Source organism: Zalophus californianus, chromosome 8 (assembly GCF_009762305.2).
Source record: "Zalophus californianus isolate mZalCal1 chromosome 8, mZalCal1.pri.v2, whole genome shotgun sequence".
In the NCBI taxonomy this organism is placed as follows: domain Eukaryota; kingdom Metazoa; phylum Chordata; class Mammalia; order Carnivora; family Otariidae; genus Zalophus; species Zalophus californianus.
This window is the reverse complement of record NC_045602.1, coordinates 13,908,153-14,030,048: the sequence shown is the minus strand read 5'-3', so window position 1 is coordinate 14,030,048 and position 121,896 is coordinate 13,908,153. Positions and strand designations below refer to the sequence as shown.

At 42.8% G+C, this 121,896-nt stretch overlaps 1 protein-coding gene and 1 non-coding gene across 3 annotated transcripts; one reads left to right on the top strand and one right to left on the bottom strand.

Annotated features, from left to right (window-relative positions):
• Positions 1-998: 998 nt before the first annotated feature.
• Positions 999-99,845, bottom strand: VSNL1 (visinin like 1). Of its 2 annotated transcripts, none has more exons than XM_027622127.2 (4): positions 99,505-99,845; positions 58,652-58,818; positions 3,921-4,136; positions 999-2,240 (listed from the first exon to the last, which is right to left on the bottom strand). In XM_027622127.2, the coding sequence occupies exons 2-4, from the start codon at positions 58,811-58,813 to the stop codon at positions 2,043-2,045; spliced, it is 576 nt and encodes a 191-aa protein (XP_027477928.1). In that variant the 5' UTR covers positions 58,814-58,818; positions 99,505-99,845; the 3' UTR covers positions 999-2,042. The 2 variants fall into 2 exon arrangements, with proteins under 2 accessions (XP_027477928.1, XP_027477929.1); XM_027622128.2 differs by lacking the exon at positions 99,505-99,845 and adding an exon at positions 66,873-67,009.
• Positions 96,263-96,335, top strand: TRNAE-CUC. Its single transcript has one exon. It is a non-coding gene; the product is annotated as a tRNA-Glu (tRNA).
• Positions 99,846-121,896: the final 22,051 nt, after the last annotated feature.

Sequence of the window (121,896 nt, the reverse complement as noted above, 5' to 3'; positions counted from 1 at the left end):
TCATTAGGCCCTGGTCTCTGGTCTTAGTTAATGATCCTAAGACAGACAAAGGGAGAGTATTTAGGAAACAAAAAAAAAGGCACTCAATAAAAAGTGAATAATATAGCACTGTCTTGTCTGATACTATAATTATTCACTACATGTGGCAAATTAAATTTAAATTAATTATCATTATTTTTGGGGGGTGGGGGGAGGGCAGAGGGGGAGGGAGAGAGAGCATCTTAAGCAGACTCCCTGGTAAGTGCAGAGCCCAACGCAGGGCTCGTTCTCATGACCCTGAGATCATGACCTGAGCCGAAATCTAGAGTCGGACGCTTAATTGACTGAGCCACCCAGGAACCCTAAATTTAAATTAGTTAAAATGAAAAATTTGGTTCCTCAGTCACACTAGCCATATTGAAGTGCTCAATAGTTACATGTAGCTAGTGCAGACATGTACCTTTCCATAGTCATAGAAAGTTCTGTTGCACAGTGCTGTAGGAGAAAACTGAACTTCTCTAGATACGTTCTGAAAATACCAACCTGTCTTGAGAGCTCTTGAGGGAATTCTGCCTGCCTTCCTCAGGCTTCAAAGGGTCAGAATTTTGTCCCATCATTAAAAATAACAACTAGCAGGATGCCTGGGTGGCTCAGTCAGTTAGGCGTCCAACTCTTTGATTTCGGCTCAGGTCATGATCTCAGGGTTATGAGATTGGGCCCCACATTGGGCTCTGCATTCAGCATGGAGTCTGCTTAAGATTCTCTCTCTCTCTCTCCCTCTGCCCCTCCCCCACTCTCTCTCTAAAAAAAAAAAAAAAAAGAAAGAAAAAAAATAATAACTAGTATACTTTTGACCTGGAAAGACAGAAGTGTTCTTTCCTACAGGCTGCTTTTGGAGGACACGTCTTGGCTGGTTGCCTGTGTCCTCCACAGCAGGTGAAGAAGGTCATGTGTTGCTAGCACCCAGTCACATTGAGAGGAAACTTAATTTTATACAATGAGCATTTTTGGAGAACAAACAAGTTTTATGTTTTATTTAAACTTTATATACCATGTTAATTGCCCCTCTTTTGAGGGCCAGGATAAAGAGTTGGAAAGTTGTGTTTTTTTTTTCCCCTTTCATTGTCATTAATTCTCTGAATTCCAAAGATGTGTGTTTCAGGGTAGGTAAGTTGTGGCTAGCTGACCCTTGATAATTATGAACATCCATTTCAGATTTTAAATTATGAAATAAGAATTGAAGAAAAAAGTCAAATGTTATAAATTTATTTGGGACATCTATTACCACCTCTTTGGAAGCCTTTGAAAATTCAAGCAAAAATCAATACACTTCCAGCTTTTTCTTTTTTTACTTTCAATAAATAATATCTTTGTGTATATGTATATAGAGATAGATATACTTAATTAATGAGTCATTTAGCAGGATTTTTAAGTTTTATACTGCATTAATTCCAACATAGCTCTTTCCAGATTGATAGAATGTAAATGAGGTAAGAATTAAGGCAAACCTAAAAGGCATGCAAATGTAGCACATTTATCTTCACTGATAATACAAGCTCTTGGGTGTGGACCACCCAGAGGAGCCAAGGCCCCTCCGGGCCCTGTCCAGTACTATTTTACAGGAGAATGGTGACACAGTTTATATTAAGTTACATTACCGTGGGGGGCTCAGTGCTACTAACATGTAATCAAGGAGACACGAGCATTAGCAAAACATGAACAAGAAACCATAGAACTCTTTGCAGCACATTTCTGCCCAGGCTTGAGGGGAGAAGGGATTTTATGAAATGATGTTACACATATCACATTGTGGAAGGTTGTTTTATAATATATGCTTTTAAAATTCATTAGCAAATGACATTCTCATGCACACAAGTGTTTCAAACACAAGAAGCAAGTTCATTGATAGGTAGTCCAAGCAATATTTGTGTGCGTGTGTGTGTGCGTGTGTGTGCGTGTGTGTGTGTGTGTGTGTGTGTGTGTGTGTGTGTGTGTGTGAAAGAATAGCTGCAGACTGAATGGAACATTGAGACTTTTGTGCAGTCCATAGCGTTGACCTCAGCTCATTTCTGAATGTCGCACTGCAGAAGTAATACAATGGAAGGGTCGCTCTTTGCAGCTTCTTTGAATTCATCCAGTGTAATCTGGTCATCTTTGTTCTTATCCATCTTGCTGAAAATCTTGTCTACTCGCTGCTCAGGCGTAAGGCCGTCCTCATTCATTTTCATCATGATCACGGTGCCTACCATCTTATAGATAGCCTTGGGAAAACCAGAAACAGACCATAAAGTTCTCCCACGATCTGATAAAGAATTTAAATTTACTTCAAAGGACTCCAAAGTCGTTTTAAGTAAGACAGTGATATAATCAAATATGTGTGAGTCTTATGACTAATTGGGCATAAAAGAATTTCATCCGACTCCCAGGTTTCTGGCTGGAGGAAGTGGGGAAAAGAGTACTTCAGTGGTAGGTGCAAGAATAACAGATGAGAAGATTCAGGAGGAAAATGATGAGCTCAGTTTTAAACATTCGGGGTTTGAAGTACAGATGAAAGTCACCAAGCACTAGTCTTTGTAGATTTAGGAAAACAAAAAAGGTGGTCCGAACTGATAAGGAACTTACAATCAGTTAAGACAAGCAAGGTGGGCCAGTAACGTCTGGCTCAGAAAGAAGAGAGTGTAGGGAGATCTGTGGATCAGGCACTCTGTAAGTTAAAGAATTCTGACTATCCAGTTCAATTAGCTGTACACAAGTAATTCTCAACGTGAGAATTTTCTAAATAGAAACAAGTTTCTATTGCCCATCTATACCAAGACCTGCTGGTGCATGTTCGTAGCAGCATTATTAAGGGCCAAGGAGTGGAAGCAACACCAGCACTCAACAACTGGTAAACAGATAAACAATATGACAGATCTGTGCAATTGAATACTATTTTAGAAATAAAAAGGAACGAAATGCTGATGAATCCTACAACACAGATTAAAAAAAAAAAAAGCCAGACAAGCCATATATTTATATTGTACGATTCTGTTTATACGAAATGTCCAGAGACATAAATCCATAGAGACAAAGAAGAGTGGAGTCTTCTGAGTCTGTAATAAGAACAGGCAGGTGGCAGGAGGGGTCTTACAGGGGGAATGAAAATGTTCTAAAATTGGATTATGGTGATGGCTGCATACTGTGGTCTATAAATTATAACTCAATAAAGTTTTTAAGATTCCAGTTAGAGGACCCAAGATGCCCACCAGGGGAAAGCTGGTTTGAGGAAGGGGGGAACATCCAGCAGAGCAGAGCTAAACCAAGGGCAGAAGAACAATCTGATACTATCCTTGGAGCCCGGCGGCTTGGATCTGTGACTTTTCCCAGCGCTGCGCCGAGGCCCGGGATGGGGGTCGGGAGAATTCACGGCCTGGCATGCAACTACCCGGGCTCCAGGCCGGGAAGAAAAGAAGTCGCCACAGTCTAGGCTCCAGGAAGCTTCCTCCTGGGGGGTCTGCCTCCTGTGCCCTGCGGCCGTGGTCCTAGCCCGCCCCGCCCCAGTCCCGAAGTCCACCCGCATGGCAAGGTCCACCGAGGCCCCGCCGGCCCGGCCCCGCCCCGCCCCGAGGGCCCTCCACCCCCAAAGGCCACCCCCACCCCTGCCATCTAGGTTCCCCCCCACCCCTCCCCGAGGCCCCCCCACCCCGCCCCGGCCTCGCCCGGAGGTTCCCCCTACACCCCACCCCTCTCCCACCCACCCTCTGCCCCGAGGGCCCCCGCCCCGCCCTGAACGCCCCCCAACCCCACCACGAGGTCCCCAGCCCCTGCCCGGGCCCGGCCACCCAGGTTCCCCCACGGCCCCGCCCCGAGGGGTTCCCCCGCCCCACCCAGCCCGGGCCTCGCCCGGAGGGCACCCCCCCACCCCCCTGGCCCCGCCGCGCCCTGAGGGCCCACCACCTCACCTCTATGATCTCCAGCATCTCCACCCTCGTGATCTTGCCGTCGCCGTCCAGGTCGTACATGTTAAAGGCCCAGTTCAGCTTCTGCTCGAAGCTGCCCCTCGAGGTGATGGACAGGGCACAGATGAACTCTCGGAAGTCGATGGTGCCGTCCCCGTTCTTGTCAAAGGTTCGGAAGGCGTGCTGGGCGAACTTGGAGGCGTCCCCGTAAGGGAAGAACTGCAAGCAGAAGACACAAGTTCAGGTGGCGGGAGGCCCAAAACCTCAGGCCCGGCTGCAGTCCGGGAAAGCCAGGGAGGCCACCGCGCCATCCCGGGGACAGCCCCGCGGGCGCTCCCGGGCCGCCGAGGGAGGAGGGGTGGCAGGCAGGCCTCCCGCCTGCACAGCGGTTTGGCGCGGTGCTCAAGGCCTAGGGCAGGCGTCCCTCAGGCCATTTCCTGTGCATGAGGCTGGAACATGCGGCCTTGGTGGTGGCGGGGCCCTCGAGCCCGCAGCTAGGGTCCCTCATCCGTGGCTCCCCTGCCCTCTCTCCCACAAGGACAAGGACTGAGGCAGGGAGCCGACTTCTCGCCCCACGCAGAGCGGTGCTCCATGAACTTCGCCTTCCTCTCTGGACCTCCAGGTTCGCCACCCGGTGGGGCCAGCGCAAGGTTGCCCAGCCCAGCTGCTCTGCCCCCGGCTCCCCAGCCCCCGCCCACACTCCTCTCCCCGGGTGAGGTTCCATCGGCTCTCTTCTTTTTTACAGGGACTTTTCTTTTGTAGAACAGACATTTAAAACCCATTAAAAATAGAACATGACTGGGCTTATTTTTAAGAACTATAAAGAGGTTTCTTTCCAGAGCCAACAGTTGGCCAGTGTGCCGTTGGAGACAAAGAACGGACCCAGGAGGAAAAGGAAGAGCCGACCCTGGAGGAGGTAAGACTCTGGAGAAGGAGGCGCTGGGCTCGGGCTGCAGACGGGCGCCTCGGCCAGTCACAAACAGCAGGTGGTTCTGATGCCTGCCGCTCTGGCTGCCCCAGCAAAGCTAAAGGACATTCTCTAGGTGGAGGGTAGAAAACAAGCCCCAAACCCCAAACCAAAAGCAAAAACAAACCACCTGCGTGCTGTTTTAAGGCAGAGAGGGGATATGCGCATTTCTGGATGAATCAGCCCCGCAAATACAAAGACCAAAGCAGGTGTCTGAGGATGTCGCGGGCTGGTATCCCTGCTCCTTGGTAAGTTATGTCACTGGTTACTGGGGCAGGCTGGCCAGCCTCCGTGCAGCGGGCCTGCTTCGGGCCCACCTGGGGCTGTCTCCCTCCCCGGGGGGGCCCTCAGCTCATGTTTCTCACTGTGCTTCCTGCCCTGGGGCCTGCTGCCCACACCTCCCATACTTAGAAGCACCTTGGAAGGTGGAACATTTCTGGGCAGAAATGAAATGTGTATTTCCCCATGAGATCCCATAACTGTGGCCAGGCCCCGTTTTTGGTACTGGGAAAGCAGAGATGCACAGCTCCCTATTCCCCAGGCTCTGGGATTTCACAGTTAATGGGGACACCCAAGGCAGGACTGATGAGAGCTAGGACAGAGGAGGGGGCAAGACTACAGGATTGGTTTCAAGGTGGAGAATTAAGAGGGAAAGGCTCCTGTCCTCTCCTACACGCTCAGCCCGTTTCCCCTTCACCCCATAATGCCATTAGGGGCTTGGGTCCCTGAGGACGGGCTACCAGGTGCTGACTTTTGAATTACACAGTTTTGACCTTGACAGTTTCTAAATGGGTAAGTTTGATTCACATGTGCTCTGAATGTTTTTTTTAAACTTATGATGCTCCTGACACCAAATGTGTGGGGTTTGTTTTGGTTGGGTTTGGTTTTTGGTTTTTCCTTCCTAACAACTCTGATTTTCTGGACATTATTAACCTGGTCCAGGTGAATTCAGTTCCATTCTGACACTAACCCCCTGGGGGAGTCCATGCAGACCCCACCGGGAAGGGCTCAGTCCCACCAGACCGCCCCCATGTCAGATGCCAGTGGTCAGTCCCTGGTACTTCTGATAGACTTGATAGAAAGTCGGGTGGGGGGCCCACAAGGCCCTCCTTCAATAATTCGCTAGAACTACTTGAAGAATTAAGGAAGGCACTTTATTTACTATTACCGGTTTATTTTATTTTTTATTTTTTAATTTTTTAATTTTTTAATTTTTTTTTTTACCGGTTTATTTTAAAGGACACAACTCAGGAACGGCCCAGTGGGCAAGGTGTAGGGGAAGGTGCATGGAGGGTGCACAGACCCCTCTGTGGGCACGCCACCAGAAGAGCACCTCAGTGTGTCCCCCAACTGGGAGGCTCCTCCAACTTGTAGTTGAAGGGTTTTATTGGAAGCCTCATTACTTACACACGGTGATTACATCACTGGCTACTGACAACTGAATTCCATCTCCAGCCCTTCTCCCCTCCCCAGAGTTCCCATCCTCTAGTCATGCCTGCTATCTTTCTCCTCCTGACCAGCTGCCATCAGGAAGCTATCAAAGGGCCCCCAGCCACCAGTCACCTCATTAGCATACAAAACACACTGTTACCCTTCCAGAGAGTCTGAGGGTCTTAGAAGCTCTGGTGTCAGGAACTGGGAACTGAGACCAAGTATGTATTTCTTATTAGATCACCATGTCACAAGTGCCTTGTGCACGAATGTTCTTCACCCCTTTCTGCTCTTTGCAGATGTGTCTTATCTGCCTTGTGGTCAGGAGTCTTGGGGAGAGCTGGGCCCTGTGAAATGGCCTCAGAGCAGAGCAGAGTGAGCCCTTGGCAGATTCTCGTCTCTTCTTAGTGCTGTGTATCCACCAGGCTTGCTATGCGGTGACTTGAGACCCCTGGGTAATTGGCTCCATCTGTGTGGGTTTCTGGCAGTGAAATACTTTAACCTTTATTTCACATAGCATACTTTAAAGGGAAGGGATATCTGATAGTTTTATCAAAAAATAGCAGTGGGGGGGTGCGCCTGGGTGGCTCAGTTGGTTGAGCGACTGCCTTCAGCTCAGGCCATGATCCTGGAGTCCCGGGATCAAGTCCCGCATCGGGCTCCCTGCTCAGCGAGGAGCCTGCTTCTCCCTCTAACCCTCCCCCCTCTCGTGTACTCTCTCTCTCTCATTCTCGCTCTCTCAAATAAATAAATAAAGCTTTTAAAAAAATAAATAAAAAAATAGCAGGGAACTTCAAGTCAGTATATTAAAAATTTAGATCTGAAAATTCTTGAGGAAAAAATCGATTGAGCTGTAAAAGTTACATGTGCCTTGTAAAAGGTCTATTTACTGACTTTTATAGCCAACATGTTTACCTCAGAAGAACCGAGCGTGTGCTAACATATCTGGAGGGCTTGTTCCCTTTAGAAAACTCCTCTTATCATGTTCTGAGTGCTTTGAGGAATTTTTCTAATCAGGGGCATGCTCCTTTTGATGAAATGATTCAGCTCTGGAGGGATCATCACAGAAAAATGAAGCCACACTCTTCAATGTCTTTAGGAAGAAATTGGGGTCTTGAACTGATATTCACTTCTGGACTACGACAGTGCCTGAGAAGTAGAAGTATTTTTTGTGTATTGTTGCTTAAAATTTCTTTTATTTTTTAAATTCAATGTATTTTTCTTGTTGATGTGGAAATAATTTTCAGTGGCATTAATCTACAAGTCTATATAATAAATAAAAAACTTTGAGGTTGGAAAATCATATGTATATTTGTGTGTGTGTGTGTGTGTGTGTATAATATATATTCTATAATATATAATTCCACTGTGTCTTAGTCCGTCCAGGCTGCTGTAACAAAATGTCCCAGACTGGATGGTTTATAAACACAGTTCTGGAGGATGAAGTCCAGGGTATCAGCAGGGGCAGTTTCTGGTGAAGGACCTTTTCTGAGTTGCACAGTGCTAAATTCTTGCTTTGTCCTCATGGGAGATGAAGGAAACTATGGGGTCTCTTTTTCCTTCTTTTTTTTGGGGGGGTCAGAGGGAAAGGGGGAGAGAGAATCCTAAGATCTTAAGCAGACTCCATGCCCAGCACGGAACCTGATGTGAGGCTGGATCTCACAAACCTCAGATGATGACCTGAGCTGAAATCAAGAGTCGGACACTTAACCGACTGAGCCGCCCAGACACCCCTGTGGAGTCTCTTATATAAAGGCACTAATCCCATTCATGAGGGCTCCACCTTCATGACCTAAACTTCTTGAACAGGCCTACCTCCTAATACCATCACCTTGGGCCTTAGGTTTCAACATGTGAATTTGGGGAGGTACACAAATATTCAGTCCATAGCGATTTGTTTGAAAGAAGATGAATCTAGTTGTGAGAAATTTTAGAAACTGTATTAGATGATTGACTATAGCTAGTCTTTGATAAATTTCTAGTTTCTATTTTATGTCTGTGTGCATACACACTTAGTTTTTCTACTTTTGGTCAAACATTTTATCTCAAGTATATCTTGCATTTCCAGTAACAGAAAAAAGCCACCTGGAGGCAGTTGCAGATGGTCAGCTGACTGAATCCAGATACTGCAGTCCTTCCAGTGATGGTGGGACCTGGGTCGTGGGGCTCTTGGAGGCCACAACTGTCTGGTTTGGCACCTTGGGACAGCCTGCCCTCCTGAGGGTACCTGAGAGAAGGCTCCTCTTCGGAGAGCAGGGTTTGGGGGGTGGAGCAGGCTCTGCTCCAGGGGCTGGCCAGCAGAACCCTAGACTCAAGTCTCAGGGTGAGAATGGCACCATCAGCTGCAGTTTGGACTGCATCTCTGGGGGCAGAGATGCCCAGGCTGGTCCCCGAGGTTCCCAGGAGGAGAATGATGGCTGGCCAGAATGGTTCACCAGAGGCAGTTTCTCAGGGCCCTCTGGAGGCCCCTTCCCCGGGTGTAGGACTCCCCCTGTGTGGGCCCACAGCCCTTTTGCTCTGACACTTGGGACTCCAAGCTTAGTAGTGGGAACCTGACAGAAGGTGGGGGCAGGAAGGGCCCTCCATCCCTGGCTACTTCTGGCCCTGCTGGTGAGCCTCTGACCTCAAGACTACACATTGATCTGTCCCTGTCATACCGCAGGGACAATCCTGTGCCCCAGTTGTGCCCTGAGAACTCGGGCTTTCCATGTTGCTGGCCTGCGGTGGGGCCAGGACCCAGCCCACCAAGTGTAGCATGATACCCACAGGAAAATGTCACCATTCCTGCAGAACGACAAGCAGGAGAAGCATGCATCTGTCCCATGGCATTCCCCTGCACTGATTTCTGGAAGTTCCTGAGATAGGTTTTCTGGGCCGCACATCTTCCTTTCCTATTGACTTCCCCTCCCAGGAAGCCTAGGAATGAGGGCTGCCATCAGATTGTGGGGAGCTGCTGCAAAGAAGGGCTGCATCCTCTTTCTGGGGGGCGTGTGGAGGGGAGACCAGGACCCCTGCCCTCGGACTCTCAGCAGCGCCCAGTCAGGTGGGCACAGCCCGATAGCATGGGCAGTCCGTCTTCAGAGCTGCGTCCCGGGGAAGCTCCCAGGGCCCCCTCCAGCACCACTAGAGAGCAGGCCCGGACAACATCTCCTTCTCCTCACTCAGTGACTGCCCTTCAGTGAAGTCCTGGTGGCTCAAGACCTCTTCTGCTTCTCTCCCCCTGTGACCTCTCTGGTGGATTTTCCACTGGGAGGATTAAACATAGCTTACCCCCTTCTCTCCCTTCTGCCTCAGCCGGAGCCCCATCACCTCCCATGGGATTCTGGCTACAGTCTCCTACTTCCCTCCTGCCTCGAGTCTCCTCTCGGTCCAACACCCAGAACAGCTCTGATCTTCCTCTAATATGGCTCGGGCTGTGTCATTTCTCTTCACAGAAACACCCAGTGGAATCCAGTCCGGACCCCTGCGCTTGCTATTTGCTGACCCACTACGTGCCTTCAGTAGTGCGTGTCCTGCTTTGGCCTCTGCTCCCCAGAGGCTCGCGTGTGCAGCGCTCAGGTGCGAACTTCTCACCCTGCTGCTCGCGGCCCTTCGTGATTGCCCCAACCTGCACACCCGGCTCTCTCATTCCTCTGCTTTCTGCCTCTGTGCCCGACTATGTTCTCAGGTGTCACCTGACACGCCCCCCTCTCGCCCCACTTTCGTATTTCTGTGCCTTCCCTTTGCACCCCATCTCCTCCTGGCCAATGGAGAAATCCCGCCTTTTCTTTATGTCCAGCTCAAATGCTCCACCTCCATGGAACCTTCACGACTGGACCGAATTTCTTCCTCTGCTTGCTTGTGCTTCACTTATTTCTAGACAAATCTTCCCAAACCCTCTGCCTTAGAGCACAGCCAGTCTGTTCCTGCGGTGTCCCCCCTGGCGTGAGGGTTCTGGGAGGGCAGGGACGGTTCGCTCCCACTGCACCCCACAGTTGTGCCTAGCGCCTGGCAAGGAGGAGCTGCAGGGCTCCAGCGAGCGGGGGGTCTGTGGTCCCCCGCATGTGTGTATTTGTCCTTATGTCCTTCCATCTGTGAGAAGGAGCTGCTGCATTAACCAAATGCCTTCATGCCCCCGGGAGGGAAGAGGGGTTTCTGCCACAACTCAACAGTGATGAAAACCATGATACTGACAAATTAAAATGTCAGCTCTCCCATTCCCAGAATTTCCTAGCCCCCTTCTCTGCTTCGTTTTTCTCCAAAAAGCTGACTACTGTACAACATATTTCAATTATTTATTCATCCTCCTTCTTCCTCCATGAGAAATGTAAACTCAGTGAGGGCAGAGAGCCTCGGCTGCTACACTGTTTAGTTCCTTACCGACTCTCTCCATAGCAAGCGCTCCGTAATGACTTAGTGAATGAACGAGTGAACCGATTTCTTCTTGACGCTGTCCTTCCTAATCCTGCATTAGTTGCAACTGGTTACGCATTCACAGTCTCCTAGAATCCTCAAGACAAGTCAAAGGGATGGTTTGGGTTTTTTTCACTTTGACTTGGTAATATTTATTATTATTAATAATATTTGTGAATATTATTATTCATTTCTATTTATTCGGGGATTGTTATTGAACTGTAAATTCCCAGAGTGCAAAGCCTTGTTTGCTCACCGTTGCATCCATAATACATAGCACAGATCTGCAGACGGCAGGTGCTAAATACGATCTTGTTGAGTGACCAAATGAGAGAGACACTTGCGGTGCCAACTTCAGGGTAACCAGGTGATCGAACACTGCTGCTGAAAACAGCCCCCACTCACTGGATATGTGTTATAATCTAGCCAGCTCTGTCCACTAGAACTTCTTGTGATTATAAAAATGTTCAGTAACTGCGCTGTCCAAAATGATACCTACTAGCAGTATTGGGTCAACCACTGTCTTAGGTGCTGGGAATAAAATTTTAAAAAGACAGAGAATTGAGAACAGTGGGGAAAGTAACCCTTGAAATGTTACTGGTATAGACAAAGAACGGAATGTTTTAATATTTAACTTACCTGTCAATTTAGATAACCACATGCGGCTACCGACGTCTGTATGGAGTCCTATGGTCTACACTACGTTATTAGTTTTCACAATACATTTGTCAAGCAGTAACCCTCAGCTCCATTTCACAGACAAGGAAAAGTGGACTCAGAAAGGTCCAGCAAACCCTTAATTCTCTTCCCCCTGTGTCAGTGTGCTGCAAGGTTATACAGAGGAGCAGTAAGAAATGTATACTCCTTTCCAGAATATGAACATACAAAACAGAAGGTGGAAAGTTAGGGGCAGATTTTCATCTGTCTCAGCATTTGTTGGAACGCTTTAATGGTTACCACACAGCATTGGAATGGCCTCGGTTCTAATACTTCTCGTGTGTGTTACTTTATTCAGTCTTACAGCCAAACCTGCCGTCCTAAACTCCGCATTGTGGTTAAGGAAGCGAGCTTGGAAGGTCCAGGCATTTGCCCCAGGTTCCTGGCAGCATGTGACAGAGGCAGGATTTGCATGCGGATCTGTCTGGTCATTTCTGCCTCATCCTGCTGTTTCTCTATGTCAAACTGAGGCAATAAACCTAAATCCACATTTGATTAAGCAAACGTATTTGTTACATTTATGTAATTCCTTGCTTCCTTCCCTCTAAGGTTCGAAATCTTCGGGGGTGGGCATTTATCGCCACCTTCTGGCAGCATGTATGTACTACATGAAGATTACTAAAAGGCGACGGAGGGATATTTTTTGTGACTCATTCATTCTTTAACAGAACATTTATTGAGCAGTTACTATGCGTCAAGTACTGTGTTAGATACTGAATGAAATATGAAAGAGACATAGAGCATTAAGGATAGTAGGGGAAATAGATACTAAGAAAGCAACTGCATAAATAAGTATAAAATTACTCTATGATACAAGTGTGTAGAGCCACAAACAAGTAATGGGGATGATCTTATGAGTTTGAAACTTAAACAAAAATTTCCTGTGTGTTCCTCCCCCTGCGTCCTAATACGTAAGCTTCCGTTAATCCATTCTTCTTCATCATAGTTCAGCAATGGTCTCAGAGTCTGAAACTTCCTGGGATTTCAACTAGATTGTATCCAACTGCACTACACACCCCTACTCTGAACCATCCAAGTGCAACAGAAAACCCCAGGAAATGCTTGAAGACTTGGTCTCTCCTCAGGAAGACAATAGGAGACTTTGTACCAATTCACCAGCTTGCTCCAAAGCCACCAGAGGCTTTTAGCTACAGATAGAAGGCGAAGCCCTGCATTTCCATCTTTTCAATAACCTGTTCAGTTGTGACTATTAATTTTTTTTTTAAATATGTGGTAAATGAGCCCCAGGCACCTCATGCTGACTATGCATGGTGTCATTTGCCTCTGCAAGCCCAGGGCCCCACCCGGCACAGAAGGCTGTTTGGTGGCTGTGTTAAGAAATAGCTTGAAAACATGGGGCTTCCATCCCCTCATGTAATCTGCCCTCCGCACCTCCCTCTCCGGCCCTTTGCACTATCTTGCTGCCTGTACGTGTCATCCTTCCAGAAGTGGTACTGAGTGCAGAGAAGACCTTACAACATTTCCCAGGAGAACCTCGTCCTGCCCCAGCGTCCACTGGGGCCTGCCTCAAGTTAATGGAGGAGGCAGGGCTCCTAGAGGTTGCCCTGACCGACCTTCAGGTTCAGGGAGGTTTGCACAGCATGGCCTTGGCCCACTGTGACAGTTGATGGGCTGGGTCAAGAGTGGGTGACAGCAAGGCCATTGAAGAGGACAGACTCTCTCCAACGCTCTGCCCAAGGCCCAGCTCCCAGCTGACGCTGAGCAGCCCTCCGAACTCAGAATAGATTTGTGCCCATTAGTCGGCCTGAAATAGAGCTCATGATGGGATCAAAGAACAGAAGAACATTCTTGGACGCTCCACTGCTCACAGGCTTGGAGAAGTCTGCCATCCAATCTCTCGTAGGACGCTGTCCCTTTAAGAACGTCCTGACTCAGGTCAATTCTGTTTCCCTTTGTTCTCAAATGTCAGAAGCCTATGCTCTCGGGCTAATGAACCCACAAACAGGATCCCCTCCTCAAGGGTGGAGTCTTCTTCGTCTGTCCCTTACCCCGGCCTCCGAGGTCCTCTGCCCTCACCTCTGCTGGAAACGGCCAGAGGCTTCTAGCCTGCTGTGGATCCCTGGCTCAGTACGCACCTCTTCGGGCCTTGCCACTAATGCCACAGCCACCATGTCATGAGTGTCTATCAGGGAGCAGAGCCCGAAGAAATTCTTTTGGATATGCCACCTCAGCTGGTTCTTCAAGTTGAGGACTTGGGGGGTCATTATTCTGGGTTAACTAACTGGCATAAGGTCAGACCACTAAGGGGGGGTGGGACGGGCTAGGCAAACAGGCTCTGTCTGAGGGATCCTCACCTGCCCAGTGCGCCCAGCCTTCCACTCCCAGTGACAATCCACCTCTTCCCCAGGATCCCGAAGGGCTCTGCCTCTCTCGGCCCATCCCTCTGCTTCTTCCTCCCCACACAGTGCTCCTCCCGCCTGGTGCTGTGCCCACAGGAGCCCTGCCTTCCTGTCTCCGTGCTCCTCAGCCGGGCTGGGCCAGGCCGCAGCAGGCCCCACTGGGGACTTCACACAGGTCCACACTCACCCCCACCCCCCAGGCAGCAGGAGGGATCTGGCGGGATTGCTCAGGCCCAGACAGAGCCACGCCCAGGGCAGGCAGATGGGGGCTGTGGCCCCTGGCTCTGTGGCGGGTGCTGCAGTGGAGGGAGGGAGATGTGCCTACCAAGCCCAAGGATTTCAATTAAGCCTCCTGGACCTTGGCTTGATCCCTGAAAGAAAGCAGGACCCCCCAAGGCTAATGAGAGGCAGAGGCAGGATGCAAACCCAGTCTGTCTGACCTTGTGATGATGGCTAAATCTGTTAACCCATCTGAGCCTTAGTCTCCCGGTCTGCCAAACGGGGCGAAAGGAATTAATTCCTACTATGAACGACGGTTGTGAGATTTCCTGGAGATGACAGATGTGGAAGGTCCCTGAGGCCGCATGGAGTTGGGACGCTGGGTATTGGAGGGTCCCTCCTCCCTCTCCCCCAAAGGCTGCTCTGATGCACCCCATACCCTGGTCTTACAGGCAGCTCCCGGGTGAGCAGGTGGTTTGTGGTGGGCTCTCAGCACACACACCCCGGGTTGCTGGCCAAGCTGGGGCCCCTGAGGATTAACTTGGTATTCGGTTTTAGCCTGAGGCTCTTCACACTCATGCACCCTCACCCAGGAATAGGATCCTTGTTTCCTTACTGACCCACATTCTCTGCCTCCTAACTGGCCCCATGCCCGCTCTCAGGACTCTGCGGTCCCTCCTCCCCGCAGCTCCGGAGGGAACCTGTCACGCCCCCTTCATCGTGCCCACTTCCCGTACCCACCAGTCACATCTAATTCTTCCCAGAAGAAGGAACGAGATTGTCCCCAGGCCTCCGAGCCTCCCCGGGTCCAGTCCAGTCCTCTGCTGCCTGAGCCCTCCCACTGCCGGGGCTTGCTGTGCTGTCCAGCAGCCGTCCTATTATTCCTTCCGTCTGGAATGCTCCTTTCCTGCCCCAGCCCAGTCAACACCTGTTGCTTCTCAGACCTTGATTCAGTCTTCACTTTCTCAGGAAAGCCTTCTCTGAGTCCAGGTCAGAACCTTCCATTACATGTGTGCATGGCACCAAGTCCCACCCTTGGTAACCATCATCTTGTGTTCATGGGACTGTCTGATTAATGCCTTTCTCCCTTCGTGGACTAAGCTAAACAGGGCAGGGAATGGCCTGGTTTTCCCCACCGCTAAAATCCCTGGTGCCTCCTATGGGGCCAGGCACACAGAAGGTGCCCAATAAACATCTGTTGAATGACCAAGCGACTCAGCACAGCGGGTCTCTTTCAAGCCTGAGGAGACAGCAGCAAATGCACACGATGACCAGTCAAAGGGCCGAAATGTGTTCTGAAGATTGTCTGAAGTCAGCTGTGCTACAGGAGGCTCACCACTTGGCCTTAAAACCTGTCACTGCCATTACTACTTTAGCTGATGATTCATGGTGCTGTGAATCATCCCCCGAGTCCTGCACGTACCTGGTCACGTGGATGGGAAGAAGAGAGAGACATTTCCCCTTAATTAGAAATGGTGAGTCCAAGAGCTGTTTTCTGCCAACGTCTTCATTCAACAGATACTCACAAAAGCCTAATTGGTGCCAGGCTCTATGCTGAGCTCTGTGTGGGCAGGAGGGAGGGTGAGGAATGGCAACAAAGAATCAGAGCAAAAGAGAAGAGTGGGTCTGTGTCCCGGAGCCCGTGCTGCCCAGAGCCGGAGGTGCCTTCCACACGTGGGCTCTCTGGGAGGGGATTCAAACACCCCCCGCCAGAGCTGCCTCTTCACTTGTCCCCCAGGGGACAACATCCATTTTCTGCACTCATGGCTCCAGGCTTTCGTACAAGGCAACCACTATTAACCCCTGGTTCCTGTAGAACTACATCTATTTGAAAAGAAAATTAGTCCTGAATTAAATTTCTAGAGAAGGGGACTTTTGTCTCTTGGGGCAGGGGAAGCAATGTTCGCCTATGTCCTAGACCAGGTCTCTCTGTATGCATTTTGACCTTTATACACTGCCCCAAGAAGGCCATGAACTCCCAGGGAAGTTCTGTTACGTTTTTATAGAAAAAGAGACTCAGGCAGCAGAAATCCAGACTCCTTATTCGTCTTCGGGTCTCTTTTGCTTTAGAATTATCACCAAGAGAATAGCCCATATCACCTCTACTTTAAGGGGAATATGCTCTGCTCTTTATTATATCAAATTAGGATCTGGTATACTCTAGGTGCTCTATAAATGCTTTGGATGGATAAAAGAAGCAACGTGTTGTAGAGGGAAGGATGCTGGGTTGAGTGACAGGGTGTCTGGGTGTGACTTAAGTCAAGCCATTTTGCCTCTTACGATATAAAATAAAGACACAAATCAAGATACGCCTCAAAATTCCTTTTAGCTATACTATTTTATTTGTTTTTCTGATGCTGGAAGTGAAATCTCAAAAAAAGAAGAAAAATTAACTAATAATGAATTTGACAAATGGATGGTACTTGCATTATTTTGCATTTGTTATTAACCAAAGCACCTATTGTATTGCCACCTTGTGTTGGCATGTCTTAATTACAGGATCAAACTTGGAAGGGTGAATATTATCTACCTCTCTATGTGCGTCCGTATCCATATCTATGTACCTGAACCTCCCTCAGTGGCCTCTATACCTGTAGATATCTATGTCTCCATAACTTCTCTCCCTATCTCTCTCTAGCTCTATCTCCCCCCCCCTCTATTTCCATCCCTTTATCATATCTCTATCTCTATCCCTATTGGAAGTTTCACAGAGCCTGACAGATACTCATGGGTTACTCAGACTTTAAAAAATAAAATGAACTCCTTCTTTATTTCTGTCCAATACACAAGTCACATTATGAGTTGGGTCGATGACATCTTGATTTGGGGCAGAGTGTTTCCTCTAGTACCTCACTTGCTGATTAATCTTGAGCCACCAACATAAATCAGGCCACCGTTAGTATGTGTTACAAAATAGGAGCTCACCAATAGTAAATTATACTCTGGAAATTGTCATGATTTTCCATTTAAAGGGAATCTGATTAGAGAGAAGACTGTTTTACCAATTTAAAAAGGAGCTCATTTTTGAAATCAGACAAGGGGTGAGGATCTTCAAAGGTGTTTGGTGGAAGGCTGGTTGCTATGGGGAAAGTTGGAAAGACACCTCTCGCCTAGTATCCTTCAATTACTCCAACTGAAGTGGGTAGAGCAGGTTTTCCAACTGGCTCTGAAACTGTTTCATCTTCCCCACTCTTCCTAGAATAGGGTGATCTGTTCAAGATGGATTCCCATTTCACTCTCCACCCAACTCGCTTCACAATGTCATGGTGACAATGATGAGAATGCTTAGCCGGGCTGCATCTCGGTCAGAACCCTACCAGCATGCCAGAGGCCACCAGGGTCTATGCCGTGGAGAGGGAACTGTCCGCAACACAGGGAGAGGGCAGCAACGGTAGCCTGAGCAAGGGGAGCTCTATCTGCAGAAGCTGAAGTTTGTAAGAAATGAACATATTCCGGGCCATTGCCTCTGAAGATGTGTCTTCCGTTTTCCTGGGAAGGAGGAATCTTCCAACCTACACTAAGATGGGTCCCCAAATTTATTACTCTCCCCCAGTACTGATGTATCTGTAACTTCTACTCAAATTATGCCAGTTCCCCATACTCCCATCTTTGCCACTGGAGGTATAGGAAAAGGTGTGGGTGTGGCGGCCCAAGACACAAAGGAAGTACATCCTGAAGGGAAGTGCGGGCGCCATGTTGGGGGTGTGAGATTGTGCTCAGGGGGGTCTGGTATTGACGACCATTTCTGCAGTTTACTAGATGTGGGACCTTGGACAAAGGGTTTGTAATCTTTTTCAAAGCCTTAGTTTATTCATATGAAAAAGGAGCTGGAGGTGAGAACTGGTTGCTGGGCTGGAATGAGTCAGGATGCCCAGGACTGGGTACCAGTTCCGCCAAAGAGGAGACAAGCCCTTGGGGGCAGCGGGCTCTCTTTCATTCCTTATCATCCCTGCAGAGCCTCAGAATAAGGAGTGAGCCAGCCTTCCATGGGAGGAACCTTCCTCTGTTGCCTCACCTCCCAAAATCAGGCTGCCGATTTTCCTCTCCCTGGGGTGTGCCCCCAGCAAATGCGATCTGATTCCTGATTCTGTGGTCTAGAAAGACCGATTTAGAGATTAGATTTCAGGGCACAGGGGAAGTGTCTGGAGGGATTGCCAGTAGAGGCCACTGCTAGAATCCTCCCCCTAACAAGGACAGAGGGCAGGAGCCACAGGGGTGGGCTGCCAGGCTCTGAGCTGTTCTTCTTTCTGATCAGGTCCTGCAGGGCATGACCCCCCCCCCCCCCAAGCAGAGGAGAGTCAGAGTCCAAGTTCCCGCTGTGCTGCTTATTGGCTGTCTGAACGTTGGGAGAGGGATGTGACAATCTGGGCCTGGATCCTCTTGTGTAGAATGAGGGAGTTGGTTCTCTGTGAGCCCTAGGGGTGCTATCAGCTCCTATGATTCTAACTCTGCACACCGTCACCATTATCCTTGACAAAAGATGCTGATTTAATTAAACTTTTATAGCACGTACTATGTGCCAGGCATGGTTTAAGCACATTGTCAATATTTAACAATGTAATCCTCTAACACCCTCTTGACGTAGGTATCACTGCTGGTCCCATTACACAGATGAGCAAACAGAAGCCCGGGGCTATGATGTTACTGTGTCCCACCTAGAGCACATACCTAGCTAGCGGCAGAATTTGAACTCATCTGGTTCTGGAGGCTCTACATAGGCAGTGAGCTACAAGCTTCTGATCTAACTACTACAGGAACACAGACACCAAAAAAAGGCAAAGCCCCAGTCCTGCCTCTGACCCTCACCACAGAGCCACAGCAGACCATCTGCATCCAGCAAGCCAGACAGATGCAGCCAAGACATCGGGCGGGAGGGGCGCCTGGGTGGCTCAGTTGTTAAGCGCCTGCCTTCCTAGGGTCCTGGGATCGAGCCCCGAGTCAGGCTCCCTGCTCTGCGGGAAACCTGCTTCTTCCTCTGCCACTCCCCCCTGCTTGTGTTCCCTCTCTCACTGTGTCTCTCTCTGTCAAATAAATAAAAAATAAAATCTTTAAAAAAAAGACCCGGGGCAGGTGAGGTCAGCAGTTCTTCGGCAGCTCTCAATGGGCCAAGTTGCTCAGAGATTGCTTAGGGGCTGTGGGCTTTGCCCAGAGCCAAGGGTTCTTGACTTAACTGCTCAGCACCATCCAGGGCAGTGGGTGATTATGTGGATAGTACCTGAGAAAATGCCACATGGACTCTGGGGACCCAACAAAGGGCATTCTTTCTGTGCGCAGAGTTTCCCCCATAAGCTCGGCGCTCTGCTGGCTTTGGGGCTAACCTGGTGGGGGCCACAGCTCAGCCCCCATGCTAGTGGGTTTCCTGGCAGTCTTGTGAAAATGCAGATTCTGATTCAGCAGGTTTGGGATGGGGCCCGCAGTGTCTGCATAACTAACTCCCTCCCTCGGGATGCAGAAGCTGCTGATCCACAGACCACACGAAGCAAGAATGTAGACACCCAGTGTCTGGGATTTGAAGAAGGAAGCCCAAGCGGGCCTGGGGAGGTCAGGGGAGGCATGCTGGGGGGCTTCATTGGCGTTCGGAGGGTGGCAGGAGGTAAGTAGGCAGAAGTGCATTTGTGGGGTATTGGGAGGTAGCCTACGGGGGCTGCTGTGGGGAACAGAAACCAAGAGTCAGCGGGGGGAGATGCCCGGTGGGTCTGCCAAGCCTGCCTGGGGTGGTTCTGCCCAGTGAGGGGCAGGAGGCTGGAGGGGGCACTAAGCTGGGCAGAGGAGACTTGGCTGGCTTCAGCCCCGAGGAGCGTCCTCTTCCAGTCCTAGTTAGTTGTCAGCATCAGATGAGGCAGCAGTCCTGGCTCCTGACAGGGGGGAAGCTTTCCTCCCACATTTCCATATTTATCTCTGCAGGGAAAGCAGAGAGCAGCCTTCCACAGGCTCCCGGGGCTGCCCTCTGCCAGGCTCATGAATAAAGATGCAGAGACTCCCCCAGGAGAGTCCTCCCAGCCTTCCCTAGAGGAGAGCATAGGAGAGCAGGGGGCATGGAGGCCAGGGCAGGGCAGGAGGTGCTGAAGCCAGCCAGTCCTAGCTGGGGGTCTGGGAATGGGGGCGGGGGAAGGGCCAGGGTTCTCCCCAGAGCACCACAGTCCCTTCTCCTCTGAGTGCCTCAGTTTCTGTGCCTGTATACCAGGAGACCAAACAAAATGGCTCAGGGCTCCTGGTTCCAGATCTGGCTTTCTGTGATTCTACCATAAAGAAGAGCTGATGCTTTATGACCGCTAAAGCACTTGCCAAGGGCAAGGCCTGTTATGAATCCCCTGGAGAGGAGCCTTGTCCAACAGAAAGAGGCTGTGAACCACATCCATAATCTGCAATTTTCTAACAACTACTTAAAAAGTTAAGAAAAAAGACAAGTAAAATTAATTCTAACATATTTTATTTACCCCACTATATTCAATATTCAAACATATCAAATGATATCATTTAAACATGTAATCAATACTAAAGTTATTAATGAAGTATTTCACATTTTGGGGAGACCAAGTCTTTGAATTCAGGGTGTGTGTGGCATACATAAGGCACATCTCCATTCCCAATGGCCACATTCTGAGTGCTCGAGGCTGAGGGCTACATTATGGAACCGTACAGCCCCTGACACACGGACAAGGCGTGTGTTCACAAATGTGTTCAGGCTCTTGCTGTAAATGAACTTCAGGAATATGTATGCGTCCCAGAGCAAGCGTCCACTCGGTCAGGGGAGCAGGGGTTTGTGTGTTCGTCAGGAAAGCCGTGAGCCTGTAACCTCTCAGGCCTAGACAGTTTCGCTTCCTGCTCTTGGACACACCAGGCTTGAAGGCCAGTCTGGGCCTCCTGCTTATGTGTGGGGCTTGGAATGGTTATGCAAACCCACATTCCACATCCATGTGTCTAGTGCCTTCATCTCTTGGGAACATTTTCCATGCTTCTAGAACCCTGGCTAGTATTTCCCCATCCTGGGTACCATGCACCAGGGACTGCCGCGGCCATCACACTGATGTCATACAATACTTCTGGAATGTTATTCTGGGGAGGAGCTGTCTCTAGCAAGTCCTGACCCTCCAAGAGAAATCAGTACTTTTTTCCTTCTCTGAGAAGCAATAGGGGAAACCACTTGGCTTAAAGGAAAGAGTGAGGGCTCTGGAGCTATAATGACCGTGTCGAACCCCAGCTCTACTTCTGGAGTGGGGTGGAGCCCTGAGCAGGACTCTTTGTTTCTGAGTCTCCATTCCCATGGGTTTGAAAAGACCAAGCCCAGGTACGATTGATGCAATAATAGCTGATGTAAAGCATTTTGTACAGTGCTAGGTGCCTAGAAGACACTAAAAAAAAAAAAAAAAGAAAGAAAGAAAAAAGGTAGCTTACATCTCTTCCTGCCTCTGGGATCGTGGATTTCTACGTTTTGGAATCCATGCCATCTCTGACAACAAACCACTCTTATCCTGGAGAAATGTAAATGACCACTCGTTGGCTCATACCCATACACTAGACACTGTTTCAAGTCCTTTTACCTGTTCTAACTTAACTCTCAAGACAGTCCTAGCAGGTAGGGCTCATAGATGAGGAAACGGAGGCACAGAGAGGTTAAGTGATTTTCTCAAGGTCACACAGTAAATGGCAGAGCTGAGATGCGAACCTAGCAAAGCCACCTGCAGAGCCCTGGTGCAGATCCCTTTTGCCCTGCTGCTCTACCAGGGTCAGGACTCCATTGGGAAGGGATTTTGACCTCAAGCTCCAAAGGCAGGAACCACAAACCAGTGCAGATGATGACCTGAACCCAGATCCCACCAAGGCAAATCCCATCAGCAGATACTTCTGGATTTTTACGTTTCATCTGCCACCTGTTACCAGCCATCCCTGCAGCTTCCCTGCACTTTGCGTTGGGATTCTATTTTCTGGAGCATTGTTCCCAGCAGGCCTCTGAGATTCCTGGCACGGCACCAGAGCCCTGACTGTAGTGTTTCTGGAGTGTCCTTCTGGTGGCCCTGCTCTTCAGCTCAAGTCGCTCCCGTGGACCCTTCCCCTCCCAAGGGGCACCCGTGGTTGTAACAGCCAGAGGGACATGTAATTCCCAGCTCTGCCCATCGGCTTGTTGCTAAGCAGCGGGTGCACGCGGAGACGTGTGGAAGGAAACCCTCTTGTGACAGAAACAAACCCTCATGTGCCCAGAGCTGCCTGCACGTGTGTATGGGGGCAGGGCGCAGAAACAAACCCTAGCAGCAACTCCCTACAGCAGGAGCCCAAGATGATGTGGGAGCAGTCTAGGGCACGTGGCGGGGGACTGGGGCTAAATGAGCTCAAGCAGGGAGGTCCCATCCCTTGTGCTCCAAGCGAAGCAAAGCCAAATACACGAAACACCTGTCCCGCTCCTCTCCCAGCTGCTACCGTACAACCTTGCTCTTTTGCTTGGCTAATTTCAGTTTCCAAGCAGAAGCAAAAGGAGGGTGTAGGGGGAGGTACCGGAGGCCCTGGGAAGTCTTTGCCTGGGACTCATTTTTCCCACTCACACATGGCGGGGCATCTTCCCTGGCCTGGCCACTGCCGCACGTTGCCATTTTATTTGTTGCTCCTTCCCTAGACAACGTGTTGAGAAGACCCCTAAACACAAAGGTTGGCAGAGGGAGAGGAAGAGAGCTGTCCTTTCTCCTGGTCACCTGCGGTATGGAGCCGGCCTCTTGTCTTGCCAGGACTCCTTCCATACTTTGGGGGGCCCCGTGCCAAATGAAAATGCAGGCCCCTTGTTTAAAAAATTATGAAGAATTTCCCGACGGCAACAGCCGAGCCCTGAACCAAGCGGTGCAGGGCTAACCAGTAACAGGAGGCCCTTCTGGACCACCTGGGGCCCGCAAATCTCTCCAGCTTCACTTCCCAACCCACACCTCCGGCACTTTGGGCCCGTACTGGGCCACTGGGAATCCTTCCAAAGTTCTCTTGCACACTTTGCCCACACTTTTCTCTGGGCCAGGAATATCGTTTTTCTCTCTCACTCCTTGCTCGTTCCCACTAGGCCTTTGTCACTCAGCTCACGGGTCATCTCCTCCGAGCTGTCCTCCTGGATTGTCCTTTCCTTTTAAGCCCACACTCTCCCACACTTAAGCCCTGCCTGTATCGATGTGTTCAGGACACTTCCTACTCATCACTGTAATGATCTGTTTATACACCCGTCCCCCACTCTGCTATGAGGTCCTCAAGAGAAGGGTCATGCCTGACTCCTTTCTGAATCCTTAATGCCTGGAATACAGGAGGTACTCAATAAATAGCTCTTGACCAACAAGGGGTGAGGGTTAGCCCCTCCACGAGATCTCTCATATACAGTTCTTTCCTTACTTTAATATTAAATTAACCAAGAGATATATTTTACATGCTTATTTCTACATTTCTCTTGTAATTCTTCTCCAAACAGTATTCTTTTCAGTGTATAATGGAGATTCACTGTTGATATTTTTTAAAGTACTTTTATTTTCATTTAATGAAAATTGTCACTTTTTTTCTGACTTTAAAGATAAAACACATTTCTAAAAAAAATTAAAACATGATAAGGAATTACTATCCAAAAACCTACCACTCAGAGAGAGCCATTCTTAACAGTGAACATTGTTCTAGACGTTCATTCATGGAATCAACAAGTGTTTCTTGAACAATGACTATGTTTCATGCATTCAGGACACAGCAGTGAATCATACCCACAAAAAGCCTTTCCTTCCCTCGGGTCATTGCTTATGTAAGTGCCTATGTAGAGTTGTGTGTGTGCACGCACACACACACACACACACTCACAAGCACGTATATTTGTTGTTTTTAACTAGATTTACTCACTTAGTGCTACTTTGTGAAAATCTTTTTATGCCACTGACTTTACATAAATGACTCTTTTTTATGGCTGATACAGTTCATAGTTTATTTAACCAGATCTTAATTCTTAGGCAATTGTTAAAAACTTCATTGTTATCGATACTTTGGTGACACTTTTGTATTCATAAAATTGTTCTGGTTGTCTCCCGAAGTAGATTGTTGGTGAAAGAGTACACAAATTTTAATTCTGAGGCAGAGTGCCCAGTGCTACTCCAATAGCTAGTCAGAGTGCCGGTCTGTCTTTCATCCGTGCTGGCGCTGGGTGCTAGCACTTTCCCCAATCTCTCCTCTGATTGATAAAACACAATACCGCATTATTATCCAGGCATTTTTGTATTTCCCTAATTTCCAGTGAGATTGGATCTATCTTTTGTATACCCTTTAATATCTTTCCTATTTCCCTTGGGAAAATCCTAAGTAAGCTTGATTATAATTGTTTTGTTTCATTTTTCTGCTAAGGAGGTTTACGTTTTTAAGTGAAGTCCATTGGTAGTTTCCTAAACGGCTTCCGGGTTTGGGGTCCCCAAAAGGCCTTCCCCACACTGAGATTCAAAATATTCCCTATGTTGCCTTCTTATTCAGTCTCTCTCTCTAGCTCTCTCATTTATCTCCAAACATCCACGTTTATTCTGTGACATTGATGGCTAGGGACAACTGTTACAGGATTGCATGAAGAGTCCATTTTCTCATTGCTGGTGGGAAATGCCGCACTCACGCCAGATGCTGGGGTCTGTGTGTGAGCTGGTTGTTCTCTTTCTTTGGCTACCGGTCAGTCTATTCTCCATCAATAGCACAGTTCCTTGATTATTGCAAGCTTATAATACACTTTAATAGGTGGCAAGCATCCCCTTTACCCTTCTTTTGATTATTATTGAACATATATTCTCCCAGAGGAACTTCAAAATAATTAGGTCAAGTTACAAAACAACCAAATGAAGCAAAACCCAGAGAGGTCTTGATCACGATTGCTTTGAGCTGCGGCATTCACTTAGGGAGAGCTAGCATCTCTGCAATTCTGAGTCTTTTCCTCTCCAAGAACTTGGAGCGTCCATTTGCTTATTTATGTCTGCCCAACTGATCAGGCTTCTGGGGTGTGAACAGCCATCTGTCTTTCTCACAGAGCTGTGAACCTTGAAGCTCTGGATAAATATATCTTCCTCTGGAGAACCTGTCCCAAACCTAGGTCTTGGTAGGGGTGACCCAAAAGGCCTTTCGGGAGTGAAGCAAAAGGGTGCTCATTCGTGTGCACCTCCTTGGGTAGATGCTTTATGTGAGCGTCTCGCAGCAACTTCTCTCCGACTCCGGAGGTGGGTGGTGTTGCCCCATGTCATGGGAGTTGCTGAGGGCTCGCTGACCTGCCCAAGGCGGGGTAGCTAACGCTCTGGGATTGGGTCCTAGATCTGTCCACCTCCAAGCCTTTCACTAAACCATCCTGAGCCTTAAGGAACTTAATAACAGCCTGAAAACTCAGCCTGGGGGTGGGTGAAGACTCAAGGCAGGGAGGCAGGCCAGGTGCCCGGGAGAGGGGCCAGGTGGGGCGGAGACCCAAAGGAAGTGTAGAGACAGGAGATCACCGGGGTCAACAAAGCTTCACCTGGCTCTGAGCCCCATGCTGAAGGCAAGTATTATTTGTATCCAGAGGGAACCAGGAGTTTTGAAATATAGATAAGAAAGAGCCGAGGCTCTGTGGCCATGGGGGCAGCAGGGATGAAAGCTCAGGTGGGCAGGGGAAAGAATGAGGACAACAGAAAAGGCCTGAAAGCAGGCAGCGGGGCAAGTCGGCTCCTGAGCCCTGGATCCTCAAAGAGGCTGGCGGGGCTGAGCACCAGGCAGGAGGCCCAGCTTCCTGTCAGGTCAGGGCCACCTGCAGTGAAGCTCTGTTTTAAAATGTCTGAATGCTGTACATGATACAGAAACAATCTTCAGCCTTCATGCAGCCAACACATTTTCTTAGAGATGTATTTGCCTGCCTACTGGTCTGCTGCCTTGCTGGGCCTTGGTCTGGTCACTTTCTGTCACTGGCAGTTTTTTTTTTTTTTTTTTTTTTTAAGATTTTATTTATTCGTTTGAGAGAGAGAGAGAGAGCAGGGGGAGTGGAAGAGAGAGGGAATAAGAGAAGCAGACTCCCTGATGAGCGAGGAGCCTGATGCAGGGCTTGATCCCAGGACCTGGAGATCATGACCTGAGCCAACAGCAGATGCTTAATCAGCTGAGCCACCCAGGTGCCCCTATCATCGAAGTTTTTGATGAATTCCACTGCTACTGTGAGCTGGGACCCTCTCTGGACAGATAGCTAGCATAAAAACTACTTTTAAAACAAATATTGGGCACCTGGGTGGCTCAGTTAAGTGTCTGCCTTCGGCTCAGGTCACGGTCCCGGGGTCCTGGGATCGAGCCCCGCATCGGGCTCCCTGCTCCGCGGGAAGCCTGCTTCTCCCTCTCCCACTCCCCCTGCTTGTGTTCCCGCTCTTGCTGTGTCTCTCTCTGTCAAATAAATAAATAAAATCTTAAAAACTAAAACAAATATTGTATAAATGTCTTATTTACACTCCTCTCCATGTCTCACTGAAGTGCCTTCCCTGGCTGACCCTTGTAAACTCAAGGACCTTGGGTGGAGGGGTAAGAGCTCACTCGCACCCCAGAGCCTATGGGATGGGCTATGGGACTTTGAATTTCTCTTTTAACGCCCCTTCAAAGGAAGTATCATCACAAACTGAAACCACATCTGAACACCCAGAGGACCATAGTCTTCACAAATCTCTTCTCCCCGCGAAACAAAACGACTTCCCCACACCTGCCTTTCATCACCTTCCAGGGCACTGATAGTGATTTCTCTAAAACACAAATTTCACGTCACTTTTCTCTTTAACCCGTCTCCTGCTCCTTCTTGTCTGAAGGAAATAGTGTAGACGCCTAAGCCAGGCATTCTGGAGCCTTCAAAATGGGGGCCGATCTCTCATCACAACCCCCACCTTCCTGTGCTGTACGCATCGTACTGAATGTTTTTGTTTGTATTCCTATCTTCCTGGCTCCAGTGCTAAGTGGATAAACAAGGGTTATACATCTGATGTGTGTCAGATGTGGGGCCAGACCCAGATGGATACAGAGATGAAGACTCGGCTGGATCTGTGCTTTCTTAACCTTCGACTTGCACTTCTCTTAGGGCATTGATCCTATTGTGTCTTACTGGAGAGCTCTGTGTCTATGTGTGCCCTGTGAGGTTGGGCTACACCACCAAGGAGAAAGGCCATCTCTTGTCTACCTTCGTATCCCTCAAAGCACGGAGCAGGACACGCGATAGGTGCCTTCTTGAAAGAATGAAAGCAAAGCCAGGTGTGTCCACATGTAAATATGTGTAAGTGTTTGGGGTTTGCTCATCTAACCTCCTCTGGCAGCTCCAAGGTAGCCACACGGCCGTGGGGCGGTGAAGGGGCCAAGTGTGGAGTCACGTGGGCCTGGGTTTGCCTGCTGCCCCTCAAGTTGTTAGGATCCAGCGTTGTTGAAATGAGGATGGAGCTGCTGAGGTTGGCCAAGAACAGTAGGCCTTGGACAACATAGTCCTTTATTACTTTAATTGCTGCTAGAAACACTTCTCGGGCCTTCCCCCATCCTGGGTCCATGCAGTAGGCGTGCTGGACCCAGTGGGCCCTGGCAAGGGTCAGACTCACTTGGAAGTGAGGCTGGCTTATGAGTGCTGTAATTCTTCATCATGCGAATCAATTCATGACTCTTTCCAATGCCTCTTCGAAGAATCCTCGTGAAGCTTCTGGCCCATGACAGATTTTTGCTGGTGTCCTTGAACTGTGGCAAATGCCCCAAACTGGGAATCACAGGTGTTAAGTACCCCGTCCTAATTAGTTCTAACCTCACAGTTGGGGTCAGCTATAGGCTGATGGGATTGATAACAAGGTGCTAATTCAAGAACCAGTCCTGTGTCCAACCAGGGTCTCAGGTCAACTGGGAGGATCTGTTCTCCCTCCCAGGCAGGAAGGGAACACTGTGTGCTTCCCCTGCCCACAGCCAAAGGGCTGGCTCCAAGGGAATTAGTACCAAGAAATGGTGGCTTCTGTCTGAGGGAAAGACTGGGCTTTTGTTCCATAGATGGCTGCTGCGTGGGCCCCTGTGTGTTAAGACTGGGGAAGATAACTGGAGAGAGACGAGATGTGGGGAATGATGCTCCCATTCCAGTGACCCTTCCACTTCCAAGTTCCTAAGGGGGGTAGAGGATGGGTCCTGCATGTGCCCTCTTGACTGAGAGTTGGGTAGGCGGTCCGTGCCTGAGGGGGAGTACACCCTGAGTCCTCCCAGGAATGCAGCATAAAACCCACAGCTCCCAGGGGGCAGCTGATGCTTAGGCCGCACAGCTCGAAGCCTCCTTCCTGTTGGCGGAGCACACTGGAATCCAGCCCATGAGAGCCCGAGACAGTGAGCTAATTAGATGATCAGCCAACGAGAGGACTGTAGCTTTCCTAGTTCAATAAGGAGATGGCTCCCTTTTCTTACTTTCTCCCTGGCCCAACACACTGGGGGGGGAGGGGCAGGAGTAGCTGGCCGGGAGAGGATGAAGTGGGGGGTGTATGCCAAGAGCTGGTCATTGACGCTTCTGCCCCCATCCCTAGAAGTTGCATCCACAGATAAGTCAGCCTGTGTTGCAGGAGACAAGGGGAGCCCTGACTTGAGGTGGAGATGGAGTTTTGCTAAATGAACAGGACTGAATCCTAAATACCTGAAATGAGCTTGTTGTAGTAACTGAAAGTGACTGCAGACTTAGGGACTCTTGCCAAGATGCCGTCAAAGCAAGCATGACACACATCAGAGTAGTTCACCGCAGCTTGGTTACCATGTGGAGTTATAAGAAAAAAATCACTTTGTGTTTATAAGTCAAGGAGTGGAGACTTTTCAGGAAATCTGCTTCCCCATATTGAGCGCCATTAGAGCTGCTACTGTTCTGGTCACCAGGGTATTTTGAACTGAGCACTTGGGTGCCAACCATCATAGTAGACATTTCACATAGTTGTTCTCATTTAATAATCTTAACTATACATTTGAATATTATTTGTTGTATGAGTTTCTTATTGCTGTTCCACAAATGACCTCAGATTTGTTGGCTAAAAGTAATACAAGGGTGCCTGGGTGGCTCAGTTGGTTAAGCGACTGCCTTCGGCTCAGGTCATGATCCTGGAGTCCCGGGATCGAGTCCCACATCGGGCTCCCTGCTCAGCAGGGAGTCTGCTTCTCCCTCTGACCCTCTCCCCTCTCATGCTCTCTCCTTATCTCATTCTCTCTCTCAAATAAATAAATAAAAAATCTTAAAAAAAAACAAAACAAACAAAACAAACAAACAAACAAAAAAGTAATACAAATGTACTGTCTTACACTTGGGGAGGTCTGAATTCAGACATGGGTCTCCGACTTCATACCATCAAGGTGTTGGCAGGACAGCGTTCCTTGGCTGTGGTCTCTTCCACCATCTTCAAAGCTGCAATGACCGGTGGACCCCCTCTTGCATTGCATCTCTGGGACCTCTTCTTCCACTTCTGATTACACTGGGCCTATCTGGATAATCCAGGGTTGCCCCCCATGTCGAAGTCAGCTCATTAGTAACCTTAGTCCCATCTGCGACTTTAATTCCCCTTTGCCGCATCCACATAACATAGCATTTTCACAGGCTCTAGGCATTAGGATGCGGACGTCTTTGGGGGAAGGCATTATTCTGCCTTCTGCATTGGTTGTTTTCCACACAAGGCAAAAGGCACAGAAAGGCGAAGTGACCAATCCAAGTTTACCTAGTTTGTAAGCAGCAGACCAGTGGCTAGTCATGCACTGGACGCATCTGTTGACACATAGCCTGGGCTCCCCGAAATCACCGGGTCTGACACTTATCAGCCAAAATCAACCCTGGCCTTAACCCAGAAACAAGTCAGGAAGACATGAACTCTTCCTTTCCCAGGAGGTGCCTTGCAGAAATCAGTGTTTCTAACCAGCTCCTTTTGTCCTGGTGCTAATTCACCACAAGGTCCATCTTCAGCATGATTCCAGTCGGCTCTTGGCCTTCAGTTGGGCCTGTGGTGTTTTGGACCGACACTACCTTTAATTTGTGTATGGTCAGACTACAGATCTAAGAGATACTTCTACCACTTTCAGGCTTAGAAATCACCCACATGCAGACACTGAATTAACAGCCACTCCTCTTTCCTTTCTTTATAACTTATTTTGATTTAAGTTAAATTTAATTTATTAAATTAATTTAATTTAAGTTAAATTAATTAACTTAATTTAAACAAGCATCTCCTTAACATATCTGGAATTTGTGTTGTGTCTGGTAGAAGGGGAGGTTCCGAATTTATTTTCCACTCTCTCCCCACAAAAAAACAACCGGCTGTCCCCACAGTCATCAGTCGATGAGGGCATCTGATCACATACTACATTCTTATAAATGCTGGGGTGGGGGTAGGTTCTGACCTAATTGTTCATGCCATTTCCCTATGGTGGCCCCAGTACCAGGGCCGTCCTGTTCTAATTACTGAAGCTATAAAACATGTTTTCATATATGAACAGAGCAAATATGACATTTACTTAATAGTCAGCTGTTCTCAAGTATTTATTCTTCCAAGGGGACCTCAGAATAATTTAAAATTGATATTTAATGACACCTAAAACTAATTACAGAATACTTGATACCGTTATATATGTAATTTTGTTATCCAGGAACATTGTATTTCCATTTACTTACATCTTCTTTTACATTCCTCAATAAATACTTTTTTTTCAATACTTTTTTTTTCTAAAGACTACTTCTAGGTATTTTATTTTATTGCTATTATAAGTGTTATCTTTGCCTCATGTTTTCTGATTGATTATTGATAGCATATAGGAAATGTAATGACTTGTATCTTTCACTTATATCTAGCCATTTAAAATCAATCATTATTGGGGCACCTGGGTGACTCAATTGGTTAAGCGTTTGACTCTTGATTTTGGCTCAGGTCATGATCTCGGGGTCCTGAGATGGAGCCCTGTGTCAGGCTCCATGACGAGCATGGAGTCTGCTTGAGATTCTTTCTCCCTTTCCCTTTGCCCACCTGTGTGTGCATGCTCACTCTTTCAAAAAAATAAAAATAAAATCAATCATATTAATCCATTTTTTTCTGTTGGTTCTCATAGATTTGGGGTCATACGTGGTCCCTCAATAATGATAAGTAAATCTCAGTTTCTGATACTAAGTGCTTATTTCCTACCTTAGTGGATGGAGAATTTCTATAACAAAATTAAGTAATAGTGGTCAAAGATCAAGAGTGCCATTTTCTCAGTCTTGGTTTTAATGGATGTTTATTTTAAGGATGGTGATGCTAGTGTAGGTTTAACATAGCAATCCTTCCTCAAATTAAAGAATTTCCTTCCATTGTTAGATATTAAAGGTTTTTTTTCTTTTAGAGAATGCTGACACTTTTAAATGCATTTATCCAAATGATCGCATGTTTAAAAAATATTGGTGTAATTATATTATGAAGTATTTATAGTTTTTCTAATGCTAAACTATCCTTAAACTCTTGGGGAGGGGGTCTTACTTGATTGTGGTGAATGATTGTTTTAATATGCTTTAAATATGGACTACTAATAAGACTGGTGCTAGATTAAGAGATGAGGAGGGAACAACCTGACTGCTTTGGGATGCCTCTGGGTCTGGCTTCTGACATGAGTGGGGCCCTCTACCAGGGAGCAGGAAGGGACCCAGAAGGACATGATGCAAACCTCACCTATTCAAATTACCCTCTCCTGTTATGACTTTTCAGGGTCTTCCCAGCTCTCCAGAAGAATCCAATCTAAAAATCAGTAGCCTCCCCAGAAACTGCTGGTTTTTATAGGACAGCCTGTTCGGTGAGATTCTCTGTTAAGTGAGGTGCTGGATATTGTTTTAAGAAAGCTATCCTTCATCAGCTTCATTCTCAGGTACCAAATGACCAGACTGCTCATGACTCACCATTATGTAATACAAGTCTATTATGATTTTATTTTTGTCTTATTCTACTCATTAACATTTGATTACACAAATATTCTCTTACGGTTTTATTATGCTTAAATGTGAGATTATAATTGCATTCCTTAGAAATGATGTAAAATTCAAATAAGTCTTCCCCAGTGAGTTTAAACTGAGAGGTTTCATTCTACTCTTTTTCTGAATTTATTAGGGGTTATTCTCTGCTTTTTTTATACAAGCGAGTGAAGAGTATGTGAACTTTGCTATTTTTTACTATACACCTTCTTTGATTTCTGAGGCTTGGAACCTATTTGTAATGTCACTAGATAAAAGACAATAGTGGGTGTGAAATTTTTTTTTTCTCAAAAGATAATATCATGAGTAGCATATTGCTCACCTACCCACCTACTTTCCCAGGGGAGCAGAGATGACTGCATTCTTCAGTGGCCCCTTGGTTTTAATTAGAGGCTTGATCCGTGGATGAGCGATCCTACACCAGAGCCAGTGACAGTCCCATGCCCAGAAAACCTTCCGCAAAAGGCAAAGCTTCCCACCTTCCCGAGGGAAGAGGCGCAACTGCTCTCATCTCCCACCTGGATCACTTAGCAGGTGCCTACTAGCCAGCCTTCCCACCTCTAGCCTGCTCCTCTCATTTTGCCAATCCATTGTCCACACTGTTGCCAGAACAAGCTATTTAAAAATAAAAATATCATGGAGGCGTCCTACTTCATTAGTTTTTCATCACTTTCTGAATTGTAGAACCTCCAGGAGAGGGGCTCTGGTCACCTCTCCAGGGTGTATCCCATTCATACAGTGGTGCCCTCTCTGCTTGATCTCAACACTTCACACTCCAGCAAAATGAACTTTTGTGCTTCCCAGTGTACCTCCTGCCTGGTGTATGGCAGGTAGTTTCTTACCTCTTACCTCTTTTCCCCATTACACAGAAAGCTTGCACTCTAATACTTTCTAAAGTGGCATTTTCCAGGGGTGCCTGGGTGGCTCAGTCGGTTAAGCATCCGATTCTTGATTTCAGCTCAGGTCATGATCTCAGGGTCCTGGGATCGAGCCTCATGTTGGGCTTTGTGCTGGGCATGAAACCTGCTTGGGATTTTCTCTCTCCCTCTCCCTCTGCAACCCACCCCCCCGGCACTTGCATGCCCTCTCTCTCTCTAAAATAAAATAAAATAAAATAAAATAAAATAAAATAAAATGGCATTTTCCTACATATTCTCTGGGATTCAGCTCAAGAAAGAAACTTGAACTCAGAGCTAAGTCGAGTGCCCTTCCTCCATGCTGTTAACATCCTGAACATGACTCCAACATGGCACTAAGCTGTGCTATTGTAATCACTTAAGATGGACCTGTAACATCCCTGGGGTCCTTGAGGTTAGGGACTGCATCTAATTTTTAATTGTTTTTAAGACTGAAACTAATCCATCTTTGAGTCTCTGATGTCTAGTACAGTTCTTGGTCATGGCAAAGTTGGTGCCTAATAAGTCTTTATTCTGTGAATGAATGAATAAGTTCCCTCATTTTCTGAGTGGAGAAATGCACACCCAGAGAGGCAGCCAATCCAGTAAAAAGACCAGCAGGTGAGAATTGGGTCAAGGGTGATGCAGTATTGATCCTGACCTGGTTACTCAACATCCTTGCCCAGAAGGGACCTTTTCTAAAAAAGCCCATGTGAGAAAGTCGGCCTGATTGAACACATTGAGGTCCATACCCAAATGCTTCCAGCAGTAGCCTGAAGAGTGGAGAATACCTGGGGCCTCAGCAGGCTTAGAACCGCTGAGCTGTAAGTTTCCCATTTTATTTAACTTTAACTTGAAATTTGCATTATGCTCCCAAAAATGTCTTTTTTTTTTTTTTTACAAATTGAAACATGCAAACCCAGTGTCCATCGACAGATGAATGGATAAAGAAAATGTGGTATATACATCCAGTGGAATGTTGTTCATCCCATCCCCCTCCAAAGACGGAAATTCTACCCTATACAACAACATGGAGAGACCTAGAGGACACGATGCTAAGTAGAATAAGTCAGTCACAAAAGGACAAACACTGCATGATTCCACTTATATGAGGTATTTAAAATAGTCAAACTTATAGAAGAAGAAAATAGAATAGTGGTTGCTAGGGAATGGGAGAAGGAATAATGGGCGTTGCTCTTCAATGAGTATAAAGTTACCGCTATTCAAGATGAGTAAGTTCTAGAAATGTGCTCACAACAAAGCACTTATAGTTAACAATATGGTATTGTGTGCTTAAATACTTGTTAAGGTGGGTAGATGTCCTGTTACACACACACACACACACACACACACACACACACACACACACACACACAAAAGCAAAGGGACACAAGGAAATTTCAGAGGTGGTTGACTTTTTACTACCTTGACTGGTGATGAGTATATGTATGTGGCCAAACTCATCAAATTATAGACATTATATACATTAAATGACTGTGTTTTTTAATGTCAATTAGCCTTAATGAAGCTGGAAAAATTTAAAACGTTAACAATTAATTTACAGTGAACTTACTCGACCACCCTTCAGTCTTCAAGTAAACTTCACATTCTGAGAGGATAGACCCTAGTTACCCTCTGCCTATGCCCAGCTCACTACCCTATGGGTAGTCATAGTCAGATACAATGAAAAAAGAGGAACAGATATGGATCCTGGACTCAGAGAAGCCCAGATCCAATGCCAGTTCTGTGACTTATTAATTGTGTTACTTTGATTAGTTACTTAACCCCTCTGGGTACCGTGGTTGACTCTGTAACATTGGGGTGATGGCACTGTTCCATCAGCGGAACAGCCTGGGTGGGCACCAGCAGAGTGCACTAACATGGCGGATGTCCAGTGTTCTCTTCCTTCAGCCAGACCATCAGGTGCTCTTCATAGCCTCTCCCAGCCACTCCCACCTCCAACTTGTTTAGAAATGAGACAACGCTTACCAGCAATAGTTGGTCTAAAGTGCTGGGAGAATTTTGGGGTGACATAATGGAAAGCATTCACATACACTTGAGAGGCCATTCCTTCCTCTGACTCCTTAACCTAAACTCAATGAGCCAATTCATTGAGCTTCTCATGTCCAATTTCCTCATGTGTAAAATAGGATAATTATACCATCCCTGTAGAGCTTTAGTGAGGATTAAAAGAGCTAACATGTGTAAGAATTTAGCAGAGTGCGGATCACCTATTAGGTCCTGAGTATGTGGGAAATTTATGACTTTTACAAACACATTATTGAGGACCCACATTCACAGAACCCAGATGGAGTAGGCAGGATGATGCTATTCCCAAAGGTGGCTACATTAGGGTTCCTCAATGCTATGAATAGGTCCCTTTACGTGGCAAAAGGGACTTTGCAGATGTGATTAAGTTTAGGACTTTAAGATGGGGAAACTTGTTTCTGGATTATCCAGATGAACCCAATGTAATCACAGGGGTCCTAAAAGAGTCAGAGAAGGGGATGTGAGAGCATAACCAAAGCAGAGATTTGAAGAAGCTATACTGCTGGATTCGAAGATGGAGGAGGCGCCATAAGCCAGAGCCTGGATGGTGGAAAAGGCAAGAGAACGGATGCTCCCCACAGCCAGAAGGAATACAATCCTGCCAACACCCTGATTTTAGCCCAGTGAAACCCATTTTAGACTTCTGACCTCTAGAACTGTAAGATTATACATTTGTATTGTTTTGAGCCACTCGGTTTGTCATAATTAGTTAGGGTAGCAGTAAGAAACTGGCACCAGGGGACTATATCCTTGAACACTGATAAGACCACTGGACTCCTCTGATCACTAGGTATGATGACAATAGCTGCCTCCCCTCCACACTCCCTTCATTCTCCCCCATCCGATATTCCTCTCCCAGGTTACTGACACTGTCAGGGGCTGAGAAGGTGCTACCATGCCTGAAAGTTGCCACTGGGAACCACACCCTCTTCTTTCCTGGGCGAAGGTAGAGGGAAAAAATGCAGGCTTGTGTGTGCATGCATGTATGTATGTAGAGGAAGGCATCTCAAAACTAAAAAGATTACCATACAATGGGGGCAATAGTTCATCCCTGCTCAACTCAGGATGCCCAACCTGGCAAGCCAGGATGAATGGCAGTTGCCATGGAAACAGCATCCCTTGGCTTCTTGCCCTCCTTAGCACAGCTCTGCTGATGTGCAATCCAGTCAGCATCCAGTGCTCAGCCACTCCGCACCCTGCCAGGGCCTGGCAGACCTAAGCCCGGAGCACTTGTGCTCTTTTCCCTCTTCCTACGGTAACTTCATGGACTTGGAAAGCCAGGATGTATGTATGAATGTAAGAACCGGGATGGGAGGCTGCAGGATACAGTGGGCAGAGCACTGGATTCAAGATCTCCTTGTTCGAGTTCTTTCCCTCCTCTGAGCCCATTTCCTCTTTTATACAAAGAACAGGGGATAGCCAGGGTGACCCCTGGGAGCCCCTCTAACAGCTGTGAGGTTAAGTTCACGGGGAGAAGTAAACTTAGACCGAGGAAGAGCTCGGAACTAAGGAATGGTCAGGTTGATGGCTATTTCTCCGAATTCCTGAAACCCGGGCTTCCCCACCAGAGGGCAAAGCCCCAGGAGCAGCTGGGTGGAAGGAAGCTGCTCGGTGGAAGGAAGCAGCTCTCTGTTACTCACAGTCAGAGGCGTATCCCAGTGCACAGTGAATGAAGTGAGAGAATGGGCCATGGGTCCATCTGCCCTGCTGCTGAACTCTGAGGGTGTCACTTCCTTTACTATTCCTCAGGGACCATATCATAGCTCTTAAGCCCTGCCACCGGCCAGGATGGACTCTGGGGTCCGGATCACACAAAGCAGGAGGCACTCCTCAAATCAATCTGATTAACCAGTCTGCTTGTCTAAGGACGCTCAACTAGCTCCTGACCTCCAGGAGCTGCCGTCCAGCCGGGAAGTTGAGACAGACTCTCAGGTAACTGCAATCCAGGGTCTACATGGAGCTTGCCTTGGTCAAGCCTACGTGTTTAGAAAGCAAATCCACTTTGCTCCATCAGCTCACGCCACCGACCCCGGTGCCACCAGTCAGCAATGGGGTGTTTAGGGAAGGTCTGTCCTTTCCCCATCTTTGCAGGACTTGTCACAATGCTGCAGAAGGAGTCCAGGGAGGAGCTAGTCGCAGTGATGGGACAAGGCTACACTATGCCATTTCACAGCACTTCGTGATAAATAAACTGGAGTTCATCAATTAAACATGAGAGCACGACAGGAGCTGGGGCTGCCTGCGGGGCCACCTGGAGTCAAGGAACAGTGTGAGGCTTGCTGGGCTTCGCTCTGGGATGAGGTTCGCAGTATGCGCACGCCTTGTTCTCTTTACCACGACCTCCCAAGGGAGCATGTCACGGGCCAAAGGAACAGCGTGAGTACAGGGCTGGAGGTGCCGTGCTGACGAATGTTCGGTGGCTGCAGGCTGCCCACGTTAGCTAGTGTGTGGACTGGTGCAGTGAGGTTATTGGGCCTTTGGCAGGTCATCTGTCACATACCTACTGTCCCTTCCCCAAGTTTTCACTAACTTGGCTTTTGTTCAAGGCATCAGTGTCCCAGCCTGAGGCCATAGGTAATGATTGGACTAAAACTAATAATAGCAATCCTGTTCTTTGCCCCTCCCCCCCCTTTTTTGGCAAGTCATATAGTTTAGGCCAAAGCGACAGAAAAGTTAAGTCTGCTGAAGGTGGCTGGGGGTGGAAGCACTTCTTGGAGATGTTTTTATTTCTTGATAGAAAGGGACTGATGCAGCTGGCCCCCTGCCCCTTTCTCTGGCAGATTCCAGGGGTGGTGTGGTGTCTGGGATGGCAGCAACCAGCTTGAATCCATGAAGGTAAGGCCAAGAGAGTCCCAGAGATGTTCAGAAGTCATGATCTACTACCAAATAAATGTCAATCTCCAAACTTTTTTTTTTAAGGTTTTTAAGTATGTTCCACACCCGGCATGGAGCCCAGTGTGGGGCTCAAACTCAGGACCCTCGGATCAAGAGTCGGACACTCAACTGACTAAACCACCGAGGTGGCCCTCCAGACTTTTTTTTTTTTATGTGAGAAAAAGAAACTCTTGTTGTTTAAGCCAGTGTTTATTGGATTTCTGGTTATTTGTAGCCGAGTAACTAAGACAGGTCCAGTGCAAGGAAATGGAATTCACCCTTTCTCCAGTAGGCAAAGAGACCCGTAGGAGAGCTTTTGTTGTTGTTTCTAAGGTTAGTTTAAAATGAAAGTCAAACATATGTGTAAAGAAAATTTCAAGCAATAAAGAAGTATATAAAATAAAGAGTGAAGGGCCCCCTCTCACCAAAACTTCTAGAAGTTAAACACTATGAAAAAGGAGGGGTGTGGGGAGATGTGTGTGTATATTTTGCAAAAATAGGATCATGCTATACATCTCTCTATAAAGTGTTTTGCAACTGGCCTTTTTCATTTAATGAGGTAGCATGGATCCAGGAGGGTTTTGAGGAGGTAGGATATCATGGGAGCTGTACTTAAGGAAGGTGAAGTGGATATGTAATCATTAATCTATAAATATGGCATAAATAAATCAGACAAAACCTCCCCTATGAAAAGGAAAAGGGGAAACTGAGATCTATTGGTCATTTCCTAAATGTGGGCACTATGTCAGGCATTTTCATCCTATCCAGCTCCTCTGGGAGATTATTCCCATTTTAGAGAGGCTCACTCAGAATCAGAATCCAATTCTTTCTGATCCCAAAGGCCCTGGTTCCTCTGTTTCCCCAACAAGCAGGTTTGCATTTTTCCATAGGTGGCCTATTGTAACTGCCTCCCAAGTTTGGGTGCCCAGAAAGCATCTTCCTGGAGAGTCCTGCTAAGAAGGTAAAATGTCATGGACCTGATCCTGAAGGATGGATGCCCCCTTTGGTGTGGCCAAAGCTAGGTGAATGAGGCAGCGACACACTGGCATGGGTTTGGAGGCAAAGGGAGAAAGGACGAGAAAACCAAAGGAAGTGCTGTGTGGAGCTCGTCAGGCTGTCTTCCTTGCCTACTGTTAAGTGAAGCTCTTGGGAAAATGACAACTGGCAAAACTTATAGTGAGGGGTAATTATGCTGTCAGAGGCATCTCTGGTGCTCAGGGCTGCGAAGATCTGCCAACGGGATTCATTGTGAATATGCAATTTGCTGAACATTGTTAAGCCAATGTTTCCCCCAACTGGAAGTCTGAAAACAGGAAGCTGCAGCTTCAATGCCCCCTCCTGTGCTGCCGCAATAGCAGAGGTGGAGAGAGAGACCACTGAGTCTTCTCCTGTCCTCCTGCCTAAGGAGCTTTACCCATAGGAAAGGCTCCCCAGGTGTCATGCCCTCCCCACACTGCCCTGGGGAATCCCGCCCCAGTTCAGGGACCAGTTATAATTTGACCTCTTCCAGAAGTCTCTTCTGACAGCCCCTCGCCATGCATGTTTCCCACCTCCCACCCCATTTCCCTAACCTTTTGTGACTTCCCTTTTGAAGGGAGCTAAGCATATTTTACCTTATGGCATTAAATATTTATCTCTTGCCCCTTAGACTGGGAGCTCTTTGGGGGCAGGATCTTATTTGATTTCTAGTTCTTGATCACCCTAAACAGTTTCTTTTTCTTTCTTTTTTTAAAGATTATTTATTTATTCATTTGACAGAGAGAGAGAGAGAGACAGAGACAGAGAGAGAGGGAACACAAGCAGGGGGAGTGGGAGAGGGAGAAGCAGGCTTCCTGCAATGCGGAGCTCGATCCCAGGGCTCTGGAATCATGACCTGAGCCGAAGGCAGATGCTTAATGACTGAACCACCCAGGTGCCCCTAGTTCTTGATCACCCTAAAAGTCACTTAAATGTCAGGAGGTACTTATATTTTTATGGAATGAATGAATGAATGAATGAATAACTTGTCAGGGAGGCATGCATCCTTTGCTTTTGGGCAACAGGATGGAAAGTGAGAAGGTTAGTAAATGAGCTCTGGACAAGTAGCTGTGTCCAAGTCAGGGGAAAAGCAAGCACCCTCCCACATAGGGTCCTACTTCTGGATGGGAAAGAAACCTCGGGATTACCATAAATGAAGAGTGTTTACCATGAGGGAAATATTGGGATGACTACTCCAGGAAGAATAGTCCTTAAAGGTAGCTTAGTCCTGATGCCTTTCGTGGTGAGAGAACAGAAGTGTCTCAGGTCTCAGGTCTCAGGGGGTCATGGTAGGGCTGGAACTAGAACCCTCATCTGCTAACGTCCAGCCTACAGCTCACTTGGCTGTCCAGGCTGCTTTTTTACCATCCTGTCTGTGGTCATCATCTGAATTTGGCCATTATGATATCAGGAATGTAGACATGTGTATAATTCATCAAATGTCTTCCAAGAATTTTACTTTACTTGTCAACCCATTTCTTTAATTCTTTCTATGATCCCTAATTTCTACCTCAGTTAATGTTTTCTGTACACTCACCAGTAACCTCCTGTTGAAGATTCGAGAGGTCACTCCTGCAGCTGATACCTTCACACAGCCATGTTCTTTCTTGTTCCACTAAGTTGGCCTTCCTGGCCACTGGGAGAGCACATGGATCATGGGGAAAGGATGCTGCACTATGCAGTATGAGCTTCCAAAAGCAAAAGAAGAGAGGGGAAGATGGAACAGTGAGGGTGGTGGACTTGGGGGTGGCCTAGAGAGGGAAGAGAAGGAAGTGGGAAGGCAAGGTATGGGGGGTGTGGGGGGAAGAAATGGCATCACTGGACTGTGGTCACTCGAGGCAAGGTTATGTGTCTTATTAGTCTGTGTTCCCCAGCACTGAGGACTGAGTCTGGGACTAGCTTCAAGATGGGAACTCTTTGTTGAGTGAATGAATGAATGTAGAATAGGCAAATCCACTCTCTGGAAAATGAAATGACTGCTGTCATCCAGAATCATCTGTCCCCATTTCCATCATACTAAAGCCCAATGGTACCTTGGGATGCGTTTCAGAGTCATCCCGGAGATTTTTCAAAGTATAGATGTTGATCTCACCTGCTTTATATGGAACCAGAAAAGAGAGGGGTGGGCCAGATCAGGCATGTGGAAATCAAGAATGCATACCCCTGAGGTTAGAATCTTTTAGATTCTTCCAGTTCCCTGGCCTCTTCTGGAGATGGCCCTGCAGTGGCTGTAGGCAGCCATCTGACAGTGGCTCTGTCATATCTGGGGTCATCTATTCAGTAAGGTTTGGTAGGACTGAATGTCTACTTGGATTTTCCACATTCACCCCACCCCCCACCCCAGGGGTCTCTGATGAAGGACTGATGGAATGTTCATGGACAGGAGAGGGGGCTTTTATACTGGAGAATCATTTTGGAATGGGAGTTCTTTGTGGGTCAGTCCACCCTAATAAGCCACAGGGATCACACGGGTGTCAAGCACCCTCTGGGGCCACCCTCTGCTTCCCTCCTAAAGGTTGAGAGCTTCAGTCCAGCAAAGGACTACATTGCAAAGAGATTCTTTTGCTGAAGGAGCCAAAGTCAAGGAAGGCAAAAACTTTCAAACACACCCATTCCTCCCCCACCCTTGACACATGTTCACACTCATCTGCCTGGAGTGAAGAACATGGCTTGTCCAATTCTCACCCCTCATGATTGGCAAAGTCTTGCCCTGCATTGCCTATCTGTAGGTAGTGATGTGAATTTTAGCATCCAGGAAAGGTTCCCTCTACAGGCCTTGAAATCGCACTATTATTACTTTCGTTTTCCTGAGAAACTGTGAATCCCTTAGCATGGTGTATATATTAAGTCTAATCAGTCATTGGTATGTTAGTATAAATAAATTAATTATAAACATTTGGGTGAGGGGAGGCCAAGGGCAGCGGAGGAAAGCACAGGGTAGGGAACTATGGCGCAGAGAACAAGGCACAGGAAAACAGAGTTGGCTCATTTCACACTTGGAGCCACCACTGTCCTCTTCAGAATAATCCTCCAAATCTCATCCTAGCCAGGAAGAAGTCTACCTTTTGGCTCAGCTCAAGCCCCACTTCCTAGATGAAGCCCACTTCCTAGATGAAGCCTACCGAAGCAGCCATACATGAATGTAACAGCGTATCTTTTATATGGCATGATCACCTTTCATTTACCTCTGTGCATGTGTGGTCTCTCAACATGATTGGAATCCTTACAATAGAGCTGTGTGTGAGACATTGCTATCTCAATCGTGTAGATTAAGAAACTGAAGCTTATGTAATTTGTTCAAGGTCACACAGTAAAGGTCAGAGCTGGGAGACCCAGAGTTAAAGCCGATACATAGCTCAGCCATTCATTGGTTGTGTGACCTTAGACATGTTATTGTTCTTCGTGTTCAGCTCTCTCATCTGTAAAATGGAGACAGTAATGGTAGCCAGCGCAAAAGGCTATTGTGTGAATTAAAAGAATCATTACACAGAACATACAGTGTGGAATAGTGCCTGATGCTTAGTGAATGCTCCAGAAGTGTTTGCTATTATTGATCTTGTTGTTGTTACTACTCAATATCGCTTCCAGAGGATCCTATCACCTCTGTTTCTCTCCTAGCATCTACTGGACACACAGCAGGAATGCAGTCGATATTAACTCTCTTTCCTTTGTCTTTCTGGAAATTGTGATCAGGATCAGAAAAGTGTCACAACTACTTGTTTTATGGAACAAAGATTTTCATATTCCCTGGGAAAAGCAGCCAAACCTGGCACTGCTGGATCAAAGCAAGCAGGGTTCAGGGACTTGAGCTGTGGCCCTCGCCTGGCGAGAGTTCAGAGGAAGATTCCTTGGAAACACAGCGTAGAGACGGACAGAGAGCCAAGGCTCTGTCATTGGATGCTTCCAGTCCCATATCACTGACACATTGCAATCCAATGTCGTGTTCTTGGTCCTCGGCAGGCCTGTTCTGATAAAGGGCTGACTAATGGGCAGGAAGGGGAATGTTTTGCCAATGTGCTTGTTTCCATTAGATTATGGATGTATTTTTAGTGTGGCTGAGAAATAGCTAGGATCTTGACCTGCAAGATGATTTTGTAGACTAGGACCAGGAAAAGAAAAGAAAAAAAAACAAACAACAAAAGATTGCAAATGCTTGCTGCTGTTAGGAACTCCATCTTTTCATTGCACCGGGTCATTATGTTAAGATGGGGCTCAAATATGATTTCTTCTGGGAAGTTTCTCTAGATCCTCTTCCCAGCACTACCCATTTTTCATGGCACCTGGCCCAACATTCACCTCACTGTATCACCATTGCCAGTTTCCTTGACAGGCTCCCCTCCTCCCCATCAACTGAGAAGCTTGAGTACAGTAGCCATGGCTGTTGGTTCATTTCAGTGACCCCAGCTCTTAATTTGGGAGTGTTATAGAGGAAATGCTCCATAAGTTTAATGAATAAATGGATGGGTGGTTGGATGGATGGATGAATAGATGGATGGATGGATGGATGGATGGATGGATGGATGGATGGATGGATGGATAGCTAGATGGAAGGATAGATGGATGGATGGACGGATGGATGGATGGATGGATGGATGGATGGATGGATGGATGGATGGACAGATGGATGGATGGAAGGATGGTTGGATGGATGGAAGGATGGTTGGATGGATGGAAGGATGGAAGGAAGGATGGATGGAAGGAAGGATGGTTGGATGGATGGGTGAAATACACTGACCAAGCAGATATTCTGCACTGGTAAATCTTACTACAAGTGTGACTATAGGTCCTATGTCTTAGCATCTCTCACCCATTGTTTGATGTTTGTCCCTCATGTGACATTACATTTGCCTAATGCCACCATAGACCTGCTTTTCATGTGATGTTCAAGTCATGTGGGCAAATAAATGCCTCTCCTGCCAAACTGACACCAGAAGAGAAATGCAAGCATTCATCATGATCCACCAGTCCATACGCACCCTGCAGAAACACCCCAGTAGGGATAAAGATTCGGGGAGCAGGCCCAAGAAGAGGGCAGAGGTATAGGGTGTTCTTATATTAGCAAATTACAGACAACAGTTTCTCATGTTTAAAAAACAGACTCCAGTCGTAACCAATTGTTGGGACCTTTATGGCCATGATGTAACTCTCTATTTGGATGAAGTTTCCATCACGTCCCAGTGTATCAAACGGAGTGAAGCCCTGGGGAGGTTGTCAGGCCCAGCTCAGGCAGCAGAACAGAGTATCTTGGTACAATCTACTCTTGGTAGAGAAGAAGCACACACAGAGTGAGCCCGTTTCTGCTTGTCATAGCCTCAAAGCTCATCCACCAAGAAGCTCAGATGGCAACCCAGCTGCACATCTTGCACCTGACCTTTAGAAGAGAGGCTACTGATGGACAGAAGCCCTCTAAGAATGTACCTTCTGTGCAGAGACTGCTAGCTCTCCCCCATCTAGTGTTCTCTCCTTCCAGGGTAATTGACTTCTTAGCTAGGCATATAGCCATCCAAAATTGAGGCTACTTTCCCAGTGTCGCTTGCAGCTGGGTGTTGCCATGAAACTAAGTTCTGGGTATGGCTGAGGTGATGTGTGCAATTTCTGGGTCTTGCTCTTAGAGGGAGGGGCATATTCTCCCATCCCTTCTATCTTGTCTTTCCCACTAGCTGGCAGGTGACCCTGCAATGAGACACTTGGGGTCATGTGAATCAGAGCAACAGCCTAGGAAGGGCCACCAGGAGGAAAGGGGACTGAGTTCTGGATGGCTTGCGGAGCAGTGCTGCTAGGCTAGCTTGGACTTTCTGCGAGGGAAAAACAATCTTCAGTTATGTTGAAACCACATGAGTCTGTAAATGAATTGAATATATATGTGTGTTTTTGTGTATATGTATTAAAAACTCTCTCACACACACCACTCAGCAGGATCTTCATTTTCTCCCATTGACAGTTATTAATTCAATTGAGTTTTGGTCCTTCAAGGAAGTCATCCATCCATTTGAACAATAAATACATATTAACATGTCTCTAACACAAAAATAAGGGCATCTTCAATATCTTTGAAATCTTACAAGGAAATGGTGAGACTGCTTCTTATGAAAACAGTCATCTTGCTTGATATATATTATTTCTCTATCAACTAGAATCCTCAGTTACCCAAGGCATTCTTCATCAGTCTGGACACTAAGATTTTTCCATTCAGGTGGCTGATTCAGGTGGCTAATGCAACTTCCAAAGTCCCCACCTTGTCCTCATCCTGAAAGCTGAATGGACAATGGCCCCAACTCCTGTCATCCCTTAACTCCAGGACATCCCCTGGTTTTGTCTTATGTAAACTCTCCCAAAACTGGCTAGATCCTCATCCAGTGAGTTACCCCGGCAACCGAGCTGCGTCGTCTTGAAAGATATCTCCAGGCACCAGCTTCTGAGTCTGCAAGAGATTTGACTGAGGCCAAGTCATAAAGCCACAACATATTAGCTCTAACAAGATGTCATCATTTATGGTGCTCCTTGTAGGCATGTCACGTTTCTTTAAAAAGAATATGGATAAAAATAAGTCCTACCTTCACTACGCAGTGAGATTTACTTAGAAAGCAGACACAGCTCTCTATTTTCAGAGACCATCTATGTCTTTTATCATCTTCCTTGCATTTCTTCTAAAATTCTTTCAGTTTTCACACTTTTCTCTGACAATCTCATTACAAATTCAAACGTAAGCTGCCTAATTTCCAAGTCATCAGCTAGCTTTTTCATATTAGACATCTCTAGTTTTACATTTTAGACTTTCATTTTCTCTTTGGGAAAATGATATTTAAGGAAGTCCATTGGCTACTCTGTTTCGCTGGCAAGTGCCTCACATCTTCATAAGAAAATTAGCTAACCACTTGAGTCTGAGAATGGATGCTTTGTGGTCCTGTTATGTTGCATCCTGCTTATTTAAACATTCTATATCAAAATGGTTCATTGTGAATCTCTGTGGTTTATTATTCTGGATAACACACTATAAAATGTTTCACTCTTTTCATTTATTCTTCAAATTGCATTTCAGTTAATCTATAAGAGAAATTCCTTTATTTACTTATCAATTTGTTCTACCAACCAATTAATTTTTATTGTTGAGTGCTGGGGATACAGAGATGGGTGAGATACAGTCTCTGTCCCTGTGGGTATTGGATAGGAAAACTGCTATGATGCCAAGTGACCTACGGTACAGGGACATTCATGTTTAGCAGAGATCTAACAGAGACTGCTCCACTTGACTTCTAGAATCCTGGCATTAGAAGTGAACTTAAGAGGTCATGTGATTCTCTACCTCATTTTACAGAGGAAGAAAACTGAGGCCATGCCTACCTTTCACCTTCTACCCCTCATCCCCTCAATCTCCTCTGCTCAGTCCTACTGAACTTCTGTCTGTCAAACATGGAGTTCACTCCCATATCTGCCTTTGTACCATATTTTATTCATTTCTAGATCTCCAGAACAAAGCAGCTGGTGGGGCTCAAAAAAATGTTTCATGTGGTCCCACACATGTTCTGAGGGAGCTAAGGCAGGAATTACCAGGCTTTTCAATAAATTGAGACTCTATGACTGAGAGAGGTTATTAACTGGACCAGAATCACACAGCTTGTTGGCAGCATCATCCTGCCTAGGACTGGGACTTCTGCCTCTCATTCCCATTCTACTTTGTATTGAGTAGGATACTTTTTCCTAGAGGAATAGAAGACCAACTAAAGGTGGCCTAAACCATAAAAGGTTAAGTATCCCACACAACATATGGTCCACATACTGTTTCAGGACTGATCCAACAGATCTGGGATATCACTAAGGGTCCAGGTTCTTTCTGTCTTTCTACTCTACATGTTCAGCTTGGAAGCAATAGCTCTCTTCGCCACTATAGCTGTTCCAGTGTCATATGCACACACCACAAATACCAGCATGCCAGTCTTTCTATGAGCAAGAAGAAAATCTTTTCCACAACCCTCCCCAGCTCCCCAGCAGATCTTTTCTTAGATCCCTTTTGACTAGGATCAGGTAACATGCTCACATCCCAGATGCAAAGCAGACCAGGAAAATGTCTACCTGGATTGTTAGCTTCTGCAGTGGGAGGTTGGCCACAACCAGAGAGGAAAGTGTGGGGAGAGGGAGATGGCCACTGGGTAGGTAACCAACAGTGTCTGACACCTCATTTAATCAAGCTACCCCTTCCTGTCTCCTTGGGTCAGTGCCAGCCATTATGGGCATGATCCCATAATGTGTGGTCATTAAATGTGCTTGAGAAGGAAGTTGCAATTCCTCGTGGTAGGTGGGCTTCTCCAACCTCATAGAGATAGTCAACCCACAGGGTTTTCCACTGACCCAGCTCCAGCACAGCCAACAAGGAGTTCTCGCACTGTCAGACTCTGCCTCTTTGGCCCATATGAGTACCCTGGGAGTCAGGAAAGGCTGGTCTTCTGTTGTCTGATGGGGGAATGTGGACTTGGAGAGGGAAGGATTGCCCACTGCCCAGCATGGTAGCAGAGCCAGGATGCAGAATTGGCTCTGATGCCACACATCTCGCTCCTTCCCCCCACCACACTCCACCAGTAAGTCAACCAGAACCACATTGGTCATTTATTTGAATGTTTTTAATTGAAGACTATGGTTAGATAATTCATCCTTATGAGTAGGGATTGGGCTCCCTGAGATTCCCATCAAGAACCCACCTACCTAGGAAAGAGCACCGGCAGTCGAGTCCAACTGCCTGCATTTGAATGTTGCGTGACCTTGGGAAAGTTATTAATCACTTTGTGTCTCAGTTACCTCATTTGTAAAATGGAGGAAATAATGATACCTTCCTCATAGACCCTTGTGAGGAACAAATGAATAATATATGCAGAGTACTGTGCTTGGAAAAGTGCCTGACACTCAATAAGCATTCAATTAATGTTGGCTATTATCACCTATTTATTATTCATCTGTGCATCTTGCCATCCTTTGATTTATTCTAGAAAGGACCTAAGGTGTGCCTAGTTTCTACGGCATTTTGTGTTGTGAAGTCAACCAGCGCCGCACCCTGACCTGCCAGGTAACTGTGAAAACATTGTGACCCATACTCATAAAACAAACCATTCGTCTTTATTTTCAAACCAGAACTTGTGTGTGTGTATGTGTGTGTGTGTGTCTGTGTGTGTATGTGACAGCCCCCTGGAGCAGACAGTAAACTTGATTGAACAGAATAACAGAAACCGTCCCCACCACCTGCCTCACTATCTAGTGTTGAGATGTTTTGCCTCAAATGCGATCCTGTCCCTCGGTGGGGGCTGTGCACATTCCCCAGGGACCATGCCTGAGCTCCTTGTTCAGACGAAGTCATGCTCTCCCGTAGCCTTTCTCTGGAGTTAACGTAACACCTCTGAGCTGTTAGTGTCTGCTGCAGAGACGTCCAAGGAGAAGGGAGGGGGAGACTCTCCCCTCTGCTGGCTCACCTCCTCAACGGCTGGGAGCATTCCCTCCGGCACCTGCGCCTGGGACAGACTCTTCTCTTCCTCCCTTCCCCTCTTCCCACACAGGAGCCATGGCGGCTGGGCCAGCGTGGAGGGGTTGCAGGGGAAATGTGGGGAACACTGGTTCTTCTGACTGAAAGCCAAGGCAGGCCCCTCTAAAGGGAGGGACAGTCCCCCAGAGCAGATGGCCACCTGAGGCCGTACAGAGCCGAACAGACTATGAAAGATTCCTGCTGCACAAGCACACGGTGAGGCCAGAGTCCTCACCGCTCACCTCACCACACCTCACCGCTGTGCTCCTCTCACCAGTCACCAAGGCCCAGTACTAATAACAGTGACCTTGAGCATTCATTGAGCACCTTCAGTGTCAAGCCCTTGCGAGGTACATACAAAGAATCGTCTCGATAGCCCCGGAAGCTAAAGACAAGGGAAGTGGAGGGAAGTGGATGGCCCCCTGCAAGAATTTGCAGCTCTGACACCTCCTCAGAGGTGTCGAGCCTCCCCCAACCCCAGAATGCTTTGTCTGGCTCCAGGTCTGCTCTTCCCACAAAAGAAGCTCCCATTTCAGTAATACCTCACACATATTCTAAGCTACTCTCTGGGTCTCTGATAGAGGGATCCAAGCCCAAAATGATAATATGCACCATCTTACCTTACATCCTTTGGCCATTTAGTGTCAACTATATACACAAAAATACAGGACAATAACTATCTTGCATTTCCCCCTGAAAACAATGTAAATCACACTGATAAGACAACCCATTTGTCTTTAATGTCAAACCCAAACATGTTGAGTTCACTTTTAAGTTGAGAGAGAAGGACTTTCATCTACAGAGGAGAGGGGCGTGGGGGCCTGATGGGATGGATGCTGCTTGTCACAGCCAGGCCTGGGGGCTTCACAGAACACCCAGTTGTCATTGTTTTTACCCCAAGAGATTTAATGAATTCACCTTCTTCTCAGCAAGTCAACACCAGCTCTTCTCCGTGACAGAAACAAAGGCCCAAGGAAGACCCACTCCCCAAGGGAGTGGAGGGCTCCCAGCCAGCCGCTCTGCTGGGAACTAGACCAGGATGAGAATTGGACTAGCCCTGTGCGCTGGGGTCAGCCTCTGCCACTGAAGGGAAGAGGTGGAGAGGTAGCTTGGGCAGACAGGCTATGTGAAGGACGATTCCAAAATGCCCCCGAACAGGGTCCCAATCATTCCAAGATCAGGGTCTTGTCCAACTCCTGCTTACCACCTGCTCTGTGGAGGGAGTGTTTTCACCTTGTCTTTCTGTCTAAGTTCTTCCCAGGACCTCAGCCCCCAGCTTGTGCACCGCCCCCTTCTCCTCTGCCCAGGAAGCCTTGCTGGACCCTCCATGACCCTCTGTCTCCCTCCCCCTCCCATGAGTTCCCAAAGCTCTGACTGACCCATATCCTCACTTAGCTCTCTGCATTTGTCTGCTCGCAAGGCATCTATCTCCCAAGAGGGCAGGGGACTTGCGTAGGTGTCCCACCTGCTGGTTCTCTCTGTCGTTAGTCTTGTGCTGTACATGCAAGGTACAAACAATTAATATTCAATGAATAACTCAGTCAACCTCTCCTCAGCCATTCACTGGAGGGCAGACGGCAAGCTCCTGCAGCTTCACTCACTGAGTCACCGAGAACACTTAAAAGGGAAATGAAAGTTAACTGTTCAGGCCTGGTACTGTCATTACACTGTCTTAAGAACCATACAACACCAGGTCACCAGAATGTCCATGGTCGTCTGACACATCTTGGTAGGAAACCATCTGTTCACCTGGTCCACAAGATTCAGGACTTTAGGGCTTTTCTGGCACTTGATGACCTCTGTGATTGGGCCCCACTCACATCTCCAACCTCACTTTTCCCCTGATACCTGTGTGGTCACTCAACACAGCTGCTGGCTATTCCCTTTACCACCCTCCAGTCTCCCTGGCCCTGTGCTCTTGCTTAGGTTGTCCCTCCTCTTAAGGAAATCCTTAAAGCTACAGATCCTGCTTATATTTCAAGGTATCTTGAAATCTTCGGTGAAGATATTTATATAGAAATTTGCTACGCTGGAATACCTGCACCAGCTTTGGGACAAATGTCATTTTCTCTGTTGTCTTTTAGCTATCTACATAGACTGTTCTAGTAGGCTGCAAGCCCTTTAAACGAGGGAGACAGTCTGACTTGAATTCTACAACTCCCATAGCTCTTGGCTACAGATTTGTTATAGATACCACTCAGCAGTGTTTGTGGAAGGTGGTTGACTGCTAATAGCTTCTCTGGATTACCATCTACAGATGGATTCTCCTCCACTAGAGCGATTGAGGCCCTTGGACACTTTGTAGTTGGGTTTAGCTCTATTTTGCCACTGACCACTCCCCCCCCCACTCCCCCATTTAGGATTGCATTTCAACTGAGAGGGGAAAAGTGACTTAGAGCTCAGGACAGGAGACGACTCAAAACAACATCAGGTGGTCAAAAGGATGGAACCCCAAGCTCTGAAAAGGAAATGTCAATGGTTCAAGACTCATTCCAAGTAGAGCCATGAGGGCACATAATCAATGACAGAGAGCATTCTTCCAGCAGGTGCTCGATGGGCCACAGGAAGGGAGGGAGGAAATGATTCCCACCAAGATTAGTCAATGATACCAGATCCAAAGCTGTGTCGCTCTCTCAAAGGTTAGAAAAATCCAGTAATGTAAAGCAGCTTTTATAATGAGAGGTCCAGACATGATTTTGTATCTTCAAGTCCAATTCTGTAATAGAAATGAGCTATTTCTGCCTCTTTGGCTCTATTTCTAATGAGAAATGGATTGTCCTTTAACAATTAGCTGCAGAGAATAGCTCAAGGGAGAGTAGGTCCTTCTGGCTTGAAACCTCCATAATCAGGCTGGAGTTGAAACACATCTCTTTGAGTGTGTGAAGCAATGAAGAAACAGCTCAATCTTGGACTGCCCCCTGACTCCCAAGGGCTTCGGTTTCCTCCTGTGTAAAATGGGGGGAGATAGGGGGTGGGCGGACTGAGAGACTTCTAAAGGGCTCTTTCCAACCTTATCCTGAGGACAGAGAAGTTGAGATATCATCTAAGAGCATTCCTTTGGACATCATGGCTGCAGTGGCCATTGTTATCTCTCTAACTGACACCTGCCCTATCACCGGAAAGCAAAATCCCAAGGTGTGGAAGCCATCCAAAATAATTTCACACCCTGTGAGACAGGAGAAGGTTATCATTTCCACCCTTCTGGGATAAATGTTCTCTCTAATGCAAGATGCACTGGTAGCTAGCTATTCCCTGAGACAATCTCACCACAATAAATGCCTTTGGAACCTCACATGGGACTTTGTTTTCCCAGAACTATAACTTTATTGTCATCTCTTCCTTGAGATTTCAGCCCCTAGCTCTTGTTTTCCACATTAATTCAAGTTGAAGTGCAGCCTTGATCATGTTGGCAAACATTCCAAATGGAAATGAATTCCCAGGTTCTCACTAAAAATTGCAACGTCCTCACTAGCCCAATCTGGATGACATTTTGTGTCTTATATAATGTCTGTTTCCTGAAGGAATTAAAATATTTCTGTATATAGTTCTGCCCAACAAATTTTTAATAAGGCCTACTCCTAATTACCTCTTAGGAACAAGTGGAGTCTGAATCCCTGAAAACTGATCATCCAAAAATCTGGTTTGAGCCAAGAGTTTTATTTTCAAAATGATTTGAATCAGATGTTGAGAAGCCAGAATAGCCATCTCTGTCATGTTTTCTTTTGATAAAATATCTCAGCGGGGAACCAGCTCTTGATGCCACAACCCGAGAGACTAGGTAAGCAGGCTGGCATCTGGAAGCACGCCTGGGCCCAGGTGCCTAAGGTCAAGCTACTGATGAGCCTTTCTTGGGCAAGACGACTCACTGTTTACAAAGCACTGTGGTTGGCTCTCACATTAAGCAAGCAGGGCTCAGAATAATCTCCCCATCTGATAGATTAGGAAACTGAGAGCCAGAGTGATTTGTTGATTTATTTAACAAACCTTTAAGCATAGGGCTTTCCCAAGGTCACGTGACTAGTGTACGGTAGAGGCAGGTACACATCCAGCCTTCAGGTTAAACCACACGGCGTTTATGTGTATTCAGGCAAAACACCAACAACAGTGTAGGCTCTGGGGAATGGAGAAGGGCTCTAACTAGTGAGAAGGTGAGAAAAGCTTGCATAATTGTGATGTAAAGACATAATATCCTTGTAAAAGGAAGTGGGGGGCATCAAAGTCACTGGAAAGCAGAGGAGGAAGAGACTCTTTCTGCTTTAAGAATGGAGAGATCAGGGAAGGCTCTCCTGGGAGAAGATTTTGAGCTGGTCCTGGAAGGATGGCTGGGAGGGAGTGACAAGGGAGCATTTGAGGCATCCTGCTTTGCAACACAGTAGACCAGAGAAGCTTCTAGATGCTTGCTCCTGAATGTAGCCAAGAGGACACAGGACACACAGCAAGATGGAGAGAATGCTGCTTGCAAGGTGGTGCAGGCCCTCCTCTGTGCCGGTCTCTCTGCAACCTTGGGGGAGTCTCCTGACTTTCCAACCACTAAGCCCGGAAGGGAGGGAACTCTACTCCAAAGTCTCCTTCCACGCTAGGTCAAGGTGAGAGCCAAGTGAACGAACCATCAGAGTGAAGCCTTGAGAGTGTCAACAAATGAAGGGCACATAGACAAGGGAGAGAAGAGAGGGATAGAGGGAGGGAGAAACAGAAGAGGAGGAGTGTGGTAGGAGTCCCTGCTGTGTACAAGCTTTTTCTTCAACAGGTGGTTTCCACATTCTCTCAGCAGGACTGCCAAGCGGTTCTCGTTTGTTTCATTTTGTTATGTTTTTGTTTCAGCCTCATACACTCAGTCTGGGGGCCTCCTGCCAATGCCATAGGAAGGGGCTCTCAAATACAATAGTCATTTTTTATTCCAGCTTTTGGGATTCTAGTCAGTGAGATTGCTGAGTGTCCAGATGGACCCACAGCTCCTTATGTCCAAACCACCCTTCCTTTGAGAATCAGCTTCAATATCACCTTTCCCTCCAGTCCCCCGTGGGCCAGGAGGCCCTTCCTTGTCTTTCATGGTCCTCATCACAATTACACACCTATGTACATATTACGCCTACACTCGACGGCTCCTAGATGGCAGACCAGACCACAGTGGCCCAAGGAAGGGAACCCTGACATTCTCGGTAGATTCAGGGCCTACAAAGCACCTGGCCCAGAGGTGTGCTCAGGAGCGTGAATGGCGAGCAGTGATTGCATTTTATCTCACTTGGGCCTTCTCATTTTCATTTTCATGGGGCTCTGGAAAAAAACACAATTTAGTTAACAGGCCCCAAATCAGGAAAACATCGCCTGCAAACCAGAAACAAATTTAACAAAGGGCATATAAGAAACTTTCATTCTTATTTCCTGCCAGTGAAGTTTATTTGAAAGTATAGTATAAAAGGGGATGTTTCTCCATTTGTCCTGGTGTCAGTTAAGACCCACTGACTCTGCTGTCTTGGGAATTAGAACGTTAGGCCTGCCAATGGTTAGAGCACCTTTAGTGGTTCTTAACCTTTCTTCACCTTATGGAACACTTTATAAATCTGATGAAAGCTGTCCCAAGAGAGCATAGATTCAAACTTTTACACACCATCTCAGTGTATACAGAATTCCAGAAGCCTACCCAAGGATACTTCCAGGTTAAACACTAGACCAATAGTTCTCAAAATGTCATTCATGGATTTTCTCCATTAAAACTATCTGTGAGGTCTTCCTAGGAATCCATTTACTGGGGCTCTATCCTAGGCCCAGTGAAACAGCAACCCTGAGGAAGGGATCCAGCAATCTGCCAATTAAATAGTCAGCCCAAGCGATTTTGAGACACATTCAAGTTTGAGTTGGCCACTGATGTAGACCTATTTTTTCATTGGCAAAGTCACTTGATCAAAATCACATAGTAAACAGGGCAAAATAAGATGCAAATGTTTTATTTCATATTCTACAAAACAAAGATTCTGTGCCTAAAATCCCACATTTATTATATGTTTGCATATAACTTTCAGGAAGCATGCCTTTACTCCTGATACTGGTTTTTAAGCATAAAAGCATAATTTGTGAGTACAATTCTAAAACTCTACATAGAGAATTATAGAATATGGTTGTGATACTTTATTAACTAGAAAATCTTTCTTATTCTATTAAAATATCATAAAATGTTTAGGTGCTGCTGATTCTATGGTATCATTTATTTTTATTTGTTTTAATACTTGTCTCTGAGTGGTTGTGTCAATAGAGTTTTGGTTAGGGGCACCTGGGTGGCTCAGTCAGTTAAAGGTCTGCCTTCGGCTCAGGTCATGATCCTGAGGTCCTGGGATAGAGCCCCGTGCTGGGCTCCCCGCTCAGCGGGGAGAATGCTTCTCCCTCTCCCACTTGCCCTTGCTCATTCTCTCTCTCTAATAAATAAATAAATTCTTCAAAAAAATAGAGTTTTAGTGAGTAGACTTATATTTCCAAAGCTTTAGGCCTAGAAAATTTCTTATTGAATGGAATTAATTCCACCAACATATTTTTGCAACATAAACATGATACTGAACTTGGAAAAGGTAAAAACTGTCTACTCAGAGACGTTTTACCTTCTAAAAGGTGAAGAGAAAAGTTTGCCTTTCATCACTGCATTCCTTAGCTTCTTCTTTTAACATCCCATTTTGTTTGTTTTTTTTAAAGATTTTATTTACTTATTTGACAGAGAGAGACACAGCGAGAGAGGGAACATAAGCAGGGGGAGTGGCAGAGGGAGAAGCAGGCCTCCCGCTGAGCAGGGAGCCCGATGTAGGGCTCGATCCTAGGACCCTGGGATCATGACCTGAGCTGAAGGCAGACGCTTAATATCCCATTTTGAAATTAACCTCGTCTTTCTCCTCTTGCCCCACCAACAAGCATTTATGTCATTCTGCCTTGCATTGGGGTTAACTGTGCCTTCTTGATCAGCCTCTGAGATCCTGGAGGGCAGGCAGGACCCATCCTTTAGTCATTTCTATATGTCTCCACTACAAGGTTCCCTGAGAAGGAGATACACGGCCAGCGATTAATATAATTCACTCAGCAAACACTTACTGATGGCAGGTTGTGGCAGGTTTTGTGCTAACCACTGGGTCTTATGTTGATTGAGGTGACTGTGGTCTACACGACGGAAGAATGAACCGAACTCGGAAGGCCCGTGCCCAGACCTGTGTTCTGTGAAGCTCGCTCCTGCAGCTGTATGTTGGAGGGGCTGCGGGAGGCTGATGGGGGGCTGCTGTGGAACCCTGTTGCGAGGCAGGGCCGTGTTCTGTGGTGAGAGCGGGCATGCCCATCTTTCTGTGCTTCCTACCTTCACTCTTTCTGTGACACTAGGCCTCATTTTTCTGAACTTCAGTTTTAAACATTTTTTAAACATAGACCTAATGAAGGGGTTCTTTTTCTCTTTTGGATACAAAGGCTTCTAAAGTTGAGAATTTATGGCTCCTGGCTGTTCAGGGGGCCTCTCTCATTATCCTGCTCCCCCTCACACCCTCAAAAGAGTGGGGTTCTACAGCAGCAAAGTGTCTCTCCTGGGGCTTGAAGTGGGTCAGGTTGGTGATCGCAGAGGCACCAGGCTGACCACCCAGACAGGAGGGCAGAGACCACAGGCAGTTTTGCTCATTCAGCTGGATTCCAGGATGTCTCAGTGTCTACACTGGGAAAGAAGGAGCCACTGAGAAGTGCCTATTCACCAGGATAAGGTCAGTTCCTTGCTCAATATTTGCACTTTGCAGTAGCATTAAAGGAAGTCTTTTCTTGTCAGCCCTTCTCTTGAGCCTTATTACATAATCCACATCTTTCTGTGGGCTTCTTCCTTCTAGCATATCAGAGCTGTCTTTTTTTTTTCTCCCTGTGTACCTGACATATTTCCTCTGTGGTTCTCCTTTGTATTATGTCCTTGAACAGCTCTGGAAGGAGAAGACTTTGCCTGCTTTCTGGGGCGCCTGGGTAGCTCAGTCGGTTGTCTGCCTTCAGCTCAGGTCATGATCCCAGGGTCCTGGGGTGGAGCCCCACGTCGGGCTCCCTGCTCGGCGGGAAGCCTGCTTCTCCCTCTTCCACTCCCCCTGCTTGTGTTCCCTGTCTCGCTGTGTCTCTCTCTGTCAAATAAACAAAATCTTAAAAAAAAAAAAGACTTTGCCTGCTTTCGGATGATTCGACACAAGAGCACAGGCTGAGTTTGAACATGGCTGTTAAGAGGCTGCCAAGAATCTAAACTCCATCCAGAAAGTCAGATATGCTCTTCTTGGAATAAAAGAATCCACTCTGGGGTGGGTGGGAGAGGTGAAGGAGGGCAATGACGTTGATATATATATATATCAGTCTTACCACAAAATGTTGAGCTGTCTCTAATGTTTACAGGCCCCCCCACCTCCATCTTGAGGCTGGTGCTGCTCCAGGGCTGAGTACTTCCAGTATGTAAATGAAATACCCTCATTTCCTGCATTTCAACTATTTCTTCAAAGGCAAACCTCTCTAATTTTAAACAACTAGTGGGGAATGTGGCACACAGAGCTTTCTTAAACACAGAGTGACAGCTTGCATGACCTCCAGTGATACGAAAGTAGCTTTGACAAATCTCATTTGTCTGTACTTTCCTTGGGGCTGAGAGTGAAGACAGTTGTGAAGCTCAGGCTAACTCCTGGGTGATAAAACGTTTGAAGATGTGACTTTGAAAACTACGGAGAGTGGTTGAATATAATACAGGAAAAATGCATACCATCCTGCTTCTGTGCAAAAGCAATTTATATCAATTGAATAATAAATGCATTTCTCGGCACTTCTACATGAAAAAGCTCCACATGATAAAAACTCATGTCTTAGGTCTTAGAAATGGCACAGTGATCTTATAAATTACACACGTGCCACTCTAGGTATACCTTTCCACACACATTTAAGGAGGTAGTTTTGTATATACCTGGGACCCTCGACTGCTCAGCTTTGGCTTAATGATAATCCTGGGTCCCTGACACTCAGCAGTGGTCCTTACGGGGTTACTGAGCTTTTAATAATGCAGTAAGCACCCATCTGCAAACTCACCACCCAAAACCACAGCTACCACTGAGATACAATGTGTATCTAACCATGTGGCCCTACGCACCTTCCCATCCCTCTCCTCTTCCCTATTAGATGTAGCCATTGGTCTGGATCCTGTGTTCATCACTCTTACTTTCCTTTCCAGTATGATTTTATTGCATTAATTTGTAGTCCTATAAAATATTTTTTAGTCTTATTTGTGTTTAATTTAGAATATTAAGACTTAACTTTTTGTGCTTGAGGTTTCCGTGACGTTACGGTTCAACTGCTTTGACTGCTATATGAATAGATCATAGTTTATTTTCCACTCTCCCTTTGATGGGCATTTGGGCTGCATCCCAGTTTTGCTATTGCAAACAGTGCAGCTGTAAGCATTCTTATACATGCCCCTGCTTGCACACGTGCGGGGATGGAACTGCTGGAGCACAGGCGAGGTGAGACACTCAACTTCGGGAGGGAAGAGCAATGTTCATACTTGATACAATCATTCCCCACATCTAGATGCAGGTAGATGGATGGTTCATATTACTCAGACTGATGGTTGCTACATTTAAAAGATGAAAGCAGTATTTTCTATTTGGTATTTTAGTCAGAAAAATTTCAAAGAAAGACAACGCCCTTCTTCCACAAGCCTAACATTATATAAGTAGACACAAACTGGAATGTCTTAGATCTTGCCAAATCTAGAACCAGTCCAACTGATAAACTCAGAAGAGCCAAAATCATACCATGGCAATAGAAATTATACCTTCCATGGATAGTTTTATCTAATGTCCAGGGTAAGATTAACTTGTACACGGTACAAAATGCTGAGTTAAGAGTCCGTGTTGTAGACCTTGATGCCCAAATGTGTACCGGACCTCCCCAACCCCTTCCAAATGTGCTGTTGTGGGAATCTAGGTTTTTTTTTTCTTATCTGCAAATAGGAGGACATTTCGTGGTGAATAAGTGCACCATATACTTTCTCTTTAATGGAGAGAGTTGCAGATACCTTTAACAAGCCTAACAATAGTGTAATTAGCAGCATGTCAATAATCATCAGCAAACACTATTCTCTGAGATTTCCACTGTGGTTACACCCAATGCTGTCATCCTTTGAACTCTAGTCATTGTTTTGATTGAACACTTGCTCTTCGTATTCAGAAACTGCTTGACTTAACACCTGGAACAAAATGCATCCCTGTGCATTTTTAAAAACGTGCATTCTCCCTTTTGGTTGGAAAACCATCAGGCTGAAACAAATGGGCTACTTGGAGTTATAACATTTCACAAAGACAGCGTTTTGTGGCCTGAAGAAAACAAGAGATTGAAAACGTCTTACCTTCACATAGAGCTGCTGAAATTCCTCGAGGTTCAGCCTCCCGCTTGGACAGTCCTTGAGGAAACCTTTGTACCACTGCTTGAGCTCGTGCTCATTAAACTCTGTGCTCTTCACCAGGTCCTCCATTACTTCGGGGGCTAGTTTGCTGTTCTGTTTCCCCATTCTGCCTGAAGAAAAGCAAATGAATGCAATTAGCCATGATCATTTCAAACTTGATTAGGAGCCAAGTCAGAGGTCCGAGCAGCCCGTGGGTGGGCACTCCCTCTAGTGTGTCAGATCAAATCCCCCCCAAGTCTGCCTCCTTCTATTTGGCATTCCAGAAAGGAGACGAGCGAAAAAGACCCTTCACACAGCTCGAAAGGCTGTAGGGCTCATCCATCAGGAGTCCTGGCGCACATAGCATCGACTCCCCCATGGCAAAGCAGCCGTCCTTGTTTGTGCTACTCATGTAAAGTATATGGGCAATTTTTATATTCTCCTGTTATGAATTAAAGTGCATCAGCACTTGCTGCCTGGGTATCTAATTCCACATTTAGTTTGTAAGGATATTAAGTGGGATTATTGACACATGCAATGAGAGGGCTTTACAGACAAATGATTACAAGCCGACTTGGGAAATCTGATCAGTAATGGTAGGAAATCTCAGCTGGTTTAGTTCTAACGTTGCAGCTTTTTTTTTTTTTTAATGGAAACAGCTTATCTTTATTAGTCAAATTAATTCTCTTCTCTTCAGAGCTTTCCTACAACGTTGCCATCAATGTTGACAAACTTGGTGGCTTTTTAGAAAGATTGAGTGGTGAATTTCAGTTGACCTAATTCCATTCTGATATTATTACGGGTGGTAGGTAAAAATAACAATACATAAAATAATGTTACCTACATCCATTATCTGCCAGGTTATTGACTGTTTACCGTGTGTATTACTTAGGGCAATATTAATTAATTGCTTTATCTTAAATTCCTTCCTTTTTTAAAAACTGATTTTATTTATTTGTTTGAGAGACAGAGAGAGAGTGAGCGAGAGTGAGCATGAGCAGAGGGAGGGGTAGAGGGAGAGGGAGAAGCAGACTCCCCTGCTGAACAGGGAGCCTGACATGGGGCTGGATCCTAGGACCTTGGGATCAGGACCTGAGCTGAAGGCAGATGCTTAACCGACTGAGCCACCCAGGCACTCCTTAAATTTCTTCCTTAATAAAATGTATATAATAAAAAAACTCTTTACAGATTTAGTGTAAGGACTAATTAAGAAATAAGTAGGTAAACAAAGATAATATTCCAAAATTAAAATAGTTTTTGTATTAGTGCAGAAAACTTAAAGATGATTTTTTAAAGTTTCACTTTAATGTTCTTGTGTTAACAATAAAATAAAAAGTGAAAACTAAACAAATTAACCACAGACTGATTTAAAAAGTCAAATCAAGGGGCGCCTGGGTGGTGCAGTCTGTTGTCTGACTCGGTTTTGGCTCAGGTTCTAATCTCAGGGTCATGAGATTGAGCCCCCATCGGGCTCCGCACTCAGTGTGGAGTCTGCTTGAGATTCTCTCTCTCTGCCCCTCCCTTCCACCCTCTCTTTCTCTCTCTCTCTCTAAAATATAAATAAATCTTTAAAAAAAAGTCAAATTAAAAGTGAAAATCTGAAGGATCATCAGAATAAGGGAAGTGTCATAAGATATTAAAAATCCTGATACAGGAACTGAATTAGGCTTTGAAAAATTTACCCAAGTGGACGTAGGCCTTCAATGTGCTGGAGACAAATTCTCTCCTCAGCTCTAGGCAGGTCTATACTTGTAATCATCCAGAAGGGGTAATCTCATAACATACTTTGTTGTTTTTAATTTTTTGCCTTCTTCTACAATAGATTCCACACCCATTATCAGTGACCTGCCCTAACATTGAACAATTCTTTCACTGTGATGAAACGTCTCTACTTCCAAGGAAAGCTTTCTCCTCAGCATCATCCCAACCTAACACAATGAGAGCATATCATTAAAATGGCCATTTGTCTTCCAGGCTCTTCTGTTTGAGCAAAGAACCTGAGGATCAGCAACTATGCCCTTTATCATGGAGCATCTCTACTTATTTTTGCTCTTAATTTCAAGCTCCACGTCTCTTATTAGCAACTATCTCTTAATTATAGGTACTGTGGGATCCCACAGCTGGATATGGAAATCAAGTTGGGTACTCAGGTGTCAAGTTTAATTGATCTGGGTGAGAAAACTGTAATCCATGGTTATCCTGCTAATCAAAAGATGTATTACCAAATTTTCAGGATTTCACTTTGTTGTTTAGAGAATTACAAATTTTCATTACTGAACCCGAATCTCACCTAACAATAACAGCTGCTGAATGCTGAGTGTTGGCTGTGAGATAAGCACTGTGTCGAGAACTTTACACACTCCATCTTTAACCCTATGACAGCTCAGCAGTAAGGATTAGGGCAGCTCTCTTGTACAAGACCATACAAGTAATGTGCAGCAGAGCCAGAATTTGAACCTGGATTAGCAAGGCTCCAGTGCATAATCCCAGACAGGTGGATGGAAGGCATCTCAGAAGGAACAGGAGGAGCAAAAGCAGGAAGGTTTGTGAGGCTGAATCAGTGCCTTTTGGCACTGAAAGAATAGATGAGGGAAGGATCAGTCACTTTGCCAGGCCCTATTTTGGAAAAGACTGTTGGAGTTTACCAAAACCACAAGCCAGAATGAGTTTGTATTAACGTTGGGAAAGTGGATTAAGTGTTATAAAAAAACCTGCCTCTCCCAAATGCCTTTAGGTCAACAGCATGGGGGTGTCTGGGTGGCGCCGTCAGCTGAGCCTCCGACTCTTGGTTTTGGCTCAGGTCCTGATCCCAGGGTTGCGAGATCAAGCCCTGCAACAGGCTCTGCACTCAGTGCGGAGTCTGCTTAACGATTCTCTCCTCCTCCCTCTGACCCACTCCTGCACACTCTCTAAAATAAATAAATCTTAAAAAAAAAAGATCAATAACATGTCAGCTTCTCTCTTAAGCAAGGAAGCGTGGATTCTCCAGGGATGGAGAATGGTGTCTGAAACTGTTCCTGCTGACTGACTGGGGAGAAGGTAGTCTCACACAGGAAACACTGTCAGGACCATGAATCAGTTTTGGAGACTCACATGTCTGACTTCATGCTTCTTGGTTACCGGTCATGGTCAGCAACTATCAGTCAGGTGTGCCTGGCAGTAGAGGAATCACGTGGAAAATCAAGTTCTGGCCTGGCTCAACACGGCCCTGCCGCTGCTTTCGACCGGCCCTGTTTGGACTGATGATCCTCTCTGCACTCCCTGACTCCAGCCCACCTTCTGTATGGCTGCTTGAATGAATTTTTTAAAATACAAACCTTGCCATCTGAGCCTCTCCCTAAAACTGTCAACACTTCTCATTGTCTACAGGATGTAGCCTCACCTCCTTAGCCTGGCACCTGTACTGCCTACTCACATCCTCATTTTCTCCCCATCTGTCTTTTCATTTGTTTAGCAGGCTTCTTCTCTTTCTTTAAGTAGCCTCAGCTCCACATGCCACCCCGTCTGTGAAACCTTTGTGGACTTTCCAAGGCTGACTTAGGCATCCTTTCTCCTAGGCATCTCCATTCCCTGCTAAAAGCTTCCCTGGTCATTATTTCTCTACTAGATTGTTAGCTTCTTGAGGGAGAGGACTGTCTTTTATTTAACTTTGCATCGCTGCTACCTCATCCTAGGCACTCGATGAATAATTTTTGAGGAAACAAATGAATGAGGGGCACTGAACCACTGTGAAGTAGGGACTCAAGAACCTCAGCACTGGTCTTCATCAAGTTGTGGTATTTGGTATGTTTCCTTCTGGGAGAATCAGTCTCATAGTAATCTATATATGAAAAGAGCCAACGCCATCAGACGTATAAATATAACGTGCAGGCAACAGATGGGAAGAATGCTTCATTTAGCTGTATGGAAAATCACCTGCCCACCCAGAGACTGTTTTTTTGTTGTTGTCTTCATCACTAGATTTTGAACACCTTGAAGCTAGGGCTCATGTCTTTTGTCTCAGTATCCTCAGGACTTGGCATAAAGGTGGTGCTTAGTGATGTCTGATGCATGAAGGAAAGCACTGATGGGTTAACACTCCCCACCTCTGCCCCCTCTTTGTCTTGAAGCTGCACTGATACAGGCCTGTAGTGTCTCTCGTTATGGGACCAGGACCACAGAAAGGGTAAACATGACCGTAAAGCTTATCACATTCCCAATAAAAAGATTTCATGACACACATAAAATAAAATTAAAGAGTCCGTGTGTGTATGTGTGGAGGGGGGCGGGTAATTCCAGTTCTGTTTCTAGTTCATTCTGTGATCTTGGGCCAGATCCTTTCCTCTTCTGTTGCTCAGTTTCCCCATTTGAAAAACAAGTGAGTTGGACCAGATGACCTTTAAGGCCCTTCCAAACCCACCGTTCACTGATCATCAGCAGAAGTTCTGTAAACATCAAAAGATGAGTCACAGTCTTCAAATCAGCTTGTCTCGGAAGAGTCCACACATGTTGGCTCTGTGGATTCTTTACCTGGGTACCCGTCGGTACTTGAACATATGTTGCCTAAGAAGGGAGGGGACAGGCACTGGAGTGTATTATTTTAAAGCTAGCATTCCAGGTTATAAGATAAAAACCAGCCAAGCCCCAAATCAAATAATTTCTCATGGTTTGAGTGGCACTAGAGAGAGACTCAGTGTTAGGCACAGAACAAGACTGGTGGGGGAGATTTGGTGGGCAAAAGACTACCACGAGAAATGGGCCCATGGGTGAGGAAAGCCCAGCACCAACTTGCAAAGGATACCCAGAAAAGGCCACATGTTTATACTCTACAGTTGACAAAAGGCTCCATGCAACAACAGTTACCCATGTAACAGTCCAGTAAGAAAGAGATTACTATCATCCCTCCTTTACTGATGAGGGCTTTGAAGTTCAGGGAGAATGAGTACTCTGCCTTAGCTCAACAAGCTAAGAAAGCTTAGTACAGAATAAAAGTCGTTCTCCAGAAGCCCACTGGTTTCCTGACACAGGTCACCATCTTCTCTCGCCTGGATTCTGCAACCACTCTCTCACTGGCTTGCCTGCCTTGAGTTCTGCCCACCTCTCTTCCACTTCCTATCCGGTCTCAATAGCAGAATGGCAGAGCAGAGGAGGCAGAACATGTATGAGTGCTCTTAAGACAGATCTGGGAGACTTCCTGTAGGAGGAAAAGGCCCTCCAGGGGAGGCAGGAAGCGCCCATGAACACCTTTCCTCCACAAACCTTTGGGTCTTAGAGAAGGAGAATTCAAGTAGTATATGTGTATACGTGTGTCTGTGTGTCTGTGTGTGTGTGTGTTGCCCTGAGCCTTGCCCTTTACCCACTCTGATATCTAAGTCCAGCCTCCTAGAACACAGCAGGGCCCACTGCGTGCGATCAGGTGCACAGAGCAGCAGGCCTGGCTTCTCACAGGGAATCTGGCCATTAGCCTGGCTGAATCTTGGCGAGATTCATGCAAAGATGGGGGCGCTGAGATGGAGCAGCCCAGGCACACGTGCAGATACACAACCGGATAAGCACACCAATGGGGAAGCAGCCCTTGGAAGGACGGCTCGGAGCAGAGGAAGGAAGGACTTTCGGTCTCAGTTGGAGGCTGATGGAGTACAGTGCCGGGTGTGAGAGGAGTCAAATGGGAGCAGAGCTGGCTGTGTGTCAGATTACCTGGGCCAGCCTTGAATACAGCAGGTGCTCTCTCTCAGCCCTGGGCTCCTCACTTATACACTGAAATAACTGGAACAGACAGGCTTTCTCATGCTTAGACTACTGCCTAGATGGCTCTTTCTTTTCCTTACCACCTGTCTAAACATTACTCCTCCTGCAAGGCTAGGTTCCAACACTGTCTTCTCTGTGACACTTTTCTACAAGCTCTTATTATCTCCCCTTCTCCTTCTTCTAGATAGCACGGTTTGCATTAATAACGACCCATGGCCTGGTTAGCTCTGGGCAACTCAGCTTGGCAGACACTTATAGGTGTTATCTATGAAAAAGGTTCTGTGCTAGGCACAGTGGGATATACAGAAAAGACATGGTTCCAATCTTGAAAAGCTCAGAACTGGATGAAGGAGACATTCATGCCCATTGGAATGAGGGTTATGATGAGATGAATGCTCAGAGCAGAGAGAGACAGAGCATAGAGGACAGAGAGACAAATGCCCACAGGTGACTTCACCTGTGATTTTTCCCCAGGTGAAAGCTCTAAATTGGTAGTTCCCCAAACTTGCCTTAGTACAAAAATCATCCTTGCTAATGTTGTTAAAAATGCAGCTTCATGAGACCCTCCCTTGGAAGGAAATCTGTACTTTCAGCAAGCAACTCAGGTCAATTTGAGGAGCACTGATGAAAACCATAAACAAAAATCAAAGTAGATGGTCTGAGGAGAAAGCATTCAAAGCAGTACAGACATAGCCCAAGTTCTCACTGATGCCTCCCCCCATCTGTCTGACATCCCTGATGTTGTTTCAAGATCCTATATTGGGGACTAACATTAAGAATTTAAGGGGTGTTGGGGCACCTGGGTGGCTCAGTCATTAAGCCTCTGCCTTCAGCTCAGGTCATGATCCCGGGGTCCTCAGATCGAGCCCCGTGTCGGGCTCTCTGCTTTGCTGGAAGCCTGCTTCTCCCTCTCCCACTCCCCCTGCTTGTGTTCCCTCTCTCGCCGTGTCTCTCTGTCAAATAAATAAATAAATAAATCATTAAAAAAATTAAAATTAAAGAATTTAAGGGGTGCCTGGGTGGCTCAGTCAGTTAACCATCCAACTCTTGATTTCGGTTCAGGTCATGATCTCAGGGTCATGAGAATGAGCCCCGTGTTGGGTTCCACACTGGGCATGGAGCCTGCTTAAGATTCTCTCTACCCTGCCACCTGCCCCTCCCCACCCTTAAAAAAAAAAAAAGAATTTAAAAATCATACAACTAGGAAAGACCAAAACTTGAAAAGATTTGCCTCTGGGCTCTTCGGCTTTAATCCCCTTGATTTTAGGTTAGAGAATTTGAGACTCTCCAAGATGACGCGGGCACCCAATGGCAGAGTGGGGATGAGAACCCAGGTCTCCTGACCTGGCTGGGTGATCCCACCCTCCTACCCCAGGAGCGTGCTGTCCCCATGCCAAACACCCAAAGCCTACAAGCCAGGACACATGTTTATCTCCGAGCGGGGATGTTGAAACAATCTCCATCACCACCTCCCTTGGATCCTATAAACAAATGACACTAGGTGGCTAGTTTCCAGAGACTGTTAAAACAACCCTGAAAATCATGCCTCAAAGTTGCCTGGCACATTGTGTGGGGGTTTCTTTTCTAATAAGGACAATTATCTGACACAATGGCTCTTTCTGCACCTCTAGTCTGTCTCTTCCTAAGCAGACTACTCCCAAGCCCCCAGCAGCATCTCCCCAAGGGCAGAGTGTGCATCCCAGGCCAGGCTTTCTTTCTGTCTCTGGGGACCAGAGCAGCTTCAGAAAAGGTGAGAAATCCTTTCTTACAGCATTCTTTGATGACTTTACCTCAAGGCCTGAACCTCATGGGATTACAGCCGAGGTCTTGCCCACAAGCATAAAACAAGCGGGAGGTTAGGAGGGCGCAGACTGCATCCCTGGGGACTCAAGATAAGGCAAGAGTACTTATTTGATCTGCAATAAATGAGGAAAAACATTTTGAAGGAAGTTGCAGTGGCACTGTCAGGGCAAGTGACAAGAGTTCCAACCCAGAAAGAATAATAAATACATGAAGGTGAAAGCAGAAGCAGTCCCCAGGGATTAATCATCTGCTCTAACCACCTTCATTTTCTAGAAAAGTCCCAGGAAGTTTAGGAGACTTGTGTCAGTAACAGGGCCTAGCTAGCAGCACCCTGGCTACTGAGCCTTGGCAAGAAGACAGGGGCTGCTACAATGCCTGGGCCCGTGACCCTTGGGCACCGACATAGGCAGAGGGTCCTAGGCCCTGCAGGATTGGGAAGAGCCACTCCAGGTCCCTGTGGCCAGGCTGTCAAGAGTGGCCTCCCTCCTTAGGCCTGTCCCAGCTGTTTCCAGCCAAGTTCCCACCTGAGCGGTCCCTCTACAGCTCAGGGGTAGAGTCTGAAGGCATTGCCTGGGGATAACCCTGACCCAAGACGGGAGCTGCTGGTGGACATTAGCTCTTGGATCTGACTAAGTGGTTCCAAACTAAAACCCACCTGGTAACCAGATGGCCAGGTGCTCAGGAACTCTGATCTACAAGGGGATCAAGGGGCCGACCAGCTTTGGTGGTCAGACTCCACCACCTTCTTCTTCCTTTCCCAGGCACAAAGAACATCTCTCAAGCACCTGGGAAGCACAGCTAAGCCCGAAGCCACCTTGGTGCCCGGGTGTTAGGCTACGACTTGGGGAAAGTTTCTACTCAGACTCAGTTCCCCTTTCACCCCATCAGGTGGGTTCCTTTCCCTTTTCTGTTTGGTCACAATGTCTCTTTTATTTTTCACTGGACTTAGTTGAGTGGGACAAAAAAGTGTGCTGGAGGCAGACCTGGGGTCAAATGATGTTCCTGCTGCATACATGGTATATGATTTATGAGCAGCTCCTCAGCCCATTGGAGGCTCAGTCTCCTCATTTGTCAAATGGAAATGATGAAATTTGTTCACAGGGCTGTTATGAGAATTAATGAGATAACACACTGAATTCCTTCCCACAGTGCCTTCCACGAAGCAGGTGTTCAACAAACAGTAGCTATTATTAGCCTCATCATGGGACCCAGCAAACTGGGCTGCTCCAGAAGATGGGGAGGCAGACATTTCAAGATCCAGACTCAGATACCTACGTGTTGCCTTAGCCTTGACACCCTGTACCAGACCTGGTACGTGTAAACAGAAGTACGTAAATTGTGACACCTGGGGGATTTTACTGTGGTCCTGCTTCTTCTCCTTCAAGTCAAAGTGTTTCGTATCCAACCCGACAGAGGAAAGTCATCTGAGGACCCCGCAGCCCTGACTAATCATCAACTGTTGAGTGAAGTTTCCATCTAATTCCCCGCTCACCCACTGAACAGAAGTGTAAGCTGATTAATAGCTGGTAACCTTTCATCTGGGAGTGTTTCAAGCAACCACCCACTTTTCTGCATCTTATTTTTACTTCCCTGTGCATCTTTCTCCAACTCTTCTATGTGTGTCTGAGCATCAATTTCTATGAAAGGAAACAGGCCATCTCTGGCAGTGTCAGAACCTCACTGAGTTCTGTGAGGTAACAGAGGAAATGCTTTCATTAATAATCACAGCCTTCTGTCCAACAGATTGTGTGCTAAGTTGTGCTGCCAAGTCCCAGTGGGGAAGGACCGTGGTCCTTATCTCTGATCAGCAGGGAGCTGTGGGAGAGAAGTGCAGAGCAGGGGTGCCCACATCACCCGCACATCCCTAGTCCCGGGGCTAGGAGCAGCCTTGAGCATCAGCGGTGCCAGCCATCTCCTTGCTTTCAGAGTTCAGGGACTATTCCAAGGGGCCAGTGACATGTCCAAGTATCTATCGGTAGTAGCAGAGTCACTAAAGTCTCTCGACTCTTAGGCTAGTGGTCTTTCCTTTCTGAAAGCTGTTTGCATTTACCATGTTCCTAAATTGTTATCTCTACGGAAATTCTAAAAAAATAGTTTAACTCATGTGGGTGGATCTTAAATATAGAGAACTTTGAAAATGTCGTATAAAGGTGGCCTGATAGAAGTAAAATGTTCTATTTGAAGGAAGTATGACATGAGAAATTAATTCAATAATTCAGTAATTCCACAATATTTTACTTAATATTACCCTATATTACAAAGATAAATATGGTGCCCCAATCTATCTCCAGGGTAAGCCTTTCCTGGATGCTAGACAATATCTCCCTCTACCTGTTAGACATCTCCACCTTGGTATCCTACAACCATACCAAACTCAACATCTCTTCCTGTGCTCCTATCTGGGTAAATGACCCTGCCATCTGCCTAGGGTCCCATTCAGAGCCTGGGGGTTATCCAGGACTCTGTCTCTCCTCACAACCTTGTATCCAACCAATCATCAAGTGAAGTAGTTTGTAGATCCTACTTCCTAACTCTCTCTATAAATCCATTGACTTCTCTCTCGCCACTACCTTAGTTGAGGCTGCCATCATCTCTCACTTTTATCATTATCCAAACTTGCTTCCCTATTGACAGTCTGCCCTTCTGAAATCCATCTTCCACACTGTAGCCAAATGACCTTTCTAAAACATCAAATCCATCATGGCATTGTCCTGTGTAACCCCTTCAGTGGCCTCCTATTAGGCTCACTCTGAATCCAAACCTCAGTGAGGCTTTCCAGGCCTGCTCACCTGGGCCTCCACTGCCCCACACCCAAGATCTCTTTGGTCTTACCCCTGCCCATGATCCCACCCTAGGCTCCAACTTCCTATATCATCTCAAACCTCTGGTGTGTAATTGCTGTTCCTTTTGCTTTGAGGGCAGTTGCCATTCGCTCCCCTTTAGCCTTCTAGTAAATTCCAAACCATGCTCCAGACACAGATGAGGCACCTCATCTGGGTGACTTTGCTATTTGGCTTCCTCTTTCACACCCTGACTCTTGTACAATGCTGCTGTCCCCACACCACCTGCCAGGGTGTGGTCGCTGTACGGCATGTCTGCCACCTTACTAGACCTGGGCTTCCCCAGGGGCAGAGTGATTGTCAGGTTCACCTCAGACTACACTGAACAGGTGCCCAGGAAATGTTGTTGAATCAATTAATTACGGTGTGATCTCTGTCAACAACTAGCTGGAGCTTATCAGCTGAGCGATAAGAGAGAACATATGAAACAGAGATCAAAGATGAATGTGCAAAGTGCCATTAGGGAGACACGCGCAAAATGGAGATAGAGCGGGAGGAACAGAGAAAGAAGAGGGTGTGGAAGGGAACCCCAGGGAATCAGTAACAAAACTACTTTAGGAGCTGAAAAACTGGATGAAGAATTATTTGTGAAGTGGTCCTTCAAAATTATCTCGAAGCAATCACACATATCCACAGAGATGTATATACCAGGATGTTTCCTCCAGCATTGTTTAAAACAATTTTTAAAACACCCCACCTTTTCAAAAAACAACTTAAATGTCCACCATAGAAAACCAGTTAAATTGATTTTGTTAGAACTACACAATGGGAATTACGAAGCCAGTAAAAGTGGTAATGCAGATCTACACTTAATGACATAGATTGGTATTGATTCAATGTCATTTATTTAAATTAAAACATGTAAGTATACAAAACAACTATGTATTTTCAAGGATAAATAATTAACCAAGGACATGTATTAAACACAATAGAATGGAAGGGGGAAATAGGAGTGAGTACAGAAGATGAAAAAATATATAATAAAACCCAGGAGCGGCTTTATATAGACAATGATGATAGTGTGCCATACAGAGGAGTACGATGAACATAAATGTGCACTTGAGATCCAAAAAAAGAAAGAAAAAAGGAGAGAAGATATTGCAATAGACTGTTAAGTTAAAAAAGCAAGTCACAAAACAGTATGTGTCATATCGCCTTGCCTTTGCTTTATACATACACATGCTCAAGCTTGTGTGCACAGAACATTTGGACAGGACACAATTTACATCGAAATCTTAATAGTGGTTCTAACTGCTGGTAGATGGTAATATTTCACTTTTCTTTTTTTTTAAGATTTTATTTATTTATTTGACAGAGAGAGACACGGCGAGAGAGGGAACACAAGCAGGGGGAGTGGGAGAGGGAGAAGCGGGCTTCCCGTGGAGCAGGGAACCCAATGCAGGGCTCGATCCCAGGACCCTGGGATCATGACCTGAGCCAAAGGCAGACTCTTAACGACTGAGCCACCCAGGCGCCCCAGTATTTCACTTTTCAGTATCTTTCTGAACTTTTTATGATGAGCGCACATAACATTTATAATCAGAAAAAAATACATAAGTAATTCTAACAAACAAATAAACAAAATGCCTTTTATTCATAAAACAATCGGTCTCAGGAGTCCTGGAAAGTACTCTCACGGTGCTTTCAATTAAAGCCACTCCTTTTTTCAACAATTAATTCACAGCAATATGTTAGGGTTCACTTACAGGCCAAAGACCATTAGTTCTGAGGCCCATACTGGGTAGCTCTGGGTGAAAGGATGAATATGAAGAGAACCTCGGAAGAACCCTGAATCTGTTACTTTCTCACCTGTCTCAATGTCCGGGAAATGGGGAGACACAGTGTTGGGGGGATGTCCAGGTCAGAGTCCCCGACCCTCAGGATCTGCCATGTCAGGAAACCACTCTGAGGCTAGCTCAACCACGTGTGAGATTGATAATAACAATATCCCTCTTGGTGTGCTTTCACATGGTTTAAAAAAGATAGGAAAGAGTTTTCTAAATGCTAAAGCACTATCCAGTATTCATTATAATGACTGAAATTCAAATTCAAAAGATAGAAAATTCAGACAGGAAAGATGATGATCCCATAGACCATCACTGTTGGCTGCCTCAAGCCAGATTAGGATTGTCTAATGAGGCCTGGAGAGATCTACTCCGAAGTCAAAGGAAAGATCCAAGAGGGTGAAAGGGAACAGAATTTGCTCCCCAATATATGTCTCTTTGGCATAGGATCATTTTAGGCTGATTATTTTTAAGAAACAGGAGACGTATGAGAATCTCTAAAATATGAGTAGAAGCTACCCTTCTGAAAGAGACATTTACATTTATAAGGGAAATCTCCATTTGTAAGGGTGTCTCCCTCTGCAGCATGAAGGGGGAGAGGACTAAATCTCTAGAAACTCTTGTCAGTGGGGAAGGCAACTGACTTAAATGTGCATAACGATCACACACTTTTTTAATGTGCTTTGCCTGACACCACCCTCAGACTGCCTCCCCTCCCCAACATCCTCTTTTGTGTTTAGCTGGAGATAGTATTTAAGGTGATGGCTTGGGCCATTTCAGTGAGTTCTTCAGTTTTCCTGGGTATCTCCCTTGTATATAAGAGGTATACATGTTGTTAATCTTGTTTTTTTTTTTCCTGTTAACCTATCTTTTATCATTGGGGCCAGGGGTAGGAATCTTAGCCAAGAACCTAGAAGGGTTGAGGGGAAATTATTTTTTCTCCCCGACAAAGACTTTGGAAACAGTAGCATCACTGGATGTGTCGGTGGATCAAACTTCCCTACCTTCTTTCCAGGAAATAAGGAAATGCTGACTTACCTGAAGCCACCATTCTCAGTCCTCAACCTGGAACTGTTGGCTATGATGCTGATGGACATTCTCAAGAAAAGTTTTCCAGGGCCCTCCCAAATGGCCTGTGTGGATTGTCTGTGCTTTGACAGGTTCGTGGACCACACCTTTCCCTAAAGCACCAGATCTAGTTCCAGTCCCAACTCCACCAGTGTTTTCCTGTGTGACCTTAGCCATGGTCAGCTTCCATTTTGAGCTTCAGTTTTCTTCAAAAGTTCTATGAAAGTTTCCACCTCACCTAATTCACCAGGTCATTGTAAGGGACCAATCACAGAGGCAGTTTGTATGCGGTAAAACTGTTTCTAGCTCTTAATCTAGGGCACTTTCTGGACAAATCAGGAAAGGAAACAAGACCCAGATATATGGAAAGAAGCGGGTTTGTTAGGCAGGGAAAAACAGAGGGAGTAAATTGCAAATCCCAGCATGAAAGAGCAAAGACACCTGTTGATAAGCAGCCAACAGAAGGTTGACAAAAAGCTGGAGGAAGAGGACGCAACCATGGGCCCCTTCTTGGAGCTTTGGGAGGTGGATGGAAAGGGCATATTTACCAAAGGTTGCTGGAGGAGTGCTGACCCTCTCCACTGAGGTTCCTTGTCTTTGATATGTTTCCAATTCTGAATTATGCCTGCCCTGTCCTTGCTGGGCCTTTGTGAAATATCCAGCAAGGCTAGAACAAAGCACGTTATTGTGGTGCTTGAAAAATATCTTAGCTTAAAGGGACAATGCCAAGGCTGAGTGGGCTAAAATTAGACCTTCCGGTGCTTTTTTACTTGGCAGTTGTGTGCACAGGCTGCTAATGTGGCATCTCCCACCCGCCTCCCTCCCAGCCACCATGTGCCTTCTGAGAGCACAGGTAACATGTGCTGAGGGAGAGGAAGTGCTGCTTCCTCTGGCACCCTGTGGGGATGACAAATGCTTCTGGGCTGTGTCACTGCCACTTTGGAGTAGTATGTTGAGTAATCATTTGAAGGGATATGTTTGCCCATCAGCCAATTTGCATATTAAAATTAAGCCATATCTCTCCTTCCCATTAATCTAATGCCCTTCCATGTTGAAACCAAAAGGAAATCGCAAGATCTATATATTGTATCACATATTTGAACCTTTTATTTACCTTTACCTAAGAATTTACAACTTCACCTACATAGCCACTGCAGAACCCAAAGAACCAGCTGTAAGTACCTTACATCGTGCTGTGTAGTGATGCCATCCACCAGGAAGAGCATAGGCCTAGAAGTTAGAAAGAGGGAGATCCCCAACACTAGTGCTTCCATTAGCTGGTGCTTTTGGGAAAGTTCATCCTGTTCATTCAACTTTAAGCTTTGTATGCTAATAACTACCTCAAAATGTTAAATGAAACATGTAAACAAACACAAAACAGAAACAGACTCGTGAATACAAACAATGAACTGATGATTGCCAGAGGGGAGGAGATGGATGAAATAGGTGAAGGGGATTAATACGTACAAACTTCCAATTATAAAATAAATAAGTCACCAGGATGAAAAGTACTGCATAGGAAATATAGTGAATAACATTGTAATAAATTTGTACGGTCTCAGATGGTAACTGCACTCATGGCAAGCATTTGTAATGTATGTAATTGTCAAATCACTATGTGGCACACCTGAAACTAATATAATTTTGTAGGTCAACTGTACTTCAATTAACAATTTTTTAAAAACTTAAATGAAACAAATCTATATGACTAATATTTTAGCAGTAATCACCATAGTTTATATTATCAAGTACTTGATATGTGTTCATGGATTATGCATTTCATCTCTATAATAATTTAATGAAGTAGATACCACTCTGTCTCTGTCTCCATCTTACAGTCAAGGCAAATAAGACTTGGAGAATTTAAGAAACTTGCCAAAGGTCACACAGCCAAAAAATGGTGGAGCTGGTGCTTGAACACTGGAAGCCTCTAACTCACTGTTCACTATTCTGACCTATTAAAAGAGATGAGAAAGAAGAAAGTACTTTTCAGGACAGAAACGATTATTTCAATCTAAAGTTCATCATTCTCTTTTCTTGCCTGAGTGTTCCCTGATCCATGCATTTCTTTACCTAAGTAAGGCAATTTCAGGTACTAAGAGCCCTGGTTTTTCTCTCCCAACTGCTTGCTTCTGGGCCCCAAGGGATTGGGTGGGGCTTAGATGCCAAATACAAGAGCAGCAATGGAAGGAACGGAGGATGTTTAACCTGGAGAAGTAAAGACTCAAAAAAGGAAATTTGAGCTCCCCTTGAATAAGTGAAGGATTTACTGGCACAAAAATAGACCTATAGATCAGCATAACAGAATGGAGAGTCTAGAAATAGACTCGGCTATACATAATTACTTAATGTATGATCAAGGAAACTTTTCAGAACAAGAGGAACAGGAAATATAATTGTATAAGTGATGCCATCATCACTTGATAGCAATTTGGTGGAAAAAATGTAATTCAGAACCATACTATGGACCATCTTTTAAAAAATCATTAACATTTGGAATAAACAGTTTAATATCAAAATATGTCAAAGAAAACTAATAGAAACTGAAAATATGCTAGACAAAATGTTAATAGCTATGTGTATATATATACACACATCCATAGCTTTATATATAAAGCAAATTCTAATTATTAAGGGAACCATTAGAATCAGGAAGAGAGGAATGATCAGAGTATAAATAGAAAATTCATACCAGCATAAACACAAATAGTAAACAAACCTAGAGAAACATGTTTAACCTATTTATTAAGTTTAAGGTAGACTTTCTAAACATAAAGGCAATTGCAGAAACTATAAAAGATAAGATTGATAGATATAACTACATAAATTCAACGTTTAGGGAATCTAAAAACACCTGAAAAAAGGGGTAAATATCAAAGTGGAAAAAACAGGCAATATAAATGTCTTTTACATAATAAAGGTGCTTAAAAATCAATGGTAAGAGAAGTTAATAGAAAGCTGGACAACAAACATGAACAGAGAATGAACAGAGATGAAATATCAATGGCCAAGTTCAATCCTACAAATAATCAAACATGGTAAAATTGCATGTTCGTGCAACCCACTAAAAAATAGTAGAAATCAAGAAGTGTTAAATATTAACACTTTTGATTCCAGGGGAAGCCATCTTAAAGTAATCTGAGAGAAGAAAGTTATACAAAGGAACATATTTGTTACAGCCTTATTTAATAATGGTAAAAACTCTAGAACTGTAATCATTCCTCATTAGGGAAATGGATAGTAAATTATAGTGTATTAACTTAATGGAATATAAAATTATGAGTACAGCTTTGAAACATGGCAAATTACTTATGATATGGTAAGTGGAAAAAGCAGACATACAATATTGAATACATATGATAATTACAACTATTTATTGCAAAAAAAAATGAACTCCGTTTTTTTCCTCTCTTCCTCCTTACAAATCAATAAAAAGTGCAGACTATGTGCAGAAATCATGTTATATATCAAGGTATGGAGATGAATAAGAAGCTGCTTGCTTATTTCCCATAGAAACCAATGACCCAATGGGAGAGACAAATAATATGCAAACATTTACTTACAATATATAATAAGGAGCCATAAGGACATCCTTACAAGGTACAAGATTTTACGGTAACACATGTTAAATAGTGAAGATCTCCTATAGGCTAACATATTAACTTACATTAAAATATGAGAACTTGAAAAGATCTTTGTAAAACCTAATTAATCTTCCTTATTATGAAGCTTAGAAGGCTGAGATGCAGAGAGAGTAAATACATAGATCCTAGATCAATGCTTTCCTTTTCCAGATGGAAACCCGATGCCTAGAGAAAACATAAGCTTTTTCTAAGAGTGTAGAGAACAGTCTGTGGAAGATCTAGTTCCAGAACCATGTTTCCTGATCACAAGTCCAATGTTCTCTTCAAATGTGGCTTTCACCCAGAGTGCATCAACAAAAACAGAAGGTGACAAAAGAAATAGGCTATTTATCTTCTAAAGAAGTACAAGGGCAAAGGAGGATGTAATGGGCAGGATGAGTCCCTGTCTCAGTAATTTAGGGAAGAGTCATGAGTTTACAACCCAAGTCAAACACTTAGTCTGTATATGCTTCTCTGTTCCTTGTACCCTAATTCTAATTAGTCAGAAATTCTGTCTTGACTAACTCTACTTCCAAAACTACTTTTTTTGCAACAACTACCTGATTAGTCTTTCTGTATGCAGTCTCTATCCTTCAAATTTATTCTGGACACTACTGCCATATTGATTTTACAAGGATAAATATCTGACCATTTCAGGCCTTCAATGCCTCCTTGTTGCCTAAAAAGAAAGTCTAAGTTCCTTCAAAATATGCATAGGGGCCACCATCATCTTGCCGGTACTTTTCCTTCAGTTTTCTCTCTTACTACTCCTGTCTCATACTTCCAGACTCGTGCTCACACTGAATTTCATTTTCAAAAATGTTTCAATATTTTGTCAGGTCTCTGTTAGCGTAAAAGGCCCTTGTTGAATGGACAAATGAATGAACAAATGAGATAAAGGAAATCTAATAAAGACATTTCTTAATGACATTGATACCCTGGCTAATTAATCCTCTCTAGCCATAAGCTCAGTGAATTTGGGTACTGTGTTTGTCCTGCTCACTGCTGTATGGCCAATATTTCACAGTTGAATAGATGCATGGATGGATGAATAAAACTTTGTAACAGAGATTTGTATGGCTGTTATCGAAGGGCAGAGCAAACAACCATGTTTGTGAGAATTAAAGAGAGCTTCACATGAGAAGCAACCTTTGCAATGGATGAATAAGGATTGTCAGGTAGAAATTATAGACACAATGAGGTACAAAAGAACATGGCATGTTTGGGGATCAAGAAATACTAGAATACAGCTGGAAAGCTTGAGATGCGCAGGATAACCCAAGGGAAAGCATTAGACAGAGTTAGATTCAAATTCCAGAGTTAATTCTCACCATTTCTATGACCCCCATCAAGCTATTAAAACTCTTGTAGCTTCCATTTCATCTTAAAACAAACCATGAAGATTAAAGATGAGATAATATAGAATACTGAAAATTGCATAGCTTAGAATAGGAGCTCCCCCCCAACCGCTGTCTTCCTCCCCTCCCTTTTTTTCCTTCTCTTTCTCTTAGTGTTACTTCTTTGGTTTGACACCAGTATCTTGGGCTTCTCTAGTCACTAGGTAAGACTAAGGACCTCTTTCAGATCTAAACCTAAAAACCTCTCCACATGTGTTCTCTGTGGGCAACCAGCTCTTATCTGTATATCTCACTTATCCTGCTGCATATATCACACTAAAGCAAAATAAAATGTTTTGACTCCAACTCAGATTAAAATGGGAAGGGCCAATGGAACAAGAAGGAATTGATTTACTCTAAAGTTTTTTGCTCATATGCTGTCTATAACTAAATAATTTGGCCCCTACTTAACTTTCAGTAGGGAGATCCTATAATGTATTGTCTAAAGAGCACGCTCTGAGAGTGAAGGAAGGTGCTATTAGTTCTACCAGGACAACCGGTATTATTCACGACTATCTTAAGCAAATTGGGTTGTATCATCACCCTGCCTCTCCAACTTTATCTCCTATCACTCTCCCTTATTTCCTATGCTACAGCTTTACAGACTGTGTGGCTTTCTCTCTAACACACTAGATTTATTCTTACATTAGGGCCTTTGCATTAGTTTTTTCTCTCTCCTTAGGATTCTCTTCTTCTAAGATCTTTCATGGCTGACTTCTCACCAAGTCACTGGTCAAATGTCGCTTCTTGGATCTTTGTATTTAAACTATTAAAACTAGCTTCTCCTCCAACGACTATCTCATTATCTTGTTTTATATTCTTTGTAGCCCTTAAGACTATCTGAATTTAGCTAATATAATTATTAATTTGTGATTATCTATTGATGGTCCTCTTTCACTATAGAATGTTAGCTCCAAGATGGCAGGAACCTGGCCTGTTTTATGTACCACTGTTTCTCTCTAGACTCATCCCTGATACTGAGTAGGTATTTAATAGTCATAAAATGAATATCTTAACTTGCTATAATGTTTAAACATAAGCTTCCTTTTTTGATAGTGACAGTGATTGATAGTTACCATATGAATGTGTTCTTTCATATATCAGTAAAAAGAGGTTGCATGCCAAATTACTTGAAGGAAAGGTCACCTTTAAGTTACCTTATCTCCCTACTCATGAGCTCAATAGGGGTATGCAACGCAGTAGAGTTCTTCATTATTGCCAACTTCAGGGAAAAACTGAAATAAACAGCCTTAAGTCAGATTAGAGGCTACAGTGTTTAAAAAATATTATTGTGTTAGGTTTGACCCAGATAGTATCCTAGGATAGGTCCTAGGAGCAAAGTGTGAGTTACAAACCAGGGAAGTTACCTGACATAAACCATAGCTAAACCATTGGCTCTTGGTATTCTGGATATTTTTTTTAAGTTATACATAATTTTTTTCTCTGCTATTCTAGACTGCTTTTGGAGGGTTCTGAAAAGCAAGATCGAACAATGGAAAGATCACTGGTTTCTTTAGAGTATATTAGCCTTACCATTTTGGGCAATTAACTGACATTTCTGAGACTCAGCTTCCTTATCTGTAAAATTGTGATAATATCGCAGTACTCAAAGGCTTTCATAAAATGGGAGTTAACATAAGTTAGAAACCTAACACAGTGCCTGTTATAGTAGATGCTCACCAAATAATATCTATTTTTATGACTTACGTTACCAGGTGGTATTGATCGGTACATTCCATTGGCATTCAGAAAAAGTTTTATAATAATCCACAGATTGACTCATTTAAAAAATCCTGATGCCAAATATAGTAAACTATTGGTGCTAACAGATTTAACATTTCAAAGTTTGAGTATTCTATCATGGACCCGTTAAATGAAGCAATTTATAAGTTTTCTGGAACATGTACTTGAGACATCCTTGGTGTAGGGCTGGTGTATAGGAATAAATCACTCAGCTTGGCTGTGATTCTCCCAAGTATCTACATCTCAGTGTGGTTTTGTTGATATTCATTCTTCCACATGCACATAGGATCTCTCTTAGATGATTAAAAAAACAAAGCAAAAACTAAAAAGCTGTGTTTCTTTGTGGAAAGTGTCTCCTTAAAAAACACGTCTGCTCTGCTGGTGAGGGGAGTAAAGAGAAAGTGTGGAGGGCAATCACTTCATTGTATTTCATGAGAAAAATTATATGGAAGAGGGGTACTCACTTTAGAGATCTGCCAAGATTTTGAGGTGTATCCTTTCATAGTGCCAGGTATCTGAGACTGAGAAAAGACCCCTCCTCAAATATTCCCAAAAAAAGAATATTTATGGGAATTCTCTTAAAGGTCCACCTAAATGTCACCCTATTGATATAACCTTATCTTTGACTATGAGTAAGGAAGCAAAAAGAAATGAAAGTTTATTTTATTTTTTTTAAAGGTTTAGCTGACTTTTATTTTTTTAAAGATTTTATTTATTTATTTGAGAGAGAGAAAGAATGAGAGATAGAGAGCACGAGAGGGAAGAGGGTCAGAGAGAGAGAAGCAGACTCCCTGCTGAGCAAGGAGCCCGACGTGGGACTCGATCCGGGGACTCCAGGATCATGACCTGAGCCGAAGGCAGTCGCTTAACCAACTGAGCCACCCAGGCGCCCAAGAAATGAAAGTTTAAAGGTAGTTTAACTTTATACTCAATACCTCAAGTTTCTAGTGTATTAGTTGTTAATGATTAGCAAAGAAAAAAATAGCATCTTTGATAATAGGCATCAAGACCCTTAAATTGTTAATACTCTTCATCCCAGGAATTTAACTTAAGGAAAATTGTCAGTTATGTGTCAAAGATTTGGGCAAAAATGAAATTTGATGCCAATGTCACACTGATCACAAAAATGTATTCAGGTGGATTAAAACCCAAATAACACAATATGCACAAATCATGGTAAAAAATTGATAAACGTGACTACCTAAAAATTAAAAAACTATTTTTAAGACAAAATTAGCCATGAATAAAGTTGAATAAGTAAAAGGCAAGGAGAAGATATCTGCAGTGTATATAACAAAGGATTTGTATTCAGAATATATAAATATTCCAAATAATACATGAGAAAAATGCAAGCAATCCTATTAACAATAGATAGAGCATAAACGGATAATTTACATGGTCAATAAAGAGTAAAGAAATGTAAAATAATAAGGGACAATTTTTTCCAATCAATTTGATAAAAATATTTCTTAAAAATCTGCTGATACCAAGTGTTTGCAAAGATGTAGAGAAATATGAACTCTTTCTAATACATTACTGGTGGGAACATTAACTGGTACATCTTCTTTGGAGAACAATTTGGCAATATCTTAATACAGCAGAAGGCGTATATGGAAGATGATCTAGCAATTCTATTTCAACACTATACCCTAGAGAAACACACAGATATCCAAAGGGATATGTGAAAAAGATGTACACTGCAAGTTTGTAATAACAAACACTAAAAAAAAGTTGCAGCAGCCTAAATGATCATCAAATAGGGAATGGATCAGTAATTTGAGGTAGAGTCATGTGATGAGGTACTGTATAATAGTTAAAATGAATAAATGATATATGAATAAAAATTGTGATCTAAGATTTTTTTTTGAGAGGACAAGTCAAGAGAATGACACATACAGTATGATGTCATCTGCTTAAATATCAAAGAGCCAAAATGATACTATAGAGACATATGTATTTAGTAAAAAGAATCAACATGTTCGTGAAGAAAATGCATGCTAAGTTCAATAGAATGTTTCTGAAGAAAAAGAGAAGTGAGTGGAACTGAGAAGAGAAATGAAAAAATTTCAAAATATGAGAACATGTTAATATTTATGAATTCTAGGTGATGGGATAGTGCGTACTTACTATGTTATTATCTGAACTTTAATGTATGTTTGAATTTTTCACAATAGAAAATTAATATGTTTTCTTTTAAAGCATTTGGAATTCATATTTCTCTCTAATTCTGGCTTTTCCTGAAGTACTTTATATCACTGAAGATTAGTGAATCAAATGGCTTGGGTGCCATTTATAATTTTGGATAATGATATTTTCCTCCAGTTCTTATCAGAAAGAGTAGTCACACAAGAGAAAACTTTGCCATTCTCTAAGAATTTTACTATTTTAAAGCAGCCCATTTTCAGCTTAGAAAAAACTATTTCTCTGATCAACACTGCAGTAAATACAGGGATGCATACATCCAATGCAGCACCTCCTGCTTTAGCTACAACAAAGTCATTTTTGTGCCTTGCAATTGTTTGTTTATTTGACTGATTCCACTAGACTCTTGGAACACTTTGAAGAGGGGGACCCCGTCTTGCTCATCTATGCCCACACCGCGTGGGCATTCAGTGTTTTAAAAAATGACTTAATACAATTTCAATTTTCATCCAAAATAGGCACATTTAGACACAGTTGTTTAACATTTGCAAAGCATCTTGAGAGGTTCTGAGAGACTCCAAGTTGGCATGAGAGTGACTCTTTGAGTCACCTGGTTTCTTGCCATTGTACTAAAACACATAAAATGAGTGTGTAATGGCTTCTAGTTGCTGTTATTGTTTCTCCAGAAGCCTAAGCATGAGTATTGGAATAATTTCTTAGAGGCCTCTCTGAACAACCTCATGAGGTGGTGTAATAAAGTCCACTTGATAATAAATATGCATTTCTTTGCCAAAACGGAACAACATCTTTGGCCAAGTATAGAGTTTCTTTCAGCTTATAGGCTCTGAAAGTGTATTTTAGGTCAGAGAGACTCAAAGAAGATACAGAGGAGGCTGCCAAACCATAAGAAAAATTCTGTTTAACAACCAGAAGTGTGCGCTAGAACAAATCAGAAGAAAATCCTCGTTTTCCTTTTTTAAAACCTCTTTCCCGATTCAATTTTTAAAATTTGACTGTATTAGATACATTTTCTAGACCTAAATGAAATCCTTTTTGAAGCAAGGAAGAAAACTAGATAAAACAGAGAAGAGCATGACTCTGGAAAAACACTTGATGCAATTAAAGCAATTGGTTTGAAAAAGGAATACTTAGAAGAGGGTAAATTTTATCTATATTAATATCACAACTATGTAAAAATATAGCCATATAAAAAAAGAGGCCCGAAAGAAATATGCCAAATAATCACAATAATTAACTTTGAATATTAGGAGGATGATTTTTTTTTTTAAGATTTTATTTATTTATTTGACAGAGACACAGCGAGAGAGGGAACACAAGCAGGGGGAGTGGGAGAGGGAGAAGCAGGCCTCCCGCTGAGCAGGGAGCCCGATGCGGGGCTCGATCGCAGGACCCTGGGACCACGACCCGAGCCGAAGGCAGACGCCCAACGACTGAGCCACCCAGGCGCCCCAGGAGGATGATTTTTATGTCCCTCTAAATTAATAGTCTCCAGTTTTGCTCTGAAGATAACGTATTATGTAAGACATGTATGTGAGGTACCTGAATTATTTTTGTCATGAAATAACTTCCTTTCTCCCTTTATCCCATCTTTCTGGTTATTCCTTGCCCTACATACTGGATGCATCAGTTATTAATATGTCTCATCTCTTCTTTTAGCTGCAGTGGCCCTATCCATACTTCATATTCAGGAAAGCATAGTTAAGCTGTTTTTAGGTAGAGATGCCCTAAAAATCCAATCAAAGCTGGGTCACTGACCCAAGAGAGCCACAGCCCAGGCCAGCAGATGAAGCTGGATGGTGGGAAGGGCTTGCAAATAGAGATAAAAGTAATCAGACTTCCTCTTTCACAGATTTGGAATGGAAGAGAGATGGTATCAGATCCTTCATCAATAGTGAGTGCAGAGCTAAAATGCAGAGAGAGAAGCTGAGATGCTATGTATAGAGAGAGGAACATCTTGGATCCCACAGATCAAGGAAAGGAAGCAGTGGCAAATCCCTAGATTTATGCTGGTTCCTGATGGCTCTGTAGGTCTTGTTCTGATGTTTATCCTTAAAATAAGTCTTCTTTGTATAATACTATTCAGAGGAAGATAAAACTGCCTTAATGCAATGTATGCCCTCACTGGGGACAGACTCTAGATTCTAAACTTAGGGCCCAACTTAGGCCAGAACAGACAGAATACCTGTTTACAGAATCCCAATGTCCGTCTAAATGCCATCACTGGGGAGCAAAAATTTCTTCTTTGATTTCTAAAGAATGTGCACTTCTTAAAGAGACCATGTTAACATTAGCTTTGTTTCTTAAGAGTCACATTTAAAAAAGAATAGATAGATTGGCATTGGTTTTCTATCTGAAGGATTGTACAGTTATCAACCCAGTTGCTCACGAACACAGTTCTTTCCCTGTCTTCACAAATATAGTCATGCTCCTGTATGAACTACCTGCTAAACATCTCCCAGATTTGTTCAGGTCTCTGAGTCCATGCTGCGACACTTTGGACCAAGCCAATATCACCTGTCACCCCTCACCTGGATACTACAACTGCTCCCAAACTGGTCTTCCTAATTCATTCTCCAGGAAGATCATTTGACAATTCAAATCTGATCCAAGTCACTTCCTTTTAAAAATCTTCAATAGCTTCTCATTGCTCTTAGGATGCAGGAAAAAAAAAAATCCTTAACATCCCTTGTAAGATTCATGACAACCTGGAACCTGGCTGCTTATTACTAATTCTGCAGCCTCATCTAATGCCACTCTTCAGTTTCTCACTGGGTTCACTATCAAGTCCAGCTCTTTGCACATGATATTACCCATGGGTGTAGCACTCTTTCTCTGTGCCTCTTTCCACCTGGCTAACTTCCACCCCCTACACAGGATCCCAGCATAAATCTCACTTTGACTCTGTCTTGGATTCCTTGGACTAAGTCTCTTTGCTATGCATGCCCACAGGAGAATAATCTTCCTTTATTTTCAGGCTGATCAGTTTTTAATCACCTGTTCACCCTGCCTTTCCATACCATAAGCTCCATGAGAGAGTCTTTTTACTTCTAAATTTTTCCAGTACAGGGCTTGGCACATAATAAGCACTCAAAGTCTGTTAAACTGGATTTATCAGTTAATGTTTGTTGAGCTGGATTTTAACTGTCATATTCTTACAGAAGAAACTTTTGAGCCCTATAGAGAAAACCTCAGGATATTGAAAGCAAATTTGCTCTTTCACGTCCAAACTTTCTTAGTACATAATCTACCCTTCTTGTAGTGACCCTTATCCCATTCTACTGGCATGTTTAAATCTGAATCTTGGCTATGAACCAGGCATTATTGTCCAGAGTATTCAGAAATTTGTCTTCTAAAGTTTACTAAAATATACTGTATGTTTCCATGTTAGTGACATCTTTTAACATTACATCTTTTATGTAATTAAATATGCCTACTCTTTTATAGTTTCTTGATTGCTTATTTCCCACTATATCTAGGTTACAAATACATCACCTGGATTTTCTTCTAAGCCTTTAAAAAAATTGAAGTCTTTAGTATATCTGGAATACATTTTATATAGTGTGAGATAGGGATCTAAATTTGTTATTTCTAAGTTATGCTAGTGCCACTGTAAAATAATCTGCACTCTTCCCACTAACTTAAAATGGCACCTTTGTTGGTAATTCATGAAATCTCATAAAAAATGAGATATCTTTGTAGAATTTCTATTTTGTTCCACTGGTCTATTTGCCTACTCCTATGCCTATGCCATATTAATTTGATTACAATGTTTGTGTGTTCTAACATCTGGTAATGCAAGCTTACTCTGACTATTCTTTTTAATACTGTTCATGACTATTCAATTTTGAGAATGCAGTGTTCCAGATAAACTTTAAAACCAGGTTAAATAATTAAAATTATGCCTACAATAAAAAAGTCCTGTGGCATTATAATCATTATATATTACATACATATGATGTGTTCATATTGTCTTTTCATTTGTTGTTATCATATTTTCTGTTCTTTAGTAATATTTTTTAGTTATGCTCCACAAGGCACTTTGCCTTTCTTCCAACTTCTAATCTTAAATATTTTATCAACTTGGTTGCTATTGTATATAGAATATTTTTCCACTTTTCATTTCTGAATTTTTTTTGATAGACTAAAAGAAAAGACTGTTTTTGTAATTTATCTCACACCAAACTCCTTTTCAAACATTTATTATTTTTTATTTTTACTTGAGTCTTCCAATTTTCTCTATATATAGTCATCAAAAAATAATAAATTAATCTCTTTTCCAATATTTATTCAGCTTATTTTATTTTCTTATCATATTGCTTTTGCACAAATAAAGAACAATAGAAGTATTTAATCTTTTCTGAAACAAGGCAAGGTATAAATATATATAAATCTGTATCTGTTCCTGAAAAACTGACTCATTGCTAGATTTTTGCTGTACAACACTTACAGGACTTTAAAAGTCTGAAAATGCATGAGATTTCCCTATGAGATTCAGTACTGGTAGATAGAGCTGGAAGGATGTTAGAGACATTCTAGCCTAATCCTACTCATTCTTACCTATAAGGAAACAAATGCCCACCAAGAGAAAGTGATTTGATCAAGATGAAAAGCTAGAAGCAAAGCCCAGGCAAGAATATAAAGATATTTTGGTCCCTGGGAGAATGTTCTTTGTAAAAGTCTTGGTGATTAGAACCTTAGACATGAACTTAAAACACTACTACTTTTGCTGATTTTTTATATTACAGTTTAAAGAACAATTTGACAATCTAAATTAAAATATTTATTATAACTTAAAAATTTTGTTACAGCTAGTTTCCACTGTGCTCCAACACCCATTTCCTTCTTTTTCCCTAGTGATAAAACCCCTAATTTTTAGCAGGAGTTTTGCTAAATGTGACTAAATTCTGGTCAATGGCATGTATGCCAATTTTGAGCATGACTGAGGGAAGTGTCCTTGAAAGGAAAGGGGTGTGTTCTTCATCTCCCCTTCCTCCTTCTAACTGATAGAGGCTGCAACCATGTTGGACCATGAGGTGGAAGACATATGCTAAGAAGGGCAGAGGTAAAAGGTAGAAGGAGTCTAGGTCTCTGAGAATTTTGTGAAGCCCCTTAACAGCTCTGGACTGCCTTCCTCTGGATTTATTTAAAAGAGTGAGAAATAAGTTCTCTTATTTACACCATCATTATTTGGGATTTTCTATCATTTTGAGCTGGATCTAATTCTAACTCTAAAGTAAATTATAAGGTAGAACAACAGAAGTATAAATTCAATATCTTGAAGATGATCTATAAGTTCTGGCTCAAAAACAACAACAAAAAAGAAACAAAGCATAACAGATGTTTGGTATCAGAATTCTGATTATGGGGGTGCCTGGGTGGCTCAGTCAGTTAAGTGTCTGCCTTCAGTTCAGGTCATGATCCCAGAGACCCAGGATAGAGCCTAGCATCATTGGGCTCCCCACTCAGCAAGGAGTCTCTTTCTCCCTCTGCCCCTCCTCCTGCTCATGCTCTCTCTCTCTCAAATAAATAAAATCTTTTTTTTAAAGTTTTTTTTATTTATTCATTCAAGACACAGAGATACAGAGAGAGAGAGAGAGAGAGAGAACATGAGCAGGAGGAGAAGCAGAGGGAGAGGGAGAAGCAGACTCCCCGCTGTGCAGGGAGCCGGATGCATGGCTCCATCCCAGGATCCTGGGATCATGACCTGAGCCGAAGGCAGATGCTTAACCATCTGAGCCACCCAGGCACCCCTCAAATAAATAAAATCTTAAAAAAAAAAGAATTCTGATTATGGTCTCAAGAGCTTTGAATTTAAAATAATTATCATAATAATACTAATGATAATAATAATAGCTGTGTATTGAGTACTGCAAGGAGACAGTGGGGAGCAATTAGGAAAAGAGCTCTAAAGTCAAATTCTGCTGTTGCCACTTATTGGTTATGCGACTCTGGGCTTGCACTTGCTGTTTCTAAGTCTTCATTTCCTCATTTCTATAATGGGGACAATAAAAATTCTTAGCAAAGGGGCACCTGAGTGGTTGGTCAAGTGTCTGACTTCAGCTCAGGTCATGGCCTCAGGGTCCTGGGATGGAGCCCCACATCTGGCTCCCTACTCAGCAGGGAGTCTGCTTCTCCCTCTCCCTCTGTTCTCCCTCTGCTTCCCTCCCCACCCCACCCCCGCTTGGGCTCTCTCTCAAACAAACAAAATCTTTTTAAATCTTTTTTTTTAAGATGTTATTTATTTATTTGACAAAGAGAGACACAGCGAGAGAGGGAACACAAGCAGGGGAAGTGGGAGAGGGAGAAGCAGGCTTCCCACTGAGCAGGGAGCCCGACGTGGGGCTGGATCCCAGGACCCTGAGATCATGACCTGAGCCGAAGGCAGACGCTTAACGACTGAGCCACCAAGGCACCCCTCAAATAAATAAAATCTTTTAAAAAAATTCTTAGCATGAGTTGTGAGCATCAGATGAATACATGCATGTAATTAAGTCAATATAACTTAAACATATGTAGCATTATGGATCTTATTAAAAACACCATTACTACTAACCTCTAAAATCCATCAAATGATAACTGTGTAGCAATATTTATAATTTAATCACTAGGAAAATACTGTCACATAGGTATCATTATCTAAATGTCATAAAGTGATTCATATAACTCAGAATAATTTGTGACACAGCCTGATTACAAAATCCATATTTCTTTTCATAACATCACGCTTATCTTATCTGATCAAGATTCTATAACCTTTTAAAACATCATGTCAGACACATGAATTTGAAAGTGTTTTCCTGCCAGTACCGTATACCTTGTTTCCTGCTCCCTGTCAATAATGGTATCCCTGGGCGCCTGGGTGGCTCAGTTGGTTAAGCGACTGCCTTCGGCTCAGGTCATGATCCCGGAGTCCCGGGATCGAGTCCCGCATCGGGCTCCCTGCTCAGTAAGGGAGTCTGCTTCTCCCTCTGACCCTCCCCCCTCTCATGTGCTCTCTCTCTCTCATTCTCTCTCTCTCAAATAAATAAATAAATCTTAAAAAAAAAATAATGGTATCCCTGTGCCCCTCTGCTCGTTGTCTAGCTAATTCCTATTCTTGCAATCCCTGAAATTAGCCATCTCCAACCCTCACCATACAGAGATTTGGGTTCTGTGTGCCCCAGAAGTGCTACCACAGTTCTCTATGTTCCTCTCATGATTGTTCTTATCAGACTATCAATTATTGGTCTCCACTGCTGAAATGTGAGCGCCAAGAGGGCGCAAATAATGTCTTGTATCCTCAAGGTACGCAGTAAGTGTTCAATAAACACTTGTTGAATAAATGAAAACCACATTTAACTTAATGGAATCGTAGAAGCATTTAAAGCATGTTCAAAGACCCACATGTGTATACCACATGGAAGCAGCCAAGGGTTTGGGAAGAGCACCTGACACACAGGTGCTTACAGATTTCTCCGTCTGGAAACCGTCCTAGTAAACTATGCATCCCAGCATGGTTCTCAGGGAGATGTGCTGCCATCAAAAGCTGTTTTTGTCCTCATTATTGGGGACCTTGTGAGTCATGGATAAAGTGAGAGAAGCTAAAACCTGGGAGCAAGGACCACTCTCCTGTTCTCAAAGAGAAATGCAGTAGCCACCTCCTTCTCAAGGCCCAGCGACTACAAACACATCTTAGTAACAATCCCAGGAGGCTGAGTTGGAAATCTAGATCCCACTGGATTTCCCTGGAATCTATTACTTCAAACAGCCCGAAATAGGTCTTCCTGTCACATTTTCTTAGTGTCATGTATTTTTTTCCATTGTACCCCATATTATTTGAAATTTTGTGCTATTTTGTGATTATTTGTTTAATATACGTTTCTCTAGCTAGACTCTGAGCTCTATGAGGGCAGGGATTACGGCTATTTTAGTTCAGCCTGTGTATCTTGTACTAGGCAAATGACAGATATGCAATAAGTATTTGTTGAAGGAATGAATGAATTGATGAAATAGAGAGATAGTACCTCATATAAAAGCAACATAGTGAATATAAAAGCAACAGGGTGAAGTAGGTAGAAAGAGCACAGATCTGTTTAGGATCTTAGCGCTATCACTTATAAACCTCATGACTTTAGGCAAATTCCCCAATCCCTCTATCAATTTCTTGGTCTAAAGTAGAGCTATCTCATTGGATGGCTGTGAAATTGAATGAGATAATACAAAAGTAAAGCAAAGAACCTGGCAGAGCCCCTCGCACAGAAAGAGGGTATATGCCACGCATGTTTCCAAACACTGCACACCTCAGAAAACATCTCCTCCTCTTTTCCCTTCCTTGCTGGGTTAACTGTGAGGAGTTGTAAAGTAGCTGAACATCATAAGGTGTAGACTACATTATTCAGAACTGTATTTTATACCCTAAGAAACTGAGACCCATATTTATTTTCACATGAAGAAATGAAAACTCAGAAAAGTTTAAGTAATTTTTCCAGCACTTCACATGAATGATGACCACAGCACATTTGTCGTGCCTGAAACACATCTAACACCTCCTAGTTTTATGGGCTTTCCATTATGTAGTTCCACTCGTGTCCTTCTAAAGCAGCTTTTCCAACTGGATTCTTTGGAAGACACTGAGATAGTAACAAGCATAATTTAATGTAAGTTCCTGAGCAAACATTGGAAACAAGGCCAAGCAAAGCTAAATAGCTACTGGGGTCTCTACCAGAGGAACACTCAGACTTGTATCATTATGCATGTGCACCAGGAATATCTAAAAGTGGGATGTAGGAAGCATTATCTCCCTCAAAAAATGTTTCCACAAAACTCTTTGAGGGGCAATAGCTACCAGTGTCTTGGAAATACTTCTTTAAAGAAACAAAGCTTCCTTACTATGAAATTTAAACTACCTTTCCTTCCAACTCCGCCACCTCACTGAGAAGGAGCAAACTTTCAATAGGCTTTTTTAATACCATTTCATAAGTACTGATTTGTTATAAAGCTATTTGCTCTTAAATATTTTGCTTAAAAATGTGAAACGATCTATGACAGTACATTGAACTTAAATATGTATGTATGTATGTGCATTACTCCCTCACCCCCACTTTGAGAGCCATTCTCTGCTCTTAGCCAATGTGCGTTAGTGTGCATTTCTACCAACACTCAACAAAAGATAGGCTTATCCTGATTTAAACATATTCTGCAACATTTATTGTGTCTACCACTAAGGCTCCCCCTTCTGCCATTTATTGTGTGTTATTTGATGGACATTTATTTGATGGACAACAGATGGACTAAGTGATAATATTAGACCTGACCAAAGAAGTGAAGTAAGGGTGTCATGGGAATGTGTCTCAGGCGCTGTAGGCACCTTAGAGGAAAAGGTGAAGGAAAGGGAAGATTAAGGGCAGGAGACAATTAAACACTGGCACATGTCCTCTGACATTATTTATGAAGCATGCCATAAATCATTGGTGTGGGAAGGATTGTTCATCAACTGAATATTAGTCATTGGAAGCTTTGGGAACATTAACAGGAGGCATGTCTGAAATAAATGGAAGAGGGTCCCCAAACAGATGCAGAACACAGGTCTAAGCTAGGATGCTGACTCAGTTAGGATACTTTTTCTAGGACCATACTCACCATGCTCCCTGGGATATGCAGGTATTAGCTACTATTTAACTACCAACTTCTTAGAACAAATACACTTAGAAAGAGCAGAACACAGAACAGGAGACTGGGAGAAATGATGAAATGCAGACTGAGGAGAATGGCAGGAGGAAATGTGGAGGTCCAGAGTGGGAGGAGAATTATTTACTCTGTGCTAATCTCTTTTAGGTAGTGTGTGTGTCTGTGTGTGTGTATGTGTGCCTGTGTGTGTATGCATATCTGTATATACACATATACATAGTCTTCAACATCCCTATAAAGCAAATATATTATTCCCATTTCACAAGTGAGAAAATGAGCCCCCCAGATTAATTAGGTCCAAAAGTCCTACCTAGTTCTATGAATCATCCAAGACTCTTACTATATAAAAGAGCCTCAGAATGTATGAGCAACTTTTACAGATTTCAAAGGGAGAAAAGGATGCTCCTTTTTAACCACAGATTAGAAATATACTTGAAATTCCCTAGCAAATGAAGCAGGAAATATGAGAAGAGAGAAAAAGCTGAGGAGAAGAAAAATGGCTTTTCAAAGAACTAAAGACAGTAAGACCATTTTGGATTTGTGTGTGTGTGTGTGTGTGTGTGTGTGTGTGCACGTGTGCATGTGTGCAGAGAGGCTGGAACCAAGTTGTCAGCTCAGTAGTTAAGAAGGGTTGGGAGATATACTTTCCTTATGACAAAAGCCCTGGGAGGAAAGAATGAAAGAACAGACCAAAGAATAAACAAAGTCCTCCCACAGATTCACATTCAAAGATAAGTCATGAAATTAGTTGGAATTATAAGGGAGGTGAGGGGAGAGTATTAGAAATTCTTTTTTTGGAGAGTAATAAAGGATAGAAGTATGATAGCATGATATTTAAATCAAAAGGCAAAGCTCTTGAAATGTTTTTGTTCAAGTCCTGTGATTCGCTGGAGGCTTGGATGGGAGACAAGGACCACATTATTCAGCTACAGTAGCACCCCCCCACGTCCCCAAAAGGTACATTCCAAGACCACCAATGAATGCCTGAAACTGCATATAGGACCGAACCTTATATATACTATGGTTTTTGCTATACATACACACCTATGATAAAACTCATCAATTAGTCATAGTAAGAGATTAACAACAGTAAGTAATAATAGAATAGTTATAACAATATACTGTCATAAAAGTTATGTGAATGTGGTCTCCCTCTCTTTCAAAATTTCTTATTGTACTGTACTGACCCTTCTTCTTGTGATGATGGGAGCCGATAAAATGCCTGCATGATGAGATGAAACGGGATGAGTGATGTAGGCATGTGACTTAGCATTAGGCTACGGTTGACCTTCTGACAACTCATCAAGAGGATCATCAGCTTCTGGACCTGGGTTGACTGGGGGTAACTGAAAGTGTGCAGAGTGAAACCACAGATAAGGGGAGACTAGTGTACCTTGAAAAATAAGAGAGGGCCTCAGAATGTATTCAATAAGGAAACAAATGTAAAAATGTGCTCTTAGTTCCATATTCCGTTGGGATTAATTAATCATATGCTGGTATTACATGGCAGGCGGATGACAGTAAAGAAAAGGGCTAATGGCAAGGAGGTGAACTGAAAGAAAGAATGAGAAGAATGTTAAGTTTGAGGTTTCAGTGTAGGCTTTTCTTCCAGAAATTCTCTTTTCTATGCATCCAGGCCACCTTTCTATTTCACTTGACTTAGTGAATTGCTTTTATCTGTCTTCCTAGGCATAAATTCCTTGAAGGCTGGGATTGTATCTTATTTAACGTTGATTCCACAGTGACAACGCAGTGCTTGGCACATTTACTCCATAGACACTTGTTTTACAAGGTAGGCAAGGCACTGTTGAATGTTCACTGCTTTTAATAGCTCGATTCCTCCCTTAGAGGTTCCACAATGAATGTAGGTTCTACTACAACTCAGAGACTAAAGTGGTTCAGAACTCTTGATTTCTGATGAAAGGAATGATAATGACAATAATAACTATCATTTGCTGCATTTTCACGAATGATGCATTATATCTTTACATATGTAGTCTTTCATTTTCTGTTCAAGAATCCTGTGAATTACTATTTTAAATGGAAACTGAGGCTGAGAGTTTGAACCACTTATTCAAGGTCATTGAACTAATAACCTGTGGAACTGGTTTTTTTTTTTTTTTATCCTAGTGTATCTAGCTTGAAAACTCTGGTTTATATTTCCTATCCTACTTTCTTTTGAGTTAGTTAAAACCTTGGGGAGGGCCGAGGAATTCTCCCATTCACAAACTAAAAATGAGTAAAGATTAAATGGATGGTTTTCATCTCTCTGAGGAAAGAATACCTTTATAAACATTTAAAAGAAAAGTTACCAGAGAGGGAGACAAACCATAAGAGACTTTTAATCTCAGGAAACAAACTGAGGGTTACCTGAGTGGAGGGGCGTGGGAGGGATGGGGTGGCTGGGTGATGGACATTGGGGAGGGTATGTACTATGGTGAGTGCTGTGAATTGTGTAAGACTGATGAATCACAGACCTGTACCCCTGAAACAAATAATGCATTATACGTTAATTAAAAAATTAAAAAAAGAAAAAGAAAAGCTAAAATTTTGTATAGAATTTAAACTTATTTCACAAGTTCTTTTTTATTTTTCATAAAATTTCCCATATTAGCAAGAAAACAAACATCAAATGCCTTCAGTATAAATTTCAAAAACACTTGAACTTCTGGAATAAACAAAATTGATGGTCTTCCATTAATTCATAACACCAATTGCCAAAGGATTCCAACAAATACAAGTTGTTTTTGTTTGTTTTTTTGTTTGTTTTTTGTGAGTAAAGTGATAGAAGTTTATTAAGTGAAGATATAGAAAAAGCTCTCCAGAGTGACAGGGGTCCTGACAGGGTTGCCCCAAATAGATAGAAGTTGTTAACAGAAAGTCAGACTTGCACGACACTATTCGGTACATTAAAATAAAATATATTAATAAGCATGTTAACTTTATTGATAATGCTTAATGAGTCCCCAATGAGACATTTCACTCATAATTTAGGATTGGGTGTCAAGAAATCAGAAATAAATACACTAATCACAAATTAATAAAACCAACACAAAATATAAAATACCAGGGACTCCTGTAGCACCACAGTCTACTATTTTAAGAAATCCCCAATTGCAATAAAATATGAAACAACAGAAATTAGGGTCTAGCTATTTGTGTTAGAAAAAAATCCACCCTGGCTCCAAAGCACATTTAACATGTAAATGATTTGCAAAAATCTGTTTACATTCAGCTTCTCAAAAGTTCACTGTCTTTCAGAGCCTAAGAGATAATAAACAAAATCCAAACAAAGGAGAGAAAAATATATATTTAATCTGAAAGATTTTCATTTTCAGAAAAGTCCCTATATGAGCAGGAATAAAGAAAAATAAAATTCATTCTATAGATCTATAACTGTAAGTAAATTTAACTGATATGTTAACACTTTGCCTTTTATGAGTAATACTTCACAAAAATGAAATTTTTTAAATTAAAAGAGCCCCACTTTCTATAAAAAGTTTGGCAATTATTGTATCAGATATATTGAACTTGAAGGCCACTTGGTGAATGAGAGTGCTCCAAATCTTAACTGTAATTTAGAACAAAAGGAAATAGAATGTTCACCTGAAAATAATCCAACAAATGGTTATAAATGCAGTGCATTGTCTTAAAAAAAATAACAGTTGGTGGTTACGCAGCAGGTCATCTGTGTTAGAAGCACAGTGAGGTAAGGCAGTGGAGAAATCCAGAGAAAGCATAAGAATCACGACGAATTACCCAACTTGCATGCTTTAAGTTAGCTGGTAAGGGTATAGAACATCTCTTTAATGTATTCACAGGCACCTTATTATTAAAGTGTCAAACCTTTGTGAGGATTCTTGAGTAATTTGCTATTCCATTTCTGTTTCATTCATTGAGTAGTTTCTGAAGCACCCCCAGGATCCCCATTTGTGAAGTTCTCAATGAACCAGGCTGGGAGGAACTCAAACTATTTTGACTCATTTAAGAGAGCATAAATTATCTTTAGAAACAAACTGTAAATGAGGAATGCACTGTTGTGGTCCCTTCACAGTATGAACATGTTAAATGTTCATAGCTCAAGAGACCCATGATCTAAGCGGTACACATAGCTACCATAGTCTGGGTTTAGATTCCCTTTTTGTCTTGTTAATATCAGTTCATGTAAATAGGTAAAAATAATTTATATTTTGACTTAACTAAGAGATAAAAGGAGGGGGGCCTGGGTGGCTCAGTCAGTTGGGCATCTGACTTGTGGTTTCAGCTCAGGTTGTGATCTCATGGGTCCTGAGCTTGAGCCCCAAGATGGAGCCCCACCTCGTCAGGCTCTATGCTCAGTGGGGAGTCTGGTTGGGATTCTCTCCCTCTTCCTCTGCCCCTCCCTCGACTCGAGTGCGCTCTCTCTCTAAAAAATAAATCTTTAAGAAAAAGAAAGATAAACAGAAAAATATTCATGGATTAAAATGAACTCTTAAAGATATTGTTATATTGCTTTATATTTTTAGTGAGAATAAATTATTTAATAATCTTTAGTCCAACTTTTCCTTTTTGTAACATAAAAATATTGAAAGCAGTGTTAATTGTGCATATTTTTAGTCAAAATAATTTAATTTCTTGGTATAATTAACAAGGTGCATACAACTGATTCTTGGAACAAATATTAAATTGACATATGTTATAGAGTATCTACTATAAAAGACATTGTGCAAATATTATGGAAATATGAAAAAGATAATTGAAATCTCTGCCTTTGTGGACTGTGCTTTCATATTGTAGATGTCTTTGAGATGAAAATGCTCCTTGATATACTGCACATTTTATGTATTGGGGGGATGGATTAAGTAAATTATATGGATCCCATCCAGTTTATTAACTTTATTAATTATGTGAATTAACCACTGGGACAGTAGAAATATCATTTATTAACTTATTTGTGTACCATTTGATACTTTTGGAAAACTGATACATTTATATCTACTAAATGCAACTGAAATGGACATTGTCAATTTCAACCTTAGACTAAACTGAATGTGACCCATTCTTTAAGAAGAACCTTCCAATCTTCCTAAATATTTACTAATCTAAGGAGCATAGATATCACTCAATATAAAGAAAAAGACCTTTAGAATGACATTAAAAGGTATTGCTCTCATGAATTAAGACACTTGTTTGATATTGATATTATACTGTCATTTTATGAAACTCCCCAAGGAGCTCCTCAGCAATGTTTGGAATCCATACCTATATGCAACCCCAACAGAAAATCTATAGCTTGCACAAGACAACATTTCTAATCATGTTATCCTATTACAGATGAGATTCACAGCATAGCAAATGAAAGCAAGGCACTTAGAGCTGCAAGTCTCTGCATAGGCTACCTGGTGTTCAGAACAGCCTGGCTATGACTATTTTCAGAATGGGCTTACTTAGTAAGGGGCACCTGGGTGGCTCAGTTGGTTAAGCGACTGCCTTCAGCTCAGGTCATGATCCTGGAGTCCCGGGATCGAGTCCCACATTGGGCTCCCTGCTTAGCAGGGAGTCTGCTTCTCCCTCTGACTCTTCCCCCTCTCATGTGCTCTCTCTCTCTCTCTCATTCTCTCTTTCAAATAAATAAATAAATCTTAAAAAAAAAAAAAGAATGAGATAGTAAGACCAGGTGACATTTGTTAGGGACGGACTCTATCCAAGACAGAGCTCAACCCAATTCAGCAAGGGTTTACCATGAAGGAAAGGGTTAAATTAAATTGTTTATTGGTGGGACCCCTGGCTGGCTCAGTTGGTAGAGCATGTGACTCTCGATCTCAGGGTCATGAGTTCAAGCCCCACGTTGGAGGTAGAGATTACTTAAAATAAATAAATAACAAATTTTAAAAATTGTGTATTTTTGCACGTGTTGAGAAACTCACCCCCTTGCTTCCTCAAAAACTTCCAAGAGTATTTAACTCATCTTTCAAATGAGAAAGAAACTCAGACTGTCCTCCTTAAGCCTTCCCTAATGCCTCAGCTTTTTGCAGGTAAAAATTCCCGGCATTTCCCCAAAGGGGACATCCGGTGGTTGTGGCTAGCTTTCTGAGGGCGCGGGAGATTACATTTTTCAAAAAGGAACAGGAGGACCCGGATTATCTTTAAATGGCTTAGAGCTTCACTTTATGGGCATTCGGGAGAGAAAATGAGGGAGAAACAGAAAAATCGAGTGAGAGGAAAAGAGAAAATAAAAAGAAGGAAAGAGAAGAAGGCCCAGGTAGTCAGGTACCATTGCTTGCTTTGCAGTCCCAGTGCAGCAAGACAGAGAAGGAAGCCATGCAAGTGCTTTCCAAACCCTAAAGGCTTTATAAGCGGCACTGCTGTCCTCTCTAGCGCCTATTTCAGGCTGAGCCACTCCGGCATTCTTCCTTCAGTCTTCCTGCCCCCCACCCTTCCCTTCTCTGCAGGTTGCTGCTTCTGGAGGATTTCCATGAAGGCTGGGGACAGTTAGGCATCTTGGATTTGGGTTCTGCCTTCGAGGAGCCAGAGGAGAGCTGGCAGAACCCACTGTGTATTTACACTGCAGCTGCCTCACTCGGCTAGGTCCCAGGCTGTACAGCTGCAGCATTTTTGGAAGATGCAAGACGGGCAGAAGAGTGAAGATGGTGCCTGCAGTATCTCAGAAGGCTGGAGTCCCTGAAGGATGAGAGCACAGAGGAGATGGAGAGGGGCCTGGCCAGTCCTCAAACAGGACCTTTGAGTGATATGCCAGTTCTCTCAAAAAAAAAAAAAAAAAAAGCAAGGATTCCAAAGAAATTAACTGAGATGCAGAGAAGGCCAGGAAGGCCAGGTTAAACATTGAATAAGGTGAGTATATTAGAGGTGAGGGGCAATAGAAAAGAGATAAGAAAGCGAGCTTACAAGAAAGGAGAAATTATATAGTGTGAAAAGGAATCCTTGGGACTCTCCTGAAAGAGGTGCTGGGGACCAGACAATTGTTTATTTGAAGACTTTAGCAATGTCACTGAGGATGCTAAAAGTGTAGGGAGAAGGAAACATTTCCACTCCACATTACTCTGTAATTGTTTATTTCATAGACTAGAAGTTAATTGACTTTTCCCTAGCTCTGTGGTTCTGGGCCTCAGTTTCCTCATCTGTAAAACAAGGGGTTTAGACTAGATGCTTTTGAAGGTCTCTGCCTGGTGTGACTCTGTCAGCCTATGAGCCAGGGTATCTGACACTAAACATCTCTGAGATTTAGTACCAGATTCCACTGCACTACCCATTTATCAATGCAGTGTAACAACATCTGCACCAGTCATGAAGCAGATTCCAACTCTCAGTGATGACGGGGAGTATGGCTCAATTATGACAAGAGATTGATCCTTCTGACCTAAGTAAGGAAGGGAGGAACAGTGATTTACACTTTGGGTTTCCAAGGGGAGAATATTCTTGAATTTTTTATTTCAAATTTTATCCATTGTAAATTATAAATTCCTTTGAGGGGTTCAAAATAGTTGGACTGACTAAAGGGCCAAGGGGCTATACAATTAACTGCCTTATTTGAAGGAAAATTTATATCATTACAGAAATCGAATCTGCTTTTTCCGTGGAAATCCAGCTCACACTGGCCATGCTCTTCTCTTGTCTGCCTGCCTCATGCCATTCTGTCAACTGCTTCAGTGCAGCATTTTCTGGAGTTATTAAACACCAAAGCTTAATGAGAGTGCACTTAATGGGTGAAGTATTCAATGATGCAGGACCCCCCCCCCCCCCGGCACACACACACGTAATCAGTTTAAATGATAGTGGGGATAAAATACGTTTTCATAAGAGTTTCATTTTTAATTTGTCTCAACATGAAATTCCTTTAATTTTTTTAAAAATTAATATGTAGAAATACAACTCCTTCCTCTTGTCTTCAAGTGGGATGTGACACACAGATAGTATCCACTTGTGTTTTCTACACCCACTAACATTTCCATTTCATTTTAGTCTCCAAAATATGGGCAGGAGCACAACTCTAGAAAAATGGATTCCCACTCTCTCATCTCACAGGGCACTGATCCATGCAGTGCTGAGCACTTGCACGGAGCCTCACCATTTCCTCCAACCCCCACCCCCATTCACCAGTGCCCCTGCTTTCCACAGGGGGTTTGACCTTGCAAAGACCCTGCTTCATTTTCTGGGCAAGTTACAACCCATTTTAACTCAAAATACAAAACGACCTTTTCTCCTTTAAAGAAACACTACCAAATGTAACCCATCTGGGCTTACATTTCTCAGCCCTGTATTCCAGACTGAACACGGGATGCAAAGGCAGGTAACTAGTTTGGGTCTGACAGTTCCCATTCAGAGGCTCTGAGACTCAGACTCTGTTCAAAACGGCTGACTATGTGGTTGAACATCTTTCCTTTTTTGCCCATTCACCATCATGACGAAAAATCAAAACTGAATAATTATCTACTCATTTCTAAATACTAAGAAATGTTCTTCTTTTGCCTCTCGCTCCATGGTTCTAAACACTAATATCCCGCTTGGAAACCAGCACTGATATCCACACCGCATCTCGTCTACTCAGTTTCACTTAGCAAACACCTTCACTGCTTTTCCACGGTGAGAAAAATGGTGCACCAACCCCCCGGATGACAGGTTGGTACTTGACTGCAACCGCTCAATAGTTTTATCAGCAACCGGAAAACTTCACAATCGGTCAATTTGCTACTTAAATCCGTGTAAGGAAATCTCCTTATTTATAGGCTTACACTAAAAAACCACCTCTGTTTCACCTATCTTAAATCTAGCCTAAGACAATCCCCCAAACACGCCTCATATAAACACTCCCCCTTCCCCCACCCCCATTATCCCAAAAGATCCCCTCACTAACAACACATTCAGATGGCCAGCATTAACCAAAGCAATTGCCACCATGCATTTAGACGCATCTATGCAAAGTATTGACAATAGCCAAAGCATCTCTCAGACAATTGGCTGTACTACACATGCAGAAAAGCAACGAAGATTGCATTTTCCACTTACAGTTATAGCGCTGCGCACGGTCACTTAATGAAAATGATAAAACTCAACAGTTCTTTATATATATATATATAATTCAGATAAACGGTTAAGCCGTCTCTGTGTGTGGTTCTCTCGCGCTCTTTTTTTTTTTTCCTCTGGAGCTCTAGGCTGCTTAAATCCCTCTTGGATCGCGCCTCGCAAGCCCAGCCGCCGCCGCAACAAGCTCGGGTAAGTCTATGCTGCAGATTGGGAATCCCATAGAAAACCTAAGGTCCCTGGAGCTGGGTGCGCAGGCGCGCGAGCCACCGCCTCTCGAGGCACCCCCTCCCCTTCCCCTCCTCCCTCCTGCTCCAGCTCCGCAGCCCGAGCTTGGAGAGCTCAGGAGCCGGTGACCAAAAGCAGCCTGGCATTGGCGCATGCTCAGTTGGAGGGGCTCGGAGTTCCCGCGGGTGGATTCCATGTCTCCAGATTTTAGCAGAAACTCAAAAGGAAAGTACATAGGAAAAGGGAGCCTGGCTACCGGAGCTGCCTGCACCTGGACAGGCGGTAGGGAGAGCAAGTTGGGCTCACCACATTCCGCCGTTATGGAGTCTGATGATGAAGGCGAAGGCCAGATATGGGACACTTGGAACCTTCTATTCCCACGGTTCCGAGCCCCAGAGGGCCCTCGGCCCACCTTTTGTCAGGCTGTAATTACGGTGACGGAGAAAATCGCAGAAATCCTTTTTCTCGAGAGGAAGTGTATCCCCAGCTAGCTATAAGCATATCTGTCCGGCTTACTGTGAAGGAATGGTGGGCACTTTTCGTGGGCCATTTCATCCGAGGGTCTTAACCTGGGAGTACTGGGAGCCGGTCCTTCTCATACCCCAGTGCCCAGGACCGTCCTTCCAGAGCGGCTAGAGAAATGTAGGTTGAAGGAAGCTGGGTCCGAGGCTTGTCCTGTGTGACCTTGGGCAAATCATGCTAACCATCAACTAACATTTAACAAGCGCCTGCAGTATGCAGTTAATAAATATTTATTGAATATGCTCGGTGGGAGGGATGGATGGGAGGGAACAAACCATCCTTGGAATACAGGGTAGAGGGCTTGGACTAAGTGATATTATAAAGCCCACTTTTGTGTCCATTAAGGACGCCTGCGTGTGCTAGCCCTCCCCCTCTCCCCACTGTCCTGCCAAAGCCTAGAAGACTTGGCAAGGAGTAGTGCCCAGTAAATGTTTGGTCGCTTCCCTACCAGGAAAGCAAGAATTCCCAGATGTTCCCAACCCGATCAGGTTCCTCAAGTGTGTATGTTTGCACATTCATTCATTCATTCATTCAATAATTATGCATTACCAACTACTTACTATTAGCCACTGTTTGGGAGATAAATGCGGTAAACAAACGCCCATCCTGAGATTTACATTCAGGTGGGAGTTCTATTTTCAAGGGAGGGGAGTTCTGGGGGAAAAGTGAAGGTCTAGGTTCTCCTTAAGTAGAGACCTTCACAATTTCACACACCTTATCACGCTCAGGAAAACTGCAGTGTTAATAAACCTTTTCGTTCTGAAGACACCAAGAGCATCTCCCATGGCAGAAGGGCTCTAGACTGACAAATCTCCGTTGCCAGGAGGGAGCTACTCCTAGCTACCAAGTCGGGGAGTCCAACTTGGAAGAACTTGGGGATTCTTTAACCAAGACCAGGAGAAACTCCACCCCACCAGTCTCTGGCACTGGAAAAGGCTTGGGTTCGGTGAGTACCCCCAGTAGTGAAGCCCAAGCTGCAGCCTGACGTTCAAAGCCAACCTGGCGGGCCCAGAGCGCAGGATTGCGCTTTTCTGGGCCACACGCCTCGGGAAGGTGGCGCAGAGCGGGGGAGCGCTCTCGGGACTCCCGGGACAGAGCTCGCAGAAGTCCCCTCCCGGCGGGGCTCTTCCGCGGGGTGCTGGCGACCTCGGAAACCCGGCGCGAGGAGTTGCGGGGAGCAGGGCGCGCGCCCGGGCGCGCTGCGGCAGCTGAGCACATTGAGAGTCTGGCAGGCGCCAGCTCCGCGCTCCCGGGCCGCAGTGCGCACTGCGCAGCGGGGCTGGTCGGCGGATTCTTTTTGCTTCTTGGGATGAGGTGGGGGCAAAAGTCAGTCCTGGATAAGTCTCTGGTTGGCGGTAGAGACAGCCTCCAAAGCTTTCAAAGTAATTTCTCGTTTTTTGTCGATTTCCCCTACTAAAGCGTTTTACGCTGGGCTGTCTGGTTTCTCTCTGGAGAACAGACTTCGCGTTGTAATCTGCATCAGCTGAAGGAAGGGGTCATAATGCCATTTCGCCGCGTGGAAGAGGCGTGCCTATTTATTGCGCCCTGGCGGTCTCTTTCGTGGCATTGTTCGGGTTTAGATAACTTACTTCCAACTTGTGCTTAGGAAAAAACGAACACTGATACTTTAAACCGTGTTCTGTTGTAGGGGAGATTTGATTTGGATGCATGCGCTTTTGTGAAGCAGCTTTGTCTAATTGAGCAGACAGAATGTTTAAAAAAGTTTTATTTGCACTGAAGCGTTGTTTGGCGTCCTTAATGCGGTGTCTTAATTTTTAGTTGCAGCCATTATGCAACTTTATTTTCTTAAACTCTAATGTTTTGTTGTTAAAAATTTTTTTCTGAGATGCCTTTTGGTCGAGTTTTATGTGCGGCATGAAATCACCGTAGGGAAGCAAATTCTAAAAGACACCAAAGGAATATTATCGTTTAAATTACAGAAAGCAGTTCCCCTCTTTAGGATGGCAGAATGAACTTGAAAAGGAGAATGTGGTAGACACTAAAAAATCAGGGAACCCTCTGTTTCTTTTCTTCTTTAGACATTTGCAGATGTCACTGGTAATCACCAAAGAGCAGAGGTGCTCGGTCCAGCGCTCTGAGCCCTGGAGTCGAGTGACAGGAATACCGCACCCTGCTGAGTGCAGAATGCCATTGAGCTGTAGCAGTAGTTCCTTTAAGTAAAGCCGCGTCCCCAGCACTGTGGATGGATAGCGGTGTCAGCTTTCATACTCTGGAGATTTGGGGGTGGGGGCGGGGAGGAGAGGAAGGTGCAGTAGTGAGGAGTTTTGGGGTGTTTGTTTGTTTGTTTTGGAGTACCTAGGAGCGAACTATAGAAATGATCCCTAGTAGAATCCTCACTGGCCCAGAAACTGCTGAGGAGCCATTTTCCTTTCCTCACAAATTGTTTTCCGAGTTAGGCTTACTTCACCTCACTCTTTCCCAGATTCAAACAAACAAAATAAACCAAGAACGACCTTTTAGGTGTACACAACTTCATTTAATATTGGCATCCACTTTAATCGAGACATAGACAAGTTGAACACGGAGAATGATCGTACAAAACGTGAGGAGGTAACAGGTCTGAGCTTGTGGTCCTCTGAGCTCATGGTAATATTATTTATTAGACATGCTGTGTATAAAATATATGAGCCAAGAAGGGCGGAACTTAAGGCATGGGGACATTTAGGAAATTGGAAGGAAAATTAAGTGTTTGAAAGTCAACGTTAGAAAATGAAAAGAGACAGGAATTGGAAGAATGGATTTAAATTCATTTAAATCCATGCAGAATAATGATAGTAATTTTCTTGTATAGGTAAAGTGTCTTTGTTTCAGAAAGCTATGGATTGATCCTTACAGAAATGCATTACATAAGATAATTATGTTTATCCTGTTTTATTTATCCTATTTTTAAAAATATACGGATAGACCAATGAAATAAAATAACTTTCTGAGGTCAACAGTAAGTTATTACCTAGAATAAAACTATACAATAACTTTTCTAACAGAAAGTGTTTCATTCTATATGTTTGTATTCCTTCTACATGTTTTTCTAAAATAAGTGGAAAAATGCAAGACCACAAGGGAGTGATTCCCATGCAGTTAGGGAGTGAGTTCCATGTCTCTATGCAGAAGAGGGATTGACAGTTCTTATGTTAATGAACTCCATTGATGATTTCTCCCAGTGGGCCCCAGATTTAGCTCTAATCCATGACTGAATCTAAATTCATTTTGAAAGATTATTCTTAGCTGTGTCACCAATTTCCCTTAAAAATTGAACAATCCACAATAAAAGTTCCTTAAATCCCTGCTGAATGAATTATTGTCAAAGCTTTGAGTTTCCTAGAAGTTTCTTGGAGTCTTAGAAATGGTCATGGCAAATGCAGGTGCTCTGAAGCCTAAAGAATAAAAGGTGCTTTATTCCATTCTGTCTTCCACATTTGGGCCTAACCTATAGATTCTCAGCAGGGCTTTTAAGTTGGAAATTTTCACTGTTACCATTGTGTGTTTTCACCTCACAAAAGAAAGGATGATAGCAGAATTGCGGTAAATATGGTTTCTATTTTTTTCTTCAATGACTTTTCAGCTAGCCCAGTACAGTAGGCTGTATTCCTTTTTAGTTGTGTGAATAGCCACTGCAAATATAATCATGGATTCATATTCGGATCTTCTGTGCTTTGAAAACCACCTGATGCCAAGGATCTTCAAAGCCCTTCTTGCTTAAAACAGATCTTACTAACTTGTTTCTACCTTCAGTCTTTATTTTCCTTAATATAGTTCCTTTTAATGATACTCTTAAACTCAACAGAGAATGTTAGCATAAAATATAAAGGAAAAATAAAAATAATGAATCCTTCACTCCTTCTGAGACTACCAACAAAAACTCCTTTACCAAATGATTTTCACAATTGGGTTTATATTTTCACCTATTGCTTGAAGGAGGAAAGGACTCCCTCATTTTTTAGTGTTCTTATCATATTCCCCCTTTAAAGTTCATTTGGCTATCCTAAGGAGGTTCAGGAAGAGAGAATGATCATTGGTGATTCTTGTTTTTAATCCAGAAGGGAGGTTTAGTACCTGTACTACAATCCAAAGAGAGTGGATTTTATTGAATTTTATAAGAAGAAAAAAAAATGCTTGAGTAACTAATGGTGGTGTTTAGTAGTGGCTGCAGGTTGAATTCCTTTTGATCTCTTTCATTCATTTATCAGACACCTATTAAGTACCTACTTGTGTCAGGCAGTGTCCTGAGCACTTTATATGCAATATTCCATTTCACAACGACTTTATTTATGTACAGGTACTACTATAACCCATTTTATAGATGAGGAGGGAGCTGAGGCAACATATGTATTAGTAGTATCTCCAGATGCCTTCTTCAGTTAGCTGTTTCTTTTTCTTCACCCCATTCCAATTAAAGTTATGATTCTCCCTCTATAAATTACTACTTTTTTATTCATCTATATACCTATGCAAGCTAAATATTGTGAATACTGTGATCATCTCATTTCTCTTCAGTAGTCTCCCATTTTCTCCTGAGAAAACTTCAAACCCTAAGTCATGTAATCAGAATCTTCCACCATGTGGCAGACTGCTACTTGCCTGCCTTAACTATAGAGCATCTAATTTGGGAGGGGGAAGAGGGAGGAAACAGGCCCAGGAAAAAAGTCCACCTTTCCCAGCATCCCTGCATTTTCATCTATTACATGAAGGGGAATAGAAATAGAAGCCTCCCCTCCTTTTGTTGTTGGTTTTTGTTGTTGTTGTTGTTTTTACTATATTTCTCATTTAAGTTCATTATACCATCCCAAGGGAGTATCCCAGAAGAGAAAGAATGACTGTTGGTGATCTTAAATCCAGACTTTTCTCTTGCTCTTCAGTTTCGTTTCTTTCCTTTCTTCCTTTCTTCCTTTCTTTCTTTCTTTCTTTCTTTCTTTCTTTCTTTCTTTCTTTCTTTCTTTCTTTCTTTCTTTCTTTCTTTCTTTCTTTTCTTTTTTTCTTTCTTTTTCTTTCTCTTTCTTTCTTTCTTTCTTTCTTTCTTTTCTTTCTTTCTTTCTTTTTCTTTCTTTCTTTCTTTCTTTTTTCTTTCTTTTTCTTTCTTCTTTCTTTTCTTTTCTTTTTCTTCCTTTCTTCCTAGTAGGCTTCATGACCAGAGTGGAGCCCAACATGGGGCTTGAACTCATGACCCTGAGATCAAGACCTGAACTGAGATCAAGAGTCTGATGCTTAACTGACTGAACCACCCAGGCACCCCTTGCTCTCCCGTTTTATTTACAATTGCCTACAGAACATCTACACGTGAATTTCTCACAGATACCTCAAACTCAACATCTACAAAATAATTATCTCCTCTTCCCTCCACTTCCACCAATCTGCCTGTGCTCCCTAGCACTTTGAAGGTGTCCACTATCAACCCAGTGCTCTAAGTCAGAACCTTGGGCATCACCTTCAGCTCTTCTATCTCTCTCATTCCCTGTCAAATCATGACTTAAATCCTGAGAATTCCATTTTCTGAATGTCTCTCAAATCCACCCCTCACTGCCACTGTGTTAGTTCATTCAGCCTTTCATCATCTCACTGCTGGACTAGTTCTTTCCCATTCTCATGACGATTACAAAACCTCACATAAAATCACATCGCTCCTTTGAAAAAAACTATTGAGTAGTTTCTCGCTTTAAATGATAAAAATAAAAATTCCTTAGCACACCATCCACATGACCCCTTATATTCTGGCTCTTGTGTACCCTCCAGCCCCATCTCCGGCCACATCTCTTTAGTGTTCTATGCTCCATCACACTGTGGAGCTGTACTTCTACTTCTCTGTAGTCTTCCGTATGCTCTTTTTCTCTTCCTGGGAAACTTTTCTTTGCCTTCCCTGGAACATTTCTATTAATACTTCAAGTTCAACTAAAATATTATTTCTTAACGGAAGAATCTTTCTCTTCCTAGCACTTAGAAGACAGTTGCAAGTTTGTTGTCAAGATGAACTGAAACTGTATATTTCAAACTATGAAACTCTATTTAAACATAAGATAGGATGTAATGGTAATTTGTCTATTAATTATTAAGTAAAAGTTTTATGTTATCTGCTTTTTTTTAAAGATTTATTTATTCTAGAGAGAGAGAGAGAGAGTGAGTGTGAGTGGGGGATGGGAAGGGACAGAGGGAGAGAGAGAGAATCTCAAGTAGACTCCAGGCTAAGTGTGGAGCCCTAGCACTTGGGGCATGATTTCATGACCCTGAGATCATGACCTGAGCCAAAACCAAGAGTGGGCCGCTTAATGGACTGAGCCACCCACGCACCCCTGCTTTTCATTTCAAAAGGCAAAATGAATATATGATATTGGTGTAAAAACAAAACTCTTGAAATGTTTTAACTAAGGTATGGTCCTTTACTGAATATAAAGTGAGTAGCTGTTATAAAGAAATTTGTAACATTCATGTATGTATGTCTTGCACCTTCATTGAATTACTATCACACAGATAATCCACATTCAACATAATTAAAAGCACTTATAAACCAACTGATTTTCAATGTGTTTTTATTCTATTGTTCTTTTTTTGTTTGTTTTTCTGGACGTGAGGCATAAATTGTAAGCATGGAACTGTAATAAAATACCGTATAAACTTTACAGGTTTTAAATGATTTTACCATCCTTATATATCCCCAGATATCATTATTCTAATTTTATTTAATTAATTATTTTATTTTTAAAGATTCATTTATTTATTTGAGAGAGAGATTGAGAGAGAGTGGGAGGGGCAGAGGGAAAGGGAGAGAGAATTCCAAGCAGACTCCATGCTGAGTGCAGAGCCCAAAATAGGGCTCATCTCACAACCCCGAGATCATGACCTGAGCCAAAACCAAGAGTCCGATGCCCAAAGGACTGAGCCACCCAGGTGCCCCATCCTCATTTTATCCATAAGATTATCAACTATTTAGAAAGTCCAGATTGTAATGCTTTCTAGAAATTATGCGGTTATAATGTGGTGGAACTAGGTGCAATTCAGTAATCTAATCCTATTTTTTTCAGAAACTGCCCTCTGATACTGACAAAATGTTCCACTGGTTTCCATCTTTCTCAGTTTCAGGTTCTTGCTTGGTATGACAAGAAAATGCAGTAGTAGATTATAATCTAGGAAGAAGGTGAGTTATTATTGCTTGGACTACTAAAGTTAAAAAACATAAATGTTTGCCTCATTTTATTTTCCTTGATTTAGGAAACCACAGTTCATTATAAACCCAAAGACAAAGGATGCTTGGGCATCCATTAGCAGTCCACAGTATAATCCCAAGGAACTTTTTACACTAAAACTGCAAATTATTTATTTATTAAAACATTTCTTATTTTTACATTTTGCCCCCAATCTCAGAGCCATCAAAGAATCCACTTTTATTCAAATTACTTGTAATATAAGAAAGATGGAAATATTTTATTGGTTAATTGTCTATAGTTTTCCACTGAAAATTTGGTGATCCCCTGAAATTTGGTGATTGAAATACAGTTTATTTTATTATTTAGGCTGATTTGGTGTATTTTGGAGGCAGACATTGGAGTTATGGACAAGCCAAAGAATGTCAGGGATTTTCAGCAACCACTAGAAGCTGGAAGAGAGGCATGGCACAGATTCTTTTTCAGAGCCCCCAGACCATAGTGACACCTTGATTTCAGATTTCTAGCTTCCAGAACTGTGGGAGAATAAATTTTTGTTGTTCTAAGATACCCATTCTATCGTATCTTGTTACAGAAGCCTTAAGAAATAGAGAGGAGAACTGCATTTTAAATACAGCATTTGACACTTAGGTTTACAATAAAGAATATTCTGGCAGTGAGATAATAGAAAGATAAAGTTTTCTACAAATAGATATACTTCCCCCCCACAACCCCCTCTGTGAGAAGCAGTGGACTTTGAGTTAAGATGTTGATTCAGGAACCAACTCTACTATCTATTATGTGTAGTCTTGGGCAAATCACTTAAGTTCCCTTCATGACTTGATTTCCTTACCTATAAATTGAGAAAGATTTAAAACTCTACTTAAAAGTAGGTCTCTACAGTTCAAAAATTCAAGATATTGGGCATCCACAAAATTCTAGATAGTAAAGGAATAGTGCTAATTTACATCTAAGATCACATTGAGCTAATTTCTTCCAATTGAAAACTACAGGCATACCTCATTTTATCGTGCTTTGCTTTATTGTGCTTTGCACATATTGCATTTTTTACAAATTGACGGTTTGTAGCAACCCTGCATCAAGCAAGTCTATTTCCCATTTTTTCCAATAGCATTTACCATTTTGTGTCTTTGTGTCATATTTTGATAATTCTTGTAATATTTTAAACTTTTGAATACTATTATATTTGAATTGCTGCAATCTCATGATAAAACTTTGATGAATGGGGAGTTACTTCTTATGGAGGAGCAGAAAATGTGGTTTCTTTTTCTTTTTTTTTTTAAGATTTTACTTATTTATTTGACAGAGAGAGACACAGCGAGAGAAGGAACACAAGCAGGGGGAATGGGAGAGGGAGAAGCAGGCTTCCCGCTGAGCAGGGACCCTGGGATCATGACCTGAGCCGAAGGCAGATGCTTAACAACTGAGCCACCCAGGCGCCCCGCGAATGTGGTTTCTTGAGATGGAGTCTACTCCTGGTGAAGATGCTCTGAAGATTGTTGAAATGACAACAAAGGATGTAGAGTATTACATAAGCTTAGTTGATAAAGCAGCAGCAGGGTTTGAGAGGATTGACTCTGATTTTGAAAAAAGTTCTACTGTGGGTAAAATGCTATCAAACAGCATCCCAGGCTATAGAAAAATCATTCATGACAGGAAGAGCCAATGGATTTGGTAAACTTCATTGTTGCTTTATTTTAAGAAATGGCCATAGCTACCCCAACCATCAGTCAGCAGCCATCAACATCAAGGCAAGACCCTCCACCAGCAAAAAGATTATGACTCAGTGAAAGCTTAGAAGATATTAGCAATAAAGTATTTTTTAAATTAAGGTATGTACATTTTTTACATCATGCTATTGCACACTTAATAGACTACAGTAAAATTAAATATAACTTTTATATGCACCAGGAAACCAAAAAACTTCATTTGACTTTATTTTGATATTCCTTTTATTGTGGTGGTCTGGAACCAAACCCACAACATCTCTGAAGTATGCATGCCTGTAAATTAAATTCATGGTTTTGGTTTTGAGTTATTTTATAAATAATTTCCTTAGAGACCTTTCAGATTGTTTTTTTCATAAAAAATCAGATTAGGTACATTGATCACAGTACCACTGCTAGAAGTAATATAAATTCTGTTTAAGATTTCCCAGACTGGTTTATAGATGTTCTAATAAAATTGAGTATTAGTAACATTGTAATGTTAAACAAAATTTTGAAATTAGACTTATATAACACTTTACCAATGTAATGATTTTTTAAAATAGACTGTACTATTTAGAGAAATTTTAGGTTTGCCGCACATATAATGTTTCCAGAAACATTCAGTGACCATAGACCTTAGCAATTTCAATTATGGAGATTGTAGTATAGTATTAGAAATTCAAGCATTTTGATTGTGGATTGGATGAAAAATAAGACTAAATAACAGATTAGTTGTATTGCTTCTTTAATAGATTGTAGGCCCTGGTATTTATGAGGGCTATGTCCTAAGACCTTCCTGACTCTCCAATATATGAATATCCAGGATAAAATTGCTTTGTTGTTAAAGTGGCCAAATAATATTGCCTCCTTATAGAGTATTAAGTGAGACAATAAATTAAGAACAACAAGGCTACAATGAACTGGAGACACTGGGCAATCAGTTGCCTAGACTTACCAATTAATTATCAGTTACTAGTACCAATTTTATAGTTGCATAAGATTCACATTTGTGCTTTAGCAAAATGGCATATTACTGTCATTACAATCTTTTTTTTTTAAGATTTTATTTATTTATTCATGACAGACATTGAGAGAGAGAGGCAGAGGGGGAAGCAGGCTCCCAAGGAGCAGGGAGCCCAATGCGGGACTCGATCCCAGGACCCTGGGATCATGACCTGAGCCAAACGCAGATGCTTAACCATCTGAGCCACCCAGGCACCCAGTCATTATAATCTTCAAGATCATTCACAAATAGATACAGCCCAAGGATTAAATCTATAAAGGCCATATTCTATTAAAATTCTGTTACCCGTAACCATTATAATTTTCATATATCAGTATACTTCTTGAAAAATAAGTAACTGAAACTTGGGATCATGGTTATTTTGAAAACAATTTGAATCCAATGAATGGTCAGTTTTGAAAAAGCTAAAATTTACTCTTCAGTCTTTACGAATTCAACATGCATTTTTATAAATAGTTTTTTCTAAATACTTCTAAATAGAGTGAAACTCTTTCTCCTTAGGAGCTAATAAATGTATTAATCTAAGAGAATGGATCATTTATGGTATTATTTATGTTTATACTCTTTTTATCCAAAAAGCTGTGTGAACGACTTGCCACTTTGGTGGAGAGGAGAAAATATAGTAATCCTATTTTATTCTCATTATTTTTATTATTTAATGCAGGTTTGAGCCAGATATGGTGGAATATCTTATAAAAAACATTTAAAGAAGAGATGACTTAGTGTTTGAGTTAATTTCCATGAACACTGTGTGATTTATGAAAGAAAGGAAATTAGATTTGACAGAGGGAGTTTCTAGGCTTATTTGACTGGGCAACAGTGTTTACAATTGGCATTAGACACTAGAACTGAACCATCTTTTGGCAACCAGTGTATCATTTGCAACACAAGGAATAGGTTTTATTCTATTATTCTACCCTATGTAGTTGTCCTGGCCTTGTCTTTTTTCTTTTCTCTCTTTTTTCTTTCCCATTGAGAAATGAAGGCTGTACTAGACTTAATTTTTTTTTCTGTAACTGTTCATTTGGTAGCTTTCTTGGACATAATAATAGCTTTCCAAGGCCTTTGTAAAAGTTTAAATAGTTTTCCCTTTTATACTTTCTATGGGAAATGTTATTTATTTTTATATTTTGAGAGAGATTGTCAATATGCAAGTGAACACTGAAATCCACATGCTATTGATTTAAAGATTCTTTGCCACTCACTCAAACTAATTTTTGTGAAATGAATTCCAAAATTCAAACATTAAAACTTACCATATTAAACAATAAGTAAATATCTTCAAGGAGTTATTGCTTAAAAGCCGTTTGATGATGATATCATACCCCAGTAAAAATTCTGCCAGCTTACAATACAGTCAAAATCAGACTACATTAAAGGAAGGATCACACTGTGCAATCATGTTTTAAAACCAAGCCAACCGTGCTAGTAAAAAGAGATGAGGTTTAATTTCCATCAAGAGTTAAGAGGTTTTTATGCCCACACAGAGTTTATAGATGTCATGTGATTGTATATATAAGTAGCACAGAATATAAATTATATCATTTTGCTCATTACCATGTATAGTTAGAACATAATAACAGTGACAAAAAGTTGCAGGGAGCATGCAGTTCTGATATTTCTGCCCTTCATAAACATACTGATGCATTTTAATACACATAGTGACACGAAATCTTTTGCATTTATAGCCTTTCCTGCTGTTGAGCTCTGTTTCTGCTTTTCCAACTAGAAAAAGTCTAGAAATTTCTTCAGTGCAATATACCTAAACCCAAACTTGTCACCTTTATTCTCATGATATACTCTTAAATGAGTATAACCTCTCCACTCCCCTCTTCTATTAATGGTATCTTATTGATTTTCCTAATAATTTAGGCTTTAATCCTAGAAGTCATTGCTGATTCCTTACCCTCATGACAGCACAGCAGTATCAAATTCTAATAATAATTTCTTAAAAATATCACTCCCATTTGTATTTTCCTTTCCATTCCTATGGCTTATGCTCAAATACAGGTCCTTAATATTTTTGATTCTATAGCAGTGACCCCTAATTTCGCTAGGGATCGTGCTCTTTCATTTGTTTCCAATTCATCCTAAATGTGACCACTAGGTGAATTTTTCTAAAATGCTATTTTAAATACGTCTTTCTCCTGAAGCAAACCCACAGATATAATCTTTCCTATAGCATAAAGTCTACACGTTTTTTTTGAAGCTGGCATTCAAAATTCTGAACACCCCAACCTCAGTCTCTTTCCTGTCTATCTTCTTTTACCCCCTTACAAAAACATTTCTCTCAAACACACTTGCTTACTCTCTATTGCCCATAACCAACTTTTGTCTATGCCTCTAGTCATGCTCTTTTTTGTTCTTAATCTGGAATATATCAACTATTCTTCTTATATCCAAATCATAAATATTCTTTGTGATGCCTTTAGGTCTTCTCCAATCCTTAATTACTCAGTTCTTTTGAGCCACAAGTATATATCATTTATATAATCTATTTAAAATTAAATGCAAATTTTTTTAACCTTTTATATTGTTATTAAATGGTTTTTATTGTTAATGCCTTGTCTCTGTGTCATAACTTCTTGGTATGATGCCTAACACAATATTGAATATACAATAGATACTAGTCCTTAATGACTGTTTCATTGATTAAAAACTGGCTCCCAGAGTAAATGCCTTTGAGTCCTCAGTAATGAGGGCCTTATTTGGCTATATTTAGCAGCACCATTAAAAAACTTAGTGATAACGGGGCTCCTGGGTGGCTCAGTCCTTAGACGTCTGCCTTCGACTCAGGTCATGATCCCAGGATCCTGGGATCAAGCCCCGCATCGGGCGGGCTCCCTGCTCAGCGGGAAGCCTGTGTCTCCCTCTCCCATTCCCCTTGCTTGTGTTCCCTCTCTCGCTATCTCTGTCAAATAAATAAATAAATAAAATCTTAAAGAAAAAAACTTAGTGATGACAACTGATGCAGAAAAAAATTAGGATAAATAGTCACAAAAATAGCTAGGTTAATTATTCTCAAATGAGGATTAATGAATAAATATGTATAATAGATACTTTAAAAAGCAGACTTACTAGTATATTTGAAAAGCAGAAAGGCAGCTATATATCAGTGAAGATATTAAAATATTTGGAAATATCCAATGGTATATATTTTAATTTCTTTTCCTTTTATGTTAAATGTAGAGCAAAAAATGATAAAGAATTAATTCCTATGGAGTTCTCTACAGGAAAGGGAAAAAAATGAGCAACTTGACAAATCAATAAAAGTCTGGGAAAAGTTAGGAAATCTGTCAAAGAGGTGAATGGGTTACTATTAACAACTGTTAATACTTACATAGAACTTGCTATGTGTGAAGCACTGTTTTACATATAATAACTCATAAAATCCTATAACTACCACCTGAAGTAGTTTCCATTACTATCATCCCCATTTTATAGTTGAGGGAATTGAGGCACAAAGGGTTAAGGAATTTATCCAAAGTCACATAGATAGGAAGTAGTGGAACCAGGAGTCAAATCTTAAACTAGTTTAGTTTCAGAATCTATGCTCTTTCCTTCCTTCCCTTCCTTTCTTCCTTCCTTCCTTCCTTCCTTCCTTCCTTCCTTCCTTCTATGGAAGTAAGACATACATACAGAAAAAGATAGCATTCTTGAATTTACAACACAATGAATTATCATAAGATGAATATACTACCCAGGTAAAGAGGTAGAGGACTGAAGCATGAAGAGAACTTCTGAAATACAGAGTCCATAATATTATGTTCTTAACCTCTCTCTACATTGCCTCTCAGTAGATTTCTGGACATTACTCTCCACCTTAAAGTTTTTACTATGATTTCAGTTTAAACTGATTCAAATGTATAGCGTTCATTCCTAAAAAGCCATAGGGGGGAATAAAACAAGAAGAAAAGAAAAAAAGCCTGAATTTTGAGGTTGTTATCTTGACAGTTTAAATACTTTTTTTTTAATTTTAAAAAGACAAAAATAGTTTTGTAATTCTACAAATCCTCTGGCAAATTCAGTAAAGGTACATTTCTGAACAGGGTAGTTAAGCAGTTTTGACCACATGCAAACACTTATGGTCTTGTTGTAGGTCTGTGCTAGAGAAGGGCTGCAGGAAGGGCTCATGGTGAAGGACGCCATAGTTTAATTTTTAACCCTCTGTCAGCCTCTACCACCAAACTGTCCTGCAGACACACGGACTACTGAGTTTGGAGTTTAAACCGGCTATTTTGTTTCCGTATTAAAGTTCCCGACAAAGTTTGACCTTATATCAGTACTTCAAGGATGGGTAATTACAGTTTGAGACAATTAGTTTATAAATCAAACCGAATGGAAGCAGTCTTCTCATCAATGGCATGTAGATACTGAAATACTTGGCCTTTTTAAAAAAAGTTATTTGACCTGAGAGGAGTTTGAAGAGTAAAAGTGGAAAAGATGTTATTGCTATATTACCATGCAAGCAGGGGGCTATTTAATAAGAGGACACATTCATATTTAAGTGTTCGTAACTAAAAGCCTATATTTTTCAGAAGAGCAGGGCACCCAGTACAGTATTGAGCACATATTCTGCACGAAATATTGTTTGATTTGAAATATGTTTGTTTCCACCCTTCAGAGATTTATAAGCAAAAACAAAGAAGAAAACCTCTGCATCTTTTTACACTTTATTTTCTTTTGATATAGAAATTGGATGGTCATACAGCATATTAAATTAAATTTTATTTATAATCCTTTGATTATTTTATCACTTTTATATTGGAGAATGCACATACTTATTTTTCCTTTATATTCCAATTGGCACAACTTGGAAATGTATGGTCACAGTGCTTCTGCTTCTCCTTCTTACCTGTCGGTTTTTCACATATGAGAAAGAGGATCGTCATCCCAACCATGATAACTATGGTTCTGTCCCTGTTTAGCTACATATTATATTCCCAGCCTGCCTTCTTTCAATAATTTCTTAAAGATGACATTGTAACTGTAACCAAGTAGCCCTTATCCTGTGTAGTTGTTTTCATCCTGACTGGCTAGCTCTTCTGTAGCCAGATCCCTTGGGTCAATGATTTTCCTGATTAATTCATCTTTAGTCCTACCTCTCAGTCTAGTGCTAAAGCTATTTCTCTACTTCCTTTGTTCTGAGAAAGCAGAGTTCTGTTTTTCTGGACCTTAGGTCAATTTTTGTTTCCTAGTTGAAACTACTGCTCTGAGTCCACCAAATCCCATTTTTCAAGATCCAGTTCAATTCTCTCCTCTGTGATGCTTTCTTGCCTACCCTATCTAGAACTGATTTCATGATTCTTGAAATTCCTTATATTAATTATTTCTTAACATACTTATTTTATATATTACTCACTTGATATATATTCAACCCTACAACTAAAAAAAATATTTTCTATTGTATGGCAGATCCCATGTTACACTTTAGGAATACAAAGGTAAATAAGGTAATTGTTCCAACTGTCAAGGATTTAATAATTTAGTGGAGAAGATAGTATATATACAACTAACCATTATATGATTTTATAAGTATTACAATAGATGTCCAAGATGCTATCTATGGAAATGTGGATGAAAAATTAACTAATATGGATAAGAAAGGGAAGGGTTTTTGTTGTTGTTGTTTAGGTTTTTTTTTTTTGAGAGAGAGAGCACAAGCGGTGGGGAGTGGCAGAGGGAGAGGGCGAAGCCGACTCCCCTCCCTGCTGAGCAGGGAGCATGATGCAGGGCTTGGTCCCAGGACCCCAGAATCATGACCTGAGCTAAAGGCAGATGCTTAACCCACTGAGCCACCAAGATGCCCCAGAAAAGGTAGTTTTATAGAAAATTATTAAGCTCAGAAGAATAGAATAAATGAATGTATACTTCAAGAATCAGTTTGGGAGCACCATTTCTTACTAGGCACCTCCCTTAAGCTTCCAGACTAGGTTTGGTCCCCTCCCTTCAATGCCTGGGTATCCCTCTACTGTAGCATTTACTATATTATACTGTAATAAACTCTTCTGCTATGCTTCAAATTCCTTGAAAAAAAAAGATTGTGCATATTTCTCAATACCTAATACTTAACAAACTGCCTGGTGCATAACAGATACTTTTAAATGCCTTCTGAAATCAACAACAACAAAATGAGTTGGGAATTGCAAGCAGTTTTGTATGGTAAAGTGTAAGAGGCATTGGAGAGGGAAATGGCATGGCTGGAGATCAGGGTGGAAAGTAGTTTAGGACAAAGTTGTGAACGTCTGATTAACTAGCCTATATAGTGAGCCATGTATGTTATATTATCCTTTTATTTGCATATTTCTTGCTAGAATACATTCTTTATTTTTTTTTAAAGATTTTACTTATTTATTTGACAGAGAGAGACACAGCATGAGAGGGAACACAAGCAGGGGGAATGGGAGAGGGAGAAGCAGGCTTCCTGCCGAACAGGGAGCCCGATGCGGGGCTCGATCCCAGGACCCGGGGATCATGACCTGAGCCGAAGGCAGACGCTTAACGACTGAGCCACCCAGGCTCCCCTAGAATACATTCTTTAGAGACAAGAATTATATTTTATATGTCACAGTATTTACTTCAGTATCAGGCATACTTCCTTGCACATACTAGATCAGCAAACCAAAGGAGAGTTAAATCACTAAAAGTGAGAGCATCTACTAAAAGTACTTTGAAAACTAAGCTATTATTCAGTTGTCAATAATTATTGATTGATAGTAAGGAGTGACTACACTCTGCTCTAGATAATGATGGAAGAAACATTCTTTTAAGCCATTATTTTTCCCTGAGCCAAAAATATTTCCATTTTGAAATCATAGAACTATGAGCAAACTTAAAATATTGAAATAGATACTTTCTTGTTTATGGCAAATTCTGGGTTCTTCACTCATAAAAAAGTATCAAATGAGATTAAAACAAACTAATATAGTTTTGTTTTGTTTTTTACATAGGGTTTTTACAATATGTGCTGACATCAATATAGAGTTTGTCAGATTGTTTTTGACCTTAGTCAGATAAGATACAAAAACTACCTGGCTGGCTACAGCTGCGATTCTGTAGTGAGAATTGATTTACACAGTAATGTATCTGAACTATTGGAAGATAGAATTTGATTCAGTATTACACCAGTAACTGTTTAAAAACTGGCTTTCTAGAAAGGAAGAAACAAACAAGCAAACCCTGATTTGTGGTATTTGCTGGTTTCAGTGATGTAAGTACTTCCCTCATGGTCCAAATCCAAGGTACTCACATAAAATTTCTGAAATGTGTGGTTGGGAAGAGATGCTGACAGTCAGTTCATCTGAACCTGTAGGAGCTAGCCCAGCACATTGCTAATTTGGTGTTAATAATAACTATTGTAATTTTTAAAAAAATTAGGGACACCTGGGTGGCTCAGTCGGTTGGGCGTCAGCTTTCAGCTCAGGGCATGATCCCGGGGTTCTGGGATCGAGTACCACATCAGGCTCCTCCTTGCCCAGTGGGGAGCCTGCTGCTCCCTCTGCTTGTGCTCTCTCTCTCTCTGACAAATAAATAAATAAAATCTTTAAAAAAATTTAATGCACACCTACTTACATGTCGAACACTCATCTAAATGGTATATTTCATTTAATTTACACAACAGCCTATGAGGTAGGTTCTATTTTATAATTCCCACTTACAGGAATCTGTATTTCAGAAAGGTTAAGCAATTTGTTCACATTACACAGATAGGAAGAAGTGGAACATAGATTCACACACAGACAATTTGATGCCAAAGCCTATTCACCCAAACACTATTCTGTATTTCTTTCAGGATAAAAAAAGATTAAATTATGGTTAACATAGTTTTCATAGTATATGTATTTTGTATTTAATGCAAATGTATATAATTCCTTAAAAAGTGGAGGTAAATGGTAGTTCTATGAATTTGCAATGTCCATCTAAATATTTATTGTGCAACCAATCAAAACAAAGTAATTAATCTCAGCAGAAAATCTGTACAAAAAAAGAAAGCAATCTAACTAATTATAAGTTTGTATAATGAAAAAAAGATGATAGAAATTTTACCATCCCAAAATCTTGAAAAGATTTCTTGGGGAAGGCTAATTGAAAAGAATTCACAATTACTTTTTAAAAGAGCTGTTATTTACAATTGCATAAATTCCAAAAATAATACAGACTCTTGCTTTTATTTCAGCAGCAAAGAATCTTTTAATTGATGCTGAAATTTATTAGAACATCAAATGGATGTTGTAAGTAGCTGAACATTCCCACCTGGTTTTCTAACACTGAGAGCTCAAGAAAAAGGTTATTTTTGACTAGCTAAACATGCAGAAAATATAATAGTACATTAATAAGGTAAGATTTAAAAATGAAAAAGAAGGGAGAGCAGATAAAACTGTGGGTGTCTAAAGAGACAAGATGGCTGTAAACTTTGGAATCACGTCAGAAGACTTCAAGTAAGGCCTGCCCCTACACCTAAGGCAAATGAACCAGTAGATGCCCAAGACTGAAATTGTAAAAGGACATTTATATTTAAAGAAAGGAGAGAAGTTTAGCGCTGCAGGAAAGAAAGTTGTGTTTTGGAAGTAGACACAGAGGCTGAAAAAACAGTTTGGAGATAAACTATAAAGAATGTTGTGTGTCCAATTCAGGAGTATGTATTTTATTCTGTAAGTATCAAAAAATTGAAAGAAGTTCTTAAGGGGAAGTAATAACATGATTAATATTTTAAGAAAAAAAGGCTTATAGTAGTGTTGGGTAGAAGTTGAGGGGATACTAATAAAAAATTAGTTTATTACAATATTCTCAGAGATGATGAAGGCCTAGAATAAAGCTGAGATAATATGGATAAAGAATGAGAATTAATTTTAGGGTCATGTTTGATATAAAATTAACACAATTTGATGAATGTCTACATATGGGTTGGATTTTGGGGAAAGAGTGAAAGAGAGAAAAAGTTAAGAACACTAAGTTTCTAGGGTAGGAGACTGGGCAGATAATGATGTCATTAAAGAAAATTGAGAATAATGCGATGATTTATAGTTTATAAAGTATTTGCACATACATTGTCTCATTTAAGATTATATTTATGTTATAAATTACCATTAGTGCTCTGCTGAATGATTAATTGCACATGCGGGTATACACGCCATCATGGTTTTCTGAAATATTTTCCCACCTAGTGCTTCTTAGTGACTTGATAAATGTGCTATTTATTTTTTTTAAAGATTTTATTTATTTATTTATTTGAGAGAGAGAATGAGAGAGAGAGAGAGCATGAGAGGGGGGAGGGTCAGAGGGAGAAGCAGACTCCCCGCTGAGCAGGGAGCCCGATGCGGGACTCGATCCCGGGACTCCAGGATCATGACCTGAGCCGAAGGCAGTCGCTTAACCAACTAAGCCACCCAGGCGCCCTAAATGTACTATTTATGTTACATACAGCCATATTTGTTTTAAATATTTTTAGCAGTGATGAGATTTTCCTCCCTAACCCCTGTATTTGGTTTACATTTTTTTGTTAGTGGTTCTTATTAAGTCTTTAAAAAATATTTGTTATCTTGTTAGTCTGGAAGTTTTAGGTTTAGCATATTTATTCATCATGTGTATAATTTATTAAAAGACATAAAAGAGAAAAACTGCCTCATCAAATATCTGGTCTTACCATTAAAGAATGTTGGGTGCCTGGGTGGCTCACTCAGTTAACCACCTGCCTTTGGCTCAGGTCATGATCTCCAGGCCCTGGGATCAAGCACCGCATCGGGCTTCCTGTTCAGCAGGGAGTCTGCTTCTCCCTCTGCCCCACCCCACCACTCATTCTCTCTCTGTCTCTCTCAAATAAATAAATAAAAACTTAAATAAAGTTAAAACCAGTAACATTTAAAGTCAATTTTTGGCCTTTAGGGTGGTATAGTCTTAAGCATGTCTCCATTTTTAACATAATAAAACCAAAACCAAAACAGTAAGCTTAAGACACTCTCAAGACACCACTAAACCCATTTGGATTGGTAAGGGTATAGTAACAATAATATTCTGGTTTTGTTGTTGTTGTTGTTTTTTTCTCCTTAACTGAAGTACTTAGTGTGAGGCATTGGGGATTTAAAAGTGAATAAATCTTTGTCTTGATTAACATAGAGTCTGGTGGAGAGGATGTAAACAACTCAATACAGTAAGATGTTTTAAGGGTTATAGTACAGTTAAAAATGAAGTTCTATAGGAACACAGATGATGGTGCAAGTCATTCTGCCTAGGGATTGGATAGAGTAGGGAGGAGGTACAGCTTTCGGAAGTCACTTTTGAGTAGAACCCTTTAAGGCTGAATAGGAATTTGTCAGGTGGAGAAAGAGAAGGACATTGAAAACATGCATGGTAAAGCAAGAAAACAACAAACAGCCTGGTATTGGCAACACAGTGCAAATTGTAATAAAAAAGAAAGAAAAAAGAAAAAGAAATGAAGCCAAAAAACGTAAGGTAGGACCTAGTTGTGAAGATCTGGCATACCATGCTAAGGACATAAGACTAAGCATTCTGAGGTCCTGAGTGAATTGCTGACTTAACTCTAAGGGGAGCTTGTGTTACATTTTCAGCATGGGGTTTACTTCATGAGCTCATTCCTTCTTTCATTCATTCAGATCTGGACTATAATAAGAGTGCAACCTGAAAGGAAGGGCAGGTGCTGTCCTTAAAGCTCAGGTTACTGTTGTTAAGGAGGTAGGAGCTTTCAGAGAAAAGGCAGGTAAGTTGATTAGAAATATGTGACATTTGAAATGGGCTTTGAAGGGTAGATAAGATTCGAACAAGCCTCATTTATATTTTTGATTCTGATGAGTTGAACTTTTTGCATTTCTCACTTATAACTAGTGTGTTTTCAAGGTAGCATTTAAAAAATAAAGCAAAAAACACATAATAGTTTCAACAGGCATTGATTGAAATGACAGTGGTCATTAGTGCAATGTTTAAATAAGTACGTGCAAAAAAAAGACTTCTTTTTTCTGTCTTCATTGCTAGAAGTTTCTTTGGGATAGGAAAATAATCCCAACAAACCCTATACATTTCTGTACACATAACAGGGTCTTAGACCTAGTTCTCAAACAATTGTTGAATTAAATTTAATACTTCTGGGTTTTATTTGAATTCTAGTCCTTGAAGAATCCATAGTTTTTAAACAATGGTGTGATGGAGATCTAAAAAAGAGTATGTTTCTGGAAAACTAGTAAGATGAAGAAACAAACACCAAGTTACAGATCAATCTAGAATCACAAAGCTATGGCATTTAATAGAAAGCTTGTTCTTGGGGTACTTCCCTGACAGTCTGTGGAACATGCAACTCTTGATCTTGGGTTCATGAGCTTAAGCCCCACGTTGGGGATGGAGTTTACTTGAAAGAAAGAAAAGAAAGAAGAAAGAAAGAAAGAAAGAAAAAGAAAGAAAGAAAGAGAGAGAGAGAGAGAGAGAGAGAGAAAGAAAGAAAGAAAGAAAGAAAGAAAGAAAGAGAGAGAGAGAGAGAAAGAGAGAAAGAAAGGAAAGAAAGAAAGAAAGAGAGAGAGAGAGAAAGAAAGAAAAAAAATAGTTTGTTCCTAATATTATGTTAGTGCACGGTTAGCTGAGCAAATCAGTCCCTATGGGCTGATCACAAGCATAGAACAGATTGTATTAGTATGGAATGTAGAATTGTGGGAAGTCTGAGGTAAAAAAAAAAAAAGGAATGGGATTCAAGATACATAGAAGTAGCACTTTGAGGACT

Coding starts and splice junctions, on each gene's coding strand:
- VSNL1 (XM_027622127.2), bottom strand. CDS start 58,813: ATGGGGAAACAGAACAGCAAACTAGCCCCCGAAGTAATGGAGGACCTG. Junction 4,137..58,651: donor TTCAGCAGCTCTATGTGAAG/GTAAGACGTTTT, acceptor TTCTGCTTGCAG/TTCTTCCCTTACGGGGACGC. Junction 2,241..3,920: donor AGATGCTGGAGATCATAGAG/GTGAGGTGGTGG, acceptor GGTTTTCCCAAG/GCTATCTATAAGATGGTAGG.